The sequence below is a fragment of the Callospermophilus lateralis genome, unplaced genomic scaffold (genome assembly GCF_048772815.1).
Source record: "Callospermophilus lateralis isolate mCalLat2 unplaced genomic scaffold, mCalLat2.hap1 Scaffold_130, whole genome shotgun sequence".
Taxonomy (NCBI): domain Eukaryota; kingdom Metazoa; phylum Chordata; class Mammalia; order Rodentia; family Sciuridae; genus Callospermophilus; species Callospermophilus lateralis.
Window position 1 is genome coordinate 3,464,993 of NW_027512473.1, and position 144,179 is coordinate 3,609,171.

The 144,179-nt window shown below is 43.3% G+C and overlaps 4 protein-coding genes and 4 pseudogenes across 8 annotated transcripts; 4 read left to right on the top strand and 4 right to left on the bottom strand.

The window, feature by feature from the left end:
- Positions 1-2,232: 2,232 nt before the first annotated feature.
- LOC143640178 (mesoderm induction early response protein 1-like) lies at positions 2,233-50,242 on the bottom strand. Its single transcript, XM_077108076.1, has 7 exons — positions 50,185-50,242; positions 13,422-13,573; positions 12,724-12,805; positions 11,401-11,495; positions 8,620-8,747; positions 4,346-4,485; positions 2,233-2,561 (listed from the first exon to the last, which is right to left on the bottom strand). Exons 1-7 carry the CDS (start codon positions 50,240-50,242, stop codon positions 2,233-2,235), a joined length of 984 nt encoding a protein of 327 aa, XP_076964191.1.
- A 75-nt stretch (positions 50,243-50,317) lies between these two features.
- LOC143386577 (rho guanine nucleotide exchange factor 5-like) lies at positions 50,318-63,410 on the top strand. Its single transcript, XM_077108077.1, is given in 14 exon segments — positions 50,318-50,358; positions 50,796-50,860; positions 51,067-51,320; positions 55,646-55,806; positions 56,351-56,503; positions 56,795-56,924; positions 57,175-57,249; positions 57,664-57,753; positions 58,234-58,391; positions 59,032-59,208; positions 60,983-61,053; positions 62,558-62,662; positions 63,258-63,333; positions 63,335-63,410. Coding segments are annotated over 14 exon segments (1,632 nt in total).
- A 10,469-nt stretch (positions 63,411-73,879) lies between these two features.
- On the bottom strand, positions 73,880-79,589 carry LOC143386576 (homeobox protein NOBOX-like; annotated as a pseudogene).
- A 9,988-nt stretch (positions 79,590-89,577) lies between these two features.
- LOC143640187 (coiled-coil-helix-coiled-coil-helix domain-containing protein 7 pseudogene) lies at positions 89,578-90,002 on the top strand (annotated as a pseudogene).
- Positions 90,003-110,342: 20,340 nt separating this feature from the next.
- LOC143640179 (ras-responsive element-binding protein 1 pseudogene) lies at positions 110,343-115,057 on the bottom strand (annotated as a pseudogene).
- A 4,747-nt stretch (positions 115,058-119,804) lies between these two features.
- LOC143386728 (transcription factor HES-4-like) lies at positions 119,805-120,765 on the top strand (annotated as a pseudogene).
- Positions 120,766-132,307: 11,542 nt separating this feature from the next.
- LOC143640185 (PGC-1 and ERR-induced regulator in muscle protein 1-like) lies at positions 132,308-137,720 on the top strand. Of its 5 annotated transcripts, none has more exons than XR_013154889.1 (3): positions 132,308-132,394; positions 136,246-136,371; positions 136,655-137,720. XR_013154889.1 is itself a non-coding variant. In XM_077108087.1 (3 exons), the coding sequence occupies exons 1-3, from the start codon at positions 132,344-132,346 to the stop codon at positions 136,740-136,742; spliced, it is 912 nt and encodes a 303-aa protein (XP_076964202.1). In that variant the 5' UTR covers positions 132,318-132,343; the 3' UTR covers positions 136,743-137,720. The 5 variants fall into 5 exon arrangements, 2 of the variants coding, with proteins under 2 accessions (XP_076964202.1, XP_076964201.1); XM_077108087.1 differs by adding an exon at positions 133,404-133,767 and having other exon boundaries at positions 132,318-132,394; positions 136,246-137,720; XR_013154891.1 differs by lacking the exon at positions 132,308-132,394 and adding an exon at positions 132,925-132,966.
- A 518-nt stretch (positions 137,721-138,238) lies between these two features.
- Positions 138,239-142,589, bottom strand: LOC143386730 (pleckstrin homology domain-containing family N member 1-like). Its single transcript, XM_077108078.1, has 15 exons — positions 142,548-142,589; positions 142,438-142,443; positions 141,912-142,058; positions 141,746-141,826; positions 141,599-141,671; positions 141,321-141,448; positions 141,117-141,248; positions 140,949-141,029; positions 140,313-140,382; positions 140,024-140,172; positions 139,756-139,911; positions 139,402-139,545; positions 139,105-139,245; positions 138,700-138,927; positions 138,239-138,463 (listed from the first exon to the last, which is right to left on the bottom strand). The coding sequence occupies exons 1-15, from the start codon at positions 142,587-142,589 to the stop codon at positions 138,239-138,241; spliced, it is 1,803 nt and encodes a 600-aa protein (XP_076964193.1).
- Between the last annotated feature and the right edge of the window lie 1,590 nt (positions 142,590-144,179).

Here is a 144,179-nt window from a genome sequence, read left to right on the forward strand (position 1 = left end):
GTATAAACACAAAATACAATTAAATATTTAATAAAAGCTGAACATTATGTATTATAATAGTGGAATGTTCATTATGCATATTTTAAAAAGACAAGAAAAGTAAAATTTTCCTAACATTTATACATGTGCCGCATTTGTAATCATGCCTGAGAATTTACTTAAACATTCCTATAATAAATTTGTAAGAACTTCATAAACCAACAAACAAAATGTATCTTTTAAAAAAGGTGAAAATGGCATCTTAATATTGCAACCATTTAAAAAAGCACAGCATTGCTATTCTAAAGACCATCTTTGACGAAGAGCTAGGAGGCTTTGGATTCATTTCATAAAATCTGGTTTAAAAATGGATTGTGACCATCTGCTAAAACTACCATCATTCTGGATAAATTAATGTTTTAGGTAAAAACAAACAAAAACAACAAAAAATTCATTGCTTCTTGACACTTCTACCCAAAACTTGATTTACTTGTATATTTATGTAACAACAGTGAATGTACATTATATGACATCATCAAGTGTTGTAAAGTGGCTTTAAACACTGTTTGGGGAAAAAAGTTGTTCATATTGGTGAAAGGAAGCAGTCTGAACAAATGTTAATAATACTTTGTGTGGGGGGGTAAGGCTTAAATGACAATTTCTCAGTGCAAAACTCTACTCAGTTGTATTAGACAATTGAGTCATTAAAAAGAAGACTACTGAAGATTTATTTTTAAAAGGCATTGGCTTCTTGAACTGATGGCTAAAAATGAACTGGAAGAAGCATTTGGGGATATGTCTGTGTGAGAAAAGAATAGTTAATAAGCTTTTATAAAAGTCTAGATATAGGTTGGTCTATTAGCTATATAAAACTACATTTTCTTAACAAGAATTTTGCACTAAAAATAAAATGGCACCCTTACAAGACTATGCAGATGGATAATCCCATTTGTCATCACACAGAGAAATGGTTTTATCTATATATCTTATTTTCATTCTGGAAAAACATTATCAAGTCTGGAAACTGGCTTATATTGCAAACGTCTGAAAACTCTTCAAACTGCATCATTTTTCTCATAAAATCAATACTGTTGCCTATCAACAGTTACTCTTTGTGTGCCAATATATTAATATCACTTAACCTTTTCCCCTCTATTGATTTAATGCAAAACTGGGAAACTTTATAATGCATATAAAAATAACTAAACAGGAGTCTAGTCAGCATGACACATTTAAGTTGACATTAAACCTTTGTTTTACTTAAAAAATAACTTTGAAAATTATAGCAAATAAAAAACAAACTGTGCAATCTAAGCATCATGCTTAATTTCAGAATTCTCAAATTATTTGTCCATAGAAGAAATTTGAAAAAAAAAAAACAAATTTTCACTATTCTTAATGAAGGCTTTTGCCACCTGGATAAGAAACAGGACTTAGTTAACTACATAAACACTTAAAAATTCATTAGAAAAACCTTAGCAAAATAAAATGAAAGCTGACAGACTCAGGATATCAATTCCTCTCATAAAAGTTTACCAACTGTACAAGTTAAGAAAATTATACAAGTTTTTTTGTATTAAGAAAGGACAGCTCAGTCAAGACATATGGACTGTAAAAAATCTTTCAAAGGCTACAAAGAATCTGGAAAAATACAGAATGTATTTCTTAAGCCCAGATAAGAATATGGAAAGACATCATTGATGTCAACAATTTTACATATACAAACCTGACTTGGTTTATTTTAAACTTCTATATATAAAAAAATCATGCTAGCATAACTTTCAGGATTCATAAGGGTTCCCTTAATAATGATACTCAATTTATATGGAGAAACAATGCCTGTTATAAGGATATTTCAAGAAACTCAGAAAAATTGATGTTAAGCAGAACTCTAAACTTATTATTTTTTTTCCTTTCTTTCCTGGTATTCCTCCACATGAAACTAAAGAAAAATTACCTTGTAGTGAGATTTTATGATTAATACATCAAATGAAAAGGTACTGATATCTTTACTTCATTCAAATTTGCTAAATTATTTTTATATCCTTGAAAGGGTCTGATAGTTGTGAAGAAAAAGATCTTGAAAAAGGTAGAATTATAAAATCTTATTTCCTAAAAAGTTAGGATTCAATTCAAATTTTCAAATTTTAACCAATTGCTGTAGGAAATAAAAAATTTTTAAGGTAACCCATCAATCCTGAAAATTTTAGTCACACCAGAATTTTTCCAAATAAAGTAAAATAGGCCTAAAATTTACTCATCTGTGTTTTCAAGTTCTTCAAATTTTCCATGTGATATTGCTTCTTGGAAAAATTCAGAAGAACCTGGACTTTCTTTTCCATTGCTGTTTACCCTTCGCCTTTTGGCAGGTCTCTCACTTTTTTCATCCAAATCATTTTCATTTCTTGCAGTCATATGGGCAAGTTTTGGATCAGTGGTTAGGCTACCTGTTTTATAACCATTAGTATCCATGTCTGCATGAAGTGGTTTCTTATTTCCACCTGTTGGTCCATTGACATGTAATCCTTCAACTTTTATTTCTTCTTTGTTTAATATTTCACCTGGTCCATTAGATGACACCCCTAAGTAGAAAGATAAATAAAACTGCTAGTACAAAAAAGTTAAATTTGTAAACTATTATAAACAGCTACTGCAAAATACCTTTTTTTTTCAAAGAAGCAAAGCAGATATGGTCTAAATTTTGGCTCCATTACTTACTAGCTGTGTTATGTTAGGCCAACTCCTTACACTCTCTATTCCTCATTTTCATCACATATACTCAATGAGGATCAGAACAGGTTTTCCTTACAACATAAATTGTAAAAATCAAGTAAGTTAATAAATGTAAAAAACAAAGAATAGAATTTGGCCTGTTAATTTTTTTCCCTTCATTTTGTGCTAAGGATTGAACCCAGGGGTACTTATCACTGAACTACATCACCAGCTCTTTGTATTTTTTATTTTTAGAGTGTCTTCAGTTGTTGAGGTTGGCCTCAAATTTGTGATCCTCCTACCTTGGCTTCCCAAATTGCTGGGATTACGTGTGTGTGCCACTGCACCTCACACATTTTGGCATATATTAAAAGGTTTTGTATTATGTGACAACAAAGAGGCATTGGAGGCTCGGGAGGATGAAGCAGGAGGACTAGGAGTTCAAAGCCAGCCTCAGGAACTTAGTGAAACCCTGTCTCTAAATAAAACATATAAAATGGACTAGGGATATGGTTCAGCGGTTCAATCCCTGGTACAATAAAAAGAAAAAAAATATAGGCACTGGATCTAATAGCCTAAACAACCTGAACCAAAGAGATACACATAAACTATCTAGACTTAGCAAAAGGGCTGACTTTTAAATCTATGTAAAAACAAAATCAATGGTTATTATTATAGAAGCTTAAAATTTTCTACAGCCATATAAAATCAAGATGCCATAACTTTTTTATTTTTAATAAAATCTATCGATTTTGTGCTTTAAAAGATCACACACTATATTTATCTAAGGGGATTTAAATAATCTGTTTTGTAAAAATTTAATGTTGCAGTGTCCAAATGTACACTTAAAAAAAGTGCTAAAAGTAAATACAAATTCCTCCACAATAGGTTAAGAAAAGTTAAAGCATAATTATTCAAATAAAAGTAAGGAATGACAGAAAGATCATATTAGAATTGATGGCAAAATGGAATTCAAATTTTGGTGATAGGAAGTAAATACAGGACCCACCACAAGAGATAATTAAAATTTAATTACCTGAAAAATATTCAGCATAAAGAATTACATTCTGGTTCAAAGAAAATATTCTACTTTCCCTAGCTCAAAAATGCACTCAACCTGAATGCACAAAGGGATTAATGTATCATGAGATACTGAAGAAAATCTTCAAGGTTATTATGCTACTAAAGATAATCCAAATAGTCAAAGCAGTGCTCTTATTACCTATTTTTTTATAGGCTTACAGCACTTAAATGATACAAACATTCAAGGTATTTTATAAATAATTATAATCTTGATGTGAAATGCCTGTAATTCTGGTTTAGAAGTTAACACCAATACTTATATCCAGGCATCATCTCATCTAGATAAAATGCTACTGAAAACAAATTTCTTAAAAAGAAATGGACATTGTTGGTAGTATGCTTTAGTAAATTTATTTTTTAGGAATGTTAATGAGAACCCCTTTCCAATTACTATGTATTCTATGTCTTTTAAAATACATGTATGCTGACATATATATGTTTCATACGTTACTTAAAAATTTTCACTTTCTGCTTTGGAAGTCTGGCAAAAACACAAACTGAGTTTTTTGAACTACTGAAAGAAAAGTGTCCCTCACCATGAAGGAATAGAAATGTTTTATCAGTTACTTACCATTTTGGTTACTATTGCTTACAGTGCCATCTTCTTTCTCAGACTGGCTGTTACTACTGTTTGAGGCAATTGGGGGAGGGGATGGTGCTCGACTTGATGCAGCACTTTCACTTTCATCCAGAAGCCGATCCATGTAGTCCCTTTAAAATTAAGTTAAATAATAATACAATTATTTTCTTACAATAAAAGAGTTTAAAATTTAAATTAGTTGAAGTTAAATTTTCAAATTTTCATTAACAAAAATATCCTAATTTTCACTTCCATTAAATCTAATGCCTCATATCTTGCACCAGGATCTAAACATTTAAATGAAGTCTCTTTTGGTTACATGTTTATAGGGAAAATGCATAAAGGCTTTAAATTAGCAAAATTTAAAGATCCATGGGAAGTTGAAGAAGTTAAATTTGTAGGAAAGTGCTTAGGGTGGCCCAACTAAAACTGAAGCATCTGCAAGAGAAGAGATCAGGATGCTGTCATCAGGAACACAAAATAAGTTCTGAACAAAAGCTGGATTTTAAAGCTCCTAAAGGCAGAAGGAAGATAAACTGGGACACAATGAAGAGGACTGACCATCTCCAAAAATCTTTCTAAATACCTTCTGTTATTACCTTTCTGTGAGATCTGAGCTATAATAAGCTAAGTTCTCAGGCTTATCTGTAGATTTTTATACTGTCAGTATCTTTTAAGATGAGCGCAATTCTTCCCTGTGTTATTCATAACTACAAAGTTGTGGTAAGTAACACTGGGTTAGGGTGAGAAGATCTGGGCTTAAATACTTGTCTCTTTGAGGGTTAGTGTCTTTACCTATAAAATGCAGATAAGTTATACCTGTCCTACCTATCACACATGGTTGTTCTATTAGGTATATATGAAATGTTTTGTAAAAGATAAAGGTCAGCAAACTATGTCCTGTGGGCTAGCCATCTGTTAAGTTTATTGGCATGCAGCCACACATATTAGTGTCTATGAATGTTTTCATGCAATGACAACAGAGCTGGGTAGTTGTGACAGAGACCTTAAGATCTGCAGAGCTTAAGATATTTATTTTCTATCTCTTTACATAAAAATGTTTGCTGATTCCTGTACTAAGATATAATTACCCAAGGGCAGGAGCTTTAGTCTATTTTGTTTACCACTGCATCAATAAATTCAATAAATACTTACTTATTTTAAAATTCCTTAAAAGAAAATGAGTCTCTTAGAACTTTGCAATAAATTAAGAATGTAAGAAGGAAACAGTTAAACCTCTTAGGACTTTTATGAAATTCCATGGAAATATTCTACAATATACTGTTAATTGTAGTTATAAACTTAAACTATATTATGACCACTGCCACCTGGGTTATGAGGATATCATAAAAAGAGGAATGTCGTATCCAACCTCAAGATGATTCAAATAGTCTGAGGCATAAAGCCAATGCATATCATAGAAACATATATCACTATGACTAATCATTTTAGGGCATTTTTTCCTCATTTATAAATGGAGATTATAATTACAGAACAATGACATAAGTAATCTGAAGTACAAAGAAATGGAAATGAGTTTGATGAATACCAATGGGATGTCAGAAACTAAGGCTAAGAGAACAGAAGATACATGATTAAGAAGGGTGAAAATGAATATAGCTTAATGGGAATGAAAAATAAAGGATGTTAAAAGCCAAAAGGAAGCTAGAGTTGTTAGATATCAAAATTATTTTAAATTTCTGAATATGGCAATGTTATAAAGAACAATGATTGTCATTTTCTAAAGATGAATGAAATCTCAAATTTGCGTGTGGCTAGATCTTTCAAAAACTATTTGTAGGTAGAAAAGTAGCAAACATGCTTCATTGTGGTAAACAAATGAAAGGTAACAATTTAATGGAAAAATAAATAACTTTCAGAATAATGTGTTCTGAACTACAGAGTTTGAACTTATAAAGGTTAAGAAAAACTCACACAAATTTTTCCCTATAGGCAGTAATTTCAGGTTGTAATACAGCATTTAAAATGCAAGTTTTAATATAAAATGGAACAAACCAGAAAAATTTCTCTATACTTACAAACAAACAAACAAAAAACCCCCACAATTTCTTTCTGTCTGAAAAATCATGCATGGTTTGGTTACTGCTTCTTATTGAAGACTGTACAGCTAAAAAGGATGAATCTTACTTAAAAATAAATTATGGTTCTTTCTGTTTTAAAAAGCATTATAAAAGACCCAGAGGAGTTATAACTGATGTTTACAAAACCATAGTGGTTATCTGGCCTAAGGGAAAAAACACATTTGTTCACATCATACCATTTCAATAAGGGACCACTGTTAACTCTTATAGCCTGAGAAAACATAAGATATGGGTTACTATGCTTATTGCATCCCAGAATACTTAAGCAGGATTCAAGCTTATTAGATATAAGTATCTTCAAAAAGTTTTCATAAACTATGGAGAGATTACTATAGAAACTAGAATGTTTGGTGGTACATCCCTACCTAACCTGTTGAGCTTGACATCACAGAGGACCAACTAAGCCAGCCCACAACACTTCCCTTGGTGATGCTTTCTCAAAGAGAAAACTGGATGAACCATGAGTCTGACCCAGAATGACAACTCTTATGTTCTTACTGCTGATGATGACAGATTGACTGTAGTTCATGTGTGAACATTATTTCTGAAATGGGTGAAAAAAATGAAAGATGTTACTATTATTTTTTCCTACAGAATAGTTGAAAACTGAGACTATTTTAAGATATACGCTGCCTAGTGGAGAGATATATTTAGTCCTATATCATAATGCTTGTATACTACCAATGAATAACCCATAAAAATTTTATTTCAATAACACTTAAGTAGTTAAACGCTGGAGTGCTGCTTACATAAAATTACACCCAATCACCAGCTTTGAATAACAAGGGATGAAGTACATAGCCCATGGTCTCATGATTTCCAAGAGCCAATTATACTCATTTATTCCTTTTTAAACTATTTTGCTTTGGGGCTTTTGAATATTGGATCCTCCAAGGAAGTGACCAAGAGAGACACATACCTATTATTTAATGCAGCCAAGAAAGTATAGCCTAGGAGTTTAAAAAACACAATCAAATATACATGTAAAGCAGATCTTTGAAAATCAATTATTTTGACAGCCATAATTAAGAACATCTTTATTGATGAGTATTGATCAAATCAAGCCCTAGCTTTGCATTATTTTATATTCTGCAAACATTAGGGAATAATCAAGGGCAGTATCATATAAAGATAATTCTGCCATAACAATTCATTGATATTTTAAAACAATGATTTGTGTGAGATGAAGAGGTCGGTACTTGGGCTGGGGTTGTGGCTCAGCAGTAAAATGCTTGCCTAGCATGTGTGAGGTTTGGTCCTCATCACCACATAAAAATAAATAAGTAAAATAAAGGTACTGTGTCCACATACAACTAAAAAAAAAGAGTTCAATACTCTTTGTACTTTAAGTATATACTTTTAACAATTACTTATTTCTTGGTGGTAGAATGTATGTTTCATTCCAAAACCAGACTGAATGAGGCTAAAAGAATTTCATGCATGAGAACTATATTAGCTATAACAAAACATTTTTCATAGAGTACATTCAACAACCCATATCTATGTCATTGGGAGAAAGCTAGAGCTGGATTATTAAATATTACTTCTCTTAAAGATTCAGGACAGCTAGGAAAAAGAAAGTCACTATGTGCATTTTCTCTCTTCTATAAAAAGTTGGTAGCAAAAAAGAGGATGCAATTTGACTGGATTTATTATATGCCTTTACTTTTCCCTTTTTAGAACATCATATTCAAATCTTATTTTTTTTTTTTTTTGGTTCCTGGGATCAAAAAAGACTGGACAAGGAAAAATATTAATTTTCCTTCTTCTTTAAAGGGCCTCTACTAGATATCACCTAGTTTTAGAAAACAAAAATTTTCCTATTTCCACTGCTCTCAAAGAATTATTAAGGATTAAAACTGTATAATAACGCACTTTTCCACAGTTGTTCTGATATATTTTTCTCAGGGGTACATAACAAAAATGCACACTCTAAACTTTGCTTTAATGATAGATTTGTTGTTTCAAATAATATGAGGTGTGGCTTACAATCTTTTATATGACACTGAAAAGTCTAAATGCCCTATAAAGGTAAAAATTTAAACTAATGTAATTTTATTACAAAATAAGAGTCTAAAAACCATTACACTTTTAAGGAAGTGCTAGAAAAGTAAAAAGAAAAAAAATTTTTTTTTTTTGCCTTAAAGGAAAAAATTAACTCACGTTACACCAGGATGAAGGTTATATATTTTTTTTCCAAATCGCGTTTGCTGGGCAAAAAAATCATAAAGTTCCAATTTTTTCCACATGTAATAGAATGCTACACATTCACCAACTGATCTTGTTCGTACCTGTAAGAAACAAACCCGTATTTTAAGAATCATCTACTTCTTAATAGTTATTCCATGAAAAACATTTGAAGTTTGAAAATAAACTTATCTTTAACTGATCAAAATTATATTACGTCTGAAATAAAATTTTGCAGCAACTATGTTGATTGCTTCTTTCTTAGCTTCTGTTAAGAGAATTAATACATTGGCAATTGATCTTCAGATATTTAACATTCTACTTTTTAAAGGCTACCCCACCATCCTAATAATTTACTACAAAGTAAATGCTCTTTTATTGAAAATGTCTGGAAATGGCATTTAGGTGAAAAATGAATTATGAACTGTTTAAAAATACTTCTACTGATAAAGCACATAGGGAATCTACCTTTAATCTCTTTCAAAAGATTCTCTTGCTAGTCCCAACAATAATCCAGACTAATTCAATTTACCTTCTAAAAAGTCTGAGGATATGCCAGTGTGATAAAAGTGATTATAATTATGCTTATGCTTTGTTTACTAAGTCACTCCTGTGCCTTACTGTGCTGTACCTATGTGTGTAAATGAATGGATCCCCTCATATAATGTTCAAGACTTATGGGGATTAACAAATGATGCTGACAAAATCTCCTTTGTCATTATTTTGCTTGGGGAATATGAATTAGTGTTTGGAATGTATGGTAATAGTACTTTAACCCATAAAATTTCTGATCCTGAAGCAGACAACTGTTGATACCTTTCCTTATCCAATATATATTTTCTTCCTCTCTGCTTACACTTGACAACTTTGAACCATTTTTCTCTTGAGAATGAAAGCAATATGAGGATTAAAATTTTAAAAAAATAAACCTCCTAAGTTTTTTTTGATTCCAAAAGAATCTTATTTCTCAGATTTAAGCCAAGTCAAAAAACTTCAACAAAATAAGCCTTCATAATAGATTATGATTAAGATCTGAAGTTTGATTCCAAGTATAAAAATAAAGTCCTGATATTTTTAATAAAACATTATTCTTCCTCAGGGAATTACTGACCTCCTTTTGTTCACTGAAGTAACTAGTTCATATGTCAGATGACTTCTATAACATTAAAAGATCATCTTATGAAATGTTTTATAAAGAAACAAGATGTTATTCTTGATGAGACTTATTATTAAGACTTTTTTGGCTCATAGTTTCAAGCCACCTAGGAAGTTCTTACTCCTTTAAAAAAAAAAAAAGATATTGTATAGGTAGGGGTTGGTGCTTCTGCTAGTTACATCAGTTACCATTTTAGGGATGCCCTCTACAGGTAATCTAGCATGGTTTGATTAATAGTATTTGAATTCAAGTAAAAATAGTAGAAAAATCTGATCAGAAATGTCCCTTTCATCCATGAAGTAATGGGTTAAAAAAAAATCAGAAACACACAAACAGCCAATCATTAGCACAATATAGTCCTTTCCTTGAGTGTTGATAATATTTGAGATTATCAGATGATCTGGACACATTAGGGTCATATATTTTTTGATACCAACTGTATCTATCTTTAAGTTATCCTAAATGCTAAGACTCAAAAATTCTCTTTTATTACATAGTCTGCTGCTAATTACCAAAACACAAGGTAATTGGGAATGAACTAATTAATGTATATCAAGATTAAGAAAAATAAACTAATAGAATTTGTAAGTAACTCCTTTTTAGTGAACATGAACTAATTAATGTTAAATATGTTGTGAAACAAATGAAGTGAACACTATCTGATCACAGAAGCATAAAAAAAGAGTACTATAGTAAAAGACTATTTTAGAGCTTCAGCCATAAGCCTAGGCACTTTCAACATGGTCCTACACAAGCTACCATATAAAAGAAAATATGTATAGCTAAGCTTCTTGAATTTGCTAAAAATAATATGATGTTCATAAGCTTAGAGATTAATTTCCTATATTTAAATTCTGAGTCTTTAGTTTTGTCTGTCCTAATCTCCCACAGAAACAACTTATTTTCCTATACCATCACTGGGTAGGTATTATTAAAAATCATACCTGAATTCAGTTGTAATAATTAAACCCCCAAATTTGCAAGTAATTATGAAATTCTTTGGAGAGATAGACTATATTATCAATATAGAATGATAATAATCATGCTAAATAAAACTAACTATTTATGGTGTTTATGGTGATGATAATTTATGCATCTGAAACATTAAATTATAATGTGATTTTAAACAACTCAGGAATTATGCAAATGTAATAAATATTTTAATTGTCAAGAATGTCATGTTAAAAGTGCTTCAAAATTTCAAAATTATTTAAAAGACCCTCCTTAAAACATCTTTTAACAAGAGCTGGAGATGTAGCTCAGTGGCAGAGAACTTTTGTGAGGACCTGGATTCAATTCCCAGTAAGAGAGAGAGAGACAGACACACACACATCTTGTCAGAAAACAGCTGTCAGTAACTGCATTACACACAAACACCACAACCAGAAACTGGTTAACATACTTGAGTTCAATTCTCAAATACTTCCAATAATATGCACTAAAAACAGTCACCTGGAAAATTTATGTCAAGAGGTTTACAAAATTATAATATTCATTATAAAAACTTCAGCATAAGAAAATAAAGCAAATTAAGATAATATAATTATTTGGGTTAAACTAACTTTCTTTCTGTAAAAATGAGAACATGCATCATTACTTACTTTATTAGCCTGAATCAAATGAAAATCTTTTCCATAGGCCTTCAGCCCTTGTTCAAAATTTCTACATTCTTCCTCTGTCCAAACAGATAATTCCTCTGACAAAAAGGGAAGGGGGGCGGGGACTGGTAAGTAATATTGTTTCAAATGTTGCACGTAGCAAACAAAACTGCAAATATAAATCTAACTTTCTGGTAAAAATGAGGGAAATAATTTATTCCCTAGCTCTAGTATAGATCATTAGAGAAGATAAAGTGATAAAAACTCCTGATTTTAATAAAATTTTGAATGATTTGGTCTCTATCTCTCCAGCCTCAACTTTCTCCTTAATTCTTCTTGATCCAACTGTATTATCCACTTTCAATTGCTTAAATTTACTAAGTTATTTCTTACTTCAGACTCTGTGCATGGTAACGGGTTGGCTAAGAATTACTCCCTGCAATTGACCTAATACTTATCCCCTCTTTCACCTAGACAATTCTTTTACATGCCAGAAAAAATATTTTGTTCTGGAAGCCTCCTCTAAAATCCTACTTTCTCCTCAACTAGGTTAAGTCCAACTACAACAGATTTTTTTCTTGTAAGTTGTATATGAATACAATATGTTTATTTTATTTTTATGTGGTGCTGAGGATTGAACCTAGCACCTCATACATGCTAGGCAAGCATTCTTCCACGGAGCTACCTACAATAGATCTTAATAGCACCCCTAATTCTTCTTGGAAGAACTCATCATAACTATTTCTCTCTCTAGGCTGCTAGGTACCACGAAGGCAGAGACTTTGGTTCAAAATTATACCCTCAGAATGCAGAAGGCCCTCAAATTTTTGTTGAATAAATAAGTATCTCTCACTTGTTACTTAACTATAGGTAAGTAAAGGTGAAAGCCATATCTACAGTAAAAATCTGCAATTTAGTTATGACTTCATTACTTATGAGTTATTTTAGCCAAGTTACTTTTAGTCAAGAGATCGAAGTCTCACAATTTTAAAGTGAAGGCAACATTTGTTATATTATTTAGCTCACATGAATATTACCAAGTAATAAATAATAAAATATTTACAAACATATTCTGAAATTATAAGGCATTATATTTTTTATATTTTTCACTTAAATGGACTTTTCTCCCTCTCTATAAAAAAAAAGAAAAGACTGACTTAATCCTATTCCCATAAGGCCTTCTTTAACATTTATGTTGTGCAAATATTTATTAAATTCAGAAAAATCAGTATTATTAAGTTTAGGATATATTTAGGTAAACTTGAAGAGCTAAATTTTAAAATTTCTGCCAAATCATTAAAACAAAAATTTAACATTTATGCTTACCTCTAGCTGCTTTTACATTAAATCTTAATCTTCTCAATGCTTCTTCTGTATCAAAATTACATTTAACCAATTCATAAGAAGCCTAGAAAAATAAAACTTGATGTATGATCCAGATTATGAACAGTTCAGTTCACTGCTATAATTTCTTAAAGACTTTTCCAGTAGTTATCTGTATCTTTTCTGAATAGTTTTAGTGAATGCAACATGGCACCAAAGAAAAATGAACATGAAGTCAGTGTTGATATTCTAAATGGGTAGAGTAGAATATATAAGTACTCTTAATTTGTAGCCATAGAACCCTAGGAATTTAGAAATTAAAAAAGGAAAAAAAAACAATGATAAAAAAGATATAGTAGGTGCCAGTCTTACCAAGTATATAAATATCTCAAATGAGTATTCCAACTTGATAATATCCAGATTCTCAGGGATAGGCAAAGGTATTTTTAAAAGTGTATCAAAAGTACGTACAGGCAAAATAAAACATCAAGACTTTTTTTTTTAATTCGAGTTGAAATCATTCCAATGTAGTAAGTATGATAAAGTCTTACACTGATTATAACCTCAGATTCCCTGTTAATATAGGAGTTTTGGTGGACACAATTAACAACAATGAAATGAGATGAAAAACATTTACATTTATAAATGTGTATGGCTAACTTATTTGAGAAAAATTCTAAAGTTGTTTCTTATTCATGTACCTGTTCATTGTCTTTAATGTGAGAATCTTCAGGAATTGCTTCTACACTTTTCTCATCACCCGTTCTTCTAGATGCATCCTTAAGAAGTACAATCACTTTATCTTTTGGTAGGTACTCAGGGTCCCACAGGAGCTGATCGTCATTTTCATATACTAAATTAATAAAATAAAATGTTAATGAAAACTGCCCAAAATTGAAGAGTTTGTATTGAAACATATGATTGAACGAATAGCTTGTACTTAAGAGCAAAATGCTGAAAACTAAAAAGTAAAATGTGATCTTAATACTTACTACTTGGGTAATATTTACAGCCAAATTGAATTAAGAATTCTATACAGAGATAAGGAACTGTTTTATGGGCTCTTCAGATATAGTCTGACCTTCTTTAAGTTTCCCAAATTCCAAAGCTCTCTTCATTTGAATTCTGCCTCCACCATTTACTACTTATATGACCTGAGGCAAGTTACTTCCTCTTATCTGTGGGATAACTATAACTATATCTTGTGAAGGTATAAGAATTTAAAGTACATTAAAACCGTTCTAATGTATGAGAGCTCAATGGATGTTAGCTGTGATTATTTTTGAAACAATGTCAGAAAAATGCTGAGCAAATGTTAACACTGGTTATTTTTTGGTGGTGAGATTTGGAGCAATATTTTTTACTATCACTTTCATATTTTTCTACAACTATCAACAAAGTATTATAATGTATACATATCACTTCCATAAAAGTCATAATTTAAAAATCTGTTTTATCATTGTTTCCACTGTTAAGATTAAAGCCAAAATTTCATCAAAATTCAAAAAATAAAAGAAGAATGACCTAAACCAGACTATTGGAATTTTAAATGTCAAGAAGTTGAAAACATTGGAGTTATGAGAAGACAGCATTTTCAAATTTTATTTTGAACAAAATGAGAAAAATGAATTCTACATGTCAATTTAAATTCATATAAAATAATAAAAAAGTATCTACCCCAAAAAAGTTGAAAACAGAAAATTAAGAAGGAACAGTCATAACACAGATTATAAAGAGTAGGGCATCTTAGGAGCCAAGAGAAGAGTGTTTCAAAGGGTGGTTTCAAAGACTGATTAAATCTTACTGAACAACCAGGATGAAAATTGAAAATGTTAGTAGATTTATTATCAAGGAGGTAAATATTGTAAGAACTGTTTCTGTACTGAGGTGAAAACAGAAGCCACAATGGAGCAGTCTGAAGAGTGAATGGAAAGTGATGAAATAAAGCAGAAAATTCTTACAGAAGAGTTTGGTTGTGAGGGTGAAGATACAGCACAACAGTTAGAGGGGAAGTAGAGTTGTAAACAGTTTTTATTAGATTTTAAATGGTTTTTGTCATTTAAAATTCCAGACATTTAAGGAGCCCACTGAGAGAGAAAATTTAACATCAATAATTTTATATTATGAAAAGGAATTAACAGCTAATTATCCCCTATGTACCAGGCAATATTTTAAGTGGTTCCACATAAATTACCTTGATTTCCAACAACACATATATTTCCTTAAATTTTTCTACTTTTTTGTGTTCCCCAAAATAGATACTCTTCTTTAAAGTACAAAGGATGGTATCTAGAAATTTTTCCTTAAAAAACATCATTCTTTTTCTAACCAGCTGCTATAATTCTAGTTAAACTCTAAATGGTAAATATAAAAAATTCCCACAAGAGTGAATCTGGAGTACTGCTCTTGATTTCTGTTCTCTTCTCAAGTCTGTTCTTCAGAAACAGCACAATATAGATTACTTTTATTCTGGGGGTAGACAAGGCTATTTCAGAAAGTTGGGTCCCTGAGTCTCAAGTGCTCTCCCGGCTAGATCATCCCATTTAGGTTTGTGACATAAACACAAACCACCTGGAAGATGTTTCTGTTATCACTACCAATATTTTGGGGTCATGGAATATAAATACAGTCTTACTTAAGTCAAGTGGACAACTTGCCATCACCAGATGGCACCAAATCACAAAAGTCAGACTCTTGGAATTGTGGCTAAACACAAGAGGCTAGCCCTGATGAATTTCAAAAACCTTTGAATAATATACTTCATTTACACAATTACAGTGAACTCAATAATGACCATAAGGCAAGAACAAATGGCATTTACAAAGAGAATAAACCTTTACTGATTCCAGACACAGACCAAATGATCTTCCTATTAAATTTACACTTAAATAAAATATGTAAGTTCTGACAACAGATTTAATAAAACATAGGCAATAGGAGCCTTTAATGAAATGTGTTATGGAATGACTAAAAATTCAAAACTCTGCTCTTATGATCAAACGCAGCAAAGATCAAAAGAGAAATAATGTCTATATGTATAATAAGATGGGAACAAAAAACCATCAAAAGAATGGAAAAGAATCACTCTTCATCATAATTACGTTAAATGAAATAAGCCTGCTGGATTTTAAGATCTTAATCACTGAAATGTGACACAATCTTCTGAAACTATTTCATTCTAAATCAACTGCCACATCTAAACAGAACTTTTAAAAGGCAAGCACAAATATATGCAACTATATTACTAGAAAACACGATCTCATGTGATCATAAAAGGACTGAATTCAGAAGGCAAGAATTCACTAGTAAGTTGAGGCAAGTTGAGGAAGTACTCCTGCTGTCTGTTAAAGATTCTGACACTGTAGGTATGAAATAGGACCCCCAGATTCTGCATTTCTTATGAATTCACAGATGATTCTGATGGTGTTGGTCTACAGACCACACTCAGCAAGGCACTGACATGTCTCATTTCAGCTATTTTATTTTCCCAAATACAATTTGAAAAATTGATGGTAATCAAATTAAGCTTGTTAAATAAGCAAAATGTATCATTGAAATAATTTCACAAAATCCACCATGTGTGGCTGGGATAGAAGGGACTGCATGCAAGAAGCTGGAGGGGGTTACTGTGCATTCTGACCTGAGAATGAAAAAAAAATGACATAGGAAACTGACAGACCACCACTACAAAACTATAAACAAACTTTCACCATCTAGGATACTAATTTTCAATGAGTAAATGTCTACTTATTAACTGCCAGTATCACTAGATTATTTCATTTTTAATGCGTAAGTAAAAATTCTATCTAATCCAATATAATAGCTAAGGATGAAAATGCTGATCTAGAACCAGTACTTTGGTGTAATAATGGGGTACACAGCAGAAATCATATTTTAAAAATGTAACAGTAATGATTAACTGACATGACCTTTAAGTTATGTAACTTTTTCCAAAAGGTTTAATAAACTGCCTGTTTTAAGAATCCTAGTAAAGGTTGAGCATACCAAATTGGAAAATCCAAAATTCAAAATGCTCTGAAATCTGAAATACTTCTGTCCCAAGCACTTTGAAAAAGGTATATTCAACTTGTATCAATTAAGAGTAATGCATTTATTCACTTTTCTAGTTCAGTTACTTAAGAAATAAAAATAAGAGCCAGATGCACAGAGCAACCTGTATGTAGTTCCAATTACTCAAGAATCTTAGGCAGGAGGAACACTTTAGCCCACGAATTCAGCCTGACAATGAAACAGTGAGATCCCATCTCAAAAACAACACAGAAAAATAATTCACAAAATGTTATTTAGATACAATTTACATGGTCCTTTTTTACTCACTACTTAATAATTCCTGGCCATCTAAAAGTTGTCATGTAAGTATGAAAACATAATGAATGCTCCTTTACCTTGTCTTTTCCACTTTCCTAAACAGTCCATCATTTTCAATTTATCTAATCCAAGTTTTTCAATTTTGGCACTGACTTTTTTTTTTTTTTTGGTTTGATAGTACTTAGTGGTAGTGAGGGGCTGTCCTGTACAATGTAGATTGTTTAACAGTATTCTTTATCTGGTCTTATCACAAAACCACAGTGTTTATTCAGTTTAGCATGTGGGAGAAACCATACAGCATAACTGAAAAATACCTTATGAACAGTAGAATATTTTTTTCATTTCTTTCAGATTTAAACCTTTTCTCTTATGGTCTGGATAGGGCTTATAATACCCCAAGAGTCCCAGGAACAGATAAATGAGTGACAGGCAAGGGCAAACTAGGGTATAAACTCATCTCTGGTCATAGTGATTTCCTCTGGTCAGGTACAGGACTCAAGCTAAGTCAACAGGGGATCTCTCCAGGACTTCTGTTGGAGTTCCAGGGGATATGGTAATCTCATTTTTGCTGGCTCTCATGCTATAAGTAAAAGCTCCCAATAGGCATCTTAGACTGCCTGACAAGAAATCAAAAAGGGAGCATAAGAGCTCCCTAAATCCAGTTGTGTTTGAAGCCAGATCAACAAAGATTTCCAGTAAAGCAACCCAGTAATTCTGTTTGCTTAAAATAATTGAACTGGATTGTTGTCACTGGCAGGCAAAAGGGTATCAAATGTCAACTGATGCTTTCTGAAGACTGGCTGGTAAAAACTAAACATAATGTATAAGACTAATAATGCCACTTACTAAGCACTTACAAGCTTGTTCTACAGAAAATTTCACCTGTAGTCATCACAAAACTCTATAAATACATACTACTGTTGTAATTTTATAGATAAGGAGAAAAATAAATAACGTATCTAAGGCCAAAAAGCTGGGCACTGATCAAAATTACAAACTACATATCCAGTTCTGATAACACCATTCTGTACCCAACTATTAATTCACATACCAAATGGTTTACTGAGTGCCTATGTAGTAAAAATCAACTAATTAGCAAAAAGGATACACAGATGGATAAACAAATGGTTATAATATAGTTGGCCCTCCATATTTGTAGGTTTTGCACCTGTGGATTTGACCAACTATGAATTGAAAATATTTGGAATTAAAAAAAAACTGTACCGAGTATGTAGGGAACAGAGTATGGTTAAGGGTCATAGCATGTTCGATTGGGATTAGGAGTCATTCTGCTGAATGAATACAGGAATTGGGCAAGTGGGATATTTATAAGAATGGAAGGTGAAATGTAAGTAGAAAAATAGAAAACTAGGTAATACCTGAAGCACACAAAAGTGTTGGGCCCTTGGTTTGGATACATAGTTTTGAATTATGTTCTGCAGAGATGAATCCTCTAAATCCATATACAATGGTATAAGATCATGTACCTGGGACTACTGAATGTAAAAGAGAACTTCCAGTGAACTAGAGATAGTAGGCAGGATTCCAGTGTAGGGTAAACAAGAAGAGTGAGTTTAGCATTTGGACCAGAGGCCCTTTTTGCCATCCAATGAATTTCTATTCGAGTGAAAATGGGAATGTCAGCACACATGAAGAGTCAGTCACAACAAGGCACTTGGGGAAATATCAATACGGATGTTAGTTGATCTGGCAAAGTACAAAATGAGTGATAAGACCAGGGATATTTTCAACAGGGGGGTGGTTGAATACACTATCCTAGGAAGAAAAATGTGTATAATCACCATAGGATTGAAATTTGAAAACAATAGGCAACGCAGATGTAGATGATTTTACTTATCCATGCTCTCATTAAAATTAGTCTTTGATAGAAGAATAAGATAAGTGTGAGTTTTGCATTTTGTGTCCAGAAGATGATGTGATGAAAGGTATACATGGGGCAGGTGACATGCGTATTTCTTCCACCATTTCTGGGAGCATGTTTTGAAACAGTATCATTTAGAGTTTGGGGATAAAAATAGGTGTACCCTGGGTCTACGTATATAGAGATGATGCATGAATAGACCATACGGTGAATAAAAAATATAACAGGTTACTATTTTAAATAATGGATTGAATTGATATTTTCAAAAATACATGAAATCTGGTCTTCACATACAAACACTCAATCCAAGTAGTTATACATCTAGTGGTAATATTAGGGTTACTAATTATAACAAACTGTGTTTTGAGTTTTGCTTAGAAAATGATGATGGAATTCAAGAGTAATGTGTTATAAAAGAAATCTCTTGAAAAAGCAAGTAAAGCAACATGGAGAAATACTTGGGTTCTGATACAGGGAGTGAATGAAAGTGAATCATATGAATATCAATTTGTGAATTGTGGATGAAATGATACAACCTCTGATGTATATATACAGAATAAATAGGAATATAACAATTTTGAATGAAAATTTACTTCAAAATACACATCATGTTCCATATAAATATACTTTCATTGTTGTTAAACTGGGTCACTTACTGTAGAAATATTAGGGTTAGTACACAATATTCACTGAAGTTCATTTTGAGTGTTCAGAAATGGATATGTATGTCAAGAAAATGAATATTTCTGAGAAATATCTTGTGAAAATTTGATTATAAATCCACACAGAAGGACATGAAAGAATCAAGGTAGTATAAGTATATGACACATATATTTCATGTCTGCAAATCCATACTATATATATATATATATATATATATATATATATATATATATATATATTTAATACATTAAAAGGTAATAGTACGTATGCCAATCGAAATTCATCAAGGGATATATATCCTTGACACATGTACACAAAATATTCGTTTTCCTATACATTGTTTCATGTATAAACTTGTTGAAGTATGAAGCTCACCACAGCTTGAATATTCAGTTTCCTCAGTGTATTGGGGGGCAGTGATTTCTTCATGAAATTCGTATTTTCCAAAGTGAGAGTACTCTCAAGAATATACCTGTGATGGCAGTAGGATTATATATATGTGCATAAAAATATACATTGTGACCCAGGCGACAGAGACAGGGAGTCAGGAAGTTACATATTTGTTAATTTTGAAAATTCATGGAGAAGTAAATCGAGAAAAATGTGTGACAGGTTTTATAATATGTATCTCTGATGAAGCAAAAGGCAAGTCCAAGTACACACCATGCCTCCTATCAAATGCCTCTACTTCTATTCCTTTAGGATTATTTTTATCGATGTTAGGATAAGTAGTAGAGTCTAGTAGGTTATGGATTAGTGTCAGAGATTCAATATTTCAAATGGCAAAACGGAAAATGAGTCTAATATATATGCAAGCATGTGGCACATAAAAATCTTCCACTGTCATCCACCACAATGCCTTGACATTACTATCACCCCAAAGAAGACACAATGAGAGGAGAAGAGGAAAAAATCTGTGAATACATATCTGGAATTGTAAATTCTGAGGCGCTCACAAACTTGGGTGTGGCACAAGAGATCCCAAAAGTAGGGGACATGGTAAACATTCCACAAACTTGGGAGCTTTGCTGGCCTTATGACTTTTTGACTATCTGCCTCTGACATTTGTGCACTAGAAATATAGCTTTGTGTTTAACTTCCTTTGTAGTGAGACCATGAAAGCTTGGTCTGAGTCTATGTGAACAGGAGGACATAGGTTCATATTTTCCAATATGAACAGGAGGCAGCAGATCTAAATCTTCTCTTTGTAGGTAACTGTGGCCATTGGGGTATGAATGTCTCCCTGGGTGGATTGTGAAGCCTTAGGGTCACCCTCCAGTTTTTTTTTTTTAATATTTTTTTTATTGGTTGTTCAAAACATTACAAAGCTCATGGCATATCATCTTCCATACATTTGATTCAAATGGGTTATCAGCTCCCATTTTTACCCCAATTACAAGTTGCAGAATGACATCGGTTACACATCCACATTTTTACATAATACCATATTAATGACTGTTGTATTCTGCTACCTTTCCTATTCCCTACTATCCCCCCTCCCCTTCCCTCTCCTCTTCCCTCTCTACCCCATCTGCTGTGGTTTAATTCTCTCCCTTTTTTTTCCCTTTCCCCTCACAAACTCTTATATGTAGTTTTATGTAACAATGAGGGTCTCCTTCCATTTCCATACAGTTTCCCTTCTCTCTCCCTCTCTCCCACCCCACTCGTCTCTGTTAAATGTTAATCTTTTCCTCATGCTCTTCTTCCCTGTTCTGATCTTGGTTGCTCTCTTTATATCAAAGGAGACATTTGGCATTTGTTTTTTAAGGATTGGCTAGCTTCACTTAGCATTATCTGCTCTAATGCCATCCATTTCCCTGCAAAATCCATGATTTTGTCATTTTTTAGTGCTGCGTAATACTCCATTGTGTATAGATGCCACAGTTTTTTAATCCATTCATCTATTGAAGGGCATCTAGGTTGATTCCAAAGTCTAGCTATTGTGAATTGTGCTGCTATGATCATTGAAGTGGCAGTATCCCTATAGTATGCTCTTTTGAGGTCCTCAGGGAATAGACCGAGAAGGGCAATAGCTGGGTCAAATGGTGGTTCCATTCCCAGCTTTCCTAGGTATCTCCATACTGCTTTCCATATTGGCCGCACCATTTTGCAGTCCCACCAGCAATGTACAAGTGTACCCTTTTCCCCACATCCTCGCCAGCACTTATTGTCACTTGACTTCCTAATGGCTGCCAATCTTACTGGAGTGAGATGGTATCTTAGGGTGGTTTTGATTTGCATTTCTCTGATTGCTAGAGATGGTGAGCATTTTTTCATATACTTATTGATTGACTGTATGTCTTCCTCTGAGAAGTGTCTGTTCAGGTCCTTGGCCCATTTGTTGATAGGGTTGTTTGTTATCTTATTGTTTAATTTTTTAAGTTCTTTGTATATTCTGTATATTAGGGCTCTATCTGAAGTGTGAGGAGTAAAAATTTGTTCCCAGGATGTAGGTTCCCTGTTTACCTCTCTTATTGTTTCTCTTGCTGAGAAAAAACTTTTTAGTTTCAGTAAGTCCCATTTGTTTATTCTTGTATTTAATTCTTGGGCTATGGGCGTCCTATTAAGGAATTTGGAGCCCGACCCCACAATATGTAGATCGGAGCCAATTTTTTCTTCTATCAGGTGCAGAGTCTCTGGTTTGATATCTAGCTCCTTGATCCATTTTGAATTAACTTTTGTGCATGGCGAGAGAAAGGGATTCAGCTTCATTTTGTTGCATATGGATTTCCAGTTTTCCCAGCACCATTTGTTGAAGATGCTATCCTTTCTCCATTGCATGCTTTTAGTGCCTTTATCAAATATAAGAAAGTTGTAATTTTGAGGATTGGTCTCTGTGTCCTCTATTCTGTACCATTGGTCCACCTGCCTGTTTTGGTACCAGTACCATGCTGTTTTTGTTACTATTGCTCTGTAATATAGTTTGAAATCTGGTATCGCTATACCGCCTGATTCACACTTCCTGCTTAGAATAGCTTTTGCTATTCTGGGTCTTACCCTCCAGTTTTAATGGCATTTCTTGCATCTTCCCTGGAAAATTGGTGTTTGTTTTTGAAATACAAAAAGTCAACAGGGACACCGTGCTGGAGGGAGCTCTGTCACGTGGGGTGAGTCAGGGTCTGAAGGAAAACACACAAACTGGGCTGCTATCCCATATATCTTTCCCACTGGAGCTTAGCAAGTTGATACTGAGCATCGCACCCAATCCTCCCCCCACAACAACATGCTTTTACATTTTAGGGTCTGCTGGCTGCACCTTGTCAGTCACATGTCATTTGGAAGCCAAAGACAGAACCACAGGGGCCCACCACAGATGTTGGATCACACACCTGCACTCCATTGTTCCAGGCCCAGTTCCCTGCTGGATCCTACTCTCTGGCATCTCTGTTCTTCACCATGGTCATGAATTCCACTCAGTCAAAAACGGCACTCGCTGGTTCAGTCATGATGAGCAACAGGAGATCTAAAGGTTCTCCAGGGAATTCTGGTCATGGGATTCTCAAAAACTTCAAGGTATTGCCCGAGCCATATTTCAAGAATGAAGTTGTTGGCACTGTGGGATTTGATTCATTCAGGAGCCATTAAGTGCTGAGGAATCTCCTTTCAGTAAAAGCTCTGGAGATCACATGCAGACAAGGCTTTTCAAGGAGTGGCTAAAGGTCACAGGAATCCAGGCCCATTGGGGTCTAAAATGTGAGGTTCATGTGAGTTTTGGCTCTCAACTATAGCTGAAAAGGCTTTAACAGCCAAATCATGTAAAAACCTGGCTGAGATTCCCAGTGCTCTGGAGAAAGCAACCCTCGGCCTAGATCTCAGTTTCTAAAGGCTCCCCTAATGCCTGGACTTGTAAAATCCCAACAGAATTTATGGCAATAGTTCTCTGAGATCATTTCCAGAACTCAGTCTCTAATGGCATCACACCAGTGTTCAAGCTGAGGTGGATCCAGTGACCTTTTCCAACAACCATACAAAAGACCACTATTCAAACAAAATATTCCCACATGGCCTTCATCTTCTTCCATACAGACACTCATCATAACATTCTGGCTGGGGGTTTCCATAGGGGGAGCAGTCTAATATCGTGTCAAAAGTAAGCTCTCATGCCCCTCATTTGCCAAAAGTCATGGTGGCCTGGACACACTTCCTGAGAAACAGGATACATAAAATGCACCTGTAGTAAATACTGCTCTGCTTCTCACATTTGAGACCCACTCCCTTACAGGGCTAGATTCTTTATCTGTACTGGAGTCATGAAAAAACCCAACCTCCTCTTTGCTAGTTACTCCAGGGCTTGCAACAATTCATTTGACTCAAGGGTTACCTGTTGTTTCTTCATAGGGATCAGGAGTCTGACCAGAGGAAGGCACAAGACTGTATAAAAATTACACTTCTTTTTTCTCCTTTTAGTTTTGGATGGACATATGGGATCTTTATTTAGTTTCCTGGGGTTCTCAGAATCTAATCCACAGCCTCGCACAGGGCCAAGAGTCTGATTCACACATATCTAAAACGCACAGATTAGGCCTCTTCATTTCCATTTGAAACTGTTTTCTTGAGATTTCACAAAGGGGTGGCCTAAGGCAAAGACTTTCCTGAAATTCAGGGGAACAGAGCAATAGGTAAGAAAAAAGCCTAGGGTTGACTTTGGACATGATGAACACTGTGTCTCTGACAGCTCCTGTTAATGCCACTTGGTTTGCTATCTATCCAAGCAGGGATTCTCCAGAGAGAGCCTTACCGGTCACACTAATTTCTGAGTTTTCTGGGATGCTTGGCATTCCCTTCAGCAATCCAGTCCATGGCCATGTCACAGAGCTTGAAGGTGGTACACATCTTGGACATAAAACCACGAGCCTCTTCAGAGAGTGGCCAAAATTCAGGAAGAATACAGGAACTTAGGATCATGGTAGGTGTTGCCCATCTGCAAGGCAAGCAACAGTCCATTCATGAGGAGTGCTGGAAAGCATTCCAGTAGACAGGACACATTCACTGATGCATTCTTCTCTCTACTATCTTTAATCACAAATCCAGTGGGATCCATTGACATAAAAACATTCACCAATAGCAAAAGGACTCACAAGTAAGCAGTCCATTTCAAACCTAAGAAACCTTTTTCCCTCCATGTTCTGTGAACATGAGACAAAACTACAAATTGAAATACACATACATTAAGACACACAAACTCCCTCTGGAGTTGGTCTCTGTCTATCTAACGTGTCCTCTGTCTGTTGGGTGAAACTATATTCCCCACAAGTGCCTGTCCTTTCTCAGATCTGGTCTCCTTGTTTATCTCTGTGTAGCTGTGAGGAATCAGCAATGAGCCAATACCTTTTTTCTCAGGAAAGGCCCCTCTTCAGAGCTTTCGAGGCATTTGGGTATCCACACATCACAAAGTGCCAAGTAAGAATGACTCTGGCCTTAGTACAGAAAAAAAGTGAACCCTCTGTGACTGGGATCGGCTCTGGGAGCCCCACTACCTGAATCCCAAGTTCAGAGAGTTCTATCACCAAGGAAGTGAGGTAAGGTCACTTCCTTCTGGGAAGTGAATGAGGCCTCTACTTTGGCAACCACTTGGTCTTAACAGTTGTTTCCAAGGGTCCCATGAGATGGAGGCTTCCCCATCTTCCCGTGACATTTTCACAATTTATAAATATATACGAATCATAGGATCCCAGGATTAGCTATCCACACAGGCCTGGTTTTGTCCATCTTCCCTGCATTGAGATGAGTTAGGCTTATTCAGACACATCCCAGGTTATTTGCCATGGAAGATGACATTATGTCTCTCAGGTTTTACATAGCTGGTTACATCTTCTCCAGGGATTCTGCTCTTGTGTGAAATTTTATAGAGGGAGCAGAATATGGTTAGGGTTAATATCATGGTCGATTTGGGTTAGGAGTCATTCTGGTGGGTGAATATTGGTTTTGAAAGATTGGGGTATTTATAAGAATGTATAGGTGAAGTGTACACATAAAAATTGAAAACTAGGTAAGATCTGAAATATAGAAGGGCATTGGGCCTCTGATTTGGATATGTAGTGTTGAATAGGTTCTGCACACAAGTACTATAGACATCAATACATCATGGCAGAGGATCCTTTACCTCAGATACTTCAATATAGAAGACAACATGCAGTGAAACAGGGACAGTAGGTATGTTTGCAGTGTCATTTAGGAAGAAGAATGAGTTTAGGATTTGAACTAACAGTTCTTATGTAATAGGGTTTGTGTTAGAGAGTGAATGAGATTGTCTGCATACATGAAGAGTCACAAGTATGTATTTGGCAAAATATGTATGAATATAGATGTTAATATATAAAAGTTCTGAATTAAGGAAAACTATCATGTGAGGTATATATTTAGGAATGTTTTTAATTGGGTTTGGCAGTATTCATAATATTATGAAGACAGAATATATATATATATATATATATATATATATATATATATATATATATGCATCAATATCCTTGAAATTGAATTTTTTTGTAATCATTTGCATGTCTTTTCATAGTAGTACATCATTTTATTTAAAATTAAGTTGGTTTAAACATGAGTTCAGGCTTAGTTACTAATTCTGTGATTGTAATGTTACTGTTAAAAATAAATATGTATATTAATTAAGCTGAGTGTTTATTCTACCATACATATGAAAATTTTTAGACAAATTACAAATTAGTATTTTTGGAATCTCAGTGTCTTAATGAGACCCTGTCTTTAAATAAAAAATAAAAGAGGCTTGGGTGTGGCTTAGTGGCATATTGCTTTTGGTTTAAATCTTTAGTACCCAAAAATATTTAGATGCATGGGTTTATAAAAAAATGAGGGCTATCAGGAAATACTATTCTATCTTTTATAAAATAATAAAATTCTTATGCATTATACAATGGAAGTAAACCTTGTAAACATTATGTCATATGAAGAAAGCCTAAAACCATTGTAGAAATACTAAATGATTCCAAGGAGGAAGTAACCATACCAGTCAAATTCATACAAATAGAATAAATAAAACATAAAATAGATGTTACCTGGGTCAAGAAGGTGGAAGAATTGGGATTTTAATGGGTAAATTTTCTTTCAGAGGTGATTAAAAAATGTTTGGAAGCATAAAGTAGTGACAGTTACAGAACATAGTTAAGTTCCTTGGTTGCACTAAATTGTACAAATGAGAATATGTGAGGTATGGTTTTTGTGTATAGTATACCAAAAAATTTTTAAAAAGTTAATGTTTAAAACATCTAGGAAAGGTAGCAGAATACAACAGTTACTAATAGGGCATTATGTAAAAATGTGCATGTGTAACCGATGTGATTCTGCAATCTGTATTTGGGGTAAAAATGGGAGTTCATAATCCACTTGAATCTAATATATGTAATATGAGATGTCAAAAGCTTTGTAATATTTTGAACAACCAATAAAAAACATCTAGTTTTTATGCTTTTTGCTTTACACACACTGAAACACACTAAAGTGTAAAACTGCCCTTTTCTTTTTAAAGGTCTTAATTTAATTTCCACTGAGGCTTTTTTTCAATGTTTTATTTGATTCTGAATAAAATATTTGTAAAGTAACCCATTTGAAGAAAAAAATGTTTTGGATAGGCCATTACTTATTGCATTAATGATTGATTCAAGATACTAGAAGATATTTGTCAATAAATGAGGGCAGAGGGCTGGGGTTTCTGGCTCAGGGGTAGAGCACTCAACTTGCATGTGTAAGGCACTTCATTTTTATCTTAAATACTACATAAAAATAAATAAAGGTATTGTATCCACCTTTCTCCGCCCCCCACAGGTAGTTGAACTTAAGTTTGTTCGTGTGAATTTCCAGGCACAGCAAATAAAACAGAGTCACACACTTTACCTTTAAAGGATCTTCAGGACAGCTTCTCTTCTCTTGGCCTCAGGCTCCCCAAATGGGAGAGCAAGAGAAAGTCAGAAGAGGCTGGCAAGAGAGAATGAGCATGTTCAGAAGTGGACTCTTATTGGGGGATCCTTATTCTTAGATAGTTCCATCCAAAAAAGGCCAGAAGGGACAGGGACACAAAGGGCAGGTGAGTGTAATTCGACCCAAGGGGCCATGGGACACCACACATAGGTCTGAAGACATGCCCTCAAACTTCCTGATGGGGTCAATATCCAGGTCAAAGCCTCTTTGTTCCAGGATGGAAGACGTGAATCATTCAGAGTTTGTGTTCATTTTATTTCAGAACACTGCCACAAATTGGTGATAGAAATTACAAACATCAGATAATATTTAATTTCTTTTTAATTGCTTCTTCAGAGCAGCACTAGGAGACACTATTACAATATTTTTATGAGGCTGAAATCTAGGTAGTTTTTAAAACTTCCAAGTTATCTCTTTGACTTCAGCATTGAACTATTAAATCTGAATCAACATATCTGTTGACACCCTTAAATTTTGTGAATTAAAATGAAGAGGAATAAATAAGAGGAATAAGGGCTTTTGAATAACTTTCTGTACCGGTGGGGTTCTTTTTTATTTCTCTATGATCATGAAATATTATGGTGGCATGTCTAGTACAATTAGCCCTGAAAATAGCTTCAATCAATTAGAACACATTGCACTATTACACCCGTGTTTTTAGAGTGTATAGATAGCCTGGATTAAATTTATATTATTACTGAAAACTTTGAGTTATTGAGAACACTTGATTTTGAGAAAACATTCAATTTAGGCTCTTTTACTATACATTTAATTATTTAGAATTATTATTTATGAGTAAAATTAAATTTTACACATGCAAATGTGTCTATATTGAGAGAAATAACCAGCAGTACAATCTAGTAAAAAGAGGCTTTGGAGTTAAGGGTTCAAATTCTGACTCAAATACCTAGCAGTTATAAGACTCTTGCTAAATTACATAATTTCTCTAGGACAAGTGCCCTTTTTGTAAAATGGAGAGAATTGATTCAACTTTCCATGGCTCTTATGTGAGCATCTATTTATCAGGAGAAGTAGCATATCATAGCAGTTAAGCACTTGTATTGTAATGGAGCTGGACTGCTTATAGTCACATCTCAGTTCATAATGTACTCATGTATGACCACAAGCAAGTTGTCTTTCTCAGTTTTCTAATTTACAAAAAAGATATAACAAAACTAATTCCAAACTGTTATTTCAAGGATTGAATTGTCATTATATGTAAACCACTTGTAGACTCTCTGATATACATTTCATTTTGTGTAACAAATCATGTTTGCTTTAAACAATTAGTGTTCAATCTCCCAATTTTCCTCTAATCTCCCAATTGTTCTTTCTCACTGTCCAGTGCAGAATCTATTCCCTGCCCATTTTTCCCCTGTGATTTTGGTGTTCCTCCAGGTCTGTGTAGGAGTTTTTTTTTTTTTTTTAACTTGTAAACACATTTTATGGATGAACAAATATACTCTCATGTTTAAGTATACTTTCTATTTTGACAATTTTATATGTAAATTCCCAGCCCAGGTTGTTTTGCCATTTGCTACACAGTACATCTATCAGTCCATTAGACAATTACAATTGATGTATTCAGCACAACCAAATGTAAATTATTTTTTCCTAAAAATCTACATCTTTTCTGTAGCTAAGTAAAAAATACCATTAGATATCAAATCCCCAAAGCCTTAAATATACGGCTCAACTCTAATCCCTTCATTTCTCCCCTGTCCAATCACCTTAATATTTCCCAAATGTATTCACTTCTCACTTTATCCATGTTGATGTCATTTCTACTTTAGAGAAGAACAGACTTTTCTTTTGCCTGAACTGCTGCAAAAAGATCTTCCTGTTGCTAGCCTTGCTCTTCTCCATTCTATTCTTTATATTGCAGCCAGAGTTTTTCTTTTAAGTAACAAACATGAGAATGTATTAGTTCCCAAAATGAAGTGACCCCCATTGCCCTCAAAATAAAATTTAAATTTCAAACTATTACTTCAAGATTTGCTCATATTTCCCTAGGCTGACTTCTAAACATTTCCCCTTACACTTTCATATACCAGCTATCCTTATCTTGTTTAATTACACTAAGTTACTATATTACCTCTGGCTTTCAGGCTTTGGCAATATTTCCTTCATCTGATATTACTCCTGCATTCCCAGTTGCTACTCATATCCTGGAGATGGCTTAGTATAATTTTCTCAAATAATGTAATTTCCTGATTCCCATATCAACAAAGTAAAGTCCAAATTAGGTGCCCATTACAAAATTTACTCTATCACAGCTACCTTTATTTATTGACAAAATTCTGTGAGGTAAAATAAGGACAAAGTTATAGAATATATATATTTTCATTCTTCATTATTTATCATTCAACCACCACCACGATAATTTCAGAATATTTATATCACTCATAAAAGAAATGTCTGGCCCATTATTTATAACTCTCAATACCTTCTACTCTCAGCCCCTAGCAACTTCTAATCAACCTTCATCTCTATATAAATTTGACTACTGTAAAGAGTTCACATAAATAAAAATATATAATATGTGACCCTTTGTGTCACTGTGCAGGAAAAAAATAGGGACTCAATAAATATTTGCAGAATCTATGGAGAAACACTATAGAAAAAGTTCATAGTCTAGGAAAAGCTCACAAAATTTTAGCAGTAGGAGGGATTTTTAATGTCATCTAGTCATCTAGTCCAAATATTTCATTTTCTAGGTGAGAAAATCTAGATCCAGAAAAATATTTGACTAAAACAGGGACAGTCAGATTATTTAGTGACAGAAGTGAGACTTAAAAATACAAAAATCCTGATTCACAATGTAGGAGTTTTTCTTGACTGACTCCCCAAAGTAATGGTCCTCTTTTGCTTACACTTCATCTAATATGATATAGTGACCAGTATCTCCCTAGGTGTTTGGCTTTCTTATTTGCTTGTGTCTAAACATGGTTGGGTTTTTTTTCTATCATTTTAGAATTAGCCTGCTTCAAGAAAAATGCCCAAATAATTTTCTCAAAATAACCAGGCCCCTTTCAACCTCTTATATTCTGTTACTACTGTTGCTTCTCCCTTTGAGAAAAGGTTTTGTGGAGGTCTCTTATTAAACTACAAGCCCTGCTTAAGTTGAAATCTCACAAGCTGATAGCCCCAGGAAGTGTGACCCTAGAGTCACACATTCTCAGAGAATAATTCTATGTGCATTGAATCAACTTGTTCTAATTCATTACCTAAAAACTGAAAAAAAAGATTTTCCAACTCTGGACTTTAAGAATTTCAGCTCTTTCAAATGTCTTTTGCTTAAGAATTTTTTTGCATTCTGGATCCACAAACATCTGAAATTTCACAGGGTATCCATATCATTCATTCTTGTTTGATATATTGTCTCTGTGACAAGCATTAATCATCTTATTGACAGTCAATATTTCTGTGTTCCTTTGGGAAAAAAAAATTGACTCCAGACTTACCTCTTGACTTAAATCTCAAATACTCTATTTTAAATGGTGGCACAATTAATATTTAATGCCTTCTCTGTGTGATTCCAAAGCAGAGATTGACCAGCTGTTGTTTTGTTAATTGAGACCTAAGCCACATTTTTTCCCAAGTGAAGCAAAACCCAGTTTATTAGGTTTGTTCAAAAAAATCATACTTGATACACTAAAGATTTCTTCTTTTTTTTATACTAAGAATTTCTACACATTTTCCCCATAGTTTTAATGTGAAAACCCCATCAACTGAACAGTATCCAACACATGAAATTTGAATTTCAACTAGATGACCATCTTAACATACACATCATATGAAAGATAACTTTGCTCAAAGGGAGTGCATGTGAGAAGAAATGGGTTGGAAAGATTCATAAAGCCAGAAAGAAACAGAGATTTCCTCTAATATTAATTTGACTCCTTAATTTTAAAGGGAAAAGTGAACTTAGTGAAGAAAAGAAAGTCCTTTCATGAAATAGTGTTAGAACAAGAAAACATCCCAGGCATAAATGAGGTGGGGAAAGAAATAGGGAGGGAAGAAATTGACCTCAACCTGTAACCCACAGCATGTACAATATTAATTCAAAATTGATCTTGGCATGATGGCACACACCTGTAATCCCTGCAGCTTGAGAGATTAGCAGGATGATCATGAGTTCAAAGCCAGCTTTAGCAAAAGCAAGGCACTAAGCAACTAAGGGAGACCCTCTTTCTAAATAAAAATTCAAAAATAAGGCTTGTGGTGTGATTCAGTGGTTGACTGCCCCTGAATTAAATCCCCAGTACCAAAAAAAAATCATGGATTTGTAAGTAAAACATAAAGCTACAAAGGAAAAGGAAAGTGAAGCTCAGCAAGGGAAACTTGTTTGCCAAAGTTCACTCTGTGCCTTAGGCTTGTCACAGAGCTTGTTTCAATGAATTATTATTCACTAGTTTAACAAATTCCATTTGGACCTAATAATTCTGGTACTCCATGCTCATTCAGAGTAAATGGTTTCCACTATAGTAGCTGGATATTTTTTTCCTGCTCTTTGGTCTTGAAAGATCTTTTTCATGCTTCTTCAATTACTCATTCAGCATTCACTAGGCAACTGCCATGTGCTAGGCATCCTGCAGGATTAGAAGCTGAAGGATTCAGAGTCAACAGGAGAAAGAGTGGATTCTCTTTCTAATGAGATTTAAAAACCCTTTAGGTTCAACAACAAAGCTTTTCCTAAGTTTTCACCAGGTGAGCACAGCCAGTGTGCTCTGCACACCTGCCACATTTTGGTGATTGGACGATCTTGAGTTCCACCACACTGGCTAATCTGGCCTGTTTGGAAGACTGAAGTCTACAGAGATAAAAAGTCAAATCCTCCATAAAGTGAAAGCCCTCTCACCTGGGATCCTGAGGCAGGTCATCCTAGGGTGACACTGGTGGCTCAACTCTTGGTCTGCCAAGGAAAACTCATAAAGTTCCAGAGGTGCCTCCTCCCAGTGCAAAGCCCATGGCTGCCTCACAGCTTATTTTGGCTGCTGAGTCCTAACCCAGGCCCATTCCTGCAGCTTCTCAAAAATGAATCTTAAAGCTTCTAGATAGTGGGATGTGGATGTCGCACTGCATTTATATTTCCTTATCCATATCCTTCTTGTAATGTGTGGAACTTTTTCTCCTGGAAAGCCAGGGTGTCACCTATAGCCTCCCTTTTGCCCCCTCCTCAGCCTGTCATTTCCACTTATCCTCAGAAAATTTTGGACCCCAAAGAAAACTTTAAAATTAAAGTCTCAAGTAAGAGTGGAAAAACTGTGTAAATGAAGAGCTTTGGCCTAACAATACCCAAACACCCTTTTTCCGGAGACCTGGGCTCTGGATGATGCTCACCTCAGAGGGTAGATGCCTCCCTCTCACCTGGGCTCCAGAGGCCTTTGCAAGCCCAAACCGCCTCCCTCAGGCTTATGAATAATCATCTAGGCCTTTCTGGGTGAGGCAACACTTCCTCATGCATAACCATCTAGGCCTTCCTGGGAAGGGAATGCTTATTATGAATAATGTAATTTCTCTCAGCTGCTTTCAGGAGCAGGAGGTGGAGCTCAGCTTTGTGAATATGCAAAGCAGGGGCAAGGGGCAAGTAATTGCTCCTGTACCAGGCCTGGCCACCTCACAACCTGGTTCCAGTGCAGGCTTCCAGTCGGAACCCTCCAGCAGCCAGGTCCATTCTCTCCTGCCCTTCCAAGGACTCATGCTGTGCTCCAGGGCTTGAGGAACATGCACCAAATTTGTGATGCCTCAGGACCCGGGAGTGACCATGGACCCACACCAAGTTCAGGGAGACTGGAGAAGTTTGCCTCCCAGACTCACCCCTCTTGAGCAACCTGTAGGATGAGGACAGCTTCCTGAGGTGGTGCCTGCCAAGATAAGGTGCTAGGCAGGTATGGGCTGCTGAGTTGGAGGTCCCAGAAAGACCCAAGTCCAACCTTTGCTGCCCTTGGAGAAGGGCTTTCTCAACATAAAGTATCTGTCCCTTCTCTCTCAGCATATGGTTACCTACATGTTATTATCTTTCTTTATAAAACTTTACTAATAGAGGCAAGAGTATTAATATGCAATATAATATCATTTTCTTAAGTATGGAACCTAGAATTCCAGGATTAAGGTGTCACCAGGTTTTATTTCATCTGAGGTCTTTTTTCCTGGGCTTGTAGATATCCATTTCTGCTATCTGCCTATGGTCTTCCTTCTATGCATGTCTGTGTTCTAAAGTGCTCTTCTTATAAGGACACTGGCCATATTGAATTAGGGCTCATCATAATGATCACATTTTAACTCAGTTACCTCTTTAAAAAATTGTTTTAGAACGTTTATTTATTTCTTTTAATGGGGTGCTAAAGATTGAACCCAGTGCCTCATATGTGCTGGGCAAGTGCTCTGCCACTGAGCTACAGCCCAAACACTTAATTCAGTTACCTCTTTAAGCATATTATCTCTAAAAGCAACCATACTCTGAAGAACTCAAGTTTAAAATTTCAACTTATGATTTTTGAGAAACACTTCAACTCAAGGCTATGTATTATTACATCTTAGTTTACAACTTCAATTGTATCTGCCCTGCCTTATGAGGAAAAACAGAAAAAAAAGTTTTGTCATATTTTGTCGCTGCCTTACAAGGTCGCAACCTTCCAGTCCATAATGTGAGTCCTTGTCATGTGCTGCTGGATAACTTCCATTAAGCTGTTAACATATATTCTGTTACTTGTAGCAACATATTTGAAATTTTTTTAAAAAAAGTAAACTCTGTATCAACTTAGATTATTTTTAAATGTAAATGGCAATGATCACCAATGAAAAATGTTTTATGTAAAATACACATTTTTTCTTTTTATGGGAAAATGTCAACTTTTTATTTTATTAAAAATGTAAACATTTGAAACCAAAAAGAAAAAGGTAATTTTATGAACTCAGAATTTTTTCAAGCTGACAAAATCTTTCTCAGTTGTTCTAGTCTAGGCCCTTAGAGAAATAGTCCTGATATGCAATTAAACATGAAAGAAATTTATTTAGTCTTATTAGTTTCCTGAGTCTGCCATAATATAAAAAATGTAACTTATTGCTTAACCATTGTTCCCTTGCTGAGTTGCCAAATGCCGGCACCTCCCAGTCCAAGGGGCCCTGGCCTGTGTGCCTTGTGTGCCAGGAGCAGTGCCAGCGGCCACTTGGGCATCGTCACCATGGGCACACTATGGCCCAGCACTGGCGTTGGCTTTCCCCGTGTTCCCGCACTGGTGGCAGCCCTCGCCGCCTCCATTCTCTCCTGTTCAGGCGGGGCAATTGCTTGGCTGGCCGGCTCACCAAGGCAATCAGAAACTCCCTCTCTGCCACAGTCACAAGCATGTCCTCCTGAGAGGAAGCAGGGGACACTAGGGAACAAGCAGACATCAGCCACCCTTCTTGGCCTCCCCTGCTAGGGGGCACCTGGAGCAAAATGGCTGTTATTCAATACATACATGTTGAATGAATGGCTAGCAAATAATAAAAAATTACTTTTGCAACAATCATGTCTCCCTACTTGGAATGGTTCCTTGACATTCCATTCTTATCCCTCAGGTCTCATCTTGAATGTCACCTTATCTGGAAAACCTTCCTGGCATTACAATTCTGTATATAATTGGCACAGAGACTAAGTAAGTGCTGTGTTCCTAGATCTACCATAGAAGGTCGTCTTCTGTTCTTAGCTTTATCATACAGCGACAACCCTTTGTAATTAGCTCTACAAAAATTTTAACATCATTTCAATTAAGTATGGTCTCATGCAATTCTGTCTCTTTAGTAGATACTTTTAAACTCAGATTAACATTTGATTTATATTGTTAAGGTCAACATACTAATGCTATTTATTAATTTCCCACAGGTTTAGGAAATACTTTTCAAATTGTGGATTTAAAAGTTCTGTGTCAAAATGATTTATTTATGGTCAGCTTTATGTGTTTTTGAAGGCAGTTTATCAAAATCTGTGCTGGTTTTCTATTTTTTTTCCTGGAACATCAGTAGCTGAATTCGCTAATAGGATTGAAATATTGAGTTCTCCTGAAATCCCTGTTTGGCCACTTCAACATACACTTACACTTCATTTGTAAGGCAGAAACAAAGAGAGTTTAAATAAAATACAAGAACATATTCCATCCACCAACGAAAATACCCACAAGGACAAGTTGAGAATTCTTTAAAAAATACTTAATTTATAGTTTTTATTCTAAAATTTTTATTAACATTCTATATAAAAATGTCTAGAGAATGGTAAATAAAATTTTATTCTCCCAACACATCATATATTTTACCTTAAGTGACAGATTATGTCTACAATAGCTCTGTTTAAAATACTGCTTATCCAACTTCATGAACTTCTCTGACAATGAGTTTGTCAGTCTTACTTATCTCCATAGTTCATATATTCTCTAACTGTGGCATGACATAATCTGCTTAGTTTCATGCCTGTGATAAAACATTTAAAAAGCATTTGGGAGCAGAAGTACATGTTCCAAACATTCCACTTGGTAGATCAGTTTTTTGAATTCACAAAGATGTTTTTTTTCCTTTTAAAAATTAAATTATCTAAGGAAATCCTAACATTTCTCTCCACTCTCCTTCACCTTATTCTCTCTCACTAGCCTGAGACAGAAGGCCAAAAATGATTATCACTTTACAGAGATAACTAAATACTGCTGAATTAGTAAATAGCAACCAACAAACTTGGGCCACAAAGTCAGTGCCAGTCATTAGGGGCACCCAATAATATGGTTTTAGTCAAGGCCACTACAGCAAACCCAAAGATAGTTAGGTCTTAGTAAATGAGTTTTAGCAAAACAAAATCAAGGGGTTTCAGAGAAGAAGCATTAAAAACAAAAGAAAAATACAGTTATAGACAATGTGTTTAAAAAAAGTATTAATAACAAAAATTATTTTTAGGTAAGTCCCTTTTTCAAAATTTTATTTATTTAGTCATACATGACAGTAGAATGTATTTTGATATATAATACATACATGGAATGTACATATATCAATCATATTGTCTATTCTATTCTGGTGCCCTTTCTATCCTCCCTGCTTCTCCACTCCTCTCCCATTCTTTCTCTCTATCCAATCTAATCTGACACACTTTTTTTCCCTTTTTCTCATTACAATATCATATACGTATTCTGTATAACAATGAGGTTCTCCTTCCATCTTCTGTGCAACTCCCCTTGTCCCTCTTTTTCCCTCCCACCTCTCTTCCCTATTTAGTGGTAGTCTTCTTCTCATGCTCTTCCTCCCTATCCAATTTTGAGTCACCCCCCTTATATCAGAGAAGGCATTCGGCATTTGTTTTTTAGGGATTGGCTAACTTCACTTAGCATAATCTGCTCTAATGCCATCCATTTGCCTGCAAATGCCAGGATTTTATTATTTTTTTAGTTCTGAGTAATATTCCATTGTGTATTAATGCCACATTTTTTAATCCATTCATCTATTGAAGGGCATCTAGGTTGGTTCCACATTCTAGCTATTGTGAATTGTGCTGCTATAAACATTGTTGTGGCTGTCCCTGTACTATGCTCTTCTTAAGTCTTCTGGGTATAGTCCGAGAAGGGGAATAGCTGGGTCAAATTGTGGTTCCATTTCCAGCTTTCCAAGGACTCTCCATACTGCTTCCCAAATTGGCTGCACCAATTTACAGTCCCACCAGCAATGTACAGGTTTACCTTTTTCCCTGCATCCTCCCCAGCACTTATTGTTGTTTGACTTCATAATGGCTGCCATTCTTATTGGAGTGAGATGGTATCTTAGAGTAGTTTTAATTTGCACTTCTCTGATTGCTAGAGATGGTGAGTATTTTTCATGTATTTGTTGATCTTCTTCTGAGAAGTTTCTGTTCAAGTCACAAAAGTCAACTCAAAATGGATCAAGGAGCTAGGAATCAGACCAGAGACTCTACGTCTAATAGATGATAAAGTTGGTCCTAATCTTCATCACATGGAGGCAGGCCCCAAATTTCTTAATAAGACACCTATAGCACAAGAGTTAAAACCAAGAATCAACAAATGGGATGAATTCAAACTAAAAAGTTTTTTCTCAGCAAGAAAAATAATATGCGAAGTGAATAGGGAGCCTACATTCTGGGAACAAATTTTTACCCCTCAAACATCAGATAGAGCTCTAATCTCTGGAGTATACAAAGAACTCAAAAAGTTAAACAACAAAAAAATAAATAACCCAATCAAAAAATGGACCAAGGACTTGAACAGAAACTTCTCAAAAGAGGATAGGTAAGTCACTTGTTAAAGGCAATTTGCTCAAAATAACCTAGTACTATGTAAAAAAGTTCAAAGAGTTAACTGTTTGGTGAGAAAACAGACTCTGATACTTAGGTAAAGGATAACTTAAGACAATTTACAGAAAAACACCTAAATTCTAATTTCCAAAAAATATTCAAATCAGTTTTTATTTGACTTAATCATATTACTTTATGACTAGATCTAGATGGCAGGAAACAAAAATGATTTAAATATTTTTCTTATGATCATGTACTTCATATTGCTTTGACTATTTTTAAGGTATCAAAATAAAATTATCCTGAATGGAATTAAATAGTCAGGGACACACTTTTCAAGACTATTGAAATAGATTGAACATAACTGTTTAGAACATAACTGTTCTAAAATAAAGTGGAGTACAGCTTTGAAGCACTAAGGTGATACAAAAGGAAAAAAGGACTGGAGAATGTTCAGGGCACATTAGCTAATGTGATTAGGTCTTTTCATCTGTTTGCCACTTGGTGTTTATGGGTCTGACTCTTATATGCCAAATTCACAGTCAAACATTTCCTTACAAAATACTCTTATCTGGTTCTTTTCTGACCAGCGACTGCAGTGTGATCATGGACACGGGATGGTGATGTTGGCCAGCCAGCCCCTGGCCACCCAGAGACAGACACAATGGTTGTGGTCACTGCTGCAGTCGTAATCCTTGTAATCTCCACCACCATAATCTCCACCTCAATGTCTTGCAGGTCCGAGATCTAGGCCAGCATCTCTGTGGCAACACAGAAGGGGTCACACAAGGCCATGACTCCAGGGCTGCTGGTGGGCCAAGAGAAAGGCAGTCAGTGGGAGCACAATGATATTCCATGGAAGGTAGAGAGAGTAGGCACTGCAGTGGGGTGCCAGACCTCCCAGGGCAGGAGCCCCCCCTCCCTAGGCCACTGCTCCTCCTGTCCCTGTCTGCCTCCCACTGGACCTCCTCCTATTTCTCATCATTGATTGTCTTTGTATTCAGATTATTTCCCATTATTTATTGTTTTTGTATTCAGATGTTGACGGTTATGTCAGTTTTATATTTCTTTATTTCTTTCTGAGTAAGGATTGGTCTAAATTATAATAGAAAACTCTGTTTATGCATACTCTTCTACTGTCTATCATCTCTCTTGCTTTGGGCTATGTAATAAAATTTGAGTGGTCAATAGTTGGTGTGAAAATTTTTATTATTTTTCCTTGCTTACATTTTGAACTGTTATCCTCAAATCTACCTGGTTTTCTATAATTCACAGGATCTGAAGGATCATCTCCAAAGAATGAAGCTTCAGTCTTCAGTCTAGACCCGGAAGAGAGCATGGAGTTAAGAAGAAAATCAAGAAATCTAATGGAGATAAACACACACACACACACACACACACACACACACACACTTTTCACATTATTTTAAATATGAAGCTTGGGTTTGTAACTCAGTTTGTAGAGCTCTTGCCTACCATATTTTAAAAAAATAAAAAAGATATTGTATCCCTCTACTATAAAAAGTTTTAAATAAAATACGTAAATATGTAGCACACCTGTTGCTGACAACATTTTTTAAAATTTTGTACTTTCCAACTGTACATATTGTACACTTTTTGGAAATATGCTTAGTAATGCTATGTGTGATTTTTCTGGAGGTTGATATCTTTGCTTGCAGTAGATTCTCTGTAAAAGAATGGACAATTATGTGCCTATTTCAAAAGTCTTCTCCTCTATCCCCCCAAAAAGAGTTATATAGCTTTTATCTGCTATCTTAATTTTAGTTGTATTCTTTGATGTTAACACATTTTGTATGATTGTATTTTATAGCTGTATTGAATCATATTGTATTAAATATTTGATATGATTAAATAATGTTAATAAGTTTAAACTCATCTTCTCAAAAAATTACAGATTCTGATGTTCAGTTTAATTTCATTCCCTATTCAGATGCAGAAAGTGGGGCTCACTTGTAGAATGTGTTGTACCTTTTAACACCTCATATATATATATATCCGATGTAACAGAAAAGGCAAAAGTAAAATAGCAATCCTAAAAAAAAATAATATGGCAGGAAAAAATAGTGGAAAATAGAGAAACTGTACAGAAATAAAACATTAACAAAAACAGACATAAATAAAATGTGCTAAGAGAATGTGAATTTTCATGGCGGAAAAGATCACTAAATGACCCACTCAAAGGTTGAAAATAGAATAAAGCCAAAGATAAATTTTCATTAACATTCTCTATTTGGAACTTAAATCTACTTTCTAAATATAGTAATGTTGATACTTGGGTATATCCAAAGTAAAATTTTCACAGATCAAAAGTATGACTTGTAATTGACTACAGCTTGGTGTTTAGAGATACACATAATATTTTCAATATTCTCAGAAAAGAGTATCAAAAATACACTTTTATTCCAATTAAATTTTAATGAGCATATATTAGAATGACACTTCCCCCAAAGACAAAGGAAGAATAGATTGGAGTTGTGACCAACCTCATAATTTTATATTCTCTTGAACTAAGATCAATTGCCTTTATTTCTATTCAAACGAACATTATCATAATTTGTCTTCTTCATTATCACAGAGAAAAAAAGAGAAACTCAGTTTCATATCCTCCAACATTTCTTATATAATGCCTTCTTGAATCTTATGAATGTATTTATTGTGCTCAAAGCCAGTTACCTAATATTTTCTAAGTTGTTCAATGCAGTAAGCCTGGAGATTTCCATAAGCATATTCATTTTGACAGTTAAGTAACTTTGAGATTATTAATCACTCTGTTTGCATTAAAAACAAATGAGCTTTAACTCATTTGTATATACTTATTACAAACATTTTCAAAATTACAGAGCAATTACATGAATTACTAAAACAGTAAGACATTACTAATTTAGTTTAATATGACACAACTATGTCATTATTCATATATCACAAAATAGATATTAGTGTTTGAAATTATAATTAACTCCTAGTTGTAAAAATGCATGTAGTTCTAAATATATTTTATTATCTGAATTAATTCTATAATAATAATGATTTATCCTGCTCTATTCAAGTTACTTACTATTATCATTCCTGGAAATAATAATGTTCATAATTCTTCGGCAAGTAAATATTTAGAATACTCAACTTGGTAAAATCAAATAAGACATGAGAAGAGATATGTTGGGTTAATTCCATTCATTTCAAGTATTTATCTCAAAGGGATAAATAATAAAAAGCATTTGAGATTAAAAACTTTAGAAAAGATTAATTACATTGCCTCTGTTGGGGCTTTTAGAAGAAATAATGTAATATATACTTTAAAAAGTCTCCACCTGTGGAGTTGCTGTTATTGTTAACATATATTTTTAAAATATTTTTAATTGCAGATGGACACAATCATATTTATTTTATGTGGTGCTGAGTATTAAATCCAGTACGTCACATGTGCGAGGCACTCTACCAAATAACTACAGTCCTAGCCCTTATTAATACATTGGTTAATATTGCTTCATAAGTAATAGTTTTGACACTTTCAAAATTGTCTGTATGCCTCAGCACCTCTGTAAATTTTTCCGTACTTTTTAGGGGGTCTTTTTTATGTCTCTACCACATTTCAATATTGCATTACTATCAATTAAAATTGTCATATCTGAAATTTGAGTGGGGCTTCATAGTTTACCAAACATATCAAATGTTTAGAATGATCATTCCATGAATCCTCAGAAAAGTATATTATTCCTCATTCATTGCTAAGAAAATAAATCAGAATGAGAAGACTTAAGAAGACACAGCAAAAGATTCAAGACTTCAATAACAGACCGGCTAATATTAATTTTAGTAAAATTTCTTTTACTATCCAAGGTAAATGATTTACCTAGCCTTTTACAAGACTTGATCATTTCTTGTCTCATACATTATACAAGGCAAACTGAACACTTGGGACTTGGAGGTTTTAGATCTCCTTTCTCTTCCTCCAATACACTGGAGTAAATGAAACTTAATTTTACCCAAAACACTTCATCCTTAAACATGATCTCTCTCCATCAGTCCTATTTTGCCATACATTAGAAAAGTTATTTTCTCTTAAAAGTTATCAAAACAGTTATTTTTTTTCCTTTCCCAGGTCTGGTTTGAGTTTCTTCCTGTAATTATGAACCTACCATGACTAATTTTTCCTGGTATCTGGACTACTATGTGTGATTCTAAAACCTTTGATGTTATTTATTTAACAATCATAACTATTTTTGTTTTGCTTTAGATTTAATTCTAAGTATTAGTCAAACTATAAAACAAGAGATAAATTTGTTGGAAAAAATCAATTGCTCTAATCTCATTTAATCAAAGAGTTTCACAAAAGTAATAGTTACCCATCAAGTAGTAAATGTAGTTATATATGAATCACTACATTTTATAGTTCCGATAAGTAAGTATTGCTAAAGTAAATTTTTAGCTTGAAGAAGTAACTAATACTTGGTTATTCTGCAACAAATTGTATGTAAGTCTCCAAACACATAATTAAACTTTCAAAATGATGTTATTGAGTTTATTTTAAATTTAGGAAAGATTAGTGACTTACATGAGGAGATACATCTCAGTGGCATTAAATAGAAAAATATTCAAAAGAAAGTTCTTCTGAGTCAAAGCATCTGTAAAATAATCTTTCCTCTGTTTTTAGAAGTTATATGTGATTATTTTCAATTGTTTCAAATCTAATTCATAATTATTTATTTACACTAATCAGAACCAAAATTTTTATTTCATTTAACCCTACACACTATTTAATGTAGCATTTCAAAATGTTCATCATTAGCAGAACAAAAAAAAAAACACTACATAATTATTTGCAGTGAAATAGTTTTGGGAAAGGCTGTGGTAATATATGTGGATTTACATTTATTAAAAGAAATATGAATTTTAAGATTGAGGAAAAATTTCTTCAGCTTATTTCTTTTCAATACATTGACACAGATTTTCTTGAATTTCAATACCTTTTTGAATAGAAACTGAGGCCATATTAACATAACAAATTTAATTCCACATATTAAAAGAGCTTTGCCCTTAGATGATAATGCTCAGTATAAATAACTAAAAATATTAAAATATTAGTTTGAAGCATGCATTTGTACTATAACTAGTGGGATCAAACAAGTACTATCAGTCATAAAATATGGTAATCAGTTCTCAATAATGTTCTCCTTTAAAACTATTTTTCTCCACAAGTGGTTAAAATAATGTTAGCTTTATCAATCATCTTTCACAAATTTTAAGCAAATTTTAGAAAAGTCATAAATAGTATGACTTTTCAGATATGATGAATTACCTCTGGAATTATCATGCACACTAAATTAATGCAGCATTGGTGGGCACTTATTGTTAGGAGTTAGAGTTATCATTCCCCTCTTTTCCTTTATGACTTAAGGAAATGTAATGCAAATTCCATCTGTCAAATGAGAAATGGAATGCTTTTTCACCGCTAGCGAAAACTGAAATCATTGTACTGGAAATTTGCAATTAAGGTAAAGTGTGGAAAGAAATAGACTATTGAAAACCAGTTGCAAAAGAAGGAAAGCAGAGAGTTCACAGAACTTTTCTGTGCATTTGTGAAACATTTAGTTCAGCTAGTTCTCTAAGAATAAAGCTCCTGACAACTTGTCCATGTTTTTCCAGCACTCTCTCTTGAGCTGATTGTAAATGAGGCAGCCCTTGGTGCTCATTGTGCTGGAAGTCATCCAATTCCATCCAGAAAGCTCATTTTAGTGTAAAGGTGGCCCCCCTCATGTCAGTGTACAGAGAAACTATGTCACTAGTGACCTTATTAAGCAACTGAATCTACCAAACTTTTATAGACTTTGCCTATTACTGGTTATTCTATTTTATTGAACCAATAAATACTCTTAAATATGTATGTAATTTTTTCTTTAAGAGAAGCCAATCTGTTATACCCATAAAATTGAGGACAAAACAACTGCATGAATGAAGGAATTTTAAAAATCTGAGTCATAGATGTTATCGAATCGCTGCCTGATTCCATACAGAAACCCACATATCAACCTTGGGAGCACACTCCATACCTCCTGTATGGTAGTAATGAATCAAGGAAGGCAAATTTGAGAAATTGTGCTTTCACAGCTTATTGCCTTTCCTAAGATCCCTGGTAGTGAATTATAAGCTAATACACTATCTATTCAATTAATGCAAATCAAATTTGAATTTCTGTTTGCCTGAAACTCCAAATATGTTAAATAAAAATAAATAAATATGGCTGGAAATACAAACCATGTCTCAATAATGATCCTAAATGTTAATGGCTTAAATTAACCAATTAAAAGACATAGGCTAGCAGACTGGATTAAAAAACAAAGGTCCAACAATATTCTTCATACAGTAGACACATCTCATAAGAAAAGACATACACAGACTGAAGGTGAAAGGATAGAGAAAATTGTAATATGCACATCAACTGTTGAAGCAAGCAGGGGTTTCCATCCTGGTATCAAATAAAGTAGACTTCCAACAAAAGTTAATCAAAAGGAATAAAGATGGACATTACATACTGCTCAAGGGAACCATATCCCAATAAGACATAGCAATCATAAATGTATATTATATGCCCCAAACAATGGTGCAGCTATGTTTATCAAACAAATTCTTCTCAAGTTCAAGAGTCAAACTGACCACAGCACAATTAATCTTGGGTGATTTTAACAGACCTCTCTCACCACTGGACACATCTTCAAAACAAAAGTTGAATAAAAAAAACTATAGAACTCAATAATAAAATCAATAACTTAGACTTAACTGACATATATAAAATATTTCAACCTGCATCAAGAGGATACACTTTTTTTCTCAGCAGCACATAGATCCTTCTCTAAAATAGACCATATAATATCCAACAAAGCAACTCTTAGCAAATACAAAAAAAAGTAGAGATACTACCATGCATTTTATCAGATCATAATGGGGTGAAATTGGAAATAAACTACAAAATAAAAAAAATAAAAATTTCACCATCCCTTGGAGACTAAACAATATGCTACTGAAAGTACAATGGGTTACAGAAGACATCAAGAAGGAGATTAAAAAATTCTTAGGGGTAAATGAGAACATAGACAAAACATATCAAAATCTCTTGGACACTATGAAAGCAATACTAAGAGGAAAATTAATTGCACAAAATCAATTTCTTAAAAATAAAGTCAACAAATAAATGACCTCACACTATATCTAAATCCTTAGGAAAAGAAGAACAAATCAGCAGCAAAAGCAGTAGAAGGCAAGAAATAATTAAAATTAGAGCTGAAATCAAAACAAAAGAAGCAATTGAAAAATTGACAAAAAAGTTAGTTTTTTAAAAAAAATAAATAAAATTGAAAGTCCCTTAGCTATGTTAATAAAGAGAAGAAGAGAGAAAACTCAAATTACTAGCACACATGATGAAAAAGCTAATATTACAACAGACACTACAGAAATACAGAGGATAATTAGAAATTATTTTGAAAACTTATACTCGAATAAAATAGAAGACACTGAAGGCATGGACAAATTTTTTCAGTCATACAATTTGCCCAGATTGAATCAGGAAGACATACACAACTTAAACAGACCAATATCAAGTGATAAAATAGAACACACCATCAGAAGTTTACCAGTCAAGAAAAGCCTAGGATCACATGTATACTCAGCTAAGTTCTACAAGACCTTTAAAGAAGAACTCCTAAATACTATTTCAGGAAATAGAAAAAGAGGCAGCAACTTCCAAACTCATTCTATGAAGCCAATATGACCCTGATACCAAAACCAGGAAAAGACACATTAAAGAAAGAAAACTTCAGACCAATATCTCTAATGAACATAGATGCAAAAATTCTCAATAAAATTCTGGCAAATCAAATACAAAAACATATCGAAAATATTGTGCACCATGATCAAATGAGATACAGCCCATGGATGAAAGGTTGATTCAACATTTAAAAATCAATAAATGTAATTCATCACATCAATATACTCAAAGAAAAGAATCATATGCAGAAAAAGCATGTGACAAAATACAGCACCTTTACATGTTCAAAACACTAGGAAAACTAGGAATAACAGGAACATATCTCGACATCATAAAAGCTATCTATGCTAAGCCTCAGGCCAACATCATTTTAAATAGAGAAAAATTAAAGGCATTTTCTCTAAAAACTGGAATAATACAAGGATGCCCTCTTTCACTACTTCTATTCAACATAGTTCTTGAAACACTGGCCAGAGCAATTACACAGATGAAAGAATTAAAAGGATACACACAGGAAAAGAACAACTCAAACTGGCACTATTTGTTCATGATATAATTCTATACATAGAAGACCCAAAAAGCTTCACCAGAAAACTTTAAGAAATACTAAATGAATTAAGCTAAGTAGCAGGATACAAAATCAACACTCATGAATCAAAGGCATTTCTGTATAATAGTGAAAAATCCTCTGAGAAAGAAATGAGGAAACTACCCCATTTACAATAACTTCAAAAAATAAGATACTTAGGAATGAACAACAAAAGAGATGAAAGATCTATACAATGCAAACTATAGGTCTCTAAAGAAAGAAATAAAAGAATACCTTAGAAGATGGAAAGACCTACCTTGCTCTTGGATAAGAAGAATTAATATTATCAAATGACTCTACTACAAAAAGCACTATACAGATTCAATGCAATTCCAATCAAAATCCCAATGGCATTCCTCATAGAAACAGAAACAGTAATCGTGAAATTAATCTGGAAAAATAAGGGACCCCCAAAATTTAAAGCAATCCTTAGCAAGAAAAGTGAAACATCACTATACCAGATATTAAACTATACTACAGAGCAATAGTAACAAAAACAGCATGGTATCAGCACCAAAATAGACTGGTAGACCAATGATACGGAATAGAGGATACAGAGACTAACCCCCAAATTACAATTATCTTATATTAGACAAAGGTGCCAAAAACATGCACTGGAGAAAAGACAGCAACAAATGGTGCTAGGGAAACTGGAAATCCATATGCAACAAAATTAAATTAAATCCCTCTCATCTTGCATAAAAGTCAACTCAAAGTGGATGAAGGACCTAGAAATTAAATCAGAGACTCTGTGTCTAATAGAAGAAAAAGAAGGCCTAATCTTCATCATGTGGTATAAAGCCCCAACTTCCTTAATAAGATTCCTATAGCACAAGAATTAAAATCAAGAATCAATAAATTGGATGGAATCAAACTAAAAACTTTCTTCTCAGCAAAAGAAACAATCTGTGAGGTGAACAGATAACCTACATACTGAGAGCACATTTTTACCCCCTCACACATCAGATAGAGCACTAATCTCTGGTTAATAAAGAACTCAAAAAGCATCAAAAAAAACCCCAATCAACAAATGGGCCAAGGACCTGAAAAGACACTTCTAGAAGAGGATATAGAGTCAATCAACAAATATTTGAAAAATTCTCATCATCTCTAGCAATTAGAAAAATGCAAATCAAAACTACTCTTAGATATCATCTCACTCCAGTCCGAATGGTAGCTATTATGAAGACAAACAATAACAGTGTTGGCAAAAATGTAGGGGAAAAAGGCACACTCATACATTACTGGTGGGACTACAAATTGGTGCAGCCAATATGGAAAGCAGTATGGAGATTCCTTGGAAATCTGGGAATGGAAGCAGCATTTGACCCAGGTATCCCTCTTCTCGGTCTATACACAAAGGACTTAAAAACAGCATCCTACAGGAACACAGCCACAACAATGTTTATAGCAGCACAATTCACAATAGCTGAACTATGGAGCCAATCTAGATGCTCTTCAGTGGATGAATGGATAAAAGAAATGTGTCATGTATACACAATGGAATTTTACTCATCAATAAAAGAAAATAAAATCATGGCATTTGCAGGTAAATGGATGGCATTTGAGAACATAATGCTAAGTGAAGTTAGCAAATCCCAAAACAACAAATGCTGAATGTTCTCTCTAATATAAGGAGGCTAACTGATAGAGGGGTAGGGATGGGAAACATGGGAGGAATAGATGAAATCTAGATAGGGCAGAGGGGTGGGAGAGAAAAGAAGGGTCAGGGGACTAGCAAGGATGTTGGAATGTGATAGACATCATTATCCAAAGTAAATATATGAAGACACAAATTGGTGTCAACATACCTAATATACAACCAGAGATATGAAAATATGTGCTGTATATGTGTCATAAGAATTGTAATGCATTCTGCTGTCATTTATTTTTTTAAAATTAATTTTAAAAAAACTGGCAAAAAAGAAAAAGAAAATGCAAAAAATAAAAATGAAAGAAAGAAAAAAAAGAAATGAGAGAGTATATGCTAAAAACCAAACGAAAACTAACAATAAAACCCCAGAATGCTTCCAGTAATAATACTGTGGAAGTATTGCAATTTTATTCTTTGATATGTATTATGGGACAAAAGAAATGAGCATTTATGAGACATGAAAATTAAATTATTCCCTCTATGCTTCCAAACCAGAGTTACCAATGTGGAAGAAACAGTATTCAAATAAATAAATAAATAAATAAATAAAGATGATAAATAGAAGCTCTACTCTCAATTAAGTATCAATATACACATGGAAGTATAAAGTTCATAAGCATGTATGTATATACACACATAAAATATATACACACATATAAAGACACGATAAAGATGTAAAATACATACATATATACACACACATAAAGATATAATAAGTAAATACTTATATATACACATATTAAAGTATATCCTCACATCCTCCCATCCCCCTCCAGTCTCTCCCAGGTCCAGTGGAACTGAGGGGTTCCTGAGTGCTGACAGAAGGATGCAGTAGTCACTGTGACCCAGCATGCCTGGTGCAGTCAGCCAATGACTGCACCTCCTAGCAACCCTGGTGAGTGGTGCTGGTAGGTGGGTGAGAGGCCATAGGTCAGATTGGCCACTCCCCCCTGTAGACCCATGCTCCACTTCCAGTGGCTGAGAAAGTGAGTGTTGCATTTGTTAAAAATAATGTGTCTCTGGGCATTGGTCCCTAGATCCTCCCTCATACCATGGTAGGTGAACTAGTGCTTGTCTTGTATCTTCCTCTGATGTGGCTGGGACAGGAAGCTCCTTGCTTGCCTGCACAGGGTGAGTCGGAGTGCTGTCTGTCCACCCGTCTGTGACATGGGCAGATTTCTGGAGAGTGACCAGGATGCAATATTTCTCTTTTGCTAACTACAATAAAATGAAATATGTGTATTTATATAATCTAATATAGAAGAGTATTTTAAAGCCACAATTAAATTTCAAACTTTTTTTCACTAAAATGTATCTTCTGATACACATCAAATTTTGTCTCTTGTTATTATTATCCATAGATTTCTTGTGTGCTAGATAAGCATTATGAACTTTCGTAGATTATTTTCACTTATATATCTTTTACTAGTATATGCAAACAATTCATGCTAAGGTTTTATTTACATTGAAGCTAATTATTAGTTTTCTTTGGGGATGCACTCAAGTAATTTTAAATGTCACAGAAAATTAAACTCACACTGCCCTTAACATAACACTTTCTCTTCTACTATTTAGTAAAAATGGATCACAAAACTGTTAAATTTGTGCTGTTCTGCTGACAGTGAAACTTAATGAATGCCCGTATGCTATCAAGTGCAAGTTAAAAGAGTAGAGCTAAAGAAATTTCTTTATTGTATGTGAAATGTGAGTTTTTTAGAAAGCGAATTAGCTAAGAGCAATTTAATGAGGTACCTTCTAAATTGAGGTGATAAGAGTAAAAAGAAGGCTTTGTAGTGCCGCAGTCCGGCTGGGCAAAATAACCGGGAGGTGAAAAGCAACTTGAAAACAATTATCCTCACAACTCTGAGGGTGTGATTAATTATTATCTGTTACCTTTATGAAAAGGTAGGCTTAGTGGGTGATTTCCCTGGGAGTCAAGCCCAGGCCTACCTGGCTCCTGGTGGGCACTCACACTGGGGTGCACCTGCCACGTTTCATCTTCTGCCCCCAGGGTCACTGCTGTTCCCTCTGCAACTTCACTCTCTCACATCTTGCCTTCAACAGAGAAACTCATGAGCATCCTCTCCTTCCCTTCAACCTCCACATCTCTTTTCAACACGGGCCTTCTTTTAGTGTCTGTCTCTTCCCCACAATGTTGTCTTGGATTTTTTCTACTTTTCAGCACCTACCTGTGTGGAGTAGAGAAGGTCCCTTCTACTTGTCCCATTTCTATTCTGACGAGGGCAGGGGATATAGCTGAGACTGGTTTCCTTCAATACTCTAGCCTGGACTTTATTCCCTCCCAAATTCCTTTTATTTTATTTTATTTTGGTTTTGGTTTTTCCCTTCTGGATACCTGAATTCTCACTGTAAGAGTTATCTTCTTCAGGAGGTCCAGCCAAACCAAGACCCATTGAAATCTTAGTTATGTCCCTCTGAAATCTTAGTTATGTCACCCATTTCTATTTTCAGATTCAAGAGGTTCAGCCATGGGCAGATCTCCTGGCCCCACAGATGCCGTTGTTTTCCGGTGAGTTACCTTCTCCTAATAGATGCACTTGCTCTCTCTCTGTGCTTGGGATGCTAAGATTTCATAATTTGGATTTTAGTTGATATGGGTTCTGGGACCTAGAATGGCTCATGGCTCTCTCTTTGGGGGGGGGGGGGTAAAGTGGGGAAGACAGACACCAGGAATCCAGGGCAAGGAGACTGAACTCTACCTGTGGGCTCTGTTGGCTGAGTCTTGAGACATCCATCCTTCTCAGTCCTTTGATCTTGAACTACTCCCCATGTAAAAGTTCCCAACCATCCTGAAGAGGGTCAGGATGCAACTCTGCACCTCTCTAGGGAACTGGGTCATGACATTCCAGCCCATGCCAGGCAGGTGAGAGGCTTTCTCATCTGCAGTTGCCCGGAGTCATCTATCTCATGGCCAGCAAGCACCTCAGAGCCTTCCTTCCTCCACAGGGAGAAGAAACCAATGGAGGGGACAGGAGGCTTTTCAAGACGCCGCTCCAATCTCATCAACTCCTGTGAGTACCTTGGAGTGGGTCTGCAGGCCTAGGTAGGTGTTCTGCCCAGGAAGAGACTGGGCCTCATGGTTGTTGGCAGGCTGGGGTGATGTCTGCAGGAGAGAGAACTGCCAGGTCAGCAGTAGCTGGGCAGCTTCCATCTTTCCCTGGGCCTCCGTTCACCTTCCCTTTCTTCCTCTCTTATGCATCCTCCCATGCCTCTGTAGCCCAGCTACTTTACCAGGAATACAGCGATTTCTTTCAGAACAAGGAGATTCAGAGCCAGCAGTGGCTGGACAGCCTGGCAGAGGCACCTGGGCCCACCTCCCCACGGCAGCCTCGGAAGGCGCTGGTGTCCTCAGAGTCCTGCCTGCAGCGCCTCTCCATGGCTTCCAGTGTCTCCCTCTGGCAGGAAATCCCTGTGGTGTGCAACAGTGCTGTGCTGCTCTCCATGACTCACGAAGACCAGAAACTGCAAGAGGTACCAAGCAGGGCAGGGTGTGGGAGGAGAAGGGGTTACAGGAAAGCTGGCAAGGTTGCCTTGCTGACCTTACTGTCTCCTACTCACAGTACCACCTCTAAGAGCAGGCTGTCCCCACCCCATGCTCATCCCACACCCCACGCATACACACACACACACACACACACACACACACACACACACACACAGTGACCCTGAATCCTCACCGTTCTGGAGAATGAATTGTTTTCTGAGTATGAGCACTGTCCTCCTCCCTGCTTCCTCATGCCACTGTGCATCTGTGCCCACCGGTTACTGGTTTTGGGCTTGTGTAGAGTAACAATGCCTGTAAATTTTTTGGATGAACTTCATCCCATGCTTCAGGGTAGACTGAAATTTCCCTCTTCCTGCAAGATTTCAGGCTACACTGAAGTTTCCTCTTCAATCAATCAATATATATATATATATATATATATTTTGGGGGGGGGGTCCCTAAAAGAGGGCCCCGGGGAGTTGATCTAAGAGGCTTTCAAGCATCTCTTCTGGGTCTTCATTCCCAAGAGCAATACTAGAGGCTGTTAGTCGGGTTTTAAGCTATCACTATTAGCACGTTTTCCATCAAAAGCTTCTCTTAACTCGCAGATCTATCTGAAAAATGGCATGCAGCCTTTCTTCCTAGGAAGGCAGTAGAGCAGGGTACAATAGAATAGTTTAAGAAATTAGCTTTTGGAGTAAATGACCTGCATGGGAAACTCCCTTTAAGATCTACCGTTCAACTTGGCCAAGTTACTCCATCCTTCTAAGCTGATGTTTCCCCTTTTGTAAACTAGAGATACAAAGAGTTACTGGAGAAGTGAAAAGATGAGAGCCTGTTACTCAAGAAATGTTGACTATGTTAGTACCACGTGAGGTGCACCTGGTTCCCCACTTACCAGCTGTGCAACTTTAGGCAGGTTATATAACTTCACTAAATCTCAATCTCCTCATCCACACATTGAAGTTAAAATGCCTACCTTTCAAGGTTGCTGGGTGGTTTAGTTTATTCATTTAGTTTTTGTGGGATGAGGAATTGAACCCAGGGCTTCTCAACCACTGAGCTACATCCTCTGCCTTTTTTATTGTATTTTGAGACAGGGTCTCAGTTGCTGAGACTGGCCTCAAACTTGTAATCCTCCTGCCTCAGCTTCCCAAGTAACTGAGGTTACAGACATCACCACTGCTACGTGGTTTAAATGAAATAACACGTATTTAGTTTAGCATCGTGGCTGGTGCATAGTTTGCTAAATGTTAGTGCCAAGCTTTCCCCTTTCATCATCAGGGAGGAGTAACAGTTTGGCCATAAGAATGTAATGGTAAACAATGCTTTTACTACCACAGAGACAGATGTTTTTAGGTTTTTCAGAGCTCAGACTTGAAGGCCCTGTTCTCACCACCATTTTTAAAATACATTGAGAATGTTTAGAAAATCACGAATGTACCCATATTTCTTATTCAAACAATGGGATATGACACAAACTTTAGCTCTGTCTCCCCAACTCCAGGAAACTAGGAAGTCTCCAGGGCTCCTGGTCCAGTTCTGGCCTCATGTTTGTGAGAAGAGAGGCCTCTGCATCTCTACCTCTTATACACGCACTTGCATGTCATAAAATAGCCCCCTGGGGACTACAGTGTGCTGTCACAGGCTCCGTTTCTTTTGACTGTCTTTGTGAGGGGAGAGCCACTCTATCTGCATAAAAAGACAAGAAAACTGAGGTTTTGAAAGATTCAATGAACCACCAACATCGCAGGGTCAGTGAACACTGGCCCCAGGACTAGACAAACCTGCAACGTCAGCTCGAGTGCTGCTGTGGGGGAGGTTGTTGGGCCATGTCATTGGCCATCCAAGGTGTGTCTGTCTTCTTTCGCTTTTCTATCCAGGGTCTATCTTGAAGCCACATGCCTGGGTGGAAAGCATGAGAAGCCCACACTTGTCATGGCCCTGAGTCATTGCACGTCCTGCTGGAACCTCCAAACATGCTCTCAAGGGCTGTGTTTTATGTTATAACACAACTGCACCATCTTGTTCTCAAATATCCTGTTTCTATTTCTCCTTCCACCCCAACCTGATCCATCAGCTTCATTCCCTAAACCTGTCCCTCTCTCAAGGACAACTCTATCATCCACCTAGTGACTCCACTGTTCACCTCATTCCCTGACTTAAACACCGAGGCGTTAACTGTGGCCCTTCCTTCCTATTCAGGCCCGATTTCTAGCAAGTAACCAAGTCCTTCCAGGTCTGCCCCCTAAATACTTATGAAGTTGGCCTGCGTAACCTCATCCCCTTCTTTCTTGAGGCTTTCATCTCTCATCTGGTATTATTACAACAGTTCCTACCCTGGCTCTCTTTACCCTTTACCCTTTACTCTCTTTACTCTCTTCTCTACATTGTTCCAGAAATGTCTTTATCAGAAAGCACATCTCATCAAGTTATTCCCCTACATAAAACCTTGTTTTTTTCATTTTTCTCTTATCTTCAGTCCAAACTGTTTTACATTGTTTATTTAACTCTCTAGACCTTGTTCCTATCTCTCTTTGCCTCTTCTGCCTCATCTCTTCATACTTTTGTATAACTGGTTCCCAAAATGCTCAATTTATTTAGGAACATTTTTTTGAAAAAAACAAATGGGACTTACTGAAACTAAAAAGTTTTTTCTCAGCAAGAGAAACAATAAGAGAGGTAAACAGGGAACCTACATCCTGGGAACAAATTTTTACTCCTCACACTTCAGATAGAGCCCTAATATACAGAATATACAAAGAACTTAAAAAATTAAACAATAAGATAACAAACAACCCTATCAACAAATGGGCCAAGGACCTGAACAGACACTTCTCAGAGGAAGACATACAGTCAATCAATAAGTATATGAAAAAATGCTCACCATCTCTAGCAGTCAGAGAAATGCAAATCAAAACCACCCTAAGATACCATCTCACTCCAGTAAGATTGGCAGCCATTAGGAAGTCAAGTGACAATAAGTGCTGGCGAGGATGTGGGGAAAAGGGTACACTTGTACATTGCTGGTGGGACTGCAAAATGGTGCGGCCAATATGGAAAGCAGTATGGAGATACCTAGGAAAGCTGGGAATGGAACCACCATTTGACCCAGCTATTGCCCTTCTCGGTCTATTCCCTGAGGACCTCAAAAGAGCATACTATAGGGATACTGCCACTTCAATGATCATAGCAGCACAATTCACAATAGCTAGACTTTGGAATCAACCTAGATGCCCTTCAATAGATGAATGGATTAAAAAACTGTGGCATCTATACACAATGGAGTATTACGCAGCACTAAAAAATGACAAAATCATGGATTTTGCAGGGAAATGGATGGCATTAGAGCAGATAATGCTAAGTGAAGCTAGCCAATCCTTAAAAAACAAATGCCAAATGTCTCCTTTGATATAAAGAGAGCAACCAAGATCAGAACAGGGAAGAAGAGCATGAGGAAAAGATTAACATTTAACAGAGACGAGTGGGGTGGGAGAGAGGGAGAGAGAAGGGAAACTGTATGGAAATGGAAGGAGACCCTCATTGTTACATAAAACTACATATAAGAGTTTGTGAGGGGAAAGGGAAAAAAAAGGGAGAGAATTAAACCACAGCAGATGGGGTAGAGAGGGAAGAGGAGAGGGAAGGGGAGGGGGGATAGTAGGGAATAGGAAAGGTAGCAGAATACAACAGTCATTAATATGGTATTATGTAAAAATGTGGATGTGTAACCGATGTCATTCTGCAACTTGTAATTGGGGTAAAAATGGGAGCTGATAACCCATTTGAATCAAATGTATGGAAGATGATATGCCTTGAGCTTTGTAATGTTTTGAACAACCAATAAAAAAATATTTAAAAAAAAATAAAAATAAAAAAAAATAAATGAATAAACTCTTAAAAAAAGTTACTGTGTATATTTAAGGTGTACACCCTGATGTTATGAGATATTTATATATATATATATAGAGAGAGAGAGAGAGAGAGAGAGAGAGAGAGATTACTGCAGTGAAGCAAATTAGCATGGTCACCATTTCTCATAGATATCCATTTATGTGCATGTTGAGTTTCTTGATCAGCATATTTTTGCCTTTGGATGCTTGCACATGTTTTTCAAGCTCTGGGTTTAAATCTTACATATTGAAACAACTCTTATCTCTCCCCCAGATTAAGTTAGATTCTGTTGTGACCATGAGCTATGAAAGGGTCTATCTTATTTAGATCCCTAATCCTAGAATATTCCTTAGTGTCTGGTATATGCCAGAGAGCTAGCAAAGTTTTTCATTTGTCTTCTTCCTTTTCAACATCTTAGGCCAAATTTGAGCTGATTGTGTCAGAGGCCTCATACCTGCACAGTCTGCACATAGCTGTGAATCATTTCCAACTCTCAAGCCAACTCAGGGCCACCCTTTCCAACCAGGAGTACCAGTGGCTCTTCTCTTGGTTACAGGATGTTTGAGACGTCAGCACCACGTGAGACTATCCTCTCCCAAGTACCACTCCCTCAGCCTCAGTATTGTTAGCCACTGAACCTTCAGTCAGTGTTTTCCCTTTAGAAACCTTCCCTTGGCCATGTCTCAGGATGAAATTGGGCCTCAGCTCCCTCTATGATTCCAGATGGCTGTAGAGATAGGACGAGCAAAGAAGCAAAGACAGTTGAGGTTAGACAGGCCATCACTGGATAAGTAAGTTAATGAGAAAAATGTCCTGGGTGAAGGTTGTGGACATAACTGTGGGCATGTGCTGCATTAGAGATAAGGTGAGGAAATCATCTGAAGATGGGAAAACCAGAATGAGATAGAAGAAAAGGAAGAAATAGAATATGAGAATCAAGAGTTAAATCAGGAGCAAACTAGCAAAAATAGAGAATCCTAGTGTGTGGAAAGAAGCACAGAGCTAAGGAGAGTCAATAGAAGTTCCTAATAGGAAGAAGTCAGAAGTCAGGGCATAACAGGGGTCAGCGGGCTGCTGAGTTGAGGCCCTAAAATTTCACGAAACTTGTTTAAATACTGTACGGGTTCCTTTCAGACCTAGAAGAGAACTTCGAGAACAACATCTTCTCTTTCCAAGTGTGTGATATAGTCCTGAACCATGCTCCAGACTTCCGCCGGGTCTACCTGCCTTACGTCACCAACCAGACCTATCAAGAATGCACCTTCCAAAGTCTGCTGTGAGACTGATCCCCATTCAGTTCTTGGTGGGCCCTGCAGTGACCTTGTGCCAATCCCTCACCCAGAGTGCTGTCCCAAGGGTTCATGTCCCTGTGCCTGCGGTGTGGTGTCAAGCCCCAGCATGCCCTCCATATCAGATCTTCTCAGTAATCACATCTGGGCCCCTCTGCAGCAGATCTCACCATTGTCCCCAACCCCAGATATTCCACTGAGCGTCCATTCCCCACGCCTTCATGGAGCCCCCCATCATTCCCCATGTCCCTCCTCACCAGAGGTTCACTATCATGCAGGAATAGCAACAGCAGTTTCCGAGAGGTCTTGGAGAAGCTGGAAAGTGACCCCATCTGTCAACACCTTTCCCTCAAATCCTTTCTGATTCTGCCCTTCCAGTGCATTGCCCGTCTCAAGCTGCTGCTCCAGGTATGGCAGGTACATGGGTCATCACCCATATCTCAAAGGGATGATCCTGAGAAGCTTCAGGACAGAGGACCGTCATTCACATCCTGTGGAGGATGTGAGCAGTCTCCCCACTGCACACACCCTTCTTTCTCAGAAATATTTGTTATTGAAATTGTGTCCTTAGGCTTCTCCATTAATAACCCCCAGTTATCTCTTCCTATTTGTTTATTTCTTCCTACCACCTGGCTCCTGCCTGCTGTTAATCCTATAGAACATTCTGAAGAGGACACAACCTGGATCCTCAGAAGAAGCAGAGGCCACAAAGGCCCACCATGCCCTGGAGGAGGTCAGCAGCTACCCACTCCCATCCTGATTGTCCTTCAGAGACAAGTCATCCCTTCCTCAGGCCCACAGCTTCAGACAGCATGGAAGGTGGGATCCTGTTAAGGTGGAGCTCAGCTTCCCGGCATCCAACACACCTCCAAGCATGTCTACCCACAGCCTCCTCTTCCATACCCAGCACCACATACCAAGGAACTGCGCTCCCACTCCCATAGCCCCTCACCCAGGAGCATTCTGTCAGCTTGTGCAGAATACACCAGAGTCCTAAGGCTTGACCTCCATGTTCCCTTCAGTCAATGCCAGCCCAGGAGAAAAGAGCAGGCTGTCATATCCTTTTGCAGATTGCTTTCAGGGAACTCTGAGATCAAAGACTCTAATACAGTACTTGTCCCCTTTCCTCCCCTTGCCAAACCCTCAGCTGATCCGAGACTGCAATAATAATGTCCAGAGGATGCGTCGGACAGAGGAACTGATCTACCTGAGCCAGAAGATTGAATTTGAGTGCAAAGTGAGTTAGTGCCCAGCCCCCTACTCTGCCCATCACTCTCTATGGCATGTCCCACAGGTCACCTTCTAAACAGAGTCCTCTTGTTTCCCTCTTTCCAGCCTCCAACCATCCTGCCTTGCTTTCTGTTCTGTTTCTGAGATACACAAATATCCTCTTCAATCTCCAAAACTATTGTCACTGTCACATGAAGGTGCATAACTGTGTGCATATTATATTCTTTTGGTGTTAAAAAGGGAGGACAAATACATACACACCCACACACACATTTGCTTGTGACTCATAGGGAATCTCTGGAAGGATAATTTAAAGAAGGAACAGCAGTTACAAGGAAGAGGAGGAGTGGACAGGATAGTTAGAGGGTTCAGAGGGAAACATAATCTATGCAGGTAGGTTATGAGTAAGAGAGAAAACAAGGAAGAGATGGTTGGTGAGGAGGGAAGGACTGTCTGTGACACTGCCTTCTCTCTCTTCTGCCCATAGATATTCCCACTCATCTCACAGTCTTGCTGGCTGGTGAAGAGTGGGGAACTGACAGCCCTAGAGTTCAGCGTCTCCCCAGGGATGCGAAGGAAACTGAATACACATCCAATCCATCTGCACCTCTTCAATGACTGCCTGTTGCTGTCCCGGCCCCGAGAGTCAGTGTTTGGAATGGGAGGCTGGGAGAGAAAGGGAATGGAGAAGTTAAGAGGGAAGGCCCTAAAGGAACAGAGAAGGGTTGTCTTCTTAGAGGATCTTCTCAGTGGTTCAACCCATGGAGTCTAGGTCATAGCATAGAGAAGAGAAAAATGAGCCCAAAGCAAAAAAAGAAGACCCCACCAAATTATGTCATGAGGAGTTATAAATGCCTCCATAATGGAGTTACAAATGCCTCAAATGATCTTAACCACCTTCTGAAATCATTTTTTTGTTTGTTTGTTTTGGTTTTGGTTTTTTGGTGTGTGTGTGTAGGGGTGTGTGCACACTTTGGGCTGGAATCCATCTGCTAGCCCAGAGATACTTAACTAATTTCAGATCTTAATACTCTATTCCTTGGAACCTTGGAAAGTTTATATTCATTCTGTTTCTTCAACTTCTTAAAGTAACCCATTATTCATTGCAAGGGATAGATGTTTTGCCAAATTGGTGAGGACACAGGAGCTACCATCTTGAAAGCAAGTTAGGACCATTTTGTGGTTTTTATAGGAATTTTCAGGCTGCAGATGCTAAGGACATAGAATTTGAATCCAAGAATGTGAAGGTGGATAGAATATAGAAAGCCTAGAGTCCAATGAAAAGACTTCTATTTTGAATGGGTAACCAATTCCTGGTATTTGACCATGCTCCCTTCTCCTCTATCAGGGGGGAGAAGTGTGAAATGAAGCTACACGGACCACACAAAAACCTCTTCTGCCTCTTCCTGCGGCACAACACACAGGGCACCCAGGCTGAGTTCCTCTTCTGCACAGAGACTCAGTGAGATGGGGCTGAGCTGGGGCACTGGTGTGGGTAGCCTGGGAAGGAAGTGGGACCAGGCAAAAAAAAATGTCCAGGAAACCACCTAATCACTACTTAGCCCCCTCTGGACTAGGGGCCATAATGGAGAGCTCTAAATTCCCAGAGTTAATAGGCAACTTGCAGGAGATCACAGGCAGGAGGAAGTCTGAAGTTGCCATTAAGACTCAGCATCTATTTTATATCCTTTACTCAAAAAACTAAAGAAAGGGGATGGACTGGTATGGAGTAAGCAAAGAATTTTCATCCTGGTGTCTGTGAGTTAGCGCTCATGTGTGCAAACCAGAGACCCTTCAGTGCCATGGCTGCTGGGCACATATATGAATAAGACAAGCACTGGGTGCCTTTTGCTCCCCCACCCCAACCTGCCTACTCCATATTCTGTTAAGCAGAAAGTCATAGTGCTGAGAAATTTGATTGGCTTATCTTTTCAATGATCATAACAACTAATATATTCATTTGTGCATACATCTTTGGAGATCCACAATTTTACCTATAAAATCTGGTTCACAGCCAGGTGTAGCGTCAGATACCTATAATCCTTATAACAGGGAGACTGAGGCAAGAGGATCACAAGTTGGAGACCAGCTGTAGCAACTTAGCAAGACCCTGTGTTGCTAAGTTGTCCAATTTTAAAAAAGAATTAAAAGTATAATAAATGTGGTACATAATGCCTACAACAATGAATTCCTAAAAGACTATAGTATTATCAGTATTATAAAAGATATGAAAAGAGTCTTTCTTTGAAATTTTCAATGTATCTAGTCATTTGAGATTTCCTACATTCAAGAAGATTTTCAGGGCTGGGGATGTGGCTCAAGCGGTAGCGCGTTCGCCTGGCATGCGTGCGGCCCGGGTTCGATCCTCAGCACCACATACAAGCAAAGATGTTGTGCCTGCCAAAAAACTAAAAAATAAATATTTTAAAAAAAATTCATTCTCTCTCTCTCTCTCTCTCTCTCTCCCTCCACTCTCTCTTTAAAAAAAAAAAAGAAGAAGAAGAAGATTTTCAGTTTTGTCCCTTGGAAGACTACTCAGGGTAGTACTGATAACACTTACCTTCACTTATGGAACAGAAAGGCAGATAGCAGGTTGTGTATGGTAAATATCACATAAACTAAATAATCAGATGCAGTTATGTTCTCTTTGTTTAGTACTTTGGGTAGAATTTTCCAGTAAAAGTGTCAGCTCTCAATTACCTAGGAATATGTGGAAGCAGAGGTTAAGATAATGCAAAACCTCCAGATGATTATAAAATTAGTATTACTTTGTACAAGAATGACAACAACAACAAAATACTAAGGTATTTCTCCCCAGTTGAATTATTATCACAGAATAACTTTTAATTTTTGAAATATTTGATTAATATGGGCAAGGGAGTATCAAGAATCATGCAAAGTGATAGAGGGAATCTAAACTGGGACGAACATTTTACTTGGCACAATTTCCAAAATGGAAAGTCTGTATGTGTATAATTGACAGTTAACTTTATACCCCGACTTGGAAGGTATAAGGAATCTGGAGCGGGAAAGAAAGAGGGAAAGTGTGAAAGACACGTTAACCTACAGTTCAGGATGATACCAGGTTCCACTGTGTAGGGTCCTGGTGACTTTGTGGTGAAATCACTGAACTAGAAAGTCCTTCCCACAGCTATTTGCTTCCCAATCATTGGCTATGATACACACCCCAAGGCTGCAGTTGTAACTGAAAATACCACCCTATTTTGTTTTCTCAGAAGTGAAAAGCTTCGCTGGATCTCAGCCCTGGCCATGCCAAGAGAGGAGTTGGATCTGTTGGAGTGTTATGGTGAGTGAGGATCATCAGGGTTAGAGGTCTCCCCTGGACACAAGAGGTCAGGGTGCTGGGCGGTAACTCTGTGAGACTTCTGTTGTTGCTTTTTCTCAGACTTCCAGAGTGAAGCTTAAACACTGGAGCTTCAACACTGAGATACATCTGCTTAAAATTGCTCTTCACCATGGCAATGCCCTCCCGCCATACACACTGCCTTAGGCTATAGTTTATTCATTCTAAGATATTTGTCCCCTTAAGTCGATTCTGCTGATTTTGCCTGGGTTTTACTAATTTGAAGGTGTTGGGGAAAATATGGGATCACAGGAGGATAGCAACACAGATGTGTCCTGCTCATGCCCCTCCTGTATGGGATGGCCTGAGGCCACTTAACTGGAGGGTCCCCAGTATCTGCAGGCTCACATTCTGAATTTGTGTGCATTTGTGCCAAGATGGACTTCTTTTGGCTCTTATATCAGCCCTCAGTTGTCCACCAGCAAGGATTTCCTAGTTTATGTCCAGAGGAAAAAAAAACTCAAAGGAATACTGGGTTTTTAGTATCTGAAAAGAATAAATGAATATAAGGAAGTTTGAAAAGGAGTTAGGAGAACTAAAATCTGTTAACTTCTTATATATTCCATTAGTTGGCTTCCCTGGTGGAAAAGGGAGGCAGGGTAATTTTTCTTTCTTCACTATGATCTTAAGAATGGTAGATGGGGAGGAGTTTTAGAAAAAGAAATACAAATAATATGCAGTCTTGTGCTTGTTTTCTGGGAGAACCAGTGCAGGGTAGTAAAGCAAGAAGAGCAATACCCGCATATGATGGAACACTTAGAGGTCAGCCACACTCTGAACTTTGTTATCTTCAGCCTCAGCTCTATGGAAATTTTGCCTGGTTCATAAAAATAAACAGATATCCAGCAACTCCTCAAGAATCATCTTGATCAATAATTATCTTGGTCACTCTATGAGGATACTGAAGCCAAAGGGGATTGAGTCCCTTGTCTAGGGCATAGTTCGGATTCCACTGATGGAGTCTCCCAGTCTCACTTCAGACATTGAAGGAAATAAAGAATGAGTCACAGGCTCATATTTTACCATCTCAGTGGAGAAGCAAAGCACATAAATGGAACATTTAGAAGAGGGAGACATGGTTCTTACCAAAAGTCAGTTTTAAGAAGTTCACAATCCATTGAAGACTAAGGGACTGGGGAGGGGTTCAGAAGGAATGTGGGTCTTCAATAGGATCTCTAGTATTTGTAGTAAACAAACAGTGGTCGCAAATTTCTCAGTCATCTTCTCCAGAGACATAGAATTTTTGATCCATTTCAGTTTGGGTATTTTTATTTCTGTATCAACTACTTGTTTGCTGGTAGGAGATGAATGTTTTTCCAGACTCCCTCTTTGTTTATGAGCCTACACTTACCTCTAACTTAAGTCCTGCCTACTTCTCCCTGCCATTTCTTGCTCGTGTTCTGAGCTCCTGCCCCTTCTGATCTCTCTTCACCCTTCTCTTCCAAAGACTCCCCACAAGTCCAGTGTCTTTGCGCCTACAAGCCCCGAGAGAATGACGAGTTGGCACTAGAGAAGGCCGATGTGGTGATGGTGACTCAGCAGAGCAGCGATGGTAAGAAGGAGACTCCAGGAGGAGCAGGCCAGGTGTCCGAGGCAAGACGTGGGGGTGGTTAGGTTCCTGGGGCTGCTGTAACAGAGCAAAGTTATTCTTTCACAGTTTGGTAGGCAAGAAGTCCAAAATCAAAGTGTTGGCAGTGCCATGTCCCTTCCAAAACCTCTAGGGAGTATCCTTCCTAGCCTTGTCCAGTCTGATAGTCAAACATGTTTCTTAGCTCTAGCAGCACATTTCCAGTCTCTGCCCACGTCTCCCTGGGGCCCTCTTTCCTCTGTGTGTGCCCAGATTTCCCTCTTTCCGTAAGGACACCAGTTGTATTGGCTTAATGGCCACCTTATTCCAATATGAGCTCAGCTTAACTGTACTAATTATATCTGCAAAAACCTCATTCCCAAATAAGGTCTTGTTTTGAGGTCCCAGGGATTAGGACATCAACCCATACTGGTAAAGGGGACACAATGCATCTCCTAACAATGGGGAAGACGCAGGAATGGGCAGCTGCAGATTTCACCAGATCCAGGGCAGCCATATTTAGTACATTGGGAGGCTGGCCCCCTCCAGGTAATTCTTTATGCTTGCCCTGTGCCCACAGGCTGGCTGGAAGGTGTGAGGCTCTCAGACAGGGAGCAAGGCTGGTTCCCTCTGCAACAAGTGGAGTTCATTTCCAACGTTTCATGCACGGAACCTGAAGGAGGCCCATCGAGTCAAGACTGCCAAACTACAACTGGTGGAACATCGTGCCTAGCTATTCCCTGAGAGGAATCTCATGAGCTTAAGAACAAGCTGTTCATGGAGACGGCTGCCCTCTGAAACTGCTGCAGAGGCTTTCTGTGGACCAAGAACTAAATCCAAGGACAAAACCCCGTTAACCCAGCCACTCATCCCAGGCCTCCTTTTCTGTGCTTTGTGCTTGGTGGGGAGATGTTGAGGGACTTCACACTGGACTCTGGGATCCTTTTTTCATAGAAAAAGGGCCTGAAAAGCCTTATTCAGGGAACTTTACTTCTGCTACCATAGGGTCCTAAAGCATCCTTGGCTTCCAGAGTGCAGATTTAGACCTGGCCCAAGTTTCAGTCATGGCCACAAGTTCAACACTCTGACCTCAGGTCACTGGAGGACAATGTTTAAGAGGGATTGACACATCAGATGGGAAGGTCAAGCTGGTGACCTCTAAGGTATCTTTCAGCCTCAGAGTCTCCGCAGTTGGTGTGAATGCCGTGCGTGCGTCACTGAGATCTGTGTCTCGAGGTGGCAATGTGAGGGGGTACTCTTGTCATAATAAACTTGGCACTTCTCTGAGTGTTTTCTTCTCAGACTCCTCAGACTGAACAAGTTTCAAAACATGGATTCCCATAAGAGTTCCAGCCTATTTTTTAGGTGTCATGAAAGAAGGCCAACGTGGGGTGTAGGGTGTGGCAGCTGCTTTGTGACCCCTGAGAGTTTGGGCAGTTGTTCTTCTTTTCATGGTATCAGAAGTAGGAGAAGGAAGGAGAAGTACTCGATGTGTAATGAAAGCCCCATTCAAACCCTGTTTATTATACCTATAAGGTCTAGATATTGGCTAGTTTGGGTGGATGTGACAAATCCTATTCAGACCATTCATGATTTTCTTATTGTGGCTCACATCATTGTGAAGATATCTTCACAGAAGTTTTGACTTCTTTATGAAGGCAGCATGGCACAACAGAAAGAGTCCTAGAATCCAAGTCAGGAGGCCTAAAGTGCAGTTAACACAGGCTATGATTCAATCTCTCCATGTCTCCATTCCCTTATATGTAGAATGCAGGATCAGACCAAGCAAGCTCCAAAGCCTTATCCAACTCTAACCATATATTTTCCTCTGTCTCCTTTAAGATTACCTTTCTCAGTTGAAGGGTATCACTGAATTGTTTTTGTCACAGAGAACTGTTGTATGATGTAATAATAACCTAGCATCTTCCATGGCATCTTTTAAGCTAGATCATTATGATCTTTCCTTGAAGGTTGCATTGCAACTTTGTAGAAAGGTAAGAATAAACATTATAAAGTTTGTTCTATCTCCAGTTCATCATGATAATGACCACACAGTACCACTTTTGATAACACTATCTTTTCAATCCATCATAAAATATGTTAGCTTGCTTATTTTTTTAATTATTATCACTATAGCATGTAAAAATGAAGAATAACATTTTGTCTGAAGCAGGATGGTTGCTAAAAAGTTTTAAATAGATGGAGAATTTCAGTTGTGGAGTTTTTCCACTATTTTCATAAAATCAGATTATAAATTAAGTAATATTTATTATTAATATATGACAAGATTTGCATATATATGTAAATATATAAATGAAGAGCTCATTGTTATTAATAGCAATAATAATTTTAAGAATCCAAACTATTTGTTCAAGCCAGTATTTGAATAATGGCCATATGATTCAATGCAACCTTATATTTTTGTAGACAAAGTCCCCAATATTTGCTCAGAGAAGTAAAATAACCACCTTCTAAATGAAACATATGCAAATAATCTTTTGAATTGCATGACTGCTTCTTTGCTTGAAGTTGTTAAGGCTTTCGGATCCCTTTGAACCTAAGCTCTTTAAGACTTTTAACTATGTTTTCAATATTTAACATGTATTCATTTAATTGGGTTACTATCTAACCTGGGAAGCCCAAAGATATTGGATTCTACCTATGTTTAGATTGTTGGTTAAAAAACAAAAGAGAAGAACTTAGATATAGATCTCTCAGCAGTTGAATTACTAAAATTTCTCTAATTTGAGTACAGGAAAATTAAGTGTAGGTATAGTGAAATCCTTCTTCAGATTTCCATAATTGAACTTAACTTCTTCTTTAATCTCAACTGGCATCTTTGGCTTAGAAACATAGCCAAAATTGTTAGGAAAGAGTGTAGCAACAAGCATTAGCCCATATTTTTTGGATAAAATTGCATTTGAAGCACATATGAATGTACAGTGTTTTGTTGCTTTTTAAAGTAAAACAATGCATTAAGAAGTATCTTTAGGAGACATCAACAGCAGTCCTCGGTGTAGAACCTCTTCTGACTGAAACACAAGTGGAGCTTAAGGTCATAAGATGGTAAATTATTTGTGAACTTGACTCTACTGAATTTGCAGGTCATTTTTGTCTACTCTCTTAACTTAGAAAGCTATCCTTAAATTTTCACTACCAATATTCACTTCAAATTAGCTATTATCTTAAAATTTTAATTGTGCATTGCTTATCATCTTGGTCATTTATGATGATCTTGATAAGACCAGCCTATGGAGACTTTCATTTTCCCCAGGGGTAGAGATCAAACCTGGGGCCTTGTACATGGGAGGCAAACTCACTGAATCATAAACCTACGCACACATATTTATCCCCCTGAAATAAACTTAATTTCCTTTTGGATTCCTTATTGATCCAGTCATGTAGTTTGTGCTTTTCAAGCATTTAGGGGTATTGCCCTTATGATAAATTCTTTATGAGATCAAATTAGAAATCCGGTATTTTGTATCATGTCCCTTATAGACATGGCCCTTGTAGATGTGGTCCTTGACCCACTCACCTTCCCAAGACACTTTACCAACACTGTGCATGTTGGTACTCGGTTTTTGAGATCTCTGCATAAATAATTTTTGTGGCGGTGATTTGGTTTTACCACTAACACCAACTGTTGACCCTGGAGCTGCATGATTATAGTGACTCCAAACCTGTAGTTTAATGTAATCTTCTCACTCTGAAATTAGGTGTGTGAAAGGGCAAAGTTTACAAGTAAATGAGCTACAGAGAGAGAGATGCCAAGCTAGTCATGACTCAAATATACTTCTTGTTCAGATTTAGAACATTCTCTAGGCTTAATAGTCTTTGACCCATTTTTTTCCATCCCGCCCATTTTAAAAGACAGTTACAGAGTGGAAATTTCCCTAGCCTCTTCCCTGCAAGAGCATCCAGTCAGCCTACAATTCCCAGGGACTGTTGTGAAAACCGAGGCTAGGCTACAGGCACAGAAAATGCAGGGAGTGAAGGTGAGTGAATGGCGCTGTGGATTCTTTCAGGGTGGCCTATGAGCAGGGAGATGGTGGAGGAAAGGAGCTAGGTTTTTGTGTGCTATAAACTGTATTTCCGAGCTGGAGAGGGTGGGGGACTGCTGATGCCTGTGCTTGGTGAGTGAGTCATGGGCCTGAGGGCAGAACTTGCAATAGAGAGGGGCCAAATGTGGCCCACACAGTTCTTCAGGAGCACCAATGGGCAGATAAATATTTTCCTGGCACTTTACCTGAGCATTTCAGAGAAGCAACTATCTTTCAACAATGCAGAAGAAAACACAAAAGTAAAGCCGGATCTAGTCAGTTTGTACCCTAAGATGGAAGTTCTCAATTAGACCCAGGGGCTCCTGAACACCAGGAAGAAACTTCAGGCTGGGAGAGGGTGGCTGAGAACAACATACTGTCAAGTATTGTGGTCAAGTTATAAGACCAGCAAGAGAGACCTCAGACATCATAGAAGCAGACAGTCTCTGAGAGAAAAGCCAAACAATGAGGACAGAGAACCCGTGGACCCTGCAGTGGGACTCATCTGGCCAATTCTGCCATCTTTTCTTATGGAGATCAACTTGTGGGAATGAGAAAAGCCCATGCTGTTGGAATCCAAAGAATCATGAAGCCCCTTTTCTTAACCCTTATTTATGTCTAACGTGCCTAATGCAGATTGGGGAGGGACAGTGATTCACCTGATATCACACAGCCAATTAATTATAAACTACAGATGGAAACCATTCAGTGTTCACCCCTGGGATTTAAGCAAGTTGTTCACTGAGTTTGTGATCATCCTAAAAGGTTGAAGGTGACTTGCCATCAGAGGCAAAGATTGAACAAACAGAATATTAATAGGCAGGAAATTTTGTGAGAGAGCAGGAGAAGCTTGTGGTAAGGTGTGGATCTGTTAATAAGCAGGTGTTGGTGATAGGATGGCGCGTGGTCAGGCAACAGACTGGAAACAAGGGTCAAGGTGTGGTTTGCAAAACAATCATCATCCTTGCACAAGCAGGGCCTTAACCAGAGACTCCTGTGAGAGGGGGAGAGAGTGTGGCTGTTTAGATTTGGAAGAGAAAAGTACAAAAAAGGATCTTTGGAGAAGTTGGAATCAATGAAGAATGTCTGGTCTTTCTCCCTGAAATGGGATAATACTGGTCTTAGCAAAGGAAAATAAAAGATGAAGGCATTTTTAAGCTAAGAATTTAAAGAAAATGAATGTATAGACTATTTTTAGAAAGCATTTGACAGTTGTCCCTTTCTGAACAAGGATTGATTGATTGATTGTTGAGTGTGTTTTCAGTGCTGGGGACTGAACCTGGGGCCTCACATGTGCTAAGCATGGGCTCTGCCACTGAGCTACATTCCCAGTCCTGGCAGTTGTCCTTTTAATGTCAGCCTAGGAACATATTTTTTTTAAACTCACTTGATATAAAAGTGAGCACTTGATTTTGCCAATTCTTATAATTGATAGTTATAGAAAATAACAGAAGAATCAAATCGAATTGAATTCTGTGCTCTGTACAGGGTAAAGTAACAACCAGTGGGTAAAATTGAAGGTTGGAAACATTCAGTGCCTATTATGGTCGATAGCTCAGAAGAAGAGGCCTGTGGAAAAAGGAGGCTGGTGTCCCTAGTGGGTCACAGGAATATGGACTGGGAAAGATTGCAGCAGTTGGAGGTGCACTCAGGTTGGAAGGCAATGGAAGAGGAGGACAGGGGCAGACCTGAGCAGTGATGGAGGGGAAACGCCAGGAAGGACTGACCGCCCAGTCTCTGTGGTTGGAAATCCCATCCTCAGATCATAAAACTGGGAGGAAGGATGTGCAGAGGCAGCCTGACCAGGTGGCAAGAAGCAGAAACAGAAAGTGAAGGCTTGGAATGAAGAAAATCAGGTGCAGAGGCCACAGTGTCCAGGCAGAGGCCACCCCCACCTCTGGACTTTTGCATCCTGCCTGGCTTCCTCCAGGTGCCGGGCTCTGGAACCCAGGCTTCCTTCCACATTCCCTCCTCCACCCCAGCCAACCTTCCCGCTCTCCTATTGGCATCAGAGCATCCTCTACACCATCTGTGTCCCTCCTGTTTCCCTCTGGAGGCCACGTTGTCAACACCTCTCTCCAGGACGCTGCAAGATCTCCCTGCTGCTCCCAGGCTTGGGATTATAAGGAAGAGTGATCATAATGACGTTGAACTTGACTTTACACTGGTAACCCCTCCTAACTGCCAGGAGTGAGGATGGTTACAGCTGGCCCCAGCCACGCCAGCGGCCTCCCTAAGCCTTTTCTCAGGCAGTCCTTCACATTGGCTTCCTATCTGCTCCCTTTACTCTCCAAGTCCCTTTCCAGCTGTGCAGTGTACACCCTTCCTGTTCCCTTTTACCTCTATCCTTTTCTCCCTCTTCGACATCACAATAATATCCCCATTTATTTTATTTTATTGGTACAAGGGATTGAACTCAGAGGTACTTAACCACTGAGCCACATCCCCAGTCTTTTGTTTGTTTAGACACAGAGTCTCACTGAGTTGCTTAGGGCCTCACTAAGTTGCTGAGGCTGGCTTTGAACTCACAATCCTCCTATCTCAGCCTCCTCAGGTGCTGGGATTACAGGCATGCGCTACCACACCTGGCCCTTCTTTTTAAATCAAATGAAACAATACTGTTTATATTATTTAGGCACCAATCTGGGGCCATGAACCTTCTTGATTATCTCCCTCTATGACTATCTCCCTCTAAAAATTATCAACAGACATTGCTTATTGAAGTTATCATCTCATGGTATGGTTTTATTTATTTGTACTGGGGTTGAACCCAGGTCTTTTGTTTGTTTAGACACTTTACCATTGAGCTACATTCCCAGGCCTTTTCATTTTTTAAATTTTGAGACAGGCTGTCACTAAGCTGCTTAGGGCTCTGCTATGTTGCTGAGGCTGGCCTTGAACTGGTTGCAATCCTCCTGCTTCAGCTTCCCAAATTACTGGGATTACAGGTGTGTGCCACTACACCTGGCCAGGATGGGTTTAAACTCTATTCCAAAGTTATGCCTTTTCCAACTTTGAGCAAATATTTAAATCTCTCAGAATCTCAGATATTTGCCTATAAAATGCATAAAACATAATGAGGTTGTTTTGAAAGAAAATTACCCAGCAAAGCACTAGATATTCAATAAAAGCTAAATAAATGTTTATCATCATCATTAATATTTTGTCTAAGGACCAATTTCTGCGTCCTTAGAAGAAGCCCTTTCAGCCTGTTAAACATAAAAGCTCAGAAAATTATCTAACATTCATAGCTTTTTACCTGTTAAGGATCTTTCCGGTTGTTTTAATGGGATGCTAGCATTGCAAAGCAAGACTCCCCCATGTGCATTTGGAGAATAAAATAAATTCAAAGACTCTGTCTAGTTTTGGTGAAGGCAGTTTTTAGGAAATCATGTAAGCCTCAGTTTCTTCCTTTGTAGATTGGATGGTTCTGTCTGCCCACTTACTTGTCCAACTTCCCCTCCAGGGCTTACAGCTCCAGTTGGGCTTCTGAATGTTTCCCCACCTAATGCCTCTTCCAGCTCTTTACACTTCTACCCACAAACTACCCCCTACCAGTCTCAATGCCACATTTTCTTCTGCTTCGTTCTCCCTTCCTCCATGTTAAAGCAGTCCTGTGTTCACCTGAACAATAGAGCCCGAGCACCATGGCCTGGTCTTTAGGGCCTCTCCCAGGCTCCCTCCCCAGTCTCCCCTGACCAATGTTCGCCCTGTACTGACCCCTGTATTGTAACTGGTGTCCAATGAGACTGGCAGTTCTCAGAAAACTGGGAAGATATTTTATCTTTGTGTTTGCCCAGTACCAACAGTGTCTGGAAATGTCCCCTGAGTGGTGGGAAAATACGTCTGCCTTTTATTTCTCAGAGCTTTGTTATGAAATTAAAATGAGAAGGTCTTTATAAAAGAACAGTATGAACTAAACTACAAATATAACAACCCTAAATCTCCTTAAGCCCTGGACTCAAATAATACCTCTTCTGGGTGAATGAAGGAGATGCTTCATTTCCAGAAAATTAGATAGTTTTACTCTTAAATAATCAAGACCATTTCAGACTTGGAACTCACTCAACAAAAGCCCAATTAAAGCCTGTTTCCATTCTGTGTTCCATTTAGGTAAGTGGTGTTTAAATGGACATTTAAAAATAAATTCTAATGGGTTGTCTCATAAAATTTTGTGACTATAATGTAAAATATTCAGCCAATAGGAACAGAAAATAGAAACCAAACCTGCTTTAGAAGAAAACACCTTTTTTAAATAAAGACAAGCATGAAGCTTGATTGAAGAATTCTGATGCTGGGAGTGAGGCTGGGGGGACCATGTGGGTTCTAAGTGCCAGCACTGAACCCAGGTCTGCTCAGAAGCCTCACCTGCGAGAAAGCTGGGTAGGCAGCATCCCAATCCAGGGTTATTTTGAAGCTGTCATGGGTGCAGATGTCCCTATCAAAATGTGACAACTGCAATAGCCAGATTCAGCAAGTAAAAATATAAGATGCCCATATACTGCAGAAAAATGCTGAGGCTAACAAATTATTTACTCTTTACCCAAAATTCCAGTTTAACTGAACATACTTTGTTTTATCTGGAAAACCAAGCTACATCCCAAATAACTTTAATAACTTTAAACTGATGTCTGTTGACAGGATGGGGCTCTGGGGCATTTTCTGGAAAGAATTCCCACTGGCTTTCTCACTGTAAACATTTTAGTTCAAAAATCAAGTGGTGGTAGATTGCCATCTAGTGGAACGATGAAGGTTGGTAAGGAAAAAATTTGGAGTAAATGGATTTTTTTTCTTATTCCGAGATTTGCAAAGAAAGATTCTACTGTGACCAACAGCAGAGTCCCATGGTTTTACTGTCAGAAGATGAAGACGGCAAGTATAAGGTGGGGGAGGCAGGAGCAGATGGGTTTGCCCAGAGGTTCCAGTGGAGTCACACAGGAGCAGAACTCTCAAGCTGCAGAAATTGCTGGACTTTGTGAGAGAAGGTTCAGCCACGAGGACTCTGCCCTCGTGAATGGATTAATGTCATCTACATGGAAGTGGGCTGGTTATAAGGCGAGTTCAGTCCTCTCTTGCTCTTTGGCAAATGCCATGTGATGCCTCTGTCACCCAGTAACATGTTAAGGAAGCCCTCACCAGATATAGCACCTGGACCTTGCTCCCCAAACCACAAGCAAATATATTTTGGACTCCCCAGTTTCCAGAACCATGATCAAATACATTTGTGTTCATTATAAGCTACTCAGTCTATTGGTACTCTGTTGTAACAACATAAAATGTACTCAAACAGACAATAATGGTAATATAAAACCAAATTGGGGACAGGAAAGAACAAGGGAAAGTTAAATCTACTCCCTGAGGCAGACATAATAATATCCATATAACACAGAGAAAGCAAAAGCACTTAGTTCTTGGTTCAGCCTCTATGTCAAAGAAAGGAAACAGTATGGAAATTAAGAGTTGGGCATAAAAATGTAAGGTAGACTTAGGACCCAAACCAGAGTCTCACAAGTGCTTAAATAATTCTATACTTTGTTCAGTGAGAACAGGAAAGGTGATCTGAGCCTTCATAGAGGCAAATATCTTGATTTTCAAAGAGATGGTTTTTAAAAACTAAAGGAAAAGAAATTTAATGTGAAATTCCTACAGGCTTCTCTAATAGAAGGTTTATCAGAATTTTGATAATATGGTTTATGGTTAATAAACACCAGGCACAGTGGTGCACATCTGTATTCCCACCGACTTGGGAGGCTGAGGCAAGAGGATTGCAGATTTGTGAGCAGCCTCAGCAACTTAGCAAGACCCCTCAGCACTTTAGCGAGACCCTGTCTCTGCATAAAATTTAAATATTACAAAGGGCTGCCTATCCAGCTCTTTGTAATATTTAAATTTTAAATATTACAGTGCAAAGTGTACAGTGCAAACTTCCCCTGGGTTTAATCCCCAGTACCAAAATAACAAATTATTACAAACAACAATTGGTGTTCCAAAAATACAAGCCACACCAAACTCATCTTATTTGTTATGTAGTTAGGTTTCCAAGAATGTTAAATTATCTGATTGCTGTATAGACAATGTGATTTGACTTTATTCAGTCAAAAATTCAGTCCCCCCCACCTCCACCCACATACAAAAAGTCTGTGGGAAGGTGCAAACAATGGTTTTGGATGATAACAGAGTTGAGGAGCGTTTGTGCGACCCCCTGGCAGGTTCTGCAACTGCATCTTCTCCTATCTCTCACTCCTCTTCCTAACTGGCCTTTCAACCCTGCCTCCCTAGCCCTCAGTCGCTAACCTCCTGGTTTTCCTTGGTCACATGCACCTGTCTGTCCCATTAGCTTCCCCTGCTCCCTTTAGTTTCACTTCCTATTTCAGGTGACATCTCCCCATCCTCCCACTTTGTCTTGCTCCCCTCATGAGCTTGCTGTAAGGGCTCTCACTCTCCAGGTCTGTGTCCCTTTTCTCTTCTGCTAGGCCTTATTTCAGGAAGATGAATCCCTTTGGCTCTTTCCTTCTTCTGTGCCCTGGTCTGTGCCCCGTTACTTCTCATGGCAGTCTCTACTCTCCATTCGTCTTTCTGGCTCTTTTCCAATCCCCCTCCCGGGTGCCACCCGCCCATCCCTTCTCTTTCAAATTGGTTGATGACGCTCCTTTTCAGTCTTCCCTTTAGCCCTTAATGTGCTGAAGCAGCACCTCAAGCTTGGAGCCAATAGGTTCTAATTAATATTTCCACCTTCATTGCCTGATTTGGCTGACCACTAGCAGATGGAAGGAAGCCATTCAAGTTCAGTGTGGATACAAAGCCCGTTCTACGCAAAGGAGCAGGAGGACTCACAATCAGAGAACACAAGGTAGACTAGTTTACTGCTTACAGTGGCCCTCAGGCTCAATGTCCAGCAGTGAAAGGAAACAACGTACTGACCCAGCATTCAGAAGTAACCTGGGCTCCCCTTTCTTCGGGAATATCATAGAGGTGTGGGGGAAGGGCAGGTCCAACTCTCTACCTTCTCTAATGCCCTGCAAGGCAAGTGCTCACTGGGGAGGTATCGGATCCCACCCAGCCCAGAATCCTTCCCAGCCCTTTAATCAGCACCCCCTGTGCAGGTACCCCAATCCTGTCCCCCCATGCCCAGGACCCTCTTTCTACTCTTTGATTCCAACTAGTGAGCACAGCCATTCTTGTCTTCTCTGACCTCCTCCAATGCTGTGGACGGCTCCAGGGAGGAGACAGGCTGCTTTTCTTGTGCCTTGCTGAGTAAGGGCCCAGTTCCTGGTGTGGCCCCTTCTGGCAGTGGGTCAAGACCTGGAGAAGGCTGCCTGATCATTGCCTGAGCACCAGGAGCTGTACATAGATCAGGAAAATAGCCATCTGCTCCTGAGGGGTGCCCCAGTGTCTGTGGGTAGAGTGATCATTGCCTGAGCACCAGGAGCTGTACATAGATCAGGAAAATAGCCATCTGCTCCTGAGGGGTGCCCCAGTGTCTGTGGGTAGAGTGGACCAGGGAAGGGCAGTTCTGGCAAACAGAGGTCACTCCAGGACACTGCACCTGGGAGGAGGGTCAAAAGACATAGGAATTATTAGACAGGATAAAGAGCATCAAATATCATTCAGTGCCTACTAGAAGGGATTCTCTTTTACCATCCACAGCACCACAGCTTAGGACCCCAGTGCAAGTCTTGGAAAAACTAGCACCAAGCTCTCCCCACAGGACCAGGAAGGCTCCTGGGCTCCGGGTTCATCAGTTTGGTAATATGGACACAGAGTGGACCTGGGTCAGGCCAAGTGCTGTCTCTTGCAGTCAGCAAGGACAGTAGGGCCACCTGGATGGGTCTTTCTTTCCCTTCCCAAGATTCTCAATAAGTGGATGCTTCTGGGACTTCTGAGGTTCAGGAGGCCCAGTGACATGCTGACATAGGCTGCCATCTACTCTCTGCCACTGCCACGTGTCTTTACTCATATTGTTTCTAATCCTCACCAGGTCCTTCAATGATCTGCACTCTTGTCCCCACATCCAAGTCCAGGACACTGAGACTTAGGAGACCTGTAACTAGCTGAGCTGGGACAGCTAAAAAGCACGCCCCGCCTCAGTCTACCCTGCAGATAATAAGGCTGTCTGAGCCTCTGCCCCTTCCTCAGTCATAAAAGGGTCTTCTTTCCCAGCCCCAACTCACCCACATTTCCAGCGGGTGGCTGCAGCAGAATCTGCCCCGATGGAGGGCCTGAGTAGTAGCCCTGTGACATGCCCCCACTGGGACCACAAGGAAACACAAAGAGGGGGTCTTCTGGTGGTGGAAAGGTCAGCGAACTGGGCATGGGGAAGGGGAAGGGAAACAGGTATGAAAACTGGGGCTGGGGAGGTTGGAAAAGCTGAGTCTGTGGAGGTTGGGAGAACTGGAACGGTCCCGGCTGGCTGCTTTGTTGGTAATCCTGGGCTTCCGGGTCTTCCAGATACGAGCAGATGGGTGATGAGGAGATGCTCTGGGGGACAGAGGAATGTGTAGTGAGGTCCAGAGGTGGCCTGGTTCTTGCCGCACAGTAGGCGGTATCTTCTGACTTCCTCCCCCCACCTCTGTGGGCACCGCACACTGCTTCCCGCCCCCTCAGTGCTCCTGCCTGTCCTCTTTCTTTCTATTTCATTGCAACAATATCCTAGATCATTCCTACTCCAAATCCACTTTTTAAAATATATAAATTTTTTAGTTGTTGATGGACCTTTATTTTAGTTATTTATTTATATGTGGTGCTGAGAATCCAACCCAGGGCCTCACACCTGCCAGGTGAGCCTGTACCACTGGGCCACAGCCCAGCTCTCACTTACCCTTTTAATTCCCACCACATGTACTATTCCTTGCTCCTCACAGCCCTTCCCCCCTCTCAAGGTCTGACTTTTCCTCCTTTGTATCCCTCCCATAATAAATCAGGTCTCTCTCCCTCTTAGGTCCCATACCTTGTCCCCCAGGATCCAGTGGGACTGCTCTCACTACCAGGGACATCTGCCAGCAGAGACATCAGTTGGGGGTGTGCACAGGGCCCAGGGGAAAAGGAAAGTTGGTTCTCCGAACAGGTAGGGGACTGAAGAGTGGTGGGGTCACCACCCTCTGAGTACCCTCGCTCTGTTGGATGGGTGCCAGAGTCTGGTCGGACATTATCAGCAGAGGGGGCTCTAGGAACAGAAGTCAAGGAAGAACTTAAGAAGACAGCCAGGCAGACCTGGGCCTGTGGAATGATGACCTGTGCGAAGCCCAGGGTCCCCTGAATGGGCTCCTCTGGCCCAAAACCCTGGAGAGCTTTGTCCCATTCCCATTTCTTGGGCAAGGACCCTCTGAAGGAAAAAGACATTTCTTGGGCAAGTGAACCCTCTGAAGGTAGGAGCTCACCTGGAAAGGTATCCAGAATGGGCTCTGCAGGGAAGGGGCCAGACTTCCCGTCCATGGGCGTGGGAGGTAGGGGCTCTTCTGTAGAGCTGGAGGCAGAGAAAAGGGACAATGTAGCTCTAGTGGTCTCTGGATTTAGACAAGCACCTCAGAGCAGATAAGGATACCAAATCCATAAACTCTGCCTCCTGTCAGACACTGGCCACCTCCAGCCCCTTCTCAGCCACAAACTCTAACATTAGCAACAACCCCAGGCCTGACACCCAGCTTCCAACGCTTGCCCCTTCAAGATCCCAGGATCCCAGTTTGGCTTCCACTTCTACCTACTGGAAGGTCCAGAGGGTTCCTCACCTGCACTGGCTGCTGGCAGGAGCTTCAGGATTGTCCTCATTTTCTTTCCCATTAAACTTCTCAATTTTTCGCCACTTTGCCCGGCGATTCTGGAACCACACCTATGGGGTAAAGATACTTGGAGAACTTGAGGAATTGGGGAGGAGAAACTAGAGTCCAGGGACATCTGCCAGCAGAAACATCAGTCAATACGGTGCATGGCTACATAAGGGTGGGAGGTCCTGCACTACTTTGCTTCGGAAGCCTGCCTGTCCACTTGGTTTAACAACCAAGGCCTATGCACCTCTTTCTTCTTCTGATAGTACATGGCAGCAGCACTATTAGAAGCCCATGGAGAGGCACCACATCAGAGACCCAACTCCTCCCTGCACAATGAGGCTGAGCACGTGCCCTAACCCACAGAAATTCCAATTGGTAGCTTCTCAGCAACCTCCTACCCCTGCTGGTTAACCAGTCCCCTTTACCATGATGTGCTGGGGAGTGACCCTCACCATCTGGGCTATCTCCCGGCGCTTGTCACCATCAGGGTAGTGATCTTCTTGGAACATTTGCTCTAGCTCTTCCAGCTGGTCTGCAAGAAGAAATGGGCAGGAGGAAGTCAATCACGTGACATGGCAAGAGAGAAGAGATGCCTACCAGGTGTCTCCAGCAGATAGTACCACTGTCCCTGCCCCAAGAGCCTTGCAGCTAAGTTCCCCAGTGGGCCAGGCATTCTCTCTTGGGCGTCATGGCTGAGACCTGTATGGGGTTTGCTATCCTGACCCTTTGTCCTGGTCCCAAGCTTGCTTTCTGCTGAGACAACCTAGCCTTCCCCTTGGGGCCAAAGACTGCTGTGGGGTCAAGAGAGATCCAGGACAAAGTGATATACACATGGCTTACCTGAACAGTAGAGGGTTTGAGTCTTTTTCCGGACTTGGCAGTTCACTTCTGGGGGCCCCTTCTTCTGGTCTGTGTTTTGGCTGTTCTGGGTCAATGTGCTGAGGAGGTTGGCCAGGTGGCAGGGGCCCTGGCCTGACCCACAAGGCACAGGGTTGTGAGTGGCACAGGATGACTTAGCATCACTGAGCAGTGATGTTGAGGCCAGATCTGTGGCATTGGCCTTTTTGTGTTTACCAGGGCCTGGGGAAGCCGATCTCCTTACTGTCTTTGCCTGTCGTGCTAAGAGGGAAAAGCCTTGCCCCTGAGACGGGTCTGCCTGGGTTCTGCCTGTCTTTGTGGACAGCCCTGGAGCTGGATGGCTGGCACACGCATCTGGCATTAGCATGAGTTGGTTCTCCAGTGGGCTCTGGAGGTGGTTCCTCTCCTGAGATGGCACAGGGGGGGTGGCAGCTCTTCTTTCAGGGTGTCCTGAGTGTGGGGGGCTGACCCCTCCTTCGGTTCCTCCTCCAGTTCAGCAGTCAGGGACTGGCCTCCACCTTCCTGGCCTGTGGGAAGCAGCAGCCACTGACCTCAGACCCAGGTAGAAGTAGGAGTCTGGGCTCCAAGGACATGCTGCTTTCTGCTCTACAGTGGACCTGTTGTTGGACCCTAAGTTTTCATCTGTCTACCTATCAAATGAGGCCTTAATTCCAGACTTCCCTTCTTAATTTGATGGTTGTAAAGATTAGATAATCCAACTGCTTTGGAAAATGTAAACGTATATAGCTCTTAAAAGGGCCTTAGCCCATGCTAGAGTAATCCTAATTTAGGATGCTTCTTCCCCCTTTTTTTGCCCCCAGATACCAGGAGTTCGAAGGACAGGCATCTGTTCAGGTATTTCTAAGGGACTACGGTGGGGCTGAGGGCAGACTAGGAAGAGAAATAGATTGATTAGAATTCTGCTTCACCTGAGACTGGAACCCAGACGTGACTGCCAGCAGAAGTGACAAGGCAGGTTAAGATGGGTTCCAGAGCTCAGGCAGGGAGGTCAAAGGAGGTAACAGGAAGGACAGGCAGGAACCCTCCCCTTCCCTAACACCCACTCTCCCTGCCAGCCCTCCTCAACCCCATGCACCTCCACTTCCTCCCAGTATTCCCATATTTCCCCCCTCTGTCCAGGCCAACCCTCCCTTTACAGGTGAGGGAAAAGGAGCCCATTCGGAATTCTTTAAGCTTGCCTTCCTTTCTCCTAGCTGACTGATTCATCCAGAGCTTACCATGGTCCAGGCATAAGGCTGAGTTAGCACCTTTCAAAGCTTGGTACAGTGTGCATTTAACCCCTGTGAGGAAGGCACTTCTCCCATATGAAGACATGAGGATTAGAAACTGGAGTAATTAGCCTAAGATCAAATAGCACAGGGGGGCACAAGTTCTTCCCAGGGTCACCCAACACTCCCCTTCACTTCCAGACTTAATCATAACTGGGCTTACTCATAACTTACTCAGACCTATGGTACAGGGACCTGCTGTATCATTTACAACGAAATTGCAAAATTTTGTAAATAAATGTTAACTAGATAAGGGCCATTGTTATTTGAATGGAATTTCATGCATTGTAATGTCTTAAGAAATTATTTTCTAACAATATTCAAAGCAGGAGGGCAAATTCTGGCTTAGGTGCTTTATCAAGTTGTTTCCTGGGACACACAACAGGCCTGAAATGCAGGAGCCCGTCTGAAGCTGGTGTAGAGGGTGCGCAGCCACTGGGGCTTTATTAAAGGGGCAAGGTTGGATGGAGATGTGGGCAAGGAGGTGCAAATTAGCTTAAAGGCGTTTTCGTAGTGACTGTAGTGTGGCATGGCAATAAACCTGGTACAGATGCAGAGTAGGTGCTCAACAAACATGACTCTTTCTCCTCTCTCTCTCTCTCTCTCTCTCTCTCTCTCTCTTTTTTTTTTTTTTTTTTTTTTTTGGTACCAGAGATTGAACCCACCAGCGCTTAACCAGTTACATGTCTTGTTGGAGTGATTTGCCTTGGAAGAAAAGTGACTGGCGTTAGCCCAGCCCAGCGTTTTCTCACCTGTGCAGTGGGAGATCTGAACCCCTAGTCAGGGAGGTCTGTGTTCACCTCCCTGCCCCACTACAGCGCACCAGCTACCCAAGCTCTAAGGTCGTCTAAAGTGGGCAAAGTGACCAGAGGACTCCGAGCCTCAGAGAGCCCCCCAAACCCGAACCCCTTCCGCGCTCACCCAGCGGTTCCCTGCAGGGATCCTCCCTGGGCTCCATGGTGTGGTCTCCCACGCCGGGGCTGCCGGCTGGGGCTGCACAGGCCTGGCTTAATGAAGCCTCGCCGGCGGGCAGGTGTGCAGAGCCTGCACGAGCCGGGCCTGCAGCTCGAGCGCGCATCCCCTCACCCCCACCCCCAGGGCGAGGCCGACCCCGGAGGCTCCGCGCCCGGACAGCTGCAGGGACTGGGAGCTGGGAGCGCTGCGCCCCGTGCTTCCCTCCCCCGCAGGCCCAGGGGGCTTGAGGAGCCCAGGTGCTGCGTCTGGACCCCTCCCCTCCGCCCAAAGCTGGCGGGGGGGAGAAGAGGGGCAAGACAGTAAAACCACTGGGGGTCTCCAAGCACGAGATGCGGTGCTGGGCTCACCCACGCCCTAGGCACACTTGGTAATGAACTTGATTATGATAACCCTTCCCTGGGGCGGTGGAAGATGACTTCTAGAACCATCAAGGGATCCTCAAATGCTTACTTGTCCTTCTGCTCCTTCCTGGTCAGTAGGCTGTCTCTGAGCCTCAGGATGAATAAGCCCCAAAGTCCCACAGTGAAGGCCCTTCATGTTCAGAGCTTCCGTCGTTGTCACATTTCCACCCAGTTGCTACCTCAGTTTTATTCTAAAAGAAGGAATTCTCTTGACAGAGATCCCACAGGGGAGAATCTTTATGATTCCTAGTTCGTGGAATGTTTCATATCCTCTTTATTGAAAAAATCAAAATGTAAAATTCTTATTGCCTCTGCCTTCTGCCTGAGTGGGTGGGTGAGAAGAGTGGGAGTGGGAGGAAGGCTGGACCTATTGAAGCAGGTGGTTGGAGTAGTGGGTGGGGAGGTTGAGTTCTGACCAAAAGTCAGGTGTTTTGCTTTTAGGCTTCAGAAGACTCTGGACACCAGGTGCTTTCATGCTACCATCAGCTATTGGTACATTTTCCTGTGTCTTCAGTGGCTTTGCAAGCCTTTGGACCTCAGAGGGTTGTGAGATCTTTATTCTTTTCTGAAACATAAAAATGTAAACTAACTTCATAGCAGTATGACCAAAACTTCAGGTATCTGACATTTCATTTCTACTTCTTCCATAAGACGGATATCCTAAGGTTAAGGTGGACTTCAGACACAGGGCCCAGTTTCTCTGTGAGAAATGAGGGATTCTAGGCCATTCGAGCAAGAAAGGGGCTCCGTGAAGCTGCACTGGTTGGTGGTGACATGGTTCCCTTGATTAAACACTTATAGGATAACTACTGTATGCTGGGCACTGTGGACAAGTCACTTTCTGATCCAGAAGCTTTCTGGTGGGAAGAAAATTAGAGCACTAACACCATGGGTCTTGCCAATACCATGTGGTCAGTGGTGAGTTAGAGGTGTGTGTGAGCTCATGTGGAACCCAGAGGAGCAGGAAACCCAGTTGGACTGGGATGGAGGCTTCTTGGAGAAGGTGGCCACCTGAGCTGTGAATCTCACAGCTTACCATGTCACAGTCCTACCTAAAACCCCACAGTGGCCCCTCACTTCCTGGATAAAGCCCAGGCTTCCTAGATTGGGACTAGAGTCTTATGGAAGGCTGGTCCTTTCCTCTGAAGTCTCAGATCCCAGTGTCCCTACCTAGGTATCCCAGGGGTTTCTGTCTCTTTTGACCTAATGTTTTCTCAAAGTATTCTTAAAACCTCCTGAATCACAATTTCTTAGGGAGTTTATTTAAAGTGCAGCTTCTAGGTCCCCATTCCCAGAAATCTTAACTGGCAGGTTTATAGAGGGACCCAGAAGCATCCATTTTATCAGTCGCTCCAGGTGATTTTATACATATCAGAGTTTGAGTCACTGTGAGACTCTTCAAAAACAAAGTCCACTAAAATCATCTGGGGGATACAAGTGGGGGCAGCAGATGGTGGGGTCTCTATGGGAAGGTAATGACCTTAATGAAGGTGTCCACTGCGATGAGCAGCAGGACACAATTAATTTCTTAATAGAATGTCCTATCACATTAAATTCAAAATAAATCATCTTTCTCTGCCATTATTTATGTTGTATTTTCTCTTGCTGCCTGGCTGCCCTCTGCCAGGGGAAAGATCAGAAAAGAAAAGGCTCAAATCACCATTGACTGTCCTTTCCGGAGGTTTCCAAAGGCAGGCCCTGGGCAGAGGCTTTGGAGGCTCCAGCAGCCTGTCCCAGCCATTGGCACTGGGCTGTCCACAGCACCTGTCTGATCCTCTGGCCAGTTGCCTCCTGCAGCCGAAGTCAGTCTTGATCTCTGAGTCCTTTATGAAAACTTTGAATGATACAGGGTCAGATAGTGCAAAAGGCTATGTACAGGGACTGAAGGAGTTTGAAAATATTGGCATTTTCCAAACACATTTTGAATTTGTGGGGCTTGGATGAAGAAAAGTTTCAGCTTTCTTGATTGCTTTCTCAGTCTTGGTCTTCTTGGCTTCTTAATGTATGACTTGTTTTTCCCCCAAATAATATAGTTGGGTATTTATTTAAGTGAAGAATTTGATGTAATGTCTACAGATGAAGTAGCCATTAAGATGCGCCAGAGAGTGGGAGACTGTCTTAATGTGCTTTGTTGGGGAGGTAATATGTGGCTGACATGTGACCTGAAGGCATAATTTGCACACATCAACTGTGAGAGAGGGAGGTTTGTGATGGAAGTTAAAACCCTCTTCCAGGAGAAAGTCTGCCCTATCATATGCAAACAGCGCAGGTATTGTTATGGGATCCTTGAGGGGGTTTGTTTCTAAGTCCTCTTGACTACCTGTCATCTTTGTGATCAAGTATTAGTTGATAATACTTGACTTCATTTAGAGAAAAGGCAAGCCTATTTTATTTTGGGGGTTTCTTAGTTATCAGAGCCAAACCATAAACCACTAGTACCCACTTAGGAAGAGCCATTTTCCTTTTCTTTCCATGGATATGAGAATGATGGAGCACAGTGAGACCTGTCTTGCTGCCACCAAAATTTTTTTTTTCAGCCTGTTAGCCGTATACTTAGGTTAAGGGCTCTTGTCCTTCCTCTCTGTTTCTGAAGAAGGTTCCTGATGGGGAACATTTTTCAAAGCAGACGCACAAGGTGATTTGTTCTTATTCTGTGAAACACACCCAATTTAGGCAGCAACAGGTCACTGGGAGACCTGGGAGCAGAGAGGCAAGAATATATTGTGAAAGGGAGAAATAGACAGGCTCTGGCCATGGAGATCAGAGTCACAGCACATCTGGGAGGCAAGGACCCAGGAAGTGACCCAGAAGAGAAGTTGTCCAAGGGAGGGAGAGAAAGTACATGCCTGAGATGAGCAAGCGCTCAGAGATCAAGACTGGCTGTGCCTGCAGGAGGCAAATGGCCAGAGGATCAGACAGGTGCTGTGGACCCCAGTGCCAATGGCTGGGACAGGCTCCAGGGGCCTCCAAACCCTCTGTCCAGGGCCTGCCTTTGGAAACCTCAGGAAAGGACAGTTTGAAGTTGCTGGGGGTGGGGAATGGAGAACACCTGGCTAGCGTGGAAACTGCCCTGGCAGGGCGAGGACAGGTTCTGGCGTGAATCAGTGTAATGACTTTTACTGCCCTTGCCCCACACAGTCAAGACTGGATGCCTCTAAGAATGGGGGCCGCAGGGAACACGTCAGGGTGGCTGCTGTGGTTTACAGGAAATCCCATGGTCGCTTGGTTTGGTACTTGAGAAAGTGCTTTCACTTTGGTTCCAACCGCTCCTCCCCAGGGACTGTTTCAGAGGCGCTTTCTTCTGTCCATTCTCCTGGTCTTCTCCAGGACTGTGGCGCTAATTGCAGTGTGGCGCTAATTGCACTGAGCTCCCCTCAAAATCTGGCCCCAGCCTCCAGCTGCCACACAGCCTTATGTTCTGAACTCTGAGTCCTGTCTCAGCATGGCCTGTGTCTTCTCCCACCCAGATCACATTGTTTCACCAGCCTCAAGCAGCTTTCCTTCTCTTCTTTTTATGACAAATTCTGTCAAAGTCTTACTCATACTTCAAATGTTCTCATCAGGTCGCCCCTGCTAATGTAACATAAATGTCAACCCAGAGCCGCCGTGGGAGGCAGCAGTTAATTCCAGCTGTGGACAGCTGACATTGGTGTCCCAGGAAAGAGAACATGAGGATTCTGCATGTTCTGCATGTATTGAGTTCATGCATGGCAGCATCCAGGTCTGCAGGCCAGGCATTTCTACTTCCTGTATACATATATATTTGTTGGATTCTCATAACTTCTCTTTAAAGTTCTACTATTGGCCTTTTTTTAATTAAAGGAGACTCTGTGGCAGAGAGAACTGAAATACCTTTGAACCCAGGTATTCAGCCTCCAACCTGCCCTCCTAACACTGGCTACACTGTTTATTTGCTTAGCTGGATCACGGGGCTGGACATACTGACTGGCCCATAAGGGATCGATAATTGTCCACTGACCAGCAGTTGGTCCCTGTGCCAGGAGTTAAGGAGCAAGGACGGAGGTGAACCTTGACGTGGTGGAGTCTCACAAGCCCACAGAGAGGACAAAGTTGGGTAGAATTAAATACACCTGCATGCACCTGAGAATGGCCTGTGGTTTCCTAGGTAATGTTATCCTGGAGTCACTCTAGATGTTACCCTGGGGAAAGCTGAGAAAAGGGTATATGGGATCTCTCTGTTTTATTTCTTACTGTTATTATTATTTCTATAGATGTGGATCTATATTTATCTCTAAACAAAAAGTCAAAAACATGATCCCCATGCTCTGAGCACAAGTTCAATTCTTTTAGATTTGGTCAAATTTAATTCATAAAATTAAATTGAATTACTGTATTTTATATGTAGGGGAATTACTAACCTTATGTTGACAGTAGTTTTTGAATAAAGATATAAATTATGTCTATTCCTTTAATGGGGTGTGGAGAGGCAAGCAGAGGAATTAATACTCAAATTGTTTTAAAAGTAAGACAATAATAGGAATGCAAATGTGTTAGAAAAATAGTGGTAAATGCAAAATGATTAGAAATGGAAAAAGTGCCATTTGTCCTCAAAGCATCAGTTATTTACCATTTCACACATTTTATCTTAGTGTTTGTACCACTATTTTTGCTTTGTCTTTATGTGCGTGTGGTTGCAATTTTATTCCATGTGTGACTGCAAGCATTGCTCCCCCAAAAAATCTATGAAAACAGTTCTATATTATTTCAGAGTCTTCAGAATTTACCGAATGACAGCACTATAATTCAAGGGTTCACAAGTGTGGGGAGAAAACATAAACCTTGTAATTTAAATATCTACATTTTTAAAAACTCAAATGGAAAGTTGGCAAGAAAGCTGCTAATTGTTTTTCTCATATAGGCTTTCCCCCCTCTTCCAGCAGGTTATTGATCTAGGTTGGGTTTGTTGTCATTTGTTTGCTTGCTTGTTTTAATCTCAAGCCCAACCATAAAGTTGTTCTTTTTACAGAAACAGGTTGCACAATGGGTGAGCCACACTCAGTGTCATCAAGGCGGGGTCTGGAACAGAGGTCAGAAACCAACAACCAGCAGGACAGCTTCACATAGGGGCAGGAAGTGCCTCTGACAAGGTCCTTGCTCCTTCAGTGTCCTGGGGCTGCACCATCTCTGCTGGTGGCCTGGCTGGGACTGGGGGTTCCCAAGAGGACCTGCTTTGTCAGGAGAGCTCAGTATGTGGGAGGAGGGGCCTGTTCCCCACATTCTGCTCCATCTTTAGCCATGAAGCCTTCTTGATGTCCCATGACACAGGTACCCTCCAGACCTGGTGAATAGAGTGTAAAAGGTAGGAGCAAGTCTTGGCTAGCAAGTTCCTCTGTCTTTTTGGAGAATCAGACTGAAGTTCACAAACCATGGTGACTATTCCAGGTCTTTCAATGGAAGATGACCTAACCTTGTTTTTAAATATCTCCTCTGCTGATGTCAATCAAGGCCAAGATTGCCAATGTGGGTTAGAAGCTGGGAGCACCGTCCTTTGCATGGAAGAGAGTGTGGTGACATGAGGCTGAGTTCAGTGAGCCAGAGACACTAAACTATGACAGACTAGATTGATTACCTGGGAACTAATTCATCCTGCCAAACCTGTTGTTTAGTTTATTGGAAGAAAGCAATAGAACTGGATAGGCTACTGGAGCTGGTATTCATTTTGCAAAAGGCTTCTGATTGTCTATCTTACAAGCTGGGTTGCTGCTTGTGTTATTAACTTGGTGCAAGGGAATTTGTGATTTAACCTGGATGGGGTTTTGTTAGGTGGTCATTCATAGCAGTCCTCAGGAGAGGGAGTCAAGAGTAAAGGACAGGAGGGGAGCCATATTTGGAATTAGATGCACTGAACATTATTAAAGACATATCTTCTGCTTAGGGATATAACTTCTGATCTGAAATCTTAGAGCTACTGCCTCAGGCACAGTTCTTTATCTATGACTTGAGCTCATGAGCAAGGACAAGCAGGGATGTCTCTCAAACTTTCAATCCTAGTCTGATTCTCAGTCAGCACTCCTGAGACCCATGCCCAAACCAGCAGCCCCTCTCATCTTCCTATCTCTGTATCACCCACCCAGTTGGAACCACCTTGGTTCCTGGCTCTCCCTCATAGCCTATGCATCAACTGTCTGAATATTCCCATTTCCCTGTCTACTCCTACCCTGCTGTGCTCCATTCTCCACAGACTTGCAAGAAAGAGTGTTTTAAAAATGCAAATTAAGTCACACGTGTCCTCTTCTATTTATATGCTGTAATGAGTTTCCATTGTCCTTAGAGGAAAATTAAAACTTCTTCCTGTGGCCCTGCATGACCCAGCCTCTCCTACTTCATCTGGGGCAGCCAGTTTTGTTCTTCAAGTCCCTGAAACACATCAGTATTTTTCTGTCTCTCAGCCTTCACATGTGCCCTTGCTGACTTGGAGACCTCCTTGTTCTCTGGTGGCTAGTTCACAGTCCCCAGGGATGACTCCCTTGGCCACGTGCTTTGCTGCCTCCTGCCTCCTAATATTCTCTGTTTCCATCATACCACTTCAGACGACATGGGGATCATATTTTTGTTTACAGTCTGTCTCCTCTATTTTAAGCTTCTTGGGTACAAAAACTATACTAGTTTGTTTCACCACCATATACCTATGCGTTCCACATACGAGGCATAGTGGGTAGGTTATCGGGTTAGTTATCATGAGTGAACTCATGAATGAACTCTGAATAAGGATCTCTTTTTTTTCCTTTATCATGTTTGTAGCACATATTTCAGTTTTTGGTCACTCACTGTTTTATGCACAACAGGTATTTGATGAGGCTAATAAGTTGGGATTGTTCCTGGAAATATTTGTTAGTTATTTTGACAAGTGAAGAATCCAGTAACCAGAATAACATGTACCATGTTAGAGTCCTTTGTGAAGAACATGGACAGACTTGTCATTTCTCTCTGGAAAAGTTCACAGTCACTGGAGGCCACAGCTTTTTGGAGGCTGAGCCAGGCCCACAGCCTGTTAGGGCTGGCTCAGTCTTCAGTGATGGACACAAACAACCTCATATTGAAGGTGGCTTTCATGTAGGCACTATATAGTTGTTCTTCCTGTTTATCCTGTCTGATCCTCTGCCTTTCCATTAGAGTGTTTAGAATATTTATATATAATGAAGTTATTGATATAATTTGGTTTAAATTTAACATCTGGCAATTTGTTTTCAATTTGTATCATCTGTTCTTGATTCTTCTTTTTCTGCCTTATATTTGAGTAGCTGTGTATTTTAATTTCATTTGTTAGCTTATTTCTACACCATTATTTCATGACATCACTGTTCTTTAATACCTTTATTTTATTTTTTTTTTATTTTTATGTGGTGCTAAGGATAGAACCCAGTGCCTCACACATGCCAGGGAAGCGCTGTGCCACTGTTCACTGCAATCCAGCCCATCACTGTTCTTCTTTTAAGTGACTACTTTGGGACCTGCAGGATATGTTTAACTCAACAAGCTACTTGCAAGTGACATCATGCCACCTCACTAAACACAGCAACCTGAACACAGGGGAATTCTGCCTTCCTTCCTGTCGTTTGTGCTATTGTTGTTATACATTTTCCTTCTAACCATGTTACAAAACCCCCCAGTACATTATTATTTTGGTTTTCATGGTAAATTGTCCTATAAAATTGTTTTTAACATAAGAAAAACTAGTACTATATTTTGCTTACATATTTGCCATTTCCAATGCCCAGCATTCCTTTGGATGGATCTAGATTACCATGTCATATAATTTTTCTTGTTAAAGGAATTCCTTTGGCATTTTTTCATAGGAAGTCTGATGATGAATTCAGCATTGATGTGTCAAAATAGTCCTTTCATTGCCTTCATTTGTGAAAAGTGAGAATAGTATTATATGTTAACAGTTGTTCCTTGAGTACTTTAAAAATGTTGGTCCATAGTCTTCCACCTCCATTGTTCCTCAGGAGAAATCTGCCATCATTCTTATCTTTGTTCATCTACCCATGTGACCTTTTAGTACCTAGCTGGTTTTAAGATTTTTCTCTTTATTATTGATTTTGGGCAGTTTGAGTATTCTGTGCCTTACCATAACTTGCTTTATGCATTTTGTGCTTGGAGTTTATTTAGCATATAGTTCCCATCAATCTGGGAGATGTTTCATCTATTATTTCTTCAAATATTTTTTCTGTGTCCCTTTCTATCTCTTCTCTTTTTCCAGGGCTTCAGTTTTACTTCTATTAGCATTTTGAAGTTGCCTCACAGTTCATTGATGCTTTACATGCTTTTTTCAGGCTTCTTTATCTTTCTGTGCTTCATTTTGGACAGTATCCATTACCATGTCTTCAAGTTTTCAAATTTTTCCTTCTTCTGTGACTGTAGTTAATTCCATCTGGTTTATTGTCTCAGACATGGAGTTTTTCATATCTGGAATTTGATCTGAGTCACTTTTATATCTTCTCAATGTGCACTTATTTTCCTCTGCATTTCTGAATATATGGAATAAAATTATAAAATGACTCTCACATCCTTGTCTGCTATTTTGGGTCTATTTCTCTCAATATACTTTCATCTGATGATGGATTGTCTTTTCATGCTGCTTTGTATGCCTAGAAATGTTTTATTCAGTACTAGACATTGTAAATTTTACCTTGTTGAATATAGTATTTGTGGGTGTGGGTGCTTGTGTATGCACATATGTGTGTCCTTGACATACAGTGGCTTGACTTGAGATCTTTCAACTTATAAGGTATGGAAAAATTTGTATTCAGTAGAAATCATTCTGTGAATTTAAAATTTTGAACTTTTCCTGGGTCAGTAATATGTAATATGAGACCTCATGATCTCCCGGGCAGCACCCGGGAGACACAGATCCCAGTCAGACATGCAATAACATGAGTAACAACTGGTAACTTTTCTGTGTACTGTGTTGCTAACATGTTTGATAAGTTAGGTATGCTAAATGCGTTTTTCAGTAATGATATTTTTAATTCACGATGGCTTTCCTATGATGGAACCTCATCATAAATTGTCTGTATATTTGCACACACGCACACACACTCACACACACACACACACACACACACACTATATCCATGGATTCCACATCTACAGATATAACCAGCTGAGGATCAAAAATATTCTTTAAAAAATAATTTTACTGTACATATGCAGAGTGTTTCTTCCTGTTATTGCCTAAACAATACTGTATGACAATTACCAATAAACATTCACATTATATTAGGTATAATCAATAATTTAGAGATGATTTAAAGTATACAGGAGCTGTGCATAAGTTTCATGGAAATACTATGCCATTAACTTGGAGATTTTTGGTACACACGGGATATTGGGAACCAACCTCCCACTGATACTGAGTAAAAATGTGTGTGTGTGTTGCTCCTAAGTTTTATCCCTGTTGTTTTGTTACTTAAAAATGCTTTATTGTCAGTCTGACGGGGCCGCGCGCCAATTGGGCTGGCGACCGCCGGGGAGTGGGGGCAGCATGTTGGGGTGCGCGCTACTTAAGGTCCTGCTGCGTGAGCCATTGACGTGTTTGGAGCTGGAGACGGCCTGGGCGCTGGCGAAGCGGCAGCCCGAGACGCTGACAGGCAGCACCTTGGAAGGCAGCACGGCCTCGGATTCACATCCTTTCAGTTTTTCCTTCGGCTTGCCTGCCCCATTCCGTAAGAAGACTTAGGATGCCCGTGGTGACGCACCGACTGAGAGATCCTGATGTAATTCCTTGTTTGTTGGAATCTGATGCTTCTAGCAGATGTATGGATGAAAATAACTATGATAAGGAAAGATGTTCCAGTTACTTCTTGAAGTACAAAAACTGCCAGAGATTTTGGAATTCCATCATGATCCAAAGAAGACAGAATGGAGTAACACCATCTATGCCCACAGCAGCAGAAAGAGATGAAATCTTGGGAGCAATGGGGAAAATGCCTTATTGAATGTTTACCCTAAAATTATTTATGTAAACTAGAAGCGGATAATTTTTTAAAAATGTACAATTACTATAATCTTTGAAAACTTGACTGGCCTTACCCAGACAGATCTGAATATTTACAGGGAGAGACAGAATTCAGTTAGTTTTGTGTCCTCTGTGTTTGTTCTCAATGCCATGATAATAAGTCACTGCCGCTTTGCACTTCCAGGAAATAAGGAGGGTTAGGAAAGATTATCGGAGTTGAACTTCTCTGCTGGGTTTCACATGAAAGTTTAGATGTGAACAAGCAAAGACTTAATGGGGCTGGGAGTTAGGTAGTATTTCCAAAGAAAATAAATTATAGGAAGAACAACATGATAGAAGGAAAGCTTCTGTTTCACCTAGAGTTTGAAATGTGTAAAGGTGAAGGGGATGAGTGGAAAGGTGGGTTGGGGTAGGTGTGTGGTGGTTCTCAAACCTCAGGCTTACCCCTAAAATCTCTTTTCTTCCTTCACTCATTTTTGTTTAAATAAGGCTAGTACATTCACTAGGGGGGAAATGGGTCTAGGAAAACTGTTCTAAATAAATGGCATGAAAGAGAACTGGTGTTCTTTCTTTTCCTTCTTTAAGGAAAGGCTTAGGATCCTAGGCAACAGTCCATAAATTCTGGGTAACCTTATGAAACTGTATTATCAGTTTTTGAACTACAGAAAGAAAAAGAAATGGGTTCCCTTGGAAGAATTTCTGTTTACAGAGTGAGGTAGACAAGGAAGGATGTGGGGGCTTATCTAGTGAGCTCAACTTCATTTTATGATACAAAAAGAGTGAGTTTTCAGTTTGGTGCATTGTATAGCATATATACTTGTTGCCTTTAAAAATCTAGTTTGTTTCATTTACAGAATAGTTTTGTAAAGAGACATTATTTAATAAAATTTAATGTAGACAACCAGTGAAAATAAATTGCCATGTCCCTTCTCCTCATCTGATCCTGGATCAAGAGCATTGTTTTAATGACTGCTGACAATCAACTATCCATCTGAGTCCAAAACAGTTCAGAAGTTTTTAAATTATATGACCTTGATTGTTAAATGTGATTCTATTTGAATAAAAAATGGATTGTTTCAAAAATTCTTTCAATTTTTGTAATGTTGTGGAAATAATGGGTTAAAATAGGACCTGAAGGGAATTATGTCCTATTTGTGTGAGAAGCATTTCAGTACAGGCTTGTTTCAGAGTTTGGAATTTTAATGTCACCTCTTTAAATGTACATACTAGTTATCAATATTCATTATGTAGCTGTTTGTCCTGATGTAGCTTTTAAAATTTCCATTTATTTGTTTTAACCACTTTTGCCTTATTAATAAGAATTTCAAATATAGACATGAGTGTCCACCTTAAAAAAATGCTTTAAATTTGTGAGACTTGCTTTCAAGTGTATTTAGGTACAGCTGAGGTGATAGGACCAGCCTCAGTACCTGAATGTGAATACCAAGTGTGAATTACTATGTTTATCTTCTCTGGCTGGCAAGAATCCAAATTATTCCTGGTACTATGTGAAATTTGCTCATTTTACCTCTTATTTTCCATTGCTTGGTTCTTTTCCAGGCTAGAGTAGTTTTCTCACATTGATTGGTTGTCACCTGAAGATGTGAGGGTCTTCTAATCTAATTTTTCCCTCTATTCACTCTCCCCTCTCTATGTATAACAAGTACTTTCCTCCCCAGCATCTGTCCTATGAATTACAGACACCTCAGTCTTCTTGAATTCTCAATTCTGTGTCCTCAACTCTGCAAGAAATTACCTTTAGAAAACAAGCTGGGGAAATTGTGGGGCTCACCTCATTTGTTTCCCTTCTCCCAGGAATTGAGTGTCCTTCAAGGGTTGTTGTCCAGTGGCTGTAACCATTTAATGACATGCTTTGCACAGTTTTTGAGTTGTTGAAGTTCACAGGGTAAATCTGATGTCTGTCCCCTTATACTGATTGGAAGCAGAAGTGCCCACAGACTACTTATCAATTTTGGTTTGCTTCCCACTGTCTAGAGAATAAGGTCCTAGCTCTATCTTGGCTTATTTGGCCATATAAAGGCTGACTTTATTCCCAACCTACATACAAGCCACTTTTACTTACTCTAAACAGCTTGACCATCTGCACACATTTCCGTATCTCAGTGCACTGGATGACTGCCTCCCTGTGTGTGCTCCATCTGGCCAAATTTCACTTGTTCCTCAAGACTTAACCAGATGACCAGTTATTTTACTAAACTTATCCAGGTGTCAGTGTTCGTTGCTACAGGATTTGCCTATATTGTGGACAGTCTTGTTTTGACTTCTACTCCCAAGATCTCCTGATCTCCTGGAGGGCAGTAACCTTTATGCCTTATTTAGATTTTAACCTCTCAGCCTACCCAATGCCTGACATAGGTTCTGGGAAAATGTTTGCTTCAGTAATGAACACCCAGACCTAGTGTATAATCTTGCTTTCTAAAGACAGTATGGCTTGATTATTTGGGAAATGTAGAAATGATAAAAACAAAACATCAGAGAAGCAGTCTTGTAAAAAAAAAAAAAAATGACAACTAAAACTTGGACTGGAATGGCTGCCAGGCTCTAGCAGGTGTTCTACATTATGCTAATCAGCAAGGATGTTGGGCAGGTGCTGGTTCTCTTCTAGAACATTATCTCATCATTAAAACAATTTGTGGCCGATAGTCTAATTTTTTTTTCTCTCACAGATGGTAGAGTTCTCTTGTTTCTGTGATAGGTAAGTGTAGGAAAAGTTATTTCCTACAATCTCTTTAGAGATAATCACTTTAAAGCATCAGTTTTACTCTGAGAGAGTTGGAGTCAGCAAAATTTTGGCCTGAGCGAAGACAGGGTCTTAGAGACTCATATCTCAGCTACCTCTTGAATTGCCTGGGACACATGCACTCGGGATAATGGTGTTTGGAATTCAAGAGTTGTACCTGTTCCTGAAAGTTGATAAGGACAAAAGATTGTGGAAGCCCAACCCTTTAGTCAAGAAAGGGAGAGGTTCAGATACATCCCAGAACAAAACAAAACTCTCCAGAATTTTTTAAAAAGCTCACAATACTGAGTTAATTTGCTTGTTTGCCAGTGAATGTACCTCATGAATGAAATTCACTGTTTGGTTAACTGGAAGTGACAAGGAATTTGCTTCAAACTGTTTATACTAAGTAATGATTTAAAACTCCCTCTGGATGGAAGATAAATGAAATCATAATATATGAATAGTTGGTGAAATTATTTCATTGGTCAGAAGGTAGTAACTAGTTTGATCCAGTGACATTGTCACATACCAGGTGAGTCAAGGTTTTGTGTCCTTTCTCAGCATGGGATCTCCACTTGCTGAATGTTCATGGCTGTTGTCCAAATTCACCTGGTTGGAAAAAGTTTTAGTGAAACCCAGCACTCAGCTTTGACCTCTCCTAGTCATTTGTAGCTGAGAGTGAAAACTTTTCCTTTTATTGGTGTGGTAATATAATTTTTACCATGTGGATTTTTTGGGGGGGAAATACCCAGTTTAACTCAGAGAAGAGTAGAACAAAGAATATATGTTTACAGGGAAAAAATGATGATGTTTACTAAATAATATATTAATGTCAATATGTGCTAATATAGGACTCTTAACAGGTAAAAAAATATCACAGGTTGATTGAAAAGAACTTGGGTTTTTGAGAAGGGAAGTTGTAGTTTTGCATTACAATTTAGCCTTCTAGCTGGACACATTCATCTCAGTCTTACTTTTTTTTCATGTAAAATAGGGACAATATCAGTCTCATGAGTTAGTGGGAAGATTGCATGAGGTGACATACATAAACCAGCTCCCTCTGGCAACCACCTGCTCTTAATGTAATGAGGAATGAAAAACTAAGAACTTCACTCCCCACAACCCAATCCCCTGTAGCCATCCCTCCACACCCTCCTGCTCCCTCTTCTCCTTCCAAACATGGCCCTTCTGTGCTCTCTCCACTGTATGTATATCTCTTTTTATTTGTCCCCTGATATTGAAATACCATTTGCAGATCTAAAGATGACCTTTATGCATATTCTTCATTAATAAACTATACATTGTAACTTCAATGCAATGTTCATTTTTATAATAGATTCTGAATGCTTAGTGTTGAAAATGGGCAGTTAAATGCAACTGTGAAGGAGTTTTAGATTTGGGAACATCAGAGAAGCAGCCTTGTATGGCCATATCCTGTGACATCCTCTCTATACAGGGCACTAAGTGGCCTCCAGCAGAATCCTAAATTTAATTGACTAGCAAAGACCTGCCTTGATAGGGTTCAGAACACCTTGGGGAACATTTGGTACTCAGTGACCAGGCTAGATGGCCTGTCATTTTTTTGTGTGTGTGTTTGATGGGAGAAAAGAGTCAAGATGTGAAGACTCCAGGAGGCAGAGGAATTCATGGGATTATAAACAAGCACATACCCAAGTTCCTATAGAATAAAGTGAAACTAGGTTCCCTTTGTATCAAAAGAACTACTTGCCATTGAGAATTTATCTCAATGAATATAGGAGACTTCTGAATTACTGGCCCCCAGGCCTGAGGGCACTGCCAATCTGCTCCACCATCCTCTTACCAGAGCTAGTTTAAAGCTTCCTCTAACGAAGATGGAAGAATTTTTCTAGAGAACTGACCGAAGGCTACAGCGTAAAGTGACCTAGACTGACCGCTATGTTGTTTTGCAACTTCTCTGGTCAGGTGTGTGAGAGTCTAACACTGGTTACTGTGTGTTTGGAAAAAGGGCCATCCGGGAGATATGTGGGCAGTGGAAATCTTAAAGAGATGAGGGAGTCTGCCACGTGACCAGGATGGGATGGGATAACTACACTGCAACACTAACAAAAGATGATCCTCAGATCCCACTGTACTGGAATAGCAAGGCTTAATTGTCTCTCAGAGGACATGTCCATCACTGACTCTGCATAGACAGGACCCAGGCCGACCACCTGGCTGATCACCTGGAAAGTACATCCTCTTCCCAGACCCGCCCATGGGAGGAATGAGTACTTACATGCAGCTTCCTCAGCCTGGAGTTGAGCTCATCCCTTTTGCTCACACAGTGTCCCCTGAATAATCATATGGCTTTTGATTCATGGCAAGGACACTTGGAAAATGTGTGAGAAAAGGGAAAATTGAGGGGGAGGGTGGGGCATTACTGCTTTGGTCTGTTCTTCTAGTCAGTGAATGTGTAGTTGCCTCCTTCTTCTCAATGTCCAGAGACAACCTGAGAATTCCACAGGATTAATGGGTCTGGCACAAATTCCCGGAGAAGCCCTGAGTGCTGTGCGGGTTGTCATTGCATCAGGCTAGGCTCTGGCTTCTCCTGGTCTAGAGGTCTAAGAGCTAAGAAGTCAAGCTGTCTGCTTCCCTCACCAGTACATGTGGTAGGTCAAGTACGGGTTCACTGTAATTAACATGTTCTGCAAGGCCAGCATGCGAGCACTGAACATGCACTCTCTGCTTGGTGGCCCCTTCTCCGTAGAAAGAGGGGCTCTTCTAACTTCTATGCTTTTCCTGCTGTCTGAAAGAGGTTTCATATTTCTAAACATAATCTGACTGTGCAATGCAGGCAATCTTTTCAAGTTTCTCCAGGAATCCAATGGTTTATTGTTAACCCCCCCCCCCGCTGATCTCTTTCCTCTACTTTATGTGTACTAAGCACATTCTGTATATAACACATGCTTCTTCATGCTGAGGCTGGGGGTGACACGGATGAAGACCCATGACTGTGAGTGGCCCTCTTAAGCCCATGGGAATAGGTGGAAAAGATGTTTCAAGGTACCTTTTTGAGATGTGAATTTGCATTTTGTTACTATTTTTTCTTCCTTTGTATTCAGGCACTTGATCAAGCCTTAGCATTCTTTAGCTTCTGGATACTTTGCAGGGCAGAAGGTGGCTTGCAGTCAAAGACTCTTCTTGTCTTTCCTAAAAGTATAAATGGTACTAAAGGGTTTGGAGGAGAGGAGGGAGAGGAGTCACTTTGAAATGATGGAGTAAGCAGGTAAGTGTCCCACCTGTGGATGGTCTGTGATGAGAACCCAGGCAGCTGTTGGCAGCATCCCAAGGAGGGGCAGAACCACACAGAGGCTGGCTTAGTTTCCCTTTTCCAAGTGCCAGTCTTGCCTTCCTCCCTCTCTGCCCCCATCATGCTTTCTGGAGCACCTGCTGTGGACAGCACTCGGAAGTACAGATGCCACAGGGAGTTAGTGGTGGATCTGACCCTGCTGACACCACAGTCCCAGGGGGGAAATAATTATAAGGTAGTGTGCTACTTCCCAAGATAGAAATATGACCAAGGTAATGGGGGAAGGTGGAGAAAGAGATGTCAGTCCCAGAATACTAGTTACCTCTCTTTCTTCGGTCAGTTCTTTCTTAATTTCCATGGTCTGCTTCACTCCTGAGCCCTCAACTCCACCATCCTCTGGCCCTTTGTTCTTCGGATGAGATTTCTAGTTTCTGTGTTTTTGTGTCTTTGATACCCAGAGGAATTTGTCACAGGTTTGTTTTTGTCCTCTGCTTTTCTATAAATTTTATAAATGTAGGCAACAAAGGAATTTATTGAACAGTATATGAGTAGCTCATAGATTCAGTAGAAGTGAAAACACAGACTTGGAAAATGGCTAGGCAGAAGTCAGGTTCCCACTTTAACCCTAGTGCAGCCCTGTTATAAATCACGTCTTGACTCGTTCTGCAACGGAATCTCTCCTGGAAAAGTCCTGAGCAGAAGCATCAAATTGCCCAGTGGATGGATGCTCACACTCCAGTCTCTAGAGGGCAGAAGTGGATTCTTGTCTCCAGTAGTGAGGAATGGGGTCCTGCAGCCACAGAACCCACACAAATGGGGAGTTGTTTAGATGCTGAATGTAGAAACAAACAATTCCCTTACAGCTGTCATTCGCCTGCATTTTATCAGGAAGTCAAATTCATCCCAATTTAACAACTACAATTCTCATCTTCTGCCTTGTTTGCATCCTATCTTTCGAGGGGCATTCAGGGTCTTCCTCTTGGATGCTTCAGGCCACACCCAAAACTCAACGTACAAAATGGAGATTTGCTTCCTCTGATCCCCCACAATTCTGACCCTTGGGCTTCTGGAATCTTCCAGGGATCTCCCACCCTTAGCAGGGAGCCCAGGAGACTCCAGACTAATCACGGCTGTTCTGTTTGAGAAACAAGGTTTCCATTCACTACAAATGCCTGTCAAACTTTTCTGGGCCATCTCTTCAAGTTTCCCTTTTCCCTAAAACAACATGCTTTCCTGTTTTTGAGCCATTTTCTCCTGGTTGTTGCCTGTACCAATCACCTGTCCCTTCATCACTAGCATGGAACATCTTCCTGGCATCTGCACTTATTCTGTGTACATGGCATCTGGGATATAAGGGAAACAGCCTTCTACTCTCTGCTTCCCTTCATATTTGGCTGCACTGTCAGAAATGGGTTCTGTGGCGGTGGGGGGTGTGTAATAAGAGAACTGGAAAGACACAGGTCAGTTAGAGTGGGTGGCAACTGAATGGCAGGTTCCTGATGCAAACTAGCCTGCATCCTGACCTCTTTATCTTATGTTTCTGCAACACAGAAGCCTTTGCCAACATGGCTTTACACAGGTCATGCCACAGCTAAAGCCAGTAGTCTGAGTGGTCTCCCAGTCTGCTGGAGAGATGCTTTGCAAACATGTGTTGAGCTGCACCTGTGGTGGACACTTACTCCCTCATTTGGGCACTTGATGGTCATGCCTTTCTGACCTATTTTTTTTCAAACTTGATGGTGTAATATAAAATTATTCTAAAGAGTCAATATGGAGGTGTTATGGTTTGGATGTGGGTGTCCTCCAAAAGCTCACATGTGAGTAAATTCAAGAAGGTTTGGAGGAGAAATGATTGGGTTACAGCCTTTATCTAATCAATGAATTAATCCCTGATGGGATTAAGTGGGTGGTGACTGGAGGCAGGTCGGGTGTGGCTGGGGGAAGTGGTTCTTTGGGGGCATAGCTATGGGGTATATATTTTGTATCTGGAAATTGGAGACTCTCTCTCTTTCTGCCTTCTGATGACCATGTGAGCTGTTTCTCTTTGCCAACTCTTCAGCCATGATGTTCTGCCTCATCTTGAGCCCTGAGAAATGGACCTGGCTATGTATGGATTGAGACCTCTGAAACCGTAAGATTCCAGATAAAACTTTTCCTCCTGTACAATTGTTATGGTTGGGTCCTTAAATCACAGCAGCAAAAAAGCTGACTAAAACCAAGAGGTTTCTCAAACAACTAAAAATCAAACCACCATATGATCCAACTATTTCCCTTCTTGGTGTATACCCAGAATAATCAAAGTCAGCGTATTTCAGAGACACCTGCATACCTCTGTTTATCACAGCACAATGCAAAATAGCCAGGTTATGAAATCAGCTTAGATATGCATTGACAGATGAATGGATGAAGAAAATGTGGTTTTCTCTCTCTCTCTCTCTCTCTCTCTCTCTCTCACACACACACACACACACACACACACACACACACACACACATGTATGGAGTTCTATTCTGCCATAAAGAAAAATTAAATTGTGTCATTTGCAGGAGAATGGATGGAACTAGGGAACATAACAGCATGTTAATCTAACTATGTCAGACACAGAAAAGTATCATGCTTTTCTCTTATATGTGGAAGCTAGAGAAGGGAAAAAAGAGAAAAGGGGATATCATGATAGTAGAAGGAAAAAACCATTAGTGTAGAGGAAGGGGAGCTAGGGGAGGTAGAGGAGAGGGAAAGGGGAGGCATTGGGGAGTAGTGGTGACCACATTATGTTATATGCATGTGTGGACGGGCCACGGTGAAGCCCACTGTTCTAGTTCATAGGAGTTAAGAGTATCCCCAGGGCTCTCATATTGCCCCCCTACCCCCACCCTGGCTTGCAGCTCACCTTAACTTTCCTTCCTGTAAGCAAAGAGTCAGGAGTGTGGACTTTAAATAAAGTGGCTGCCTCCACAATGACAGCTTTTCCTATTATTAAGAGTATTATAACATTTTCTTTGTCTTGTCTTTTATACACTGATAGGGTTTTATGTCTTTTCTCACCTTGAAATTTTCTTTGTAGATTTTAATTTCAAAGGTGAAGAGGGAGTCCTCAATTTCCTTGATTCTTTGACCCCTGAGTTACAAGACAGTTGTAGTAAATCACCAGAGGCTCAGAGGTGAGAAAGTACCATTTGTTCTGGGGGGATTTGACATTGTAAATTTGTCCTCATACTTATAAGTATGTTAAAACACACACACACAAAAAAAAAATCCATGACTTCTGTTTCTGACCTTGAGCAAGGAATAGCATTGCCCTATGAAGTCTGTGGGCAAATGCCCAGTGTCACTGCTCCCTGGGTTCAGGCAGTACAGCTCTGCTCTTCCTGTTCAAATCAGGAGATTATTGGTGCAACCACAATCTTGGTGCAAAAGCTGCATAACTATGGGAACTTACCCTGCATGCTTCCCACCTACTTAACGACTATGGCAAACCGGAATCTAGACTCACACACTCAGATAAGCTGAGAAACATCTCCTTTGTTCTGTAAGTCAGCCTCTTACAAACTCTCTAGGTTGTGTCTTTCTAGGCTGCCAAGAAATTCATCATGTCATTCCAAGGCTTCTCCAAGATTCTGGGCCTTACAGAGAAGATGACACCCACTCTTCTGTCCTCTGTACTTAGAGCACATCACTGAGAGTCGACTCTGTCTACACATCCCTGGATGCTGAGAGCTCTCTGCTGGAGTGAATGCAATTTTTGGTAGGAGGGCTCAGTGGCCCTATGTCTGTAGAATAGACACAGTCCTCTCTGAGGTCTTGCTTCTCCTTCCACTGACAGCCCATGGACAGATAAAGTCCCTTCCTGATCTCTGCCTCTTCAGTGCACTTCACTGCCCCCCTCAAACCTGTTCTTAGACTGAATCATTAACAACCAAAATTTATTTCTCTTTCTTTGAGAATACAGAGGACAAAGCTCAGAAAGGGGAAGAATATTTGCATCCCATCCTTCCAGTTAGCCAAAGAAAATAGAGAAGGCTAATGCTAGGAGTGTCTGCTGTACAATGTGTCAAAATGTATTCTATTGTCACGCATAATTAATTAGAACAAATTAAAAACTTAAAAAAAGAACAGGAAATGAAGGGGAGTGTGTTAGATGAATGAGATAACAGTCTAGGAAATAAGCCATGGCCTAGCATTGGGGATGAAAAAGGACAAAAAATGTTGAATAATCTGTTCCATGCCTTACAAGAGGAACTGGATCTCTCTGTACATGTAATATGAGAATATTAATGAAGTGAGGCAGACCTTCATCACAGTTTTGCTTGGAAATAGGAAAATTGGTATACTTAGAAAAAGAGTTGGTTTTGAGCACTGGATATAAGCAGTGGAATATCCTAATGGAGCAGCCACTTTAAAATTCTCTTCCTTGCAAATTTGCCATGTGGTAAAAAGTCGTAGTTGAGTTCGGAAGAGAGTATATAATTTGCATAATTTTAATTAATCAGGGCAGCTAATATTGTCTGTGATGCTACAAGTTGAATGCATGAATGATTATGCACTATTGCTATTTAGAAAATTGCAATACTTGGTCAATCTGGAAGAATAATTTGTGAAGGTGTTCATCTGTATTTTAGTATCATTTTTGTAAACAAATTAAAGAGCGGAAAATATTAATGCTTTGTGGACAACTCAGCCCTCTTACCCAGGATCAACACTGCTTCTACTTAGTAAGCAGAAATTTAAATTTGAGACAGGGGGTTGTGGGGGAGTTTTTCCTGATCCAGAACAAAGACAAGAGGAATTTGTGCTCTTAAATTTCTGAATCATGGCAGCAGAAGAAAGGTGTAGGGCTCTGAAGAGGTTGACTGGGCCACATCTGGAAGGTAGCTCATGTGCTGTAAGGAAAGGAGTGAGGCCCCCACCTGTTTGCTTCTTGGATATGAATGTGCACAGTGTGTGTGATCTGTGAACATCAAAGACCTGTGGCCCATTGATACAGTATTTCCTACTTGGTTAATAGGACTGAGATGACATATTGACACTGGAGTCAGGGTAGAAGGTGAACTCTGAGATCTGTGACCTGGAGACTTATCACAAAGGACATCTAGGCCCAGGTTGAGCAGGATGGAATGGTGGCACCTGTGTCTGAATGGATTGCCGATGTCTCCTCAGCAGATTGAACTGAAGACCCTCATGCCTCACACACTACCAAGTCTGACTTTCTCAACATGCTCGTTTGTGAGAGTGCAGAATCAGATTTAATTTGATTCAGGTGTTATTACAGATAGAGGACTCAATCTTTGAAGAAGCTCCACTAGAGGCTGCAAAGAGCATATCCATGAAATAGCAAAGCTCTGGTGGTGAGTTCTGTGGATATCACCAATTGCTGATGTGGCTGTGGAAGGGGCTGGAGCTTTTCACTAGAACTTTTTGGAATGATGGCAATGTTCTACAACTGTGCTGTCCAATACACTAGCCGCTATCGGTATGTGACTGCGTAAATTTATATTTTAATTAAATACAATTTTAGACCTTAATCACACCAGCCACATTTCCTATGCTTGCTAGACACATATGGCTAGTGGCTTCCCTGTTGAAAAGTTCTGGAATCCCAGGAATCTTGTGCAGAGGTGATCTCTCTAGTTGTAAACTTGGGAAATAGCATTTAATTTTTGTGTGAACTACGATTGACTAGAAATGTCTTCTTGAAGCACAGTGTTGGAGAGGACTTGCACTAATGTTTGGATACACTGGGGAGAATGTTGTGATCTGCGCCCTTGTGAATGTCGGAATGGGGTAGTGATGGGCTTGAAATCTGTTTACCACTTCCTATGTTAAACTTTTCTTCATATTGGAGAATCTGTGTGTGTTGAGCAACCTTTTGGATCGCTCAGTTCCTGTGCGTCCCTGTCCCCCATCTGCTTGGACCAGCGTCTCCAGCAGGCCTCTGTTTCCACGCTCCATTAGGGCTGGGAATAGTAAGAAGCCCTGTGCCCCCCACCTCCACCACACCCAGTCAGACACTTGAGCCAAGGCAAGTGCCTGCTCTGCTCTCCCTTGTGGGATCTTTGGAAAAGACTCAGGGAGACAGAAGCTGGGCCAGCAAGCTTTGGTTAGAAGGAAAGGGAATCAACAGGGAAGGGGAGAATCGCTTTTTCTTTCCTTGCTTCCCTGTCCATTTTCCCTACTGAGCACAATGGTAGCATCTGAAGTCGAATGTGCCACAGACTGTCATCTTCCTTTATTTGCTTGTATCTACCCATGTGATAGTTTGTCCACTTTTGCTAGATCTTGATTTTGGGAAGGATTAAATACATTGACCTCTTCCTACTAGCATTACCTTAATTTGCTTAAGGACTTATTTGGGATAAAAGAGAGGTCCATAGGGTAGTTTCTGTTTTACTCCTCACATTGTGTGTAAGTCTGTCTTTGTCCACAGTGTACATGAACGTCTCTTCCAGGACTGTGTCTTTGTATGAGGGTATCCAATAAACTAACAAAAGCTATCAGACAAAGTGTGATTTATTGAACTGGGGTACTCTGGGAGTTGGAAGGAAGCTTGTGTTCTGCTCTCTGATTTTACCATCTTCACTGGGTTGGGATGTGAACCCAATTCTGGTTGGACTGTCACTAGCTACCCTAAAGCAGCTTTCAACCCTGGAGCCCTGATGATGGCCCTTGTATCAACTCTCCATTTTCTCAGAACCCACCATTAGGATGCTCTTCCCAGGGTTTTCCTATGATGAGCCTCCTGAACTTGGTTGCAAATATGGACACAACTTATTTCCACTGTTTTACATGGTGGACATGAAAGTGGAGCATGTATGCTGGACTTTAGTAGAGTTTGTCTGCCACCTGGTGGAAGAAGTTCTGCTCTTTTTCAATGTTGAACAAACATATTTAGACTCATGTCAACTGTATGTTCAATGCCTGAGGACACTGGAAAATAGTTCAGTTGCCATAAGGTAATTCAAAGTCCATACCTGTGTTTGTGATAGGACATGCATACAGTCCTGCTTTTTGCAAATATGCTGCTCATTAGGGAAAGATCTGAGCACCAGATTAAATGTCCTTTGGTGTTCCTCCCAGCTCTGAGATTGTGTAAGTTTATACTTAACTCTTGAGGACAATTTTGAGGCCAGAATTATTAAGATCCTTATTGTCAATTGGAGCTAGAGTAGAATCCTACCAATACCAGCGTAGCTATGAGATCTAGAAACCTACTCTTACATTGGATCCTTTGGGAAAATTTCACACAAGAAGGAATCCTCATCTCTCTTTATCAGAAGACAGCCCTGTAATTGATAAGCATGAGAAGAAATAGAGTAGAAAGGTACAATTTGATAATATAAAGTACCCAATATATTTTCCTTAAGTCAATTTCTTCCTTATCAGTACCTAAAAGAACCACAAGAAAGAAGGTTAATGAGCTATTTGCTTTGGGTTATAGAACCATTTAGTCTAGGAAAGACATCTTGATATGGTACAGTGATTAATAGGTTAATATAGAGAATCAAATTTATTCCCCTTCCCAGATTTCCTTAGCCCCCCTTTTCTGGGCCAGGGCTTCACGGTCTGTTTCCTCCATGAAGAGGCCCAACAGTTTCACCCTCACCCATGCCCACTGTGCACTTGTCTTCCACAGGGTGAAGGCTGGCTTCTGTGGGTACCAAGGTCAGGTGCAGCACCAGCATCACTTCATCTTCCACTGTGACAGTTTCATCAAGGCCATGGTGGTGCCTGCTTTTCCCCAGCAGTGGCCAAGGGAGAGTGTGATGACACTCCCAGGGCTCAGCCTCCTCAGGGGGTACCTGGAAGCCTCCACTTACTAAGGACAGCCCTAGTTCAAGTACAAGGGGAAGGGACTGAGTCACAGACAGAGGTACTAGCTTGTGCAAGGGACTTGAGAGCACAAATCGAGTTTAGAAAACCATAGGTGCCAGGGTGGCTGGAGTGCAGAGAGCAGGTGGGAGAGGACAGATGTTGCAGGGCTTCCTAGGATGATCCTGGACCTCAGCCTGAGTGCAGGGATGATTCCTTCAGGTGAAAGAGCAAAGCAAGCATCGATGCATTTAGCAAGATCTGGCCACAGACTGGAGGGAGTCAAATAAGGAGATGATGGTTAGAGTGGAGGCTGGAGGTGATGGGGACCCTAGAGTGGTGGCATCAGACTGCAGTCAGGTGACCAGTGATCCTGTTTTGGTTCTGACATTTGTTGAGTCATTTAAGCCATCTGAAGATACACTTTCTCATCCGTAAGGTGGAGTTAAAACTACCCAATTTACATTCTTATATAAGATCTGGTGAACGCAATTGCTAAACAGTTGGTGCTTTACAAATGCTATCTGGGTGTGAAGGTGTGAGGAAGGAGTGCCCTCCCCTGAGTCAGCAGCTTTCCTGCCAGGGTAACTGCAGTGTCCTTTCTGAGCCCCTTGCTTGAGCATATCACTGAACGCAGGTGATCTCCCTGGACATCAGGAGGCTTACCATTTAAATCCATCCACTGGGTTAAGGGCGGAGCCCTAATTGTGAACACCAAATGGCTAGCAGGCCAGGAGGAACAGCAGTGTCGAGATGCGCCAGCTGGCATGGGTCACACGCTGTGCCGTGCACGTATGAAAACACAGATGAAGAGTGTAATTAGCAATAGGGGAGTGACGGTATGTTCATCCAGTGAAAACAGGTTATGGATTTGAAATGCAATGTGAACTTCATCATTTGGGTGAGGTGATTTCAGAGTTGACTAATTTAGCAATCCTATTTTAAAGGGTGCTAATTAAAATTTGCTGGAGGTTATCAATTTACTGCCAGAACTGCAGAAAAATGGGCATGGTTGGATTTCAGTCCAACTAATTATTGAGTAAAGCCTAAGACTTGATTACCATGTCAGGGGAACATTTTAGTTGGGGATATTTTGGAACTTTTTTTTTAATTTAGAAGAGGAATTATTGAGACACTAGAATATCATAGAATCTTATTTGATTATTTTGTTCATCATTAATCATATCCAGTGTCATTAGAGAAAATTCATTTTTACATTTGGTGCAGGAAGCCTGGGGGTCTGGCTTGTAGCAAAGGCCCTAGGTAGCAGGGTGAGTGGGTGTGTTTGCAGAATAGCAAGGAGGCAGAGAGTTTGAATGGAGTGGGCAGGGTGAGAATGAAAGGTCCGGAGATCTGAGGCATTTTCCTTAATGGTAAAGACTTGGGTGAGGCAGGAGTGTCTCAAGGATTTTTGAACAAGTAGAAGGATGGGATTGCCATCAATGAAGATGGAGCAGGCATTAGGGAGAAGAACAGAAGTCCCGTGTTGGACTGAAAAGTCTATATCCATATCTTCCTGGAGAGATCAAGGAGGTAAGTACTAGGTGAGATCACAGAGGGAGCGAGCAGACACAGTGAACAAGGGAAGGATGGTTCTTGGCCTGAGAATGTCCTACAAAGAAAGGCTGGAGGAAAAGACGAGGAACCAAGAAAGGATTTGGAGGAGCAGCCAGTGGGTCAGGAGCGTGTCGTGCTGATTATATTAAATACTGACCTGATGGGTCATGTCCAGTGAGGACTGAGGCTTGAGCACCAGCTTTAGCAACGTGGATATTGTCAAGGGTGTCCTTAAAGATGGTCGCTCTGGTGAAGAAGTGAGGCCGAGCTCACTTGAGGGGGTTTAAGAGAACCAGAAGAAGAAGATTGGAACTAGAATGCACTTGGACAACTGTTTGAAGGAGATTAGTTACTGCAAAAGGAGAATAAAGAATTCAGGTGGTAGTGGGGTCAACAGAAGAACTTAAGATAGTATTCTTTTTCAATCCCAATGAGAATGATCCAGGGAAAAGACAAACCATGATGTAGGAAACAGAGGGTCGAACTGCAGGGTGACCTTGAGTGGCTCAGAAGGGAACTAGGGGGACTGTGTACAAGTGCAGGGGAAGAAAGGTCACATGCCAGTGGGTGGGTCTGCTTGGGGCATCTGTGGAGTTCTCTTTTGATTGCTATGATTTTCTCAGGGAATCAGGAAGCTAGATTATCTAAAGAACTGGAGAATAAGGAGAGCTGTAAACTGCTGGGCATCACTGATGGCCCACTTACAGGAAGGCATGCATGTGTGTTCATATGTCATTTTGAGTTAGGCCAGTCTTCATGGATGCCATGTTTATCTCCAGGAATTTTCAGGTGCAGGGGAGGCAGAGTTGATTTAAACAGGACTTTGGCTTTGTCCAGTGAGCACAGAGGGTCTAGGGTACAAATAAGTGTGATTAAAAGAACTTATGTGGAATTTCAGGAGGAGATGCTTAATGATGTTGACTGTTGAATGAATAAGTGATTCAATGACAAGCTGAAACTTAATAGAAAACAAAATAATATATGTTTGGGAATATTAAAACAAATTCTCTCAGGGCCTGAGAAACTTAAGAGTAAGTTAGACAGAGGGGTCTCTGTGCTTCCAGATGCACTGTGAGGGCTCAGTCTGCCCATTTCTCTGTACAGCGTCTTCCTTGACTGTTCTGTGTGCTTCTGGTTCCTAGTGGCTTTGAGAATCCTAGAGTATCAGTCTCTAGGCCTATCTCCGTGACCCTCTGGGCCTATCTCCGTGACTCTTCTTGTCAGTTTGCGTGAATGTCTTTGACATCTTAGAAAATACTTTTATTTAAATGAGATTCATTTTTTCTTACATAGAAAGTTTAATTAAGTATTTTATATGTACATATTTTCAAATATAAGATTTAATTTATAATCATAGGTGGGATTTATTCCTTCATAAAAATTATAGAAAAAAGAAGATAGAAGTATAAAGAGGGGGGAAAAGCCCCTATAATTTCATTGCTCAAAGTTAATCTTGATAAAAATTAAAATGTATTTTTCTCCTAATTTGGCTAATATTTACATAATCGTGATCACAATGTTGTTATGCACTCCTCTTTGTGCCCTTAACATTATCCTTTTTTTAATAGACTCTCCACAAGCTTCCTTTTTTACTGTCTAGAAGGCCACCTTCTAATTGTCTGTTGACTTTTGAAATATTTTCAAGGTCATGCTAATAAGAACTCTGAGCGCTTTAGAAAGGTCTACGTCAAAGTTCCTCCCTCTTCTCTGTCTCCTTCACCCACAGTGAAGGTCTTACTTTTTCACTTTTTGCAGTCTTCCTGGTCTGCACCATCACGCTCCTCTTCCCTTTTTCTTTTCTTCTCTCCATCTCTCTTATTCCTGCCTGTTTCTCTCCTTTGTTTCTCATATGGTTAATTATCTTGCAGCCCTGGGAGGGCATTGCTAAAACCTGGCGTCTGCCTTCCCGCAGGCACTCACCTTGGTGTTTCAGAATCATACCAGTTTGGAATATCCCACTTAACTGTCATTTCTGCTTAATTGAAAGTCAACTCATTGGTTTTTTTTTGCCGTTTTTAAAATATAACATTTATTGCTTAGATGGTTTGATACAGAACAGCTTTCTTTTCATTCTGAATTTGGAAGTTCTATACAACTGAGTACAAAGAGGAACAAAAAGTACCAAAACCAAACTTGTGATTCTCTGTTCATGTGGCATAAGCCAGTTTTGTACATAACATGTAGCAGCAGTTTTTTTAAGTTCCCTTTAGAAAAATATGAAATCTACACATTTATTATTGTTTCCTGTTTAATGCATGGGCTGAAATCACTAGGATCAACTTCCTTCTTGAAGAAAGAGAGGAGAGGAAAGAGACGAACGTATGATGAATCTGTCTGAAACTGGCATCCGGCTGCCATGCAGCTTCCCCAGAGCTGCGTGGAAGACAGCCCTGGGGTCTTTGTTTCTTTTGTTCACGCAGCCAGGTGTTTCATGTAGTGATTGAATCTCAGTATTGTGTTCATTAATCACAGAGAAAGAAAAAAAAACTTGCACCTCAAAAAACTTTTCAGAAGATCCATATTAATATATATATATATATATATATATATATATATATATATATATATGCAAAAGCCCTGAGAGAAGGAGAAAGAGAATCAAACAAAATGTATAGGAACAAATTAGCTGGACATGCAAACTAAGCTATGATTCACCCAGCATTTAAACAAATCACAAATTTCACAGTTTAATATAGGGGAAAGGGGGCAGAACAAAAAACAAATAATACACTTGTCAAACTCACTAATACAATGTGGCAAGACCTTATCGACTACGAGGGTATGGATCAAGGCTAATAAAGCTTTAGATCAATAGTGATTATTGCGAGCTGCAGCCCCGGTGACCTGCATGGCGGGGGGCTGACCCCTGCTACATCTCACCGCAGTGTAGAGTTTAGTCATGGCTTCTCCCCACAATATTGCGAGTTTAGTGTGGAGAGTTGCAAAGAAAAACAAAACACAAGGAGCCCCAAATAATAATAATGACAAAAATAACAATAACAATTGTAATAATAATAATAAAAAAAGAACAACTAAGGGATGCATGAACTGGTTTCAACTTAGAAGGCCAAGGGATCATTGGTTCTGATTTGCATTCATCTCTACAGTAAATAAAACTGCATTTTAAACTGGTTCATATATCCCAATACAGTTAAAAATCATATATACCTCAACGATTTTCCTTTCACATGCAAAAATATCACTTTTTTTTTTCAAGAATATCCACCTTCCTTTGATGTCAGGGTGGTTGGGTTTTAGCTACTGGAAACAGAAATGGAAACAAAAGGGCATGTGTCTTTGTGCAAGATTTAAGCCAAGGAAGAGCCTGTGGAGCCACAAGGGGCCAGTGGGGAGAGGCCCAGTGGAGGGGCACCTCCCCAGGGAAAGGCCAGAGGCTCCACAGGGTGCAGCAAGCAGGGGCCCCCGCAGCAGTATGGCTCAGGTGTCCTTAGGTGCTGGGCTCAAGGGCAGGATGCTGGACACAAGGTCAGCGATATAGGACCTATCATTTTCGCTGCAGTGAGGGAAGTCTGTTGTCTGCACAGAATGCTCACGAATAAAAGGAATCCCACCTTTTTGCACCCAGCGGTTCGGGCCTCTTAAGGAACCAATGAGACCACATTGGTCTTTAAGCACCAACCCCACGTCACAGGAAGGTAAATAGAAATCTCTCCTCTTAACCTTGCATGTAGTTTTATTACCAGTAGTAGTATTTCCTCACTTTTCAATGACAGTAGCACAGCCGGGGGCAAGGCTTGGACTGGGCTTAGCAGGAAGACTGGGATACCTTGCTCACAAGTGACAGGACTGTCACCACCTGGCTTCCTCAAAAACCACCCCTGTGGCGCCCCCGGGCCTGGCCCGGCATCTTGGATGCCTGTTCCCTGCCGCACATGCAGCCTTGCTCTCTCCGATTTGAGCTGCCCTCAGCTGTGTTCCGGGGGCTTGGCCCCTACTGGAGTCTGCAGCCACGGAAGAAAGGCCTGTCTGAGTACAGTAGAGAGCTATCACCAGAGCGTGTCCAGGAACCCGCAGGGGCAGATTTTGTGGGAACCTGGGGGTGGCCACCAGGTCTCCCAGGACAAATATTGCCCATTTGTTTCTGCTGACTGCAGAGCCCAGCAAACTGATGAACTAATAATAATAATAATATTAATATTAATAATAATAATAACATATACCTAATGGGAAGGGGGAAAATCAAATGGACAACATCCAGGTATGTTTTCCATAGGTTAAGTTGTTGGGGAGGTAACTCTTCTCTGTAGATTAAGAATGGATGTCTTGGAACTTGAATAGTAACTATTTCTAAGGTGGAAAGAGTAGAAACAAATATGAGGTTGAAGCTAGAGATCTTTCCTGATTTTGGCTTGAGCCGCCTTGGAAACCTTCATCAACCACATTTCCTAATAACAAGAACCAGATCGGCTCCACTGCGGAACAAACAGGGAAAAAGAAAGAAAAAGGAAGGTCTTTGAGAAATCACATCACATCCATCTTCCCTCTGTCATTTACATGAAATTATGAAATTCACATCATTTTCTTCCAGTTATTGGCTACGGGTATCCCAGGGCGTTTTTTTCCTCCTGTTCCAGCTCACAGAACAAACAGGGCTGTCACAGATTCACAGAAACAAGCTCACACACATCGATACAAAGGGTAAAATTAATGCTTAAATGAAGAGGTCCTCCCCAGACAATTCTTTAAAATATCTGTCTTGTTAAAGTCGTTTTGGGCAAACACAACCCCCATGGTGACAAGGAGGCTCCGTAAGTAGTTAAGGCACTGGAATCGGCACGTGCTGCGGCCTGCAGGGCACCCCAAGACTATGGCACAGGGCCGGTGGCCCCGCTCGGCTCCTCCTGCCCTCCCGCTGGCTCCTCCCGACAGCCGAGGGACAATGACGAAATCTCCTGAAATGCAGCTCTGAGACGCTGGGCTCCGCTGGCTCATCTGTGCAAGGGCGAGGCGGGATGTCACTCCATCCCCAGCAGCTGGGAGGTGGCCTCGGCCGGGGCCAGCGCGGGGTGGGCAGGCCTCTTGCTGCACAGCTCCAGCAGGTCTTGCACCAGGGCTTCTGGGCCCTCGGGGCTGGGGTCGCCCGGCGCCTGCTCCTTGGGGGCCTCCCGCCCCTTCTCCTCCCGGTGGCCGCAGTCCTTCCCGGCGCTGGCCAAGCTCTCTTTCCGGCTCCGGGTGACGGCGACGTGGTTGCTGGTGCTGGGAGCCGACTCGGCCTCATTCTCTGAGACTGGGTTGTTGCGGCTATGGGTGGACTCGTCCCCGCTGTCCTCCTCGGGCCGCTCATCCTTGTCACTGTCCTTGCCGTGGTGCTTGCCATGCCGGGCTTTCTGGTGGATCTGCTGGTGCCGGACCAGGCTGTGCTTGAGGGTGAAGGTCCGCTCGAAGGTCTGACACTTGTAGGGCCTTTCCCCTGTGTGGGACCTCATGTGCCTGGTGAGGTCCTGCAGGGACCAGAAGCGCTTGCTGCACACGCTGCAGACCTTCTTCCTCTTGTCTGCCTTGCTGGCCGCGCTCCTGGGGGAGTCTGTCTTTGGTTTCTTGTCATCGTCACTTTTCTCTGAGGAACTCTTCTCAGCTGTGCACGCCCCGTCAGAGGGGCCCTCTGTCTCCTCGTTCTGCTTCTCCTCGGAGGCCTCCCTGGTGCCTGGGGCCTGCTCCACTTAAGGGGGTTCAGTGGGCTTCTCTTCAGGCTCAGAGGCAGGGACAGACGGTGGCCTCTCGGCTGCTCCGCCAGCACCCTCTCCCTCCGACGGCTGCGTCTCCTCCTCATCCTTGCGCAACTGGTGGTGTTCACAGTTAGATTTGGTAGAAAAGAAGGCATCACATTTTTGACAAGGGAAGGGTTTCTGACCAGTGTGTGAGCATGTGCCTCTGGAGGGAGCTGGCCCAAGGGAAGACCCGAGGACAGTGGGGACAGTTGATCTTCTGCAGGCAGTTGGCATAGGAGTTCCGCTATGCCCTCAGCAGCTTTTCTTCTGGAGGGCTACCCTGCTCTTCATCACTGGGCCCATGGTGGTCAGAGGGGGCTCCAGCCACCTCGTCCTGAGTGTCGTCCTCTGCAGTCTGCAGAAATGGACTGAAATTGTTGGTTTCCGTGGTGGCCAGCATCTTTTCAATGCTGGCAAACTCACCACTCGAGTCCAGGTCCACCCCACCACTGTTGGCATGGGGCCGGCTCCTCATCCCCCTTTTCTGGCCCCTCTTCTTGGATGAGCCAGCTGGCCCCTGCTCAGTGGGTGAGGCTGCCTCTGGGCTGCTCACTGTAGGGGGTGGGTCGCTGGATTCTTTTGAGCTTGTGGTGTCAGCGGGGGTGGCAGCAGCTTTGGGTATGGTGCCTCCTAAGTTGTCTGCAGCTACAGCGTTACTGCTGGTGCTTGAAGGGCCTGGGTCGGCCACCTTGGTTTTCAGCAGAGTGGGGGCCGAAGACACGGATGAGATGATCTGGGCAATGGAGGCCAGTGGGGGCAGCTCTTCTGTCACTGGGGGCTTTGGCAAGAGCAGGGGGGGTTTGGGCCCGCAGTGGCCGCAGCAAGGCTGAACTGCTCAGGAGGGCCGAGTTGCTTAAGAGGGCAGAGCTTCCCAAGAGGGAAGGGTTGCTGATGAGAGCTGAGGAGTAGATGGGGATGGCCAGCTGAACAGAGCCCTGGAGGGGCTGAGCATGGGGTTCCCGGGCTGCAGCTGGGGTGGCAGCCACCACCGTGGCTGTGGGGTTTTCCAGGATTCCGCAGAGTAGGGCAGGGTGGGCAGGGAGACAGCTGCTCACTGCTCCCCACCTCCTGCTCCAGCTTCTTGGCTTCACTGTGAGCAGCCATGTCCTTGTCTCCTTTCCTGAAGTTCTTGGGGATAGACAGGTCAATGGGCTCCATGGAGCAGTCATAGGGGACCAAGGAAGAAGGGCTCAGAAAGGAGGACACGTTTTCCTGCTTCGACTGGACCAAGGCCAGGCCCTTCTGAGAAAAGTCCAGGGGCTCATTGAAGTCTACGGCGAAGGTGCTGGCGGGCTCCAGCTTGACTGCCACGTGGGGAAGGGGGTGCTGGGTGGGGCCCCCGTGAAGAAAGCCGTTTTGGGGCTCCAGGAAGGCGGCAATGGGCTTGCAGTCACTGAAGGCGACACAGCCGCTCTCCTCTTCCCTTCCGGAGGCCTCGGCGGGCACCTCAGCAGGGCCCAGGCCGCCATCCACAGCCAGCACGTAGCTCTCGATGTCATGCTCCGGCACGTGCAGGTGCTGCTTGAGGATGTGGTGGATGCAGTTGCTGCTTGGCCGCGAAGGCAGCGCTACACTCCTTGCACTCGAAGGGCTTGCGGCCTTTGTGGCAGCCGCCCAGGCCACGGCCATAGTGTGTGCGCATGTGGATGCGCAGCGCGCGGTAGTGCTTCAGGTCCTCTCCGCACAACCGTCACACGGTGTCGGGGGCACAGAAGGCGTCCACCAGCTCGGCCGCACTGCTGCTCACATATTCGATGTTCTTTTCGATGTCCTTGCGGGTGGCCTTGAGGTGCTTCTTGCCGCAGGTGCCGCTCACAGTTGGCTTTGACCATGAAGGGGTAGTGGCAGATCTTGCAGATGTAGGGTCACTCCCCGCTGTGCGTGCGCAGTGGCGGATGAGAGCGGCCTTGTCGGCAGCGATGTAGTCGCAGATGTTGCACTGATAGGGTGAAATGCCCAGGTGGGAGCGCACGTGGGCACGCAGGACTCCCGAGAAGGCAAACACCTGGTTGCAGAAGCGGCAGGGGTATAGCACCTTGAGCATGGCAGGGGTCTTCTTGCCACTGGGCCCTGTCATGATGGCCTTCAGGTCCCCCTCTGTGATCTCTTGCTTGATCTTGGCCTTCATGCTCAGGGGCAGCAGGGCCTCAATGATGCTGTCTTGCTCCAGCTGCGTCTTCATCTCAGGCTGGCCTGGCGGTTCTACCCGGGGCTGCTGCAGGAAGAGCTGGGTGGCCGTGTTTGGCTGGGCCCGTGACTTAGACTGCAGCAGGTGGGCGTTGGAGGCGGCCTCCACTGAGCCCTTGAGGAGCTTCAGGGGTGGTGGGGGGAGGCTGGGGCTGATGCATCCTGGGGAGGCCTGCTGGGTTTTGATGAGAGGAGGGGGTGTAGAGGTGGCCACCACCGTCCGGGGTGTGACCAGGGGCTTTGGCTTCAGAGGGGGCATGTGCTTAAAAATTGCTTGCAGAGGGGTGGCAGGGACCTTGGAGAGAGGTGGAAGACTGATTTGTGGGGGAGCCGAGGCTGCCATCTTCAGAATTTGCTGAATGTCTGCCAACTCGATGGCTGACTCTCCTGAGATGGGCTTGACCACAATACTACTATCTGGCTGGATGATAAAGCCCTTCTGGAAGGGCTGTAAGGTCAGATGCTTCATGCTCTCCTTGGTAGCCGGAAGGACTGTGAGAGAACCACCTAGGGAAGCAGCTTCGAAAGGAGACAGACTCAGCACGTTGGTGCAGCCAGGGTCCTGAGGTAGCTGACACTTGAGTGTCTGGAGCTGTATTGCTTGGTTGTCATCGGGCAGGGGCTCCTCAGTGGGCACAGGCTTGATGTCTTTGGTGTGCTGCAGGCCCAGCAAGGTCAGGAAGGCCTTCTGGTCCAGAACATCACCAGCCAGGGTCTTGGCTTGCAGCTTTTTCCGTCCCTGGTCCGAGGCAATGTGGGTCTGCTTGTGCAGAATGAGGGACGAGAGCATGGGGAACGCCTTGTCACAGGTGTCACAGACAAAACGGTGCTGCTCGCTGATGCACCTTCGTAGGTTTGTTTCACACCAGGCCTGAGAAATGAGGGAGAACTTTCTACAGGAGAAATCAGTGAATCCTAAGTCATGGAAGCCAGCAGGAATCGAAGGATTGTTCTGGATGAAAGGCCTTCCCATGGCGTCCCTGGGAAGCTGTTTGTGGACAAGTGCGTTGTGGCGCAGAAGTCCTCGGTGTGTTCAAAAGGTGACACAGCAAATGTCACATCTTAGTGGGTTATCTGAATGGGTCTCCATGTGGGTCTCCAGTCCATACTTGCAAACAAATTTCTTGAAGCATATTGGGCAGTGAAAGACTTCATCGTCCTTCTTCTCCAAGTCACCTGACTGCCCGTCTTCTACCATCTTTTTAGCTGGTGCTGGGTCTTCTCTCTCCGATTCGGCATCATGACTCAGCTTCCTCTTGGAGGACAGCCACCTGCGCTTCAGAGGGGATGGAGGGGCTGCAGCTGTAGCACTGTTGGGGTCCTTCTCATGAATCTTCATATGTCTGTGCATGTTCCCGTTGGTGGTGAAAGACTGGCCACACACAGTACATTTGTAAGGCCTTTCGCCCGAGTGCACCAGCATGTGGCGATCCAGGGAGCTGGCCGAACTCAGGGACTTCCCGCAGATGCTGCATGAGTGGTCAGCTCCTCCAGTGTCTGTGTTGTGCTGACGAATGTGCATAGTCAACTGGTGCTGGGTAGTGCAAATCTTTTCACACAGGGGGCAGTTGTAGGAAGACTTCTCCTCTTTCATTTGCTGGTTCCTTCTGCCAGTCCTATTTGGTCCTGGAGGCTTCACAGGGGACTTGATGCCCTGGGGGCTCCCTTCATTCTCTGTGATGTTCCCTACACTCATTACTGCTGACATCATGGTGTTGATGGAAGACAGGTCCGGGCCTTCCAAGCCAATAGATGAACTTGACGTCATTGGGACAGGAGTTCATGCTTCTAAGAAGCCTCTGTCATAGAACTCCATTTTTTGCCAACTGATAAACCGTGAAATTTCCCCCTGCGAGAACTACCATCCACACGCAGGAAGAAATGGCTCCGTGTTTATTTCTTTTTTCCTCTACGGGCTATCACTGGTTGACACTGTTTTTCTTGTCTTATCAAGTCACGACCTCCTTACTGAGAAGCTGGCACCGGTTGGGCCCAAATGTGGGCAGGGTCACACCTCAAAGTCACCACTTCTGGAGCGCAGAATTGGAGCAACGGCCTGGCAGGGCGCTCGGCTCCCAGGCATGATGCGGTGGGGACCGGTGGGCCTGATAAGTAGACACATCACGTGTTGCTCCTGCGAGTCTCCAGGGGACGTGTTACTGAGCGGCCGCGGCAGCGGCGGCGGCCGCGGCGGCTGGGGGGGGGGGGGACCGCGGTACCCGCTCGTCCCTACCGCCGCCCCCGCCCCGATTTTAGCTGGGTGACCGCCTTGGCCATCCCGGGATGGATGGAGGTGGAGTCCCCACCCCACCCCCACCGCAGCCCCAGGTTTGCCCCACGCCCTCCGGAGGCGCCCTGGGGCCAGGGGAGGGCCCGCCGCCCGAGGGGAAGGGTCTGGGCTGGTGCAGCTGATCGCAAGCCCACCCCGCCCGGCGCTCACCCGCGGCCACCTTCTCCAGCCACCGCGCCCCCTCCCCTCCAGCCTTCAGTGCCGGCGGCTCCCGGTCCCCAGGTTTCCATCACTTTACTTCATGGTTTGTTTCACTATTTTAACGGAGGAGGGGGAAAGGCGGCGACGCCCGGGGGCAGCGAGAGGGGCACCTCGGAGGCCGGGGAGGGTAACGTGGCGGAGGGGGAGCCCCACTGGCGCAGCTTCTCCTCCACGCGGTCTTCGCTCTGCATCCAGGTGGAGCGAGTCTCAACTCATTGTTATAATGAAATGGGACAGTGCTAGTCAGTGTCCTGACTGGGACAGTGGAACTCTGGTGGAAAAGGGAAACTCATTTTCATCCATAGTCTTTCACCTGCATTCTTTCATAAACCAAAACTTCACCAGCCATAAATCTCCCACCTGGAAAGCTGACTAGCAGATTAAATAGCAGTAAATTTTTAAGAGGCTGTAAGAATACATTTGTAAAACTCAAAAGTTACGATCGCTTCGTATGGTTTTAGCTGAACAGCACAAACCAAGAGGTAGCATGTCTGTGGATCCTTTCCTTCAAACTTCATATTGGTTTAAACCTTGGATTTCCTGAGGTGACTCTACACATATTCTTGGAGAGTAACCTAGAAGTCAGATCCCAAGTGCTTGTCTGGGATTGGATTGAGCACTTCTATTGCCAAGAAGCTTGCCCTGTCCAGAAGGAGAGAGTCCCTTCTGTGATTGCTGGAAGATTCTCTACCACTAGAAGAACTGCTTCCTGTAGTCTCCAGAAAGCTTCTGCCATATGGAATCTTTCAAAGGCTAGAATATGAGTAAGTAGAAACTTTAGTGAGGCCTCTGTAATGCCCAGTTCTCTGTATCAATCTGTCTCCTTTGATTCTAACATTATTTACCTTGATTTTCGTGCTGTGGAGCCTCAGCTTTACAAATTACATATCTACCCTGGAAAGGCTGAGGCTCACAGCAACTTGCAGGAAGCTATGAGTCCCTGACTGACACCATTTTTCTCTTTGTGTAAAACTTACTTTATTCCTAACCAGATCTCTATCCTACCTCCAGTTGACCTTAAAAAGAATCTCTTGGCTTCTTCATGCTTTAATTTGTGACTTTTCTTCAGGAATCTTATTGTTCAATGACACTGCACCCAAAATGACCTTGTTGCTCAATTCCTTGCAATGGAATTGAATAAAAACTTAAGAGTAAAAGGTCAGTGTTGGGGTTTGAGTGTGCAGAGTTTAGCTCCCTCAGGCCTGACATGTTGCAGAGCTGTGGCTGTGATTTAGGTCAGCTGAGGCAAACCTCAGTTAGGAGGCACTGGGTTTGATTCTCAGCACTCTATATAAACAAATAAAATAAGGAACTAAACATCAACAACTAAAAAATATATATTAAAACAAAAACCCTCAGCCTTAGAAGTCATGTCTTGCCAGGCCCCTGTCCTCACCGGGACACATCACAAGGTTATGGAGCAAGAAGTCAGTGCCCCTTTTGGAAAACCCAGTCTGCCACACAAGGGAATCACCACCATGACCCTGTGCAGCCCAGGACCCTCCCTTCCTACTCATAGTGGAGGCCCAACGCCCCCAGGAAGATCCTTTAGAGGTCAAGTTCATATTCAAGAGGCCATGAAGGGACAGTAGAGGGACAAGGGAAGAGTCTCAGAGAGATACAGCTGGACAGCAGGCACAGCCTGTGACAAAGCTGGTGCTCGTGCACTCTTGCTAGGGACTGTTTGCACAGGCCCCTCAGTCCTCGGGGGCTCTCCTTCAGCAGGAGGGGGCACTCAGGCAGAGCAGAGGTGAGAACAGGCAGTGTCCTCTCTGTTCAGCTGGGTGGCCAGACCTGGGGAAGGAACAGGGCTGCAGCTGGTGAGAATCTAGTGCTCACTGTGTGCTGGGCACCCTCAGTGTGTTCTGGGGATAAGATCTCATTTGTCTTTCCCAAGAACTCTAGGGTAAAAAGAGAAACCAAAGGTTCAAAGGGCAGGAACCTTGTGGGGAGAGGTAGGGAACTGCCGCAGTCTCTGGCTGGGCACAAATCACGAGTCTCCACACAGCTTGTAGATTCAAACAGCAATTCTTTATTCCCGAACTCACACCGGCCGTCTACAAACACGTTCTGGGGAAATCTACGTTCTCTGCCCAAAATCCACTCTCTGCCCAAATTCACTCTCTGCCCAAATCCACTCCGCATGGGCTTCTGTCTCCCAAAATATACTGTCTGACCCTAAGCACTCAAGAGGAACTCAGCAGCAGGATACGCCCTATTCTAAAGGGGGAACACCCTAATCTCCTATTATGCTAAACTGCCCTATTCTAAAGGGGGAACACCCTAATCTCCTATTATGCTAAACTGCCCTATTCTAAAGGGGGAACACCCTAATCTCCTATTATGCTAAACCACCCTATTCTAAAGGGGGAACACCCTAAACACGGATCCTGCCCTGGTCCTTGAGCAAGGTCACCTTTCAGAAGTCCTTCCACTAGACAGCATGGGAGTAAGCTGGCAAGGAATTTGTCATACCTACTTGGCTGATGGCTCCCAGCAGGGAACACAGAGAAACCAGGGAGAACCTTGCTCTCAGGCTTCTGCTTCACTCTGGGTCCCTTGTATGCCTGATTTCTTTCTTCCCAAGGTGTGGCCCAGAACACAGGGACAGGCTCAGGCCCTCAGAGGAAATTCCCTACAGGAGAAGGGGTACTGTGGACACTGGGGGCACTTTCCAGATTGACAGCCAAGCAGAGGGTGCACCCCATGTAGACTTCAGGGGTTATAGGCAGACTCTCCCCGCACCCTACCTCAGTGCCCCGTGAGAACAGGAGGACTCTCTGCTCAGTGCTGGGTTCCAGAGGGCTTCCCCAAGGTGAAACCAGGGGTGTGCTTCCTCTAGACTAGGGCCAGACTAGGGTTGACCTCAGAGGGGCAGCTTCAGATGGGGCCCCAAGGACTGGCTCTCCAGACCTCTCCCTGGGCCAGAAGCCCCCAGGACCCTGCTAGCCCTACCTAACACTTCCAGTCTTCTCTTGGCCCCCGTGACCCTTAGGATTCTGGGGATGCCAATCCCTCCACCTGGACTTTGCAGAGCTTCCTTCCCGTGAAGAATCCATCCTGTAGGCTTCCTGTAGGACCACCCAGAGGAAGGAGAGTCTTCTCTGCCACAGCCTACCCTGCACTTTCTGTCTCTCCAAAAGTGTGTTTGCTTTTTGTTGGTGTGTGGCAGGCCTCCTCCACTGGACTGGGAGCACCAGGAGAGTCTCCAGCCCTCGGGGCTCCAGGACCTCAGGAAACCTCCACCATGGATGCAGGACGTCTGTCAGGCCATGTATGCTGGGGACCCTGAGTGCTAAACAGAAAAGCAGTGCCCATGGTGTGACTCAAAATGAAAACAACAGCAAGCAACAGACAGAAACTTTTTAACAATTGCCCTCAGAAGAAAGGCCCATCACCATTACATCCTTCTACCTGGCTTGTGTCATCACCCTGTGACACTGCCAGTCTGCCCACATCAGATTAACCTATGGTGTCACCCAATGTCACCAACTGCCTGCCGAGCTCAGCCAGTCACCTCTCTCCAGCCCAGTGACTGGCGTTGGTTCTTTCGTCCCAGCAAAGCTCGGTTCACGTCCCTAGAGGCCCAGGCCTGCACTACATGCTGCACACGTGCAACCTGAACAAATTTGGAGACTGAGGGGCTTGTGAAATTTCCTTTCAGACGTACTGCACCGCCGCGACAGACCGCATCCCCCGTGCACTCCGGCTTCCACGCGGCGGGTAGGTGAGCCTACAGCCCGAGCACCCCTCCTGGCTCGCGAGGGGAACCTGCCAGAGCGGGGCGTCGCGGTCCCACTGTCAGGGCTGGCGGAGCAGGCTCGGCAGCGAGTGAGTGACAGCTGAGGAGGCGGGGTCGCACGCCCGCGGAGCTGAGCTGGAGAGGCGCTTTGCCCATTGGCCAACGCTAGTGAGGGAAAGGACGCCTGGCCGGGTTCACAGGCCCCGCGGCGGTGCGGCCTTATATAGCCGGCCACGGTCCCGGTTCGCGGGCTTTTGGGCGGAACCCGCCAGAGGGCGCAAACGTTCTGCCCGGCACCAGAGCGCGGGCTGCGGGATGCCGGCTGACACCCCAGAGAAGCCGAGCGCCTCGCCGTTGGCAGGAGCGCAGGCCAGCGCCAGCCCGACCCCAGATAAACCCCGCAGCGCGGCAGAGCACCGTAAGGTGGGTTCCCGCCAGCGTGGGGGGTTCGGTGGTTGGGGGAGGGGCGGCCGAACGCGGGACTCAGCGGCTGCCGGACCCGCAGTCCTCCAAGCCCATCATGGAGAAGCGGCACATCAACCAGAGCCTTGCTCAGCTCAAGACCCTCATCCTGGACGCGGTCAGGAAGGATGTAAGTCGGGCGGAGAAGGGGGGAATCCAAGGACTGAGGCTAGCAGAATGGGACATGGCTGAGTTACAGACCACCACTCTGTCCCTGCCCACAGAGCTCCTGTCATTCGAAGCTGGAGAAGGCCGACATCCTGGAGATGACAGTGATACATCTGCAAAACCTGCGTCGCTTTCAGGTGACAGGTGAGGCGCGGGTGGCAGCGGCTAGGGGGGCGGGAGGCGCACAGGGCCACCGCCCTAGACACTACAGCTGGTCTCTGCTGCTCCCGCAGCCGCACTCAGCTCGGACCCCTCTGTCCTGGGCAAGTACCGCGCAGGCTTCAACGAGTGCCTGACCGAGGTGACCCGCTTCCTGGCTGGCTGCGAGGGTGTCCCAGCCGGAAGTTCGCTCCCGCTTACTCGGCCACCTGGCAGCCTGCCTGCTCCAGCTGGGGTCTGCGCGCCGCTCTGCCTCGCTGCCCGCCGCTGCAGACAAACCGGAGTCCGAGGTCTACGCTGGCCTCCCGCCACGGCGGTCGTTTGACGGCCCCTTTCCCCTGCTGCACCCAGGGGCCTCGTTCGCGCCGCTCCTGCCACCTAGGCTGACCCTGGCGCCTCCCGCTGCCCCCAGGATGGGGTCTCAAGGCCGGAGCGGACCCTGGAGGCCGTGGCTACAATGAACTGCAGTGGGTCCTAGGGCCGCGGCCTTGGCCAAGACTGTAGCAGAGAGTATTTATTTCCAGAGGCTTGGGGTGGTTTTGTTGTCTTTGTGAACAGCCTGGTTCAGGCCTGCAGAGCGCTCAAGTTGGTGGTCTCCTGGCGGCCCAGCAGCCTGCCTCTGGAGCTTTGAGATTGCTTTGGTCCACGATATGGCGGGCGGCCCGCTCGGCGACGCTGGGGTGGGAATGTGAAGCGTGCCCAGGAGGCACAGGCAGGAAGGCTTCCCGGATTGTATCTCAGTACTGGAAGGCGGTCGCATGGCCTCCCTGGGCAAGTTTTCTTTAAGGGTACTTAGCCCACCTTCTCCCCGGACCCTGGGAGGTAGAGATCTGCCTTTCCATGCCATTGTTTCCCCAGGAGTTGTCCTTCGCTGGGGTGAGGACTGTCTTCTTCCTTTTAAGCTCAAGGTTCAGCACAAAGCCGCCCGCGTCCACCCAGGCCGACCCCCAGGCCTGCACTGGTAGGGGTCCCAACCGGGAAGGGTGTCTGGGAGAGGCTCGCAGATGGTAATCTGGACTCAGGAGACATTCCTTCCATGAATCCTGAGCACCTGCCTTTGGATGCAACTAAGGTCACCAAGCAGAAATGCCAGGCCACCCTGGGCACGCACCCTGTGCACCCCCTCAGCCACTGTCCTGCTACCCTCAGAGCTGCTGCTGGAGGCTCCAGGTGCTTGAGGGAGTGGTCCGGGCCACAAGCTGAGACCGCAGGGAGTCTTCCAGAGCCCTGCGCAAGGTGTACCCAGACCCGCTTCCCAGTGTGGCCGAATTCATCAGACACTTTCCTGGCACCTGCCTGGATGAGTCATCAGGGAGGTGAGTCCCTCTACCACAGGCTTATCTCGCCTCTTCCCACGGGTTCGCCTGGGTCCTCCTGGGCAGGACCATGGAACCTGGCAGAAGCCTCCAAGTCTCTACCAAGACAGTCACCCTACTCTCTGCCTCCCTGCCTCCCTGGGCTCCTGGGGGCTGGGGCAGTGCCCCTGAACAGCAGGTCACCTTGTGGGCCAGCTGCTGTACCCTTGGGTGTACGTACATGCAGGGACCCTGCTCCCTTTAGATCTGGGTGGAAGGAGAAGGTGGAGGCTGCTCTTGGCAGGAGGGCTGGAGGGATCTGCAGAGGGGTGACTGGAGGAGGGGAGATGTTGAGGGAGGGTAGGGCCCCTGCTGGGAATTGAGACTGGTGCGTGGGTAGGGGGGGCCACTTGCTCAGAGTTGGGTTCCAGACACACTGCAGGGAAAGGGGGACACTCTGCCTGGGTGGCCAAAAAGAAGAGGCCAACCAGGATGCCACCTGTGAGGTTGAGCTTCAGATGCCCCCTGTCCCCAGAAGCAGCAGCATCATCCACCCCTGCCCCTTACTTCTTGATTCCTGGATCTGTTATGGGCACTGTTGCCAAAGGAATCTCTGTGCTGGGGACCACTTAGCCCTCGGGGACTACTCTGGCTCCACAGGACCCTTACTCTCAGATGGGCAGACCCTCCTGATCTCTATTCCTTGAACTCAGTCCCCTCCCCAAATTTCTCCCCCCTCTCTATGTACCTCAGACCACTCCCCTGCTGCAGGCTTCTTCAGCTGTCTGGGTCCTGTGGGACTGTTCTCCCACCAGCCACACCTGTGTCCTTTCAAACGTAGCACCTCCTTAAAACAGTGGGCTCAACCTCAGCCCATGCTGAGCTGATCGATTGGTGTAAACAGTGTGCAGAATGGGAGTTGGGGTCTCTCTTGAGTCGATAGGGAGGTCTTAGGAAGCATAGCCTGGGCTGTAGCTAAGTCCCCAGCAGGGGACACTAAAGGGGTGGTTCTGGGTCTCCCAGGCTGCCCCCTTCTTGGCAACTGAAAGTGGCTGGGGCTCAGGAGCAGTGAGTCCCCTACCTCTGAGTCTCAGCCTTTCTACACACTAGCCAGGACACTGCTTGACCCTGTTTCCTACCACCACTGTGTGGGCTGAGGCAATATAGACCCTCATCAGGTGCTTTTCTGCAGGGCTGCCCTCATAGTGGGAGCAGCGCCCCCAAATGCAGGGTGTTCCCACTCTCAGGGGGCCTCTTCCTGTCCTCCCTACCCTTCTATATATTTTCTGTTTCTGAAGAGACCCTTGGGTCTTTTCTTGACCCTACCCCTCCCCCAGCTGTTCATGTCTTTGCTCTTGTCTTGCAGAGGCTTCCTGCTGTATAACAGATGGAGTCCCCTTTTCTGGGTGGAGGGGCACTGGTCACAGCCCTCCCAGTTCATCTCCAACAGCCCCCCTTCCAACCCCGTGCCTGGACTGGACCAAGGGTCAATAAGTGCTCAATTCATGTGCACTGTCGGCAGGCTACCTGCCTGTGTGGTGGGTCTGACTGGGTCCTCTCCTGTGGCTTGGGGACTGAACAATGACAGCAGATTATAGGTATTTGAAATCTGGAGAAGAACTTATCCCTATGGTGACAAAAGTCAGTGGCCAGGCCCATTAAACTCCACGTACTGGAAAACTGGTGCAGGGTCCGGGTTGGGGCTGCTTGGATTCCTGGCTTATGAGAGGTGAGGCCCACTGTTCCCCCGCCCCCTCCTCCCATCACCTAGCATCCCTGCTCCAAGGCTGTCTGTTTCCTACAGTCCTACCTGTGCCTGGATGCTCTCCCTCTGCTCCCTGGAACCCCTGGGCTACATCAAGGAAACTGGGGCCCTGGCCTGGCAGCCTCCTGGGCACCTCCAATAGTCTCCTCCATGGGCCACATCCCATTGCACCAAGGATGGCCTATGCGACAGGGGGGCCCTGGAGAGGGGACGGGCTGTCATTCAAGGCAAGGCTGCAGGCTCCTTCCTGTCTGCTCTGGGGAAGCCAGCTGCCCTTTCCATGGAGAGAGCAACATAATAGATGAATGATAGATGAAGTCTCCTCTTCTTGCTGGAGGGGCACTGGGCAGCAGTGGCCTCCTGCCAATAGCAATGACAGTGGGTTTAGACATGGATCCCTTGATAGGACCACAAGCCCTATGCCAGCACCTCAGCATGAACTCCTGTGCACAGAAGCTGTGAGACCATAGCATTTGTTGCTTTGAGCTACTAATTTTTAAAATATTTATTTTTTAGTGTAGTTGGGCCTTTATTTTATTTATTTATTTTTATGTAGTGCTGAGGATGGAACCCAGGGCCTCACACAGTGCTGGGCGAGTGCTCTACCACTGAGCCACAACCCCAGCCCCAAGCTGCTAAATTTTTGTTATGCAGCAATAAATAACAATATTGATAAATTCTATGTAATTTACTGAATATATGCAAGTAGCATTAGCAGTACAGATCCCAGGGGTTAGAAAACATGCCCAAGGGATTCCAGAGGACATGGGAGTGAGGAAGAGGTTGCTGGGAGTGAAGTAGGAGCAGCCACTGTGGCCACTGTGATGTGCAGAACTCAGGTGGTGCTACCACCTACTCTCACCTGGCACAGATTTTCCAAGTGCCTGAACAGCCTGGTGCCCTGGTGGCCTCGCCCCTGCCAGCATTGGGCGTCCTGTCTGGCTGTAACCGAATGGGCATCCTGGATCAGGGCAGGTGAGGACTCAAAGTCCCCAGGTGAATGTGTGTGCACAGATATCAGTTACTGATTACTGTGCCTACTACCCTAGGCAGACAACCTCTCAGGTGGTCCTGCCACCCTTCTGCACAGACACACTTGAGCACACTGCCTTACCCAAGTGGGATATGGGGGCCACAGTGACAGAAGCATTAAAACAAATGTCCAGGGCTGGGGTGTGGCTTAATGGTAGAGCACCTGCCTGGTATGTGTGATGCCCTGAGTTCGATCCTCAGCATTGCATACAAATAAAAAATAAATAAAAGATCCATTGACAACAACAAAAAATATATTTAAAAAAAAAACACCTCCATGGTCACCTCAGAGATGTTGCTGACATCCTGCCTGGTCTCAGCACCCACCTGGTGGCTTCAGGCTCACCTGCATGGCCCTACTGTGAGTAAAGGACCTGAGGCATGTGTGGATGGGTAGGAGAGTGTCAGGGTAGGACACTCCCAGGAAGAGGGTGCACCTCCATGTCAAGGGCCTCCTGTTGCCACAGGGGATGTTGCCTTTAGCTGGCAAAGCTTCCCCTGCTCCAACAGTCCTCACCTGTGTTGTCCCCACAGCCTAATGCCATGTCTACATGGGGGCAAATGTTTACCGATTGTTCATGACAGATGCAGGATAAATGAGGGATGGAAGTTTGCAGCAGGAAGCACGTGTCGAACAGGAAACAGACTGAGGGGTACTTGTCCAGACAGACAACTTAGTAATGGGGCAAAGAAGATACGAGATGCCCATGTGGTACCCTGTATGTGTGTGTGTAAATGCAGAGAAACAATTCTAATTAAATGCCTACATCTTTGCTAGTCCCAACAGGAACAAAGGAAAGGTAGTGCTGTTCAATACAGAGATTATCTAACAATATTTGGTTTTGAAAATAGGCACATGAATACACACAGATGTATACATTAGATATATGTTTTGCTCAACAAACTCTTAATATCTAGCAGATTGCTGGGCACATAGCAAGAAAAATTCCAAAGAATACATAGCAGATAGTAAGAATAACTGATGCTTAAATCTTTAGTGTTATGAATTCTTTCTTTAAAACTTGCTTATACACCTGAAGGTCAGGAGTTCAGATCCATGCCCATGACTATAAAAAAGGTCACCACATTTTGCTTCTCAGCACAGGCAGGTCACATCCCTGAAGAGAGGCAGTCTTCTTCCTCAGGGCAGCTGATCTCTTCATGTACATCCTTTCCCACCACCTGTGGCTCCAGATATTCACATTCCTCTTCCTGGGTCCTGACACCTCACTTTGCTTCCGAGAAGTAGTTGCTTCTCCCAGTGCCTGTTATTGTCTCTGAGCCAACTTCTTTTAACAGTCCCTTCGGATCATTCTCTTCCCTTGCTGGCTTCTTGAGCATCTCCTGGCATTTTCTCTGTCATATGCCAGAAGTGCTCTTAGGCGACTCATCCTAACTCCCACGGTTGCAACATTCATCAGAATCATGGCTCTGGGATGCTATGATCTGTCCATTAGAACTCAAGACAGCAGGAAGGGTGTCTCTGGGACCTCAGAGACAAAATGACAGCAAAGGGTGCACCCTCAATTCTTGATCCCTTCCCATGACCTCTCAAGGCCCCAGGTACAGTGGAGCCCTGGCCTTGGCTCTCCCATCCAGCCCAGGGTAAGGCCAAGCTTTTTCCTTGAGGTGGACCAGGAAGAATTGAAGATAAATGGAGACTCACCTGGGCATCGTCTGGTTGAGCATGAGTGACTGCCTCCAGCTCAGCCTTAGGAGGAGATGCACCGTGGAAAGTCCAGGCCCAGGGGAGGAGCCTCCCGGACACAGGATATGGTCTGTCCTTGCCATTAAATAGTATGTGACAATAAGAAAGTGAGACACTGGCACTCCTACAGACTGGGTGAGCCTGAGAATGTGCCAAGGAAAGAGCACTGGACATGAAGGCCACACGGCGCTCGCCCATTTACATGACCCTTCCAGTTTGCCAATGATGGAAAGTGAATCTGTGCTTGGCTGGAGCTTGGGGGGGACCCCTGCAGAACCCATCCTGATGGAGCTGCACAACTCGGACAAGAGAGTCAAGTGTAAGTGGAGGAATTGTATGATGTGCCATTAAAAGCAACCAAGAGAAAAAAAAAGTGCAACTAGAGAAAACAGGCACATTCAGGAGGAATAATAAAACAACGGGTGACAGCAGATTTCTTGTGGGAACAATGTAAAAGAGAAGACAGTCACCTCTTCACAGTACTTGAAGCAGAAACTGACCCTTATACACATATGTTCAGATAACATGGACAGAGGTGGAAACTGACCCCTCTATAATGTGGTCAGCTGACATTGGACAGGGGTGGAAACTGACCCGTGTACAATGTGGTCAGCTGACATTGGACAGAAGTGGAAAGACCCTTCTGTGGGAAAGGAAAGTCTCTTCAGGGAGAGACTCAGGGACGACTGGATGTGCATGTCTGAACCAGTTAACCCCACTTCATGCCACCACAGGTTAACCCAAACAGAACACAGCCCTCAGCACAAAGTCCAATTACAAAACTTTCTGGAGAAAATTTAGATACAAAACCAGAACAGTGCATGGGGAAAAAAAAGCTGAATAACTGGCTTTATCAAAAGTAAAAATTTGAAGGCTGGGAATGTAACTCAAGGCAGAGCACTTGCCCAGCAAGCTTGGGTTTTGGGCTTGTGTGCACGCGCGCGCACACACACACACACGCCTGCACGCACACACTTGCTTTCCAAGAGACACTGTTGAAAATGAAAACATAAGCCTCAGCCTGCGAGAAACACACGCAAGTCACACGCAGGGTGCTGCACTTTAGACCGTGGCTGTCTCCCCAAGACCCGTTGCTAAAGGCCTGCGGTACTGTTGGGAGCTGGTGAGGCCGGCAGGAGGTAGGGCCCCAGGGGAGGAAGGGTCTGCTGGAACCCGGCCCTTTGCTCTGTCTCTTCTTCCTGGCCGCCATGAGGTAAAGACCTTCTCCAGCACTTGCTCCCTTCCATGGCAAGCTAGCTTGACGTGGGTCCAAAGCAGTGGGTCCCAGTAGCTGTGGACCAAAGTCTCTGAATAAGTCTTTCCTCCTTCTCAGTTGGTTCTCAGGTGTTTGGTCAGTGACAGCTGATTCCATATGTGGAGATACACTGATAGACAGAGTGTGCACAGAATCCTCAAGCTGAATCAAAAAAAAAAAAAACAACCTAAATAAGAAAATTAGATTTGGTCAGTTATTTCACCAGTGAAGACGTATGAATGGCAAATACATCCAGGAAAGCACACAGGATGTCACATGGAAGGCAAATTAAACCTCAAGGAGACACCATAGCACACCTGCTGACATGACCAGACAAGACTGGCCATGCCACGGTCTGGGCATCTGGAACATTCCATCACCGCTGGGGGACCGTGGAACCATACAGCCATCCTGGATGGCCAGTGGGGGTGGCTCAGTGGCAGAGTACCTGACCAACTGACCTGGACCCGGTTCATCCCTAGCACCATTACAAAACAACCAGGGCTGAGGTTGTGGCTCAGAGGTAGAGCACTCATCTGGCACATGGCAGGCACTGGTTTCAATCCTCAGCACCACATAAATAAAGGAAGAAAAGTATTGTGTGCATTTATAAATTGAAAAAAAAAAAAAAATATATATATATATATATATATATATATATATATATATATATATACATACAGAACAAAGCAACAAAACAAACCTAAAAGCGAACACACTGGATATAGTTGGCAGTTTCTTTTTTTTTTTAAAGAGAGAGTGAGAGGGGGGAGAGAGAGAGAGAGAGAATTTTTTTAATATTTATTTTTTAGTTCTCGGCGGACACAACATCTTTGTTTGTATGTGGTGCTGAGGATCGAACCCGGGCCGCACACATGCCAGGCCAGCGCGCTACCGCTTGAGCCACATCCTCAGCCCCTGGGCAGTTTCTTAAAAAGATAAATACATAGCCACTACATGACCTACCCATTCCATTCCTAGGTATTTACCTCAAAGAAACAAGAACTGTACTCATACACGAACTTTCACACAAATTTCAAAACAGCTTCATAAGTAATAGCCAACATTTATAAATACCCCAAATGTTCACCAACATATTAATTAGTGGGAGCAAATTGTGATATATCCAACAATAGAATATTTATCATTTAAAAAATTTGATATAGGGCTTGGGTTGTAGCTTAGTGGTTGAGCGCTTGCCTTACATGTGTAAGGCACTGGGTTTGATCCTCAGCACCACATAAAAAATAAATAAATAAAACAAAGATATTGTGTCCATCTACAACTAATTTTTTTTTAAATTTTGATATATGCAGTAGTATGGGTGAGTCTCAAAATAATACTGTATGGCAACGTCAGGCATACTGTTCTCTTTTTTACTGTATGAACAAGCATGTGCCACTTCATAGTGACGAAAAGCAGACTTATGGTTCCCTAGGAGGGAGGAAGGAATCACAGAGGGGCACAAGAACCTTTGGGCAAAGGAGATGTCATCTCTCTGAATTATGGCAATGATTTCTGAGTATATCCATATGTCAAAGCCTAGCACATAGTACACTTTAAATATTTACAGTTTATTATGCATGATTATGCCTCAGTAAAACTATTTCAAAACAACAGGAAGAAGCCTACCCTTTGCCAAGCTTATTTATTTATTTATTTATTTATTTAGTGCCAGGGATTGAACCTAAGTGTTCTTAATCACTGAGGCACATCCCCAACCTCTTTTAATTTATTTATTTTATTTATTTTTAAAATTTTGAGACAGGGTATTGCTAGGGCCTAAGTTGCTGAGGCTGCCTTTGAACTGGAGATCCTCCTGTCTAAGCCTCCCCAGTCACTTGGGTTACAGACACGCACCACTATGCCCAGCTTTAATGAGCATTTAAGACAGCATGGAATGCATTAGTTGCTCATTGAAAGTTAGCTCTTGCTTTTGAGAGCTGTCTCAAGTTCAAGGGCTTGAAAGGGACCACATGGTTTCAGGAAAGGGCTTGGCAATCCCCCCAGGAACCTCCATCTTATCCCTTTCCTATCTGGATGGCAGGGGTCAGGACCAAGGGACCCCAGGCAGAGTGGCTTTAAGATTGTCTTTCTCGCTGAGGAGTCCTGATGCCCTCTAGTGGTAGTCAGGGGTACAGCACTCTTTCTTGACCCACTCCCTCCTGTGCAGTAGGGGACGCAGCTGCTTGGATAGGTCTGGCCATCTCTTCTTCACCCAATCACTTGGCCCACTGAGCAGGTGTCTCTGCCAGTAATGGAGGCTCCACAGTAGAGCTGAGTTGTGAACGTGGCACATTCTTCCTCCCTATGTTGAGGGAGGCCACCACCAGGAAGGTTCACAGGGCATGGGAATGAAGGAAGGGCCTTCTTCTGAAGGCTCGGTCAGCTCCACCTGACCGACAAGGTTTGTCCTCATCAAACCTGCTGACCCTCTCTTCTCCAGCCCTTCCCACAGCTCCCCTCCCCAGCTTGGAGCAGCCTCCTGCCTCCCTTGGGCCCTGTGTTCCCTCTCCAAGGGATGGCCGGTAGTTATCTAAAAGCCTGTGATAGATCCTGCCATCTCCTGCCCCAAGATCCCTGCAGTCTTTCCATCTCCCTGTGGGCCGTGTGGGACTTGGTTGTGTGCTCCTTCACACACATGTGGTGCCTCTGAGACGTGACCAAATGCCACTGCCCTGCCTGGCAGGACGTGGTACTGGGCCCCAGGGCCATATGGACATGAAACAGTGTGCCATGACCCAGGAAAACCAGTGCCAGGTAGCTGCAGATCCAAGTGTGGAAGATAAAGCGATGAAGATTTGTGTAAAAGCAAGAATATTCTGTGGTTTGGGGGCAGGCAAAGAGTTCTTTAAAAAATGAAGAAGTGGAGCTGGGGTTGTAGCTCAGTGGTAGAGCGCTGGCCTAGCACACGTGAGGCACTAGATTCAAACCTCAGCACCACATTAAAAAAAATGAAATAAAGATATTACATAAAAAAATGAAAAAGTACTAAGCAACAATTGTTGGCAAAAGTACTATGTTAAATTAAAAACTTCTGTTCATCAAAAGTCAACATAATTGGGCTGAGGATGTGGCTCAATGATGTTTGCCCCACATTGCCGGCCCTGGCTTCCATCCCAGCGCCCAGCACAAAGAAGGTGGAACAGGAGACACTGCAAACCCACTCAGGCACAGAGTGGTATGGGCGCGCCACAGAAGCACGTCCACACAGCAGCAGTGATGAAGTTTGACCCTCACAGTAACTTGATGGCGTTGCAGAGACAGATGCCCAAAGGAAGCCACAGAGCCCCTGCCCTGTGATTGGGGGATGTGTCAGCACACTGACTGGGGACTCCCTGGGCAGAACCTTCTACGGCTCACCCAGGGCTCCTGAAAAAGCTCCAGAATGTTCACAGCAGTCATGCCTGCACAGCCGCCAGCTGGGACACCTCACCCACAGGCAGACAGCCACACGGCAGATGTGCACGTGGCCAGCCCTCGCTGGGCGCTCCACTGCAGCCCCTTCTGGCATGGCTGCCTCCTGAACCATGAGTAGCCTGGAGGTGGGGAGCAGATTCAAAGCTTGGTGGGGTAGGGTCCTCTCACAGCTCCAGCCAGGCTAGACTGGCCTGCCCCAGGCAGCTGGTGAGAGGCAGAAAGTTTGAGGTCCATTTTTGGAATATAGTATTTAGTTTCAGACTAAATAGAGACCCAATTGTAGCCATTTTAAACCACAGCCCTTCTTTCGACTACCCCAATGTCAAAAGTAGCTAGTTGCATAGATTGTAACCCCAAGGCACTCCTATCAGTGCAAGGGTATAGCACTACATTAGGGATAAAAGCAGGTGGGCTGCCCACCCAGGTGTGCCTGTTCAGTGCCACACCCTTCTGCAGAAGTCTGCCTTGCCACCCACTTCCCAGCACCTCCTGCAGGCACACACACTCAGATCAAAGAGCCAACCCTCCACCTGGCCTGCCATCAGCTTCCTGCCGGACCCTGCAGCCTCTTGGCTCATCGAGGCCTTGGGCTCCTCTGGGCACTCCTGCTCCATCTCCTAGAACATGCTGCTTGTGAATGAGCTTGTTTCCTGTCTGTTCAGATGCATGTTGTCTGGCTCCCCTGCTTTTCCTCTTGTCCTCTGACTTGGGTCCTGTCTGAGAATGGCCACCAATCCTGCCCTAGAGAACCTGGAGGGTGCCCCTGCTCTGCAGCTGAAGCAGGATTAAGGACAGTGTCACATGACCCAACTCTGCCACTGACTTTGTGGCTGTGTGCACATTACTCACCCTCTCTGTGCCTCATAACCTTCAGGAATAAGGGTCATCCTGATTCCCCTCTCAGAATGGATGAGTTTCAGAGAAGTGTTCAGGGGCTTGCAAAGATTCTGTATCACCCTGCCAGACTCTTCCTGAGGAAAAGGCCACCCCATCCTGGGTCTGTCCACAAGAGTTGAGTCAGGAATGAAACCACTTTGTACCCCCAGCCCTCCCGGACCTTCTCTGAGGCCCATTATGGGAGGCCTCCACAGAGAGCAAAGAATGCCCCCACCTACTCTCAAGTCCACCATCAGGTTCAGCAGTGCCTCGGGGGAGACTCTGTGATCCCAGGAGGTAGGCCAGGGAGGCACAGTCCTGCCCTGGGTGGTGAGGGTTCATCTGAAAAGCTGGGCGGGAGACACTCTGGGGGCAGGGTACACATGGGCCTGAGGCTTGTGGTAAGATGGAGGTGCAGGCAGCCTCCTGCCTGGGAGAGGGAGGCCTGTGCAGGGCTGGTCACTGGTCAGCATTCTCTGGCCAGAGTCTTCTGTGACCTTTGCTGGCACCAACTCTGGGCCTGGATCTGCACCAGGACGACGTCCATCACGTAACTGAAGGCTCCTCAAATGCCATCTATTTGTGGCCTGAGCCCTGACTGGCACAAGTCATGTGTGCACAGGGATGAGGTATTTTGGGCAGTAGGGGTGGAGCCTGCAGGGAGAGCATAGCACCATGCTGCCCTGGAATGGGCTGTGTGAACTCCCAGTTCCACTGCCCGGCTGGCTGCCTAGATCAGGTAGGATGTGATCAGCCCCACACTCCTGTCCAAGGCTCCCATTAGCAGACAGCCCCCAGGCCAGAGAGGAGGGCTTGAGTCAGTGGGCAGAAAGAAACTGTACTCTGGTCTCCAGACAGCTTTGGCTCAGGACTGTCCCAGCCAGTGACCTCCTTTCCTCTGGGTCTGGCAGAGTCTCACCAAGAGCCTAAGAGCAGCCCCCATGGAGGCAGAGGCTGGCTCTCACCAGCTAAGGTGAACTCAGCCAGGGGTGCAGATCCTGAGGATAACGTGAGGGGGCCATTGGGGGTCAGGGACTCAGCTCTGCTCTGTAACATCCAGCCCAAGGTTTTCCTGCTGACCCCTGAGCCAGCTCTGACCTTGGTGAGCTCAGAGGAATCTTGTCCCAGCCAAAGCTGGTGAAGGTCATTGCCCTAGGCTGGTCACCTCCTGGACACTGCAGCCTCCAGTCTATGACCTGCTGCCAACTAGAGCATGCTGGGACCGCCCAGGGCTGACCACCTCCAGGGGCCCTAACTCCTGGCCGGTTGTCCTGGTGCAGTCTGCTCTGAGGGAGCAGAGGCAGTCAGGAGGTCAGAAAGGCTGCTGAGCAGGGGTCAGGGCTGCTGGGGGTGGGGGGAAGGCAAATGCCATGAATCCAGGGTCATGTTTGATTGCAGGACAGTGGCAGTGTGTTGTGATAAAGTTACCATTTAGAGATGATTAGGAGACAAGGCAAGTGGGAGCCGAGGAATTTTTTAATTCAGAAAAAAGGGTTTTGCTTTCTTTCAGGGTGTAGATGGTGTACCAGGGAGATGTGCGGCATCCCTGGGGTGGGTGGGTTGGTAGCCAGGTGCGCAGGTTGGTGCCCAGAGCCTGGACCTGTGAAGACTCCACTCGGCCCCAAGTTCTGCTGCCTCTCCAGCACCTCTGTTGACCCATGATGGACAACTTCCAGTACAGCGTCCAGCTCAGTGACCAGGACTGGGCTGAGTTCTCTGCCACTGCTGATGAGTGTGGTCTCCTGCAGGCTGGTCTAGCTTCTGGAGATGAGCTCTTGTCCAGTGACATTGACCAAGGGGACAGCAGTGGCAGCAGCCCCCCTGGGCCCCCACCCCTTCTTACTGGGCAGCTTGCTCCCAGGAGGAGGGGCTGTCAGAGCTGTGAAGAGGAGGATGCCGTGGCCACAGGACAGCTGGTCAGGTCTCAGGGTGAGCCTGTCCTGGCTCTGGGACATGGTCAGCAGGCAGCCGGCACGTCCGCACAGTCAGAAGCTCTTCTGTCCCTTGGCTCAGGTGCTGCCCCTCTCGGTCAGTGCTCAGTCCTCCCACGGTCAGCAGCTTCCAGAGAGGAGATGCAGAGGCTCCTGCAGGGCCTGGCCCCCAGCCCCCCTGGTGAGCCCCCTCGGAGTCCCGAGTCTCCTGGCTTCAGCCCCACCTCCCAGAAACCCCCCGACAGCCCTGGAGCCCCAGCACAGAGCCCTGGGCGCAAGAAGAGACGTACTGTGGGTGTAAAGGGGGGAGGGCGCTCAGGAGCCCCAGGCCCTGCTGTTGCCCATCTGGGCTCCCTGCTGCCCACTGAGATCAGGCCTGAGGAGGGCACTGGCCTGGCTGGGTCCAGGGGCAAGGGGTTTGTGGCTGGGGCAGCAAAGCTGACAGCATGAGCCCAGCAGGACACACTGGATCCAGGCTCTGCAGGTGCTCCGGAGCTGAGTGTTCGTCCCCCTGAGCATGTTGCCAGTCCAGGGCCAGACTGGGGTCTGTGCACACCTGTGCCTGTCACTGAGCAAGGTACAGACCAGATCAGAATAACTCCTAGAGCTGAGCTACACACGGTATCCATATCTGTTCAGGAAACTCATCCAAATGTCTCCCTGGCTAAGCCAGATGTGGCTCTGTCTACACCTGCCTCCAAGCCTCAAATTAACATGGGTCTGTCTATACCTGCTTGCAAGATTCAGCCCAACATGAATCTGTGTATGCTTGACTCTGAGCCTCAACCTGATGTGGCTTTCTCTGCACCTGCTTCCAAACCTCAGTCTGACATGGCTTCATCTACACCTGCCTCTGAGCCTCCTCCCAACGTGGGTCTGTCTATGTCTGTCTCTGAGTCTCAACCCAATGTGGCTTTGTGTGTGCCTGCCTCCAAACCTCAGTCTGATGTGACTTTGTCTACACCTGCATGCAAGCCTCAACCCAACATGGCTTCATCTACATCTCCCTCTGAAAGTCTACCCAACATGGATTTGTCTACACCTGCCCCCAAACTCCAACCTGATGAGGCTTTATCTACACCTGCCTCCAAGCCTCAACCTGACACGGCCATGTCTACATCTGCCTCTGAGCCTCAGTAGGTCCAGATTGGATCTACACCTGTCTCCACACCAAGAGTCTGTGTGGACCTGCATGCAGCAGTGGTGGATTCCTCTACTCTTGGCTCTGTGGCCCTGCCGTGCACAGCTCTGCCGCACTCTGTTTCCAAGGCTGAGTCTGAAGCACCTGTATCCATACCTGACCCCAGAGCCAGTGCTGCTGAGCCCTCCTGGGCCCCTGTCCCCCAAGCAGGGTCTGACACTGTGGGGACAGAGGTGATTGTTCCTCCTGGGGGACCCCAAGAGAAGCCCAGAGAGCAGCCCTCTGAAGGGACCCCAGGACCCCCTGAGGGCGAGCCCCTGCAGGGCCCCATGCAGGCTCCCAAGAGGAAGAAGGTACTATTTTCTATGGCAGTGCCCAGACCGGAGAAGCCAAGGTCAGCAGGGGCCAAGGGCCCACCCTCACCAGTCACACCCCGGCCCTCAGCCCTCAGAATGGCAATGGGGGGCCATGAGGGGTCTGAAGCCTGGAACGCTGTGGCAGTCGGGCCCCGGCCCCCGCAGCCGCGGATCCTCAAGCACCTGCCACCCCCTGCCCCTTCTGCTTCAGTGAGGCCTGGGCTGGGCAGCAGCTTTGCAGTGACCCTCCCAGAGGCCTATGAGTTCTTCTTTTGTGACACCATTGAAGAGGAGGACGAAAGCGTGGCAGAGGAGTGAGCCAGCCAGGCCCTAGGTGAAGTCCAGTGGCCGGACACATGCGAGTTCTTCTTCTGGGATTTTCAGGGCCAGATGACCCGGCATCAGGGGTGCTGTTCCCCAGCTGCAGCCCTGCCCCCGAGGGTCGAAGCTGTGCCAGTGGCACCCCCTGGTGACCTGGTGCCCATTTCTATCCCTGAGGCCTACGAACACTTCCTTGAGGATGGGTTTGGGGGTGTACTGCCATCTCTTCTCCAGCTGCGGGCCTCAGAGCACCCCAGGGAAGCGGGGCCCAGGATCTCGTCTGAGCCCAGCCCAGCCACAGTGGAACAACTCAGCCTGGTGGTCATGCGGGCAGGTGCATTCTGCTTAGGCCCGAAGTCCATCCAGGTCTAGGAACACACTGTCCAGGGAGCCCAGCCAGAAGGGCTATGGGGGTGGGGATGGAGCCCAATCTTCGGTCATCAGCCTCTGGGTGGGGGGGCCTTAGGAACCTGTTGGGAGGTCAAGCAAGCTCCAGGAATCCCAGGACATGGTCCACATGGGGCGGGTGAGGCCAGGCACCATGGCCATTCAGGGTCTGACCTGAGTCCAGGCCCAAATGCCAGGGAAGCCCATCTCTAAATCACCACTAGCAGGATAGGTGCTGGGGGTGCTCTGACTTGGGCCTTAGTGAGGCAGGTGATGGCAGCACAGGTGATTCTTAGGACTGGTGTGTCTAGGGTACACATGTCCCAGGGTGGACATGTCCTGGCAGGCGTGCCCAGGGCAGATGTGTTCAGGGCACAAGTGTCAGGGTGGACGTGTCCTGGTAGGCGTGTCTCAGGGTGCAGCAGTCAAGCTCTGGTGTACTTCTCTCTCCTAGGGGAGCTCTGCAGTCCCCTGGCCTCACCTCCCTTCAGTCAGAATGACATGTGTCTGGTGTTTGTGGCTTTTGCCACCTGGGCAGTGAGAACGTCAGATCTACATACCCCGGATGCTTGGAAAACAGGTGTGGGGCTCTGGGGGCAGAGGGAGTTTGTGCCTAGGAGTCAGAAGGAGGGGCTTCCTTGTTCAGCCTCACCTGGGCCCCTAGGGAGGAGGTGTGCACGGGGGGAGGAGGTATGCGCTGGAGGCACAGGTTCTCCCCAACTCTGCTTCTCCCCTGCTGACCGGCTTCCACCCCATTGCTCTGTCCTGCTGGCCTTGTCCTACCCTCTGAGGACTGAGTCATGTGGCCAGAAGGGGATGACTGGCAGGAGCCAGCACCAGGAGACCTTGTGCTTCTCTTTCAGTCTTGCTGGCCAACCTTGGCACCATCTCTGCCATCCGCTACTTCTGCAGGCGTGTGAGGTGTGGGCGCACTCCCAGCCGCAGCTGTAGCCGCAGCCCAAGTCCCACCTCCTAGCAGCCAGACCTGGACCACGAAGACACAGGACAGGAGACAAGCATGGTGCCAGGAGGTGCTGCCCTCCTCCTTGCCCTCTGACCCCTGTCTTCCAGGGCGTCCAGGAGAGAGCCAGTGTCTGTGGGGCTGGCTCCCTTGGACTCCACCTGAGGCCCAGCCAGGGGCTGAGGCCGCTCCCCTCCCCTTGGAGGAAGGAAATTTGGAATTATGGGTGGGTAGGGACTGAGCAGGGAACTAGTTAATAGGGTATTGAATTAGCAAATGAAAAGCACAGGGCATCCAGTTAAATTTGAATTTCAGACATGCAATATTTGGGATAAATTTACACTAAGAAATTATTGCTGATGATCTGAAATCTAACTTAACAGGGCATTGTGTTTCATCTGGTTATAGGTTGGGGGGAAGTGGCAGGAGAAGATACTGGAATTAGGAGTGGCAGAGAGGGGCAAGGAGTGCTGGGTTTGGGTGGGGTCAGGACAGGGATGCTAGAGGCCATAGGAGCTAGGGGCATGTTCTGGGGCATCTGCCCTACTCACAAGAGCCTCTTGAACCCTGAGCCCCAAAGGACGTGGTCAAGGTAGTGGTGGTGGGTAGACCTGGGCAGACACCCAGACACCTCCAGTGGTTGCTGCAGCCCCTGTGGTGGGGAGTCTATGGGGCAGGACCTTGGCTCCTCTGAGGAGACCTGGATGAGGATTCAGGGAGAACCTGGTGGCCTCACCCATGAGGACTTGGCTTGGAATTGTCCCTGGTCCCATGGGTCAGCTGGTGTGGAGGTCAAGGCTGAGAGAGTCAGAGATGGGGTGGGAAGGTGAGTGGGGCCGGAGGTGGCAGAGCAGTGGCAGGGGGTCTGCCCAGGGCAGTGTGCACAGGGTCTTCAGGATGGTGGGAGATTCCTGGTTCCTTGGTGGAGGACACAGGTAGACAGCACCAATAAAATATCCTCTCTCTTCCTTGTTTATGGCATCAGTGTCTGACTAGCCCCATCCATACACCCAAGCACTGACCCCCACCCCTGCCCACTTTGAGGGACACCTTTATGCCTCTGCCTGTGCTGGTTCACACCTTGAGACCTAGGAGCCTCATGCTCCAACCTCACACACTCAGACCCTGCCAACCTGACCTAGCCCTCTGTCCTGCACATCCATGTGGCCCCCAACTTCCAGGTTAAGTTCCCTCCCTGAGGGCAGAGCTGCAGATGGCATCTGCAGATGTTCAGCACCTCCCTGAAGACCCTTGCTGGGTTGTGGTCAGCCACACAGCCAGGGTGTCCCCAGGGATGAGGCGCCTATTCTTAGCTATTCCAGCTTCTACCCATCTGCCCTCAGGTCCTGGATACTCCTTTGACTTGCTGGGGTCAGACCCACGCTGGGGATTTGACATGGGTCAAAAGATTAGGTGACTGCAGGTCCCTCTCCAGGGTCAGAACTGAACAGATGTGGTTCTGACAAGCAGCCCTGGCCAGGGGCCATCAGATCCACTGCATGAGCCCCCCCTCTGCCTCAAGCCTTCTGAGCCGTGGCCATTTCTGGTGGGAGGAAGATGAAGTCTTGTCACCATCTGGTAGGGAGGGCAGAGACCCATCAGCCTGCAGGAAGCTACATCCTGGTTTGTACTTACCCCCAGGGAGGCAGGAACCCCACTCACCTGAGGGAGGTGGCAGAGGGCTGGGTGACACTTCCCTGGCAGGGGATACCTGGGAACCCCAAACCACAAGTCTGAGAGCAGGGCAGATCCCTGGGAAGGGAGCATAAAGATCAGCCTAGAACCTGCCACAGCCCTCCCATCCTTGTCTCCTGGTCCTGCTTGCCCCACATTCTCCTATTTCTCTCTCTCTCCTGCTCCCTCCAAGTTCTAGGTCTGCCCAGCACCCTTTGGGCCCAGGGACTGGGCCTCCTCACTCCTCCTCCTGCAGTGGGGGCTGCTACTCACCAGCTGAGGGGAATCTGGGGGCTGTGGACCCCGGTCCTTGATGGGATCCCGGTGTCCCCGAGCAGCTCGGGACTGCAGGGCTCCTTTCTTGGAGACCAAATGGGGAGCTGGGGGGCCAGGAGAGCTGGAGAGTCCAGAGCAGGGACCAGTGACAGGCACAGACACAGGGACCAAGGGGAATGGGCTGCAAGGCTCTGGTCCAGGTGAGCTTCGCACTGCACTGAGGAACTGCCAGGAGAATGGGGGTAACGCGAGGCCCTGGGTGAGGGCCACCAGGGAGCACAGGGGTTCCCGCCCCGGGCACCCCCTTAGTCTCTCATCATAGCCTGAGCAAACCTCAGGTTTTGGCCTCTCCCTGACTTCGGGCTGTGGCACATTCAGCCCTGTCACCAGCAGGCAACTGACCTCATCCAGGCCCCTGATATCTGCGATCCTGCGATGGGAAGTGGCAGGTGGGTTGTAGGGATCAGCATACAGCGGGGAGTGTGGTGCCTCCAGGGGCTGCTCTGGGGCCTCTGGGCCACACTCCAGGCCCAGCCTGCCCACCTGAACGAAGGTGTAGAAGAGACAGTCCTTGAGTTAGAAGTAGCAGAACCTCTCTCTGCATGAAAGAGGCCTCGGGACCTGCAGGCCCAGCCAGGCTGAGAGACCAGGCCAGGGAGGCAGGGCAGGAGGGAAAGCCACCCTGCAGGGCTGGGCCACCTTGGTCAGGTGCAGATGCATGTGTGGTGGTACGGCAGGACCAGGCAGCTCCCCTCGGGCCTGGCCCCTGGATCGGCTGCTGCGCCTCAGATCTGTTCTCCATTGGACAATGCTGGCACAGTCAGTTTCAGAATTGGGCTGGCCCTGTGGGGGACCAAAAGCTTCCAGAAAGTTCTCTTGGCCCTTCCCACTCAATTCTCTGAGGCCCCATGGCACTCCCTCCAGTCTAAGTCCCCCCAACCCAGGAACCAGGGTCCAGGCTCAGGTTGACGAGGCGTGGGAACCAGTCTCCCAGGCACACAGAAGCCTCATGCTTCCTACCCCTCTTCCTCAGCCATTCCCCCAGGTACTCACAGGTGCAGGCTGGGTAGGAGCAGGGCAGCCTGCAGTGGACAGCACTGAGGACTCAGGGAGGGAGTGGCTGGTGTGCTTGGAGGTGGGCACTGGGCACCCTGAATCCCAGCTGGTCCGTCCATCAGAGGAAAGTGAGCCTCGGACACCACCTGTGACCTGGGCAGTCAGGGGATGAGCTGGGTGGCCAATCCCTCTCCCCACCCACCTATGTCTGGACCCACCCCTCTATCCCCAGGGCCTGAGCCAAGGTCCTTCTGCTGCCCCTCACCTGTGTGGGCCCCTGCAGGCCTGGGAAGCTCTCAGGGTTGAGCAGCAGGGGGCCCCCATCCTGTCTGGAAACCGTCTGGAGGCAGAGCAGCCAGTGGCGGTAATCTTCATGACTGGCACACACCACCCGGATGGTATGGATGAATCGGCCTGTACACAGACTCCATGAGGTGGGGCCTGGCAGCACAGGTGTACCCCACAGAGTCCCCATAAAGAGCTGGGCTGGCCACCAGGCTCACTCCCCTTCCCCCTGGTGCCAAGGCAGGGGCGGAGTCTGGGTCAGAACGGACCTGAGATCAGGAACGAGCAGGTCTGCTTCTCTTCCAGGTTGATGTGAATGGCAGTGAGTGGCAACTCCCCCTGTGGGCAGTGAGTGAGGCCTATGCCTTTCTGGGAGCAGCTCCAGCCCCTGCCTGGCCCCATCCCCCAGTCTTCCAGAGCTGGGCTGGGCACCCAGACAGTCCAGCACCAAGGCCAGTTCCCTGAGGAAGTAGGGCAGCTAAAGTCTCTCCTGGGGACATCATCACCCAGGTCTGCTCACCAACTCACATAGCAGATGGGGAATGACCCCCAGGCAGGGAAGCCCCTGTGTGTCTCCTAAGTGTACACCAGTGACGTGCTCACTGGCATGTATGCACACTCCCATCAGGCAGCAGGAGCACATACCAATGACTCCCAGGAGGGTCCCACCTCATGCCACCTGCCCAAGGGCGATGATCTGGCTGGTGGCTGAGGGCCCTTCAGGATGAGGAAGGTGCTCCAGGGAGGAACTCTTTCACCTCAGAGCTGAGATCAGGCAGTGAGCCAGATGGGTGGAGCCCTGTGCTCTGTCCCAACAGGCCTTGATATACAAGTTCTCCCCGAGTTGCCGCCTCCACTCCACACAGCATGCCTCCCTGGGCAGGTCCACCCTGGGGAGGGCCCACCTTAAAGGCAATCCCATCTGGTTCCTCAGAGAAGATGGCCAGGGATGTTGGGTACAGGACCAGGAGCCAATCCCATTGCTCCTGCAAGGGGTCAAAAGATAGCATGGGTAGGGCTGGGCACCAGGGGCTGTCCCACCTCCCCCTTTACCCTGCCCACATCCCCTCCACCTGTGAAGGCAGGTGCTGCAGCTTGACCCTTGAGGCACAGATGGCACTGCCCACAGATTCACGCCCAGATGCCCTCCACAGCCAGGTCAGACGGCACTGCAGGGACCAGGGGAGCTCATCCCCTGAGGGGCCCTGTGGAGGAGGCCATCAGGGTAGGCTGGCAAAGAAAGAGGGGGGAGGGGCTTGCAGGTTCCTGACACTGACCTGCGGGGGCACAGAGTGGCAGTGCCGCAGTCCCCCGACAAGGGCCATCTGCTTTTCCAAGTGGTAGAGCCAGCAGCGGAGCTCATCTTCACTGGGACAGAGAACGAGGAGTGGGGCGGGCAGTGGTCCTGGGGGTGGAGGAGCAGTGTGGGCTGAGGTGGGCCCAAGCTTGGAGCCCCAGAGTCCAAGCACAGGCCCCTCTCCAAGGGATCTGTGCAGATTGATCCATGGCCCTGGCTGGGAGGCACCCTTCTAGGAGGCCAGTGTCCTTCACATACCTGTGATCTGGAAGCCATGCTCTCCAGTCTCCTCAAGGGGGCAGATGCTCAACTCCACCAGCGGCAACAGCCCCTGCCAGAGAACAGGTAGTAGCAGTTGCAGGAACTCTCAGGGGCCTTTCCCCCACCCTTGCCCAGGCCCCTTACCTGGAATGTGAGTCCTGCAGAACTGTGAGCCTGGAAGTAGAGGTGGGAAGGGAACAGCTCCAGGTAGCAGTCATTGGTATCCTGGGGAGAGCAGATGCCCATCTGAGGGACTGGGGCAGACAGGATGGTGGGGTATGGGTCCCTGAGCATGCCCCCCAGCCCCCACTTGGCTGTGCTGGAACCACAGCTGGACCTTGGCATAGTGTACCACCTTGCCCAGGTTCCTCACGGGCACCTTCCGCCGCCCCTTCTTGAACACACTCAGGATGGGCTGCTCCAAGTTCTCCGGCTGATTCTCCAGGCCTGGAAAGTCCTAGGGGAGTAGGGCTTGGGGAGTGGCCAGATAGGGCCAGCAACCCCAATCCATTACTCAGCCACCCATATAGTCCTGATCTGTCCATGCCAGGCCACACAACACACACAGGCAGATGCACACAGCCTGTATACATGGAATGGTGGCAGAATACACAATATGCACACAATACAGCTCCCCAGTCCATGCTACCTGGTCTAGCAGTGACAGAGAAATTGGGACTTGGTGGAGTCAACCCTTAGCTTCACCACCTCCTGGTTCTGCAGCTCTATTTTGTTTGTTCAATCTCCCCAGACTTTTCAAAGGAGTTTTGGGGTGTCTGGGTGAGATAGTGAATAAAACCCTGCCTTTTACCAGTAAACTGGTAAATGTTTAATACCTGATTCTATAAGCAAAAACAGACAAAAAAAAAGCAAAAACCCGAGCCCTAATCTGTAATATACACCAATTTCCTTGGTGTAATATTCGCACTGCAGCCTGCCTGGATACCAACATGGGTTCTGGGTGCTCAAGTGCTAGTTGCTCTAGCATACCGAGCATGGGCCTCAGTCTCTCACACAAAAACGGCAATGACTAAGGGTTCTCTGCGACCTGCCCCTCCACTCTTCCTCCCTCTCTTTCTCTCAAATCAGGCACATGTCTGAATCGGGCTGTTCCCTTGGCTGGGGCCACTCAGCACTGACTCTCCACATCACAACCTTTGGGCCTTTGCTCAGCTCTCACCTTCTCCCTGGCTGCACACTCTTCTAAAATTCCAGCCTTTCCTGTTCTAGTTGGCTGCCTTACCACAGTCGACTTACTCTATTTCTACTTAGTCGTCCTGTCTATCTGCCACTGCTGAGTCTCCAGGGCCTGGAACGTGCTGCGGGGGGGGGGGGGGGGTCAATGTATTATGCTGAAGGGAAGGAAGAAGGGCCAATGTCTACACAGCACTTAGGTAGTCCTGGCAGAGAGTTTGTTCTCTACCAATGGGGGCTTTGATATCAGAGCCAGGGTCAGATAGGAGTCAGGTGCTAAGGGACTGGAGAGGACTGTGACCTACTAGCTTAGGGGCAAATTCTGTTGGGGGTCACATTTGGGTCACCTGCAGGGCTGCTGTGTCCTGGCCAAGCCAAGCTGCCCCTTGGGCAAGCCTAGGAATGTGAACAGACAGATCAGAGTTCCCCCCGCTTCTCTGCCTCTGGGTGAGGCCTTCTGCACCCACACCCAGTGTGGGAAGATTCCAGATGACACTCTCGAAAAAATAGACCATGAATCCGTAAGGGCTATGCCACTGGTCCTGGGGCCTAGGTCAGCCTTGGGGCTCGGGCAGGACAGTTAGGAACTGTTAGGGATGGAAGCATGGATGCTGTCCAAGCCTGGCCAGGGCCCTCCCTGGCCCCTATCTCCCAAGGCTCAAGGGGTCTTGACCCTTTTCCAAGGGAGGACCACTAGGGGCACCATGCCTCATGGGACTCCCTCCAGGGTCACACTGCCTATCCTGGGCTGAACAGAGAGAGTCAGGGTCTGAGATGTAGCCCCTTCTCTGAGGCAGCATACTTTCTGAAGCCAGCAGCTGACTACAAGAGCCCTGAGACCTTAGACAGGGGACAGGGGATGACACAGGGTCCCAGCCTGGTGGGACAGTGAGAAAGGTAGGCTCTGGGAGCCCATGCCAGCTGCTTCAGTCCTGACCCAGTGTCCGCGCCCCCACTTCCAGCATAAGATCTGTGGGCAGGGTCCCACAGGAGGGAGCTTCAGTCTAGGTTCTGCCCAAACCAGTGCCAGCTGTTGGGGAAAGAGGCTAGGTCTCCTCTACTCAGGCAGTCCATCGTCCCACAGGGGCACCCTCACTTCCTTCAGGAGAAGTAGCCTAACAAGTGCTTAGTGGTCACTTCCTTTCTGTGCTGGGGCAGGAGGTACCAGCATAGGTAGGATTGCAGTGGGCAGTGGATATCTGGGAGCACTTTCCTGCGAGACCCTGAAGGAGAAACTAAGGCCTGCAGTAGGTGACCAGCTGGCTCTCTGTCGCCTGAAACCCTTAACTTTCTCAAGCGACATCACCCAAAGAACTGCAACATAGATGCAACCAGTTAGCTGAAGATCTAACCTGGCACCGCCTACCCCTGAGAAGCATGTCGA

Bases quoted from the DNA above. Each gene is read 5' to 3' on its own strand.
- LOC143640178 (XM_077108076.1), bottom strand. From the start codon at position 50,242: ATGGGTCTTGGTTTGGCTGGACCTCCTGAAGAAGATAACTCTTACAGT. The intron at 8,748-11,400 runs GTAAGTAATGAT...TGTTTCTTACAG, and splicing joins ATTTGATTCAGGCTAATAAA to GTACGAACAAGATCAGTTGG. The intron at 2,562-4,345 runs GTAAGTAACTGA...CTTTCTACTTAG, and splicing joins AAGCAATAGTAACCAAAATG to GGGTGTCATCTAATGGACCA.
- LOC143640185 (XM_077108086.1), top strand. From the start codon at position 133,314: ATGATGGACAACTTCCAGTACAGCGTCCAGCTCAGTGACCAGGACTGG. The intron at 133,768-136,245 runs GTGAGCCCCCTC...TCTCTCTCCTAG, and splicing joins CCTGGCCCCCAGCCCCCCTG to GGGAGCTCTGCAGTCCCCTG.
- LOC143386730 (XM_077108078.1), bottom strand. From the start codon at position 142,589: ATGCTAGAGCAACTAGCACTTGAGCACCCAGAACCCATGTTG. The intron at 141,672-141,745 runs GTAAGGGGCCTG...GTTCTCTGGCAG, and splicing joins CTGCAGGACTCACATTCCAG to GGGCTGTTGCCGCTGGTGGA. The intron at 140,383-140,948 runs GTGGGCCCTCCC...CACTGCCCACAG, and splicing joins CAGATGGGATTGCCTTTAAG to GGGGAGTTGCCACTCACTGC.